Raw genomic sequence first — 144,179 nt, 5'->3', positions numbered from 1 at the left:
TGAATCAGGGGAACCTTCTGGACAAGCCAGACCAATCTACGGTAGCTTGGCAGGCGGTCAAGACTACGTCTCAGAAGGGGTGAGAGTGATGGGAAGGCCCACAATGAGCACACACAGTAACAAACCACAAATTACTCTTGTACAAGTGTATATGAAAAATATCTATACATTTATTGTCAGCCAGACCAATAGACACAAGTAACTTTAGTAATGCGGAAACAGTTATCACACAATATCCTTATACTATACAATATAATGCACTACAGTGGTAAAATCTGACCAGAACCTGTAAAGGAGAGGGTTGAGTTAACACAGTGATAGCAATAGGCAATTCTTCGGAGTTTGTTCCCTAACTTTCGAGTTCAGCCCTAAGAAGAGTGGAGCCTTGTGCTCAGCACTACAGTTCTGCAGAAAAAAGGAAAATCGCGCAGATGAAGCAAAAAGCGGGTCTTCTTAGGAGGGCTGTAGCAAGTCAGGAAGGGACTTGAGGCAATGAAGAATTGGTTCCCACTATTTGAGTAGGCTGTGGCCTTGCTGGCAAAGCAGTGTTCAAATGGCGAGAATAGCTATGGAGCACAGGCTAACCCAGCCAAGATCAAATACCTTTTTAGGGACACTTGAAAAGTGATCGGTTGTGCCAGGGAACCACTGGTAAGTGATGCAAGTACTCACCGACCCTAGGCACAGTCTGGACCACACTTTGCCAGTTTAGTCAAGGTCGCTAGTAAGTTTGAGTCCTGCCATTTTGCGGTGCTCTGGCTCTCAGTGGCAGTGGGAAAGAACGATCGTCTGTGATGGGACAGTTGCATTTTCTCAGCTTCCGAAGGAGGTATGAAGACAATTCTTGTGCAGCAGGCTTCAGAGCACAGGAGAGCAGAACAGCAAGGGATTTACAGTGACGGTCACCAAGTAGTGATGCGGGAATCATAGATGTGGGCAGTGTTACGCACACTCCTAATTCAGGACCCAGAAAAGCTAGGGCTGCAAAATTTCCTGGAAGAATGCACGGGGCTACAAGCAAGCGATGGTCTAAATCTTGGGTTAGCCCTTGAGACAGCGGCGGTTCTGCGGATAGCCTGAGGTAGAGCTGGACGGTTCACTTGATGGCCCAGGGACACTTCCGAAAGGGGCTTGTTCGGTGGGTAAGCAGAGAGCACCGAGAGTAGTTGTTCCCACTACTCCAAAGGGGCGAACCGCAATGGCAGAACTTCTTGATTGAAGAAGAAAGCAGGGGTCTGATGGGACAGTAGAGGGTGAAGGGTGTCAAAACCTTCCAATGCATCGCCGGCAGGTTCACAAGTCAGTTTCTTTCTGCAGGAGGCTTTGCTCCTTCTGTAGTTTGGTAAGAACTCAGGTGATCGATCTGGAATGGATACAGAGCCCCTTCTCTTATCCAATATTAGCTTTGTGCCAAAATTGAGGACTTCCAATTGAGGACTTCCAATTGAAGATCTGCTCTCATGCAGGCATCCCAGTCATGGACCAATTACTGTCCATGGTGGTCTCAGTCATTCAGGCACTCCAGACATCCTGGCACCAGTAGTGTGGATTGGGGCCAGACAGTCCCAACCTGCTTCCTGGTCACACACACGCGACAGGTAGAAGCTTGCAAAAGAGATCGGTTTTCGCTGGAGGCTGCATGCCCAAATAAGGAAAACCCTTGTTACTCGACCTGGCTGAAGGCAAGAAACAAAATGGCCATGGGACAGAACAAAACACTTTGTGGCTCAGCCATTTTCGGACCTGGCCACAGTCTTGAACCAAATGCGGTAAACACAATGTGATTGAGTAAAAAGAAGTAAAACACTATAAAAAGTAACTGCTGCCACCAGTTTGTCCCAGGTACATTCATACAATCACCAAAAAATCCTTCGAGGGTAGCTAGCGCCATAAAATAAAACGTGACCAGCGCACAGTACTGGAAGGTACATTGTACACTGTTAAAAAGTTACCAAGTAATGTCAACATAGTCAAAGAACAAGGGAAACATAGTTTCCCAGTACTGACAGTCTGAAGGACGTGTCAATTTCCCAATAACAAGTGAGCAAAAGCACAGGACAGTTCAGCTGAAGGCTGGGCTCCACAGGAAAAAGTCAGGATAGGAAAGCCAAACAAAAGCAAAATGCTTCGGGGGCCATAAATGGAGGGAACATTTCACATGAATGAAATCTTTCCTAACAGATATTTCCACAACATCTGGCGGGTGGTTGTTGCGTCGGCCGCCTCTGCCTGGGTTCCTACTTTGGTGGTCTTCTTGCAGCAAAGGCCTGGACGACAACAGTGTAAAGAGGCGTTAAGAGGGAGCCAGCCGACTCCCTCTCGCACCAGGAGGGGACTCCCTCCTTACCCTGACAGGGCTGAGCAGACCGCCATTTCACACACCGTTTTCAATAAACATATTTTGCATTCCCATAAAACGAGGGACGGTGTAGTACCCCCTTCCCCAATTTGACTTTGCTGCAGGGTATCCCAAACTAAACTCCAAATATTCTGTTTTTTAAGTTCAAAGTGCCCGCAGAAAGGCAATTCACTTAATGTCTGCAGTAACTTCTCGATTTTATTCACTCGTGGTGCCCCTGAAATGTGTCCCATTTGGCAGAATTAGCAGATTCGGCAAAGGATTCCGTTCCAACCCAGCCGCATACTCGAAAGAGGACACGATTGGTTGGAATTATTTCAGGGTCAAAGAATTCAGACCACCCGATTGGAAAGGACCACTAGCATCCAGCCAAGCAGGGCCCACAAAATGTTTTGACCCTCCGATTGGATAATATTTTTGCATGTTCAGTATCTGGGAATTTTCAGCTTCTTTGCTTTCTTTCTTTTTGTGACACATGTAGAAAACATCCTTTTTGCAGTGAATGCAATAGCATGAAAAACATTACAAAGCCGATCTATTGCCTTTAACAATTAAACTTGAAAGGAATCCAGACTAAGGGCTATGGTGCTCCACTCAGCATCTCGTGAAAAATGCAAAGCTCTAATAGCGCATTTGTTTGTGTGCATTTCGGGTGAATAAGGGGTGCTATTAAAGGAGCGGGATTTAGGAAAGAGTTTGCACCTGCTCTCTGCAATGTGCAACTAACAATAGTCAACAATGAACAGCGGTTCTATGTTCTTAAATGGGCAGGTTTTTTTTTGCTGAGTTTTTGCAGTATATTTGGCATACATTGTTTTTTATTTGGGGGGGGGTTCCACCCCAACCCCGCTTTTCCTATTATCTAGTCCCTATTTCCCACACCTCTACCCCTTATATCCCCTTACCCACTGCTCCATATTTTCCGATGAGTTTTTTCAGCCAAAAATGTTCCGCAAAATACTCTGTGAAAAAAAGCCTGGAGATGTAACAACGTTGGATCGGGACAGCTGCAGGAGCCGCGAGTTTATTGCATTTTGCGTTTCAATTTTTAAAAGCGATTGTCCTGCTTCTTGACCAATGTGTCAAAGTATCCAGGCTAGTGTACCAGCCTTCCTATTGGTTGAAAACTTTAATTACTAGACAGCTGGTGTGCTTGTTAATGAAGTTATCATTGCAGTGCCTAAGATGTGCATTCATGTCAACTTAGTCATATGAAACCTCAGCTGTGTGTGCAATGATCATTTCTTTTCATCTTCCCTTTACCATAATGAAATTTCACTCTGTTGCACATGGTTCTGTTGACAAGCCAAATTGCCTTTATATAACTTGAACCTACCCATCCAGGTAATGCAAACACAGGAGAAATAGGACTCATCCAATTGAGCATGTTTTTGTTTAAGAAGATTGAAAACGATGGGGAATGATAGGACAGTTACATTTTCAGATTTCTTACGTTGAAAGTGACATATGGTTCTAATGCCTATTCTCTACCGGGGCCCGGCCAGCCCTGCTAAGCCTTATTTGGCCAAGTGCACACACGCATTCTAATCCTACTCCATTACCTCCAACACTCCTCTGCACTTCGATCCCTGAGGGCGTTCCCACCACCAGCACATGGGACTATAATAATGGTAAAAGGCGCTATATAAATGACAACTACAATAAAATACAATACACTAACTGACCCTGCTTCTTTAATACAGGGTTTGGGGCTTTAAACAATCAGATTAAGATTATTCAATATAACTCAATCACCAACTCATTTCAAACAAACCAATCATCGGGCCTCATTACAAGGTTGCCGGTCCGGAATGAAAGGCATTCGTGAGCAAAGCATGCCTGTAGCACCGTTATAAACGGTGCCGGTGCCACAGGCATCCCCATTCCGATTGAGCTCAATGGGGCTGAAATGGGAATGGGAATCTACCGGCACAGGCACCCGCGAAAGGGCAATTACTGGGTCCGGCTGGGTCGGAATACCCCGGTAATTGCCCATTCGGGGGTGCTGGACTTTCACACCGTATTGTCTCTAACTTACACTGGCCCTAACACCAAATAACACAGAATGTAACTTTCCCAACCTCTGCAAACAAGTCTGAAGGCATTGTGTTGTTTTAAAAACATTTTTTAGAAAACTATTGACTCATAAACTTAAGTAAAACATTTTTAGAACACTTTTTCACGAGTGTGCATGTCCCATTAGCTGCTTTGTGTACTATGTCCCCCCTTTAAGGAATTTGTAACAGGGAATTAATTGCTTGCAAATCCATACAGGCAGCTCTGGCCGTGCTCACAAGCCAGTATCGCACTGATCATTCTCACCCAATACACGCAATTCCTCGACACAGGCTGACCATCAGAAGTGGATAAACTGATTTGCCTGTACCTGTAAGATTGCCGTTGGTTGAGCATGCCACACACTTGACCACACATGCTCAAGCAGTGCACCGATCCACAGCCACGTGCAACACTGTTTCCATTTCCTAAGTGGAAATCGAATTTGCTCATGAATCAGAGACCCACCAGTTGCACCACTGGCAACACTCAAAGTGTAAACACAGCATTTTAAATTGATTATGAAATTGCCCTTCAGTTACTATAATCTAGAGCCTCCTCCGTAAGTAAACCTAGAGGCCAAAGCATGTATAGCTTAATGTTTCCTTCGTTTAATAAAGCTAATGCCCAACAATCAAAATGTGTGTGTGAGGGAGTGTGAGTGTGCACACGCTGTAATGAATCGCAGGTATTCTCCCCTTCTCCCCAATGGGGAGACACCCCCTTTGAGGCTAGGGAGGTGAGCCTGCTCTGCAAGACCCTCCCTGGGGGTATGGTCCAGTAGGACCTCAATGGGAGTGACTCCCCCTTTGGGGTAAGGACTTGCGTTCCGATGAGAAAGCCCATTGACCCAATACCATATCTGCCTATATGGGACTGCCAGCTATGAAGTCTAATCTGTCATCCTTATATTTGGCATCAAGCTAAATGGGAACAAACCAGCAATACAAAGGAAAAGACAATGTCTCCTTAAAAAGAGAAGTGTACATCACTGGGACGAGTAGCTCTTGGCAGGAGAGAAAGCACTGTATGTAGCGGAAGCCCCCTGACATCATTACACCTTGGAAAGGCGGAGCAGAGCAAGGTCACGAAGACTGCCATTGCTGGACCGGTGAGAAATGCCAGATTGCAATGCCGGATAGCTGAGGAATCCTGCAACGGAAGAACCATTGCCTGAAAGGGATCCAAAGTCCCGTACCTGGTGGCGTGACCGCAGCTGCATTGTGGTGGGCGAAGGGCCCAACTAATGACGCAGAGGTGGCCAGAGCAGGGAGTGCTATGAGCTCCCTGCTGCCAGCATCTGCAGATGGCATCTCGCTGGGGAGGAGCCAAGAATGAGACACCGACGCGACCAGACACAGAGTAGAGGAATCGGGAAACAGAAGACCTGACTGTGCGCCGAGCTCCGTGATGTTTCACTGCACCAGAAGAGGTACAAGGGAGAACAGAAAAGTTGGGATGCCGCAGGGGCAACATATGGGAAAGAGAGAGACTTTGCACAATAACAAGTATGAAAGTCAAACCTTAAATTAGAAGAATTGGAGTTATAGGATGTCTTACAATGCGTGGAAAATAACGCTGTAAGGGACATTTCTAAAAAGTGGAAACAAATAATAATAATTTAGCATTTATATAGCGCTATGAACTCTCAGGTATCTGAGCGCTGCTTTTTATTACCCACGGTGTGTGGTGCTCATTTATCGACCTCGGAAGGGTGAAAGGCTGAGTTTTGGCCCTGCCGGGAGTCGAACCTGCGTCAGCACGCTCTGCACGGATGTGAAAGCGAGCGCGCTACTCGCTGTGCGATAGGACATGACAGAGAAAACCTCCGGGGAGAGATCCTGGCTTCTTTGGATGAGACACAGTATCCCCCCTTTTCTCATGAGAAAGACCCTCTGACACCCAAGACCTTAATGACCTATTGTCAGCTAACAGTTCCCTCTTGTAGAGGAAGTGAAGAAACCTTTTCTGTACACTAATCTGCTCAGGCCCCACCTTTGACCCAAACACCCACAACTCACAATTAACACCTTTTATTTCTGATGTGCCTTTATGTGAAATATCTCATAAAAACCATCTAAGAGTTAAACGTTCAATGCCATCCCTGGACTCAATTCCCATAACCCAGGTACTGAGATGAGGAGGAGGAGGAGAGAGTTTGTACAGAGTGACAGGAGCTCGAAGTACAATATGCAGGGTAATTGTTTTTCCAAGTCTTTAGTGCACAGGACATATAAAGATGGCAACCGCACTATTGGATCGAGCAGTGCAGGAGAAGATTTTGAACCCCATGCTGAGGATCATGAATGCGAGGCACATGGACAGGTGTGGTGGTACAGAAAAGATCACCGGGACAGGAAGAGAAATGCTGCGTGTGAGCAAGAAGGGCTGTGGAGACATTGTGAGCCAGGCAGGACCTCCTAGATTTTGGGCCGCTCCAAGAGACAGCATTCTCCAGTCCGGGCCAAAAAGGAAAGCTGGCATGTGACCATGGAGATACACACTCCAAAGTGGAAAGCGGGTGAAGGAACCACACTGCAGAGGAACAAGCAGAATCCGAGATGCTGGAAGGAATCAATCAGTCTGCCCAAATCATCTCGGGACCCCGGGACATTTCGACAAGCACGGCAACAAATATTTGAATGGTACAACTATGCTTCTGCAGAATATTCCCAAAGTTTGTTGAATGCAGTCAAGGCAAAGTACACATTCAACACCCTATGAGAAGAATGTTTGAATGCAGACAAGGCAAAATTTAAAGGCAAACCCCAATCAATTACAAATGCATGGGATGCCAGTGTGGGGAAATGTTTTAGTAAATGCTAGCGTAGACAAACATATCTAGCACCTCATGGTTTATGTTACTGTGGTATAGCCAAAGAACTGTGTAATGCACAGGAAGTCCTGACAGGCGAGTACACGAGGCAACTGAAGTTGTATAAAGATTCCTGGCAGGTGAGTACACCAGGCAGCTGAAATTGTATAAAGATTCCTGGCAGGACAGTATACCAGGTGGTCTGCAATGTTACAAGAAACTTTACGGAAAGTCTGTTACAGAACCTATTGCTTAAACAGGAAGTTTGTGAGTCCAGTGAAGACACAAAGGCACTATTGCACCCGTCTGTTGTTTTGTTTATAGTGTGAGGATCAGGATAGGATGTTTTGGACACAAGGACGGCTGACATCGTGACACAGACATATTCTTAGTTTTTAGTTTCTAGGGAGGGTTGTTCCTCTTTAGAATAGGGCCAGAGAGGCATTTTCTCAACCAACTTTTATTTAATAAATGTATTTAACCAAAACATGACAACTTTGTATCCGGTTTCCATTTCTGACTCCTACATATGGTGTTAGTAGTGGGATCAGACTCAGTTGACACAAACTGGGGATCCCACATGAGTAGAGTAAGTTCTAGCCCCACAGTTGTAACATCTGGGAAAGAGTAGATTAACATCACTTCTTTCTCTAGTGAATCATGCACCCGAGAAACCAAGATAGATTCCTGTTCCATTACCCTTGTACCTGGGGAGGGATCTAGACAGGTCCTATATTCTACCAGTGGGCTGGGACCTATAGAAAAATCATGAAAGCCCCTTCAAAATCTAGGCCAAAGAGTAGGAGTCCGGTTTCTCCCTTTGGCCTCCAAAGCCATTTTCCCCAAAAATTGGGAAAAAATTGGGGGGCAACACTTATAATCTAATCATCTCCATAGAGCTTAAGGTAGACATCCCTGCAAGCTCACCTATGGATCGTTTGCCCCTGAGTGAAACTAGATGAAAGGGAAAGTTATAGCTGGTGCCTCTCTTGTCCAGTGGGGAGGACATAAAAATTGTCTCTTGAACTTGTTTTTACAATTTGAAACAGATTAAGTGGGGTGAGCTTGTAGGACTCTTGGTATCGGACAACCACTGGGAACCCCTGTTCCAACTAAATTCTAGGACAGGAGACAGAGAAAACCCAAAGAAACCACCTGGTGGGAGGTGGGGCAAAGATTTATTTTTGTATGGCTCAAAGCTAGAGGCAGATAAACACTCTGACTCTAGTTAAGATAAGACTGAGTCAAGATTACTAGGGGAAGAGAGAAGAGCTCATGGTACCACAAAAACACAGGAGATCCATCTTCCCTTGAAAACAGAACATTGTAATGCTCCCCAAATTAGGGTCACTCTATTACCTTCCCCAGAGAATGTTAGAATATCTGAACAAACAGTAGGACCCTCTGTAGTCAGATACCCGACAAAAAAGATAACAGCTTTCCTGACTCCCCACTAACTAAGTAGGTTTCCTGTCCTTCAAGTTTATCATTCTCAACGTGTCCTAGTCTCTACCCTGGGCAATACTCCCATTACGTCTATGGAAGATAGATTTTCCCCTGAGGAGATACTATCCTCTAAACTCTCAGTATCTATAGGAAATTAACCCAGTCCTTGGGCCATAATGATAGGAGATGGAAATGAATGTTTACCATCTATGGTGACCCTATCTCCTCCCTTAAATCAGAAATGTTGTTTCTCTTGTATGAAACCTGGTCACCCAACAATGTGTAGCCCCTTAAATATAATTGACTCCCCAACTACACCACAGTTGGAGGATCTCAGTCATGTTGGACCAGGTAGAGAAACAGGGACTGAACCTTTATCTGTGAAAATCCTTTGTGTCCAACCGAGTGAGATACTGACAAGTCAGGAAGATAACCCACAGAAAACACTCCCGAAAGGGAAAAATAAGACTAACAGAAAACCCCACATCTTTCTATATATTAGGGACAAAACCAACTACAGAGTCCCTACTATTTTAGAGGTGAAGACTGTTTGGGCCCAATTGGACACTGGGAGTAAGGAGAGAGCAGTAAGAACAGACGTGCTTCCTCAGGGATGGAAGCAGACGGGAAACGAGAGAGTAGGTTGTGTTCATGGTCACAGAGAGAAACACCCACAAACACAAATCCCCATCACCATTTTGGGAAAAGAACTTTGTATTCTGGTAGCCATATTCCCTGATCATCCGGACCAACTAGTCATAGGGAGTAATGTTCCCCATTTTTACCAATGGGCATTACATGTGGCTCAAATGAGAATAAGAAAGCACAAGGCTAGACTCCCCCACCTAAAGGAACCATCTAACCCACTGGTGACAAAACCCCTGCCATGTTTCCTTAAGGACAGGAAAACTTTAGGGAATGTTAATAGCACTCTATATTTTTATTCCCCTATTGATTCCAGGGGAAAAGAACGATTGACGCCAGCACACCCAATTTTGAAATAGGAGACCAAATTTGAAGGGAAAGCCATTCTCCCAGGGGAAGCTCCAGTACACAATCTAAAAAGTAGCCCTTATGTGGGAAACCCACTCTTAAAGAGAAGGGTATGTGATGAAGTGGATGGACTCACCACTGTTTTCTGGCAGTGACCTCCTTCTATGTGGTCAGAGGACGCAGCCGCTACCTGATCCCGACCCTGGGGGCAACTGTACGAGGGAGGATCACATGGGTGGAGACAACCTCTGGGGAGATATCCTGACTTCATTAGATGAGACACAGGACATTTTAATAACACTCTAGATCTTTATTCCACTATTGACTACAGGGCAAAAGAAGGATTGCTGCCATAACACCCCATTTAGAAACAGGAGACAACATTGGTAGGGAAGCCATTCGCCCCGGGGCAGCTCCAGTTCACAATCTAAATAGTAGCCCTTATGCGGGAATCCCGGTTTTAATGGGAAAGGTGTTGATGAATCCAATGGACTCACCGCTGTTTTCCTGGCAGTGACCTGCTCCCACGTGGTCAGGGGATGGCAGCCACTACTTGATCCTGACTCTGGGGGTGGCTGTAAAAGGGGGGATCACATGGGAGGAGACAACCACCAGGGAGATATCCTGACTTTATTGGAGGAGACACAGTACCCCCCTTTTCCCATGTGGAAGACCCTCTGATACCCAAGACCTTAATGTCCTATTGTCAGCTAATGGTTTCCCCCTGTAGAGGAAGTCAAGAAACCTTGTCTCTACAGTACTCTGGTCAGGCACCCACCTTTGACCCAAACACCCACAACTTACAAAACACCTTTTTGTTTCTGATGTGTTACACTCACCTGGTTTCCGCAGAGGCATTGGGGCACGGTCGCAGCCCTCCCAGGGATAAAACTCCTCTTGTCAGTTCCTCCCTCTGCGACTGTGTGGGGAATTGCGGTGATGAGCAGTGCGGTTCCTGCATGAATATAAGGGGGGTCGTATGAGTGTGCAGCCTGTGGTCCCTGACCCCTTATCCAGACCTCTTCTCCCTGGATGTGGCTTCCCTGGGGTTGCACTACTCTTGAGGATCACCTGCTGAATGTTGATGATAATGAGCTCTCTGTCCTGTTGCTTCTGGCAGGGGCGCCTGTTGAAGGGAAGCAAGTTCCTTCCCTGGTCCCTTGTTGTGGAAGTCCAGACCAGATGTGACTAGTCCACTTCTCTTGTAGGTAAGAGTTTCCCTTGTTTCCACTTGCCCGCTTGTCTTCCGACTGTTGTAATTGTTTTTGTAAAGTTCGTTCTCTGTCCTTTGTATGTAATGTCTCTTTTCTCTGCTCTCTCAAGTTGCAGGTGGTGTAGTGGTGCTGGCGGTATCTGCAGTACAAGAAGCAGAGCTGGCAGTACGGATGAGTGGGGTTGAGATGTTCTGACAGCTGGTAAGTAGCCTTTAATGGTGCCTTATGGTGCGCATTGGGTTTTAAATGTGGCACAACCCTGGGTTGGGTTTTTTCAGGAGTTCTAACCTTGTCTTGTCTTCTTTTCTTATTTCAGGACTTCGGCTTGGTGGGACAGAGAGGGCAGGTGCTACGTGGTCAATTCAGGATCTGCCAAGAGGATGGAGTGTTGCCGTGAGATGCGAGCCAGGGTCCAGGTAAGGATGCGGTTGTTGCAGGGTCATGAGGTAAGTAGCTGGTCCAGGCAGCGGTAAGCATCACGTTTCACAGAGGTGCAAAGTAACACAAAGCATTTGCTTGAGGGGTCGGTGGGTTTATATAGTCTTGTTCACGGCCACGCCCAGTAGCTCTGGCTTGCCTGCTGCCATGCCCTGCCACACCCAATGAGTCAGCACCTGAACCAGGCCTAGGGAGCCACACCCAATGAGTCAGCACATGGGGATGTTCTCTAGAATAAAGGCTTTCAGCACCAGGAAAGTTCTTGTAAAATAAAAACACTCAGCACTGAAGTAAAATAAAAGCACTCTTGCACTGAAATAAAGTGTGCACCGAAGTAAAATAAAAGCACTCCTGCACTGAAATAAAGTGTTCCTGCTCACAACTGTATATGAGCCTGGCGCCAAAGGTGCCAGGACTCAGCCAGCCAGGGCCCCTGTGTTTATGAGTCCCAAAGGGACATAAATGAGTCAAATGACCCATTGCCCCGTCACTAGATGGTGTGGTTTTTATGTGTTGGGGCCCGTGGCCATGACATGATGTGCCTTTATGTGAAATCTCTGAGAAAAACACATCTAAGAGTTAAAAGTCTAATGAGATCCATGGACTCCAACTCCCATAACCAAGGAGGAGGAGGGAGTTTGTGCAAAGTGACACTGGCACGAAGTACAACCTGCAGGCTAGTTGGTTTTCAAAATCTTCGGTGCGCAGTACATTTATAGATGGCAACCCCACTATTGGATCGAGCAGTGCAGGAGAAGATGTTGAAACCCATGCCGAGGCTCATGAACACGAAGCACGTGGACTGTTGTGGTGAAATGGAGGTCACCTGGATGGAGGAGAAATGCTGTGTGCCAGAAAGAAGACCCACGGAGAAGCTTCGAGCCACGCATGAGCTCCTGGATGTTGGGCTGTTCGAAGACACAGTGTTGTCCGGGCCGAAAAGGAAAGCCTGTGTGTGACCGCAGAGATGTGCAGGACACTGGCAGAACATTTGCACACTCGAAAGTGGAAAGTGGATGAAGGAACCACACCTCAGAGGCACAAACAGAATCACAGACACTGGAAATCCTGCCTAAAGCAGCTGGGGACCTTGGGGCATTTCGACAAGCGGGCCAACAAATGTTTGAATGGTAAGAAATTGCTAATGCAGAAAATACCCAAACTTTGTTTGAATGCAGTCAATGCAAAGTACAAAGGCAATCCCCAATCACGTACAGATGCATGAGGTGCCAGTGTGGGGGGAAAGGTTTGAGCAAATGTTACAATAGACCGATATATCAAGCACTTCACAGAATATGCTATTGCTGTATAGCCAAAGAACTGTAAAACATATAAGAAGTGCAGGCAGGTGAGTACACCAGGCAGTTGAAGTTGTATAAAGATTCCTGGCAGGGGAGTATACCAGGCGGTCTGCAAAGTTACAAGATATTCTACTGAAAGACTGTTATAGAACTTATTGTTTAAACAAGAACTTTGTGAGTCCAGATAAGACACAATGGAGCTGTTAGCTAAAGATACATTTTTGCCATCCTATTTAAGAATCCAGGGGAAGGGGACCACCCTATGGATCCAAGGGTCTTTACCTTGGAGAACAGATTCATTGGAATCATTCTTATACTTTTGGTTAACACTTTTGCCAACATTAAGTTAAAGACTTTTCCTTCTATCCTCTGTTGTTTTTTTTTTATAGTGTGAGGGTCAGGATAGGGTATTTTGGACAGAAGGATGGCTTTTCAGTTACTGACATGCTGACACACACCAATCCTTCTTTTTTGGTTTCTTGGTAGGAATGTTCCCCTTTAGAATGGGGCTAGAAAGGTATTTCCCCAACCTATTTTTATTTAATAAATGTCTTTAACCGAAAACATGATAATTCTCTGTCTGGCTTTCATTTCTGGCTACCAGAGGAACTTGGCCTGTGTTTGATGAAGACGTAGAAACCTCAGTGATTCAAAATTGGCTTGTAGGCAATTTTCAATGTGATCTATGAGTGTTTGCTTGGGTGAACTGTTGTTTGTTATAACTTAGCCATTGATGCTCATAATCCATCATAACCACCTTAAGGGGTTGATGAGGAATGAAACCATTTGTGGTATAATTTCTGGGAACATTCAATTGTACCATAGATGAATAATATTACATGCCATGTGAAAAGCATACCCTAGGTCCATTTCATAGAGTAGGCTGGAGGGCATGGCATATGGGAATCCTTCTCTGCACTAGGCACCCAAAGAGAAAGTAAAATTCTGTGGCCACCATGGGTGCAGCCTTTATGGAATGTCCCTGGCCAAATCCTGTATCCCTCTATGGCAGCAAGGGTGCAAGGGTTCACAGACCGACAGCTTTTAGAGCATGCCAAGACCAAGGTCTGCTACTTTACTCTACACTCGGGCTAGCACAATATTCTTTCGGTCTGCTTGTAAATTGCCTGACTGTCCCCGGCCCCTGGGAATCCCTCTTGATTAAATGGGAAAACTTTGTGCATACACATTTGTTTTGCAATGTATTGGATAATTTGCTTGTATAAGGGTGGTGATGATGGCGTGACGATAATAAGATTACCGCCACTGCAGCATGAGGCAACACCCTCTTCTCACACTCCTGCCCACATGTACTGCTGGGTTAAGGGTATCCGAGAGGAGACTGTGAGGGTTGCCTCATCCACCACTGCCAAGATAATGATGATTTTCCTCCTGTGGAACTGTCAGGTCCCAGTAACGCAGGTAAGCCGCCTGATACAAGTGCTTCTGACAGGTCGATAAGTGCCTCTGAGCATCGTTGGCAGCCAGATCTCAGAACCCCGGTTGGCTCCACATTCCAGAGTCGTACCGATGGGGTGGGGCGGATCCTGGGTAGAATGTGTGCCTCCACCAGGTCTCTAATTGGAGAATGAAGATCCTCTGTATTTAAATAATTTTCTAAAAACAATTGGCCAGTACATATGAATTTCCAAATTAAGGTACGCCTTTTAGAGTTCATAGGTAATTGACTTTAACCTGATGCTTAATGATAAATGATCTGCTTCAAATGTCATAGAACAATCAAGAAAAAAACAGAAAACACTATGAGAGCAACAGACATCTTCCCAAGTTTTAGGGAACAGGTGTCACTCTGTTGTATCCCTTTTATTTGATCAAAATTAATTCTGCCGCGCATCACTCTTTCATCTAAGCGAACCGCCGTCTAGGTCCCGTTGTATTCTAGCTTGGAGAGTTTGCAAAGTTTTATAGCATGGTTGACAGGATAGCCCCCATTTCAAGTTCAGAACTGGAAGACGTACAGAAGGAATTTGTTAAATGTCAGAGAGCAGAAATCCGGAAATGTCATACGATTTGGTCCAGCGGTCAAACTCAGTCTAGCGAGAGGCGCATTGATGGCGTTTATCAGCTTGTGATCTTCAGTGACTTGACATTGATGGTTTCCAGGGGTTTGTCACAAGCAGTTTTTGCATCTTTGCTGGAGATGCAGCAGCAATGCAACAAAGGAGGTTGACTAGAATGTGGTTCGGTAGTTTGTTTGTTTGTTTGTTTGTTTATTCATTTGTTAAGCGCACCAGACTCGTAAGTAAAAGGGCGCAACAACAAGGAAATGCAAGGCTTACATGGTTGCGTATACACAGGTTACAGAATTTACATATAGCAAGATGAACAATTTTGCATGATTACAGGATATATACAATATGAACAATAGGACTGAAGCAAGGGTACATGCACTAAGGATATACATCTTATATGGTTACATATACATAGGCTGCAGTATTTACATAAAGAAAGAATATAGCAAGATATACTGTTTCATAATTGCAGGATAGTGTCCTCTTGGGAGAAGGTGATGGGAAGCTAAGGATTGGTGGCAGTGATGTGTTTTATTAAGTTTTTCCTGAAGGGTGGATATGGTTGGTCATTGTATAAAACAAAAAGTAACAACCACTCAATGCAAGTATTATGCCAACTTTTTTTTACTCATTCATAATATTAATGACCACACCAGTCAGTCATTAATGATTCACAATGATGATGATTTGGTGATGACTCAGAATATGCTCCCACATCCATTTAATCATCCAAGAAGATTTGTAAAATTCTGCAAGCAAGACCAACATTTAGAGAATGCGTGGAATGTGTGAATCGATCTGCATTTCAAGTTGAAGCATCCCTGTATGGCAACTAGGAACTATTTGAGTCAGAATTACAGTCTTCCATGTTGGGCTTTGGGGGTTTACTATGGGAGGGCAATTTTGAGGAGAACCTGGGCAAAACCTACATGACCTGGAGAAGCAGTGATGATTGGGGTCTAAGGTGATGTAAGACTTGGGATGAGCACCAGAGAACCTCTTGATGGCGCAATAGGTGGATGAAGGTGTGTTTTGGACGATTTAAATATCCCATTCAATTCTTGAAAGTTGATTGGAAATGTTTTGAATGTTGCTCATTGAGGGAGTGGTTATGGTCAAGGGGAGTGTGGCTGTGTATTTATATCTGTGAATCCCCCATCTAAGAGGGCGGATTTCAAATGTTTGCTGGAGATGTTCAGCCAGAGGGAGAATTATGCAGTGCAAGGAGCATGCTCTTAAAATAGGTCTCCTTGGGTAATACTGCCCTCCCATGGACTGCACAGAGGGAATTTGTATTTCCCTTTAAAAGGCACTCGCCACCCTACCTAAGACTCAGTCATCTTCCCCCACCGCCTTCCCCCATGCTGCCAAATTACCCACCCTCACCTGTTAGCTCCCCGCTCCTTTTTTCTCTGCATCCTTTTTTCTGTGCATAATAATAATAATAATAATAATAATAATAATAATAATAATAATAATAATAATAATAATAATAATAATAATAATGATAATAATGCTTTATAAATGGAAATAAATAAATAAATAAAGGAGATAACATGTGAAGAAATGTCTACGCAAAGCAATATAGTCCTGTTAGATGGGAATGTGTTTTTATCAGGCAAAGTAGAAGCCCCGCTTAGAACCTAAATATGGAAGCTCACTTCTCTCTGTTGTAAACCTGTCCATACAATTGGTGCTTAAGCCCAAAGGGGGGCTACTATAGGGCTTCCTAATAGGGAACACAAGCATTATAGTGAGAGATGGCATCGGTAATCAAGTTCCCTCCTTGGATGAGGGGGAAGAGGAAGGACAGCAAAGTGCAAGAAGGTGCTGCTCATGTAGGAGGGGGAAAGCTAAATAGGGATTTAATCCCCAAACCCTTAGCCTGAGATGCAGGCCAATGAAGGTACTGAAAAGACCCAGACCAAACCTTCACCTGAACTACGCATGGAACCCTGGGATGTTAGGAGGACTCACCCAGAGGCGTTGTCGCGAGGCGGTCCTGCACCAGCCAGAATAAGCCAAGCATGGGGAAGTAAGACAGACTTGTGTTAGCGGTAGGGTCAGTTGGAAATATAGCATAGGTTTGGACTGAAGACGAGCTTGAGTTCTGTATCACATCCCGCCTCCCCTGTACTTGCGCGATCTCAATGTCACTGGCCCCAGTAGGATCTCTGCCTGTCTTCCCACTGTTTCCCCTACCTTGCCTCGTCGCGCCTTGAAACACTTGTGTGTGGGCGCGTTATAAATAACATATCATATCATATCATACCGTGGACAGGTATTTTTTTTTATTATTGTCTTAGATTAGGGGACAGGGTGAGGTGAGGCCGTTTATTTTGCTTTAATAAAACCCCGAAAGGTTGAAAACATATTCTTTTGTCTGCGTTTTATTCCAGACCTACCATATAACATGCTAATGAGGGCACCCCTCGTTTTACATTGCTGACCCCTCTGCCTCCTTTGCAACATATCCTCGTCCCTTTGCATTTTCTTTCTTAAATGTATTAAAACGAGGGGCTGACCCCTGTGCACCACCTGCGACCACCTTACATCTACACCCTGGTTATATTTAATATTTACTTCGATTTGATTTCACTCTTTTCCACTTTTGTTATCAGCCCTTTGTTTTTCAAACTTGCATGTTCATATTTTAATGTGCCACCCTTTTATTTTCGGATTAGCAACGGGTCTTTGGGATTATTTGTAGGTTTTGCTCCGACAAATAAGCAACCGGGTGTCTTTTCAGCCTTAATAAAGGAACATGTATTTCAGGGCTCCTTAGCCCAGAACCCTGACCCTCTCCCAGGACTTGCAGAATCCCTCTTCCGCAATTAGAATGATAGGTCTGTCTTACTGGGAGCGCAAGGCCCAAGGCTGATGCTGCGGTGCTGGACCATTTATAAAGTGACATAACTAAGCAGTTGGCAGATACCCACACCTGGACCTTGCACCTCGCAAGTTAAAGCGCTACTTCAGGAGTTAGCCCCACTCAAGCTCAAACGCTGCTTAAGGATTCCAAAGACCTAAAACAAGCCTTACTTTAGGATTCGACCTGCGGAAATCAAGCACTGCCCTCAGGACTCAGAATCTCTCTAGCAAGCGCTTCTTCAAGTTCCAGCCCCTAGCAAATTCAAGCGCTCCTTGAGAGCTCACCACTTCTCAATCAAGTGCTTCCGCAGCTGTGGGCCGTTCTCAAGCTCAGGTAATTACTTCAGAGTTCAGCGGCTTGCAATCAAGGGCTACTTCAGGGTTCAGTGCATCCGAAAAAATCTTTTAGGGGTTCAGCACGCCCTATTAAAGTCCTACTTTAGTGTTCAGCACATCTCAGTCAAGTGATGCATCTGACTTGAGCCGTTCTCAAGCTCAAGCATTACATGCGGGTTCAGTGCCTTTCAAATCAAGTGCTACTTGATAATGCTACTGTAGGGTTCAGTCTCTCTATATCAAGTCTACTTCAGGGTACAGTAGTACCCAATCAAGCACCACATTAGCTCAAGGACTACCTCAGGGTTCAATTCCTTGGCAATCAAGCAAAGTCTCAAAGTTCAGCCCCTCTCATCAGCCTATCCTTGAGGATCCAGTAACTCTCAGAGTCAAGCGCCACTTCAGCGCTCAGGCGCTGTCAATCAAGCACTGCCTCAACTCCAGCACTTCTCGCGGTCAGGTTATGCATTGGAATTCAGCACCTCGCAATTTAAAGCACTAATCATTTCACAAATAAGCATCGCTCAATGATCTCTTCAGAGGGCATCACCACATCAATCACTCCCAGGATTCAGAGTGGATCTCAGGCAATATTTCCAGGCTTTAGGATCTGCAAACATCCTCTTAGGATGCAGAGGTTCACATAGTCTTGCCCATTCATTCAATAACTCTTTCCCCTAGAAGATTATAAACAAAGGCTTGTTGCAGTGCCTCGTCCACTCCTCTCTACGATGCCTTGCTGTGGTGTAGGTGGGGAGTGCTCTCTCCATGCGCCAGTTTAAAAGGGTTGGCTGTTTCATCCCAGGCCTATCCCCTTTCCACTGAGGGACATTGTGGCCTGGTAGGATCTAATTTACTGGCCGTCCACAATTTTGCTATCACTGACTCTTGCCACACGTGGTCTCGGTGTCACCTGCTCTCGCCGCGGCCTCAATTTGGTGCCACAAACTCACCAGAAGCCACAGATCACTCTGTCAGAGCACACAAATGGCCATTCAAATCCTAGCAGCTTTGCTTATTTATTTATTTTATCTGTACCGCGTGCAAGACAAAGCCCGAAGGCATGGGGGGCGCCAACAAAGACAATTCAACAAAAGACATAAATCAGAAAAGAATCATGGGAGACAGATCGGGCTAGAGCAGGCCAGTGGTTTATTCAAATAAAAAGGTTTTCAGCCTGTGTTTAAAACGGTGTAGACTAAAGGTCCAAAGGAAGGGCAGTCCAGATCCGTGGAGCAGCGTACGAAGCATATCTTTGCTCCACATTTTGGTTTGGTGCAGTTGATGGCTTCCACTTACTGGGTAAGCCCAACATTGCAAACATGTTATTCATAATGTCCCAATCACGTCTTGGTTCTTCATGCTGTCCATGGCTGAATATTCTCTGAAGCAATTTCTTCATCAAAAACATGTACACAAAGAATGGCATCACAGATATATCTAAAAATACATCAATCCTCAGGATTGGCCACGTCACCTCAGTCCTGTTAAACTGCATGCCCTTATCTTACAATTTGGTTTAGAATATTCCTGGGAGGGGACAGGCAATGGGGACAATTTCATGAGGCTCAATGCACATATGTGTGTCACCCATTTATCACCGCCTCACCCTGCAGCCTCACACATGCAATTGCATTGATTGTCTGTCCACAACCCTAAAGCAGGCAGGTAAATGCCTGCGGCCTTACAGAATATGCACTGTCACGACTGCTGCATCCTGCAGTAATTCATCCCTGCATCAACCCAAAAACTACACATTCACAACCTCATTTCCGGTGTACTGCTGATTGGCTGTTTCACGAAGGTATTGCAATTGTGCCGAACCTCATCCGAGTATGATGAAAGAAACGTAGGACCTTCTGAAGAGCACCAGGTGAGCTTCACCAAAGAATCCACAGCAGTGTGGCGGCAGGCCGGTGGCGACAGGAGGTGTTCTGTTTCACATGCATACCCGCAGGTTTTCACCGGTGTGTATTGTGTGACATTGTGGCAGATGAATTAAGTGGCTGTGTAGATCCAACAAAGGTAAACGTAGCCTACCTTCCATCATCACCTGCTGGTTGTAGATCCCACAGTGTACTTTGATTGCATACATTTTACGAAAAAGCAGAACTACTCAAGCAAAAAGCCCTGAGCTGGGGGGCCATTACCGCTTCAGGTAATGCCCGGAGCCCACCGGTTGGGTCTTAACGCAGGCCCCGGGGCATTACCTGAAGCAGTAATGCCCCCCCAGCAAGGGGCTTATTGCTATTAGTACCCCAGCTCTTTGGACCAGGGTAGTAATAGATTATTTGAGGAAGTTGTGAACAACAAAAGAAAACGAAAAGAAAAAAAATGGCCACCTTTGAACAGGGAGGAAGATTAAACGTAGTCCTTGCTCCCTTCCCAAGGTGGGCATTCAAAACATAAAAAAATAAAATAAACAAGATGGCCACCATGGAAGGGAGAAAAGGACTACACATCGTCCCTTCTCCCTTTCCATGGTGGCCATTCAAAATACAAAACAATTTAATAAGCAAACAAGATGGCCACCATGGAACGGGGAGAAGGGATTACACCTAGTTCCTTCTCCCTTTCCATGGCGGTCATTGCCAGGTCAGGGATTTGCCGGGAAGACCAGACGCAGAAGGACAGAGAAGAAGCGTAGGTTAGTGGGGGAGAGGGGTGGTTGGGTGGGGATTTCGAAAATATGTGGAAAAGGGGGCTAGGATAGGGAGAATGGGAGGGGAATGCAGGGGAGTGCACACTTACCAGTGACTGGGGGAAGATGGTGGCCTCCAACTCTGTGGAGGCTCAGAGCGGGGACTAAACTGTGTGGTAAAGTCCCCGCTCTGAGGCTCCTCATTGACTGGGAGACCTAAGCCACACCCCACTGGGTTTTAATAACTATTCATGCATATAGCATAGAAGATGGATGACCATAAACAATGGGGGTATATTTTCCCAAGGGATTCCAAGTGACATCTGATAGACTATGATGTCGCTCAGACGTCCAAGGCAGAATACACCCCATAGCTGAAAGCTTTCCATCTATAAATCGAATTGTCTATCACTAGAGTCACCCGACCACATCAGTTTCCCTCGCTCGCGTGCCCTTTCCCATACGGACCACATTTGCAGGGGATTAGAGAGGAAGTTTGAGAGGATTATAAACAAAATAAAGGCGCTTATTACAAGTTTGGAGGTGTTGTAAATAATTTGTAGTACCTCCATTAGAGACATATTTACAGAGCTGCCAAAATGCATGTGTTCCCAAAAAGACGACGATTTAGCTTCATATGGGAGCGCTGCCGGGAAATCCACTGCTAGACCACAAAGAGTGGAGGAATTACCACAGATATTTGCGGTAATTCCTCCAACATCAACATGCAGTCCTACGAACTGTAGGAGTGGGGATTAACTGTGCCAAACTGCCACCTGTGATCTAGCAGTAATTCTGCCGGAATCTGTGTTGGTGTTGGCAACAGATTTTGGCCGAAATTCCTCCCAGCTTGGAATGAGGAACAAAGAATAACACATCCCTCCCCCCTCAGTAAGGCAGAGGAACTGATGTACCCCCTGCAGTGATGACAGAGAAGTTATTATAATTATTGTTATTGTGGTATTTATTGAGCACGGACCTGGCTTCGAGAAGCAACGGAGCACTTTACTGAGGTACACAACTTTGCAGATACATAATGTAGCACTTTACAGAGGTATACGAGAGTACAGATGCATAACAGAGTGCTTTTCAGAGGCGTACAACCATACAGATACATAACTGAGTTCTTTACAGAGGTATACAACAGTGCAGGTGCATAACCGGGCACTATTCAGAGGTATACAAAAGTACAGGTGCATAAGGGAGCACTTTACAGAGGTATATAACAGTACAGACACATAAGAGAGTGCTTTACAGAGGTATACAACAGTACTGATGCATAACAAAGTGCTTTTCAGAGGTATACAACAGTACACGTGTATAACACAGCGCTTTACAGAGGTATACAACAGTACAGATACATAATGGAGTGCTTTTCTGAGGCATACAACAGTACAGATACATAACAGAGCTCTTTACAGAGGTACACAACAGTACAGGTGCATAAGGGAGTGTTTTTCAGAGGCATACAACCATACAGATACATAACAGAGTGCTTTACAGAGGCATACAACAGTACAGATGCATAACAGAGCACTTTTCAGAGGCAATCAACCATACAGATACATAACAGAGTGTTTTACAGGGGTATAGAACAGTACTGATGCATAATGGAGCACTTTACAGAGGTTTACAACAGTACAGATGCATAACAGAGCGCTTTTCAGAGGCATACAACAGTAAATATACATAACACACTGCTTTACAGAGGTATACAACGAAACAGATGCATAACATAGCGCTTTACAGTGGTATACAACAGTAAAGGTGCATATCGGAGCTCTTTTCAGAGGTATACAATGGTACAGATACATAACAGAGCGCTTCATTGAGGTATACAACAATACAGATGCATAACATAGCGCTTCCCAGAGGTATACAACAGTACAGGTGTATAACGTAATGCTTTTCAGAGGAATGCAACAGTAGAGATATATAACAGAGCACTTTACAGAGGTACACAATAGTACAGATGCATAACAGAGCCCTTTTCAGAGCTACACAACAGTACAGATATATAACAGATCTATTTACAGAGGTATACAACAGTACAGGTGCATAACAGAACTCTTTTCAGAGGTATACAACAGTACAGATACATAACAGAGCGCTTTGTAGAGGTAAATAACAATTCAGATGCATAACATAGCACCTTACAGAGGTATACAACAGTACAGGTGCATAACAGAGCGCTTTTCAGAGGTATACAACAGTACAGATAGATAAAATAGCCCTTTTCAGAGGTATACAACAGTACCAATGCATAACAGAGCACTTTTCAGAGGCATACAACCATACAGATACATAACAGAGTGTTTTACAGGGGTATAGAACAGTACTGATGCATAATGGAGCACTTTACAGAGGTATACAACAGTACAGATGCATAACATAGCGCTTTTCAGAGGCATACAACAGTACATGTACATACCACACTGCTTTACAGAGGTATACAACAAAACAGATGCATAACATAGCGCTTTACAGTGGTATACAACAGTAAAGGTGCATATCAGAGCTCTTTACAGAGGTATGCAATGGTACAGATACATAACAGAGCGCTTCATAGAGGTATACAACAATACAGATGCATAGCATAGTGCTTCCCAGAGGTATACAACAGTACAGGTGCATAACGTAACGCTTTTCAGAGGTATGCAACAGTAGAGATATATAATAGAGCACTTTACAGAGGTACACAATAGTACAGATGCACAACAGAGCACTTTTCAGAGCTATACAACAGTACAGATATATAACAGATCTATTTACAGAGGTATACAACAGTACAGGTGCATAACAAAACTCTTTTCAGAGGTATACAACAGTACAGATACATAACAGAGCGCTTTGTAGAGGTAAATAACAATTCAGATGCATAACATAGCACCTTACAGAGGTATACAAGAGTACAGGTGCAAAACGGAGCGCTTTTCAGAGGCATACAACAGTACAGATACATAAAATAGCCCTTTTCAAAGGTATACAACAGTACCAATGCATAACAGAGCACTTGTCAGAGGTAACAACAGAACAGATATGCAGTGGGGGTGGGCCACAGACGAGGGGTAAAGCTGTACCGGGTGGCGGGAGGAGAAGGGCAGGCGGCATCTACTGAGTCATGGGTCACGAGGGGCGAAGTGATGGCCTAGGTGTTGAGGTGGAGAGATACCTTGAAAGGGTGACTCTTGAGTTCTTAATGTTAAATAATAATTCCACAACCCACTGCCATAATGTCACAACAGGCAAATATGGCATTTGGAAATAGTTGGTAGACAAAGACCTCCAACATTGCACATGAACTTAAGAAGAGATTCGAAGAGATATACAAAGCCATGGCCAGCTTTGTCAAGAATCATTTGGGCGGTACTATGACATAGGGCCTCATTACGACCCTGGAGGTAACCATGGCGCTATTAGCGCCATGGTTGCCACCAAAACCTTATTGATTCCGCCATGGTGAATGGAGCAATTACCGCCCCATTCCAAGGTTGGCGGGGGCGGTAATTCCCCATTCACCATGGCCCTTCCCCATTCCCATTTTAGCCCCCATAGGGCTCAATGGGAATGGGGAAGGCAGAACTAACGGTACCGCAAATTGCGGTACTGTTATTACCTCTAAAGTGCCTTTGAGGAGAGCACCCACAAAGGGACCTTGAATAGGGCAGTAAGGGATTACCGGCACCGGTGCCCTTACCGGTACCACCGCCCGGGTCGTAATGAGGCCCATAGTGCCCTATATTTTATGCAGAAGCACATAACCATATTGGTCAGCTCGATTTAAGCTTTCGCCATATGCTGCCTTGACAAGCTTATACATGCATTTTTCCAAACCAGATATCTTGCTCTCAGATGTGTTTTTGTGCCACGTGAAAATGAAAACCATGTTTTGAGAATGCGGTCGGTGGTTGAGCTGCAGTAATTCCACGCCTCTGGATTGCAGTAATATTTTCCAGGCGCTTCACACCACCACCCCCTCTCTATTTTCTCATATGTCTGGCCAAAGGGAGGAGAAATGTACGGTGTCAGATCAAATGAGCTTGTTATTATCTTCAATCTACAAGGTGTGGAAATATTTGTAGGTCGGAGAACATGTCACACCACAGCAGGCGTGCCAGTCCTGCGGTTCAGTTCCTATTTGGCAATAGGCCCTTTTCTGCAGAAGGGATGGCGGTCCATGGAGCCTTGGATTTTAGCAGGAAAAATTGGATATGGCATAAGGGTTCCATGTCATTTCATCGCAGGATGGTTTTTTGCTGGGTTCTTTACTGCACATTTTCTTTCGAAAAAAAACTCATCGAACTTTTTATTTTTTTATTTTTGGGGGTTCCCCCACAAACACCCCATCCCCTTTAATTTTTTATATATTCCCGAACACCCACACCCAATTTATATATTTTTCTAATCCCCCCAAATAAATTCAATGAGTTTTGTCGGCAAAATATTTGCGGTAAAATACCCAGCGAAAAAACACCCCACGATGAAAGGACGTCGTACCGGCATAAGTACCCCCTTTCATGCACTTTAAGGATATGGCAAGTCACAGAGGAGTGTAATGACTAAATAGAGGAGCGAGGGAGACTAAAGGCGGAGTCTCTTTATAAGGTCACAGAACTCCGAGATGACTTGTAACCATGATTCCTTACATTAGGTGCTCAGGCCATCACGCTCGCTTGATCTCTTCTGCGCTCTCATGCAAAAGAGCTTCCTGTTGTTGTGATGTGGAGTGAATGAAGACTATGGGCCTTATTACACGGTAGGCGGTGAGCCATGGCGCTTTTAGCGCCATGGCTCATGCCGGTAAAATACCGGCACCGCCTTGGCGGAAAGGGGATTTACCGCCCCATTCCAAGGTTGGAGGGGCGGTAAATCCCCCTTCCGCCATTGCCCTTCCCCATTCCCATTTCTGCCCCATAGGGCTCTATGGGAATGGGGAAGGCGCTAATTACGGCACCGCAATTTTGCGGTACCGTAATTAGCTCTGAGGTCCCTTAGCGGGTTGGATTTTAACGCCTGCGAAAAGCAGGCGTTAAATCCCCCAACCCGCAAAGGGACCTCGTAGTAAGGTGGTAGGGATTTACCAGTACCGGTATTTTACCGGTACCGGTAAATCCCTACCGCCATCCGTGTAATGAGGCCCTATGTTTGGTTGAAATGATCAAATTGATACATCGCTTGTAATGTGTTGGGAAGATATAATGGAAGACTTTGGATCAATTAAAACAAATTGATCAATATCATGGTGGCTTAGTATAAGTAGCAAAATTCAGAAGCATTCCTGTACTCCTATGCCAAATCCCAGTAGTGCGCTTAATAAACATATTACCAAAAATGCCCTTACTTGTCAAATAATGATTGTGACTTGACAAATACAATGAGTTCAAAAGAAAGGACTCTGAAAAGCTACTCACTACTGCCTTCAATGTAGTGGACTGTGTGTTGAATTGTGAGAATTTGTCCCTTCTCCCCAGTGGGCAGCCCCCCACCCTATGAGGCTAGGGAGGTGAGCCCGCTATGCAGTACCTTCTCTAGGGGTCGAGGCATGCAGGACCTCACCAGGAGTGACTACCCCCCTGTGTGGACAAGGACTCCCAATATCATTATAATTGTGCATTTATAACGCGCTTAATACCAGTGAGTGGTTTCTAAGTGCGAGATGGGGATTCAAACCTGTGTTGCACTGCTTTGTCTTGCATCCAAGACAAACACGTCACCCCTATGCTACCCTTCCTCCCTGTGAGGAACTCCCTAAAGATTCTTCCAAGGTACACTCTTCAGACATATTCTACCAGGCAGGGTCGGACTGGGCCATACAATTGTCTCGGGCACCAATGAAAAAGTGGCCCACAGTTGCAAATGACAATTCATTCCTTTTGCGACACAATTTGAATAGTAAAAGAAAGGGAGTTTGTGTATACATTGTAATGCAAATTGTGCATTTTAAAGAATGTTCATTCAGCAACAGTGATCAAAACTAGCTGCAGAGTGAATTACTCATCAAACTCGTGCAAATTTGCCAAAAAAAGTGGCACACTTTGACCCAAAAAACGGGCCCACACTAGCATTTTATGTTTTTGTTTCGGCCATGGGCTTATTCTCTTATAGGCCAGTCCAAGCCTGCTACCAGGATTCAAAATACCTTTACGGACAGCCATCTGGTTGTACCTAGATATGCAGGTAGCTTGTCATTGCAACTACACAAAAGCCTGTGCAAGTTAACACATATGGTACACTTAAAGCATTTACGTCTACAATCTTTAGCCCACCCACGACTCTCGAAGAAATATGCTGGTAACCCTCCATTGCACTTATAACTGCTTAGGTTAGCCATTGTAACACACAGTGGTTACATGCAGGTATCCTTGATATTGAGCTTATTAGAGTGCTTTGTTGGTGTGTTTGTAGAATGAGGAAGATATGTAGTAAGACTAAGTAACCTCTCTATTGCGCTCTGAGAATCCCATTAGCCTAGTTTCTATGGCAGCCTGTCTGTTGCACCTAAAAGATGTTCTAGGACAGCCAGTCTATTGCACTTGGTAGACTTAAGGGAAGCCTGTCCATAGTGCCTAGAAAAGTCTGCGACGGTAACTGGCCTTTTCTTCCCTGCAGAAGATCAGATGACACAGCGACATCAACGATAAGCTCCATCTGAGTCGAAGGTATGTAAAAACGCACCACTTTGGTGTACATGTGCCGCTGGCACGGCCATCCATCCACACACTCTAGGATGCAGCTACGGCTATGACAAATTCGGTCTAGCTGGTCACATAACCGCTTCGCACTAAAACACCAGACTTGCCTCAACACCTCTACCATTAGAATACAACGACAACCTATGAAAAATGACGGTATAGCTGGGTACATATTGAGTCATTTGCACTAGCTTTCTGTTGTGACTTCCCTCAGCACCCACCTCTGTGCCTGACCTCTTGGGTTGCTTACTGGAGTCTAGCCTGCCCTCCTGAGTCCTAAACTTGGCCAAATGCATACACGCCGCTTAAGCCTCCTCTTAGAACTTTCCCATACCTGGACTTCGGTCCCTAAGGGCGTTCCTACAATGAAGTGCTTTGAGGCCATACTAATGGGTCCAGGCACTATATAAATGACTACTACAATATCAGAAGTTTCAAGAATGTGCTATTTTAAAACTGAAAATGTGGATGTCCCTTTAAATAGGAAACACCATTTAATTGGGATGAGGAGGAGAAGGGAAGAGGATGAGAGGTTGCAGAACACAGAGAGAGAGAGAGAGAGAGAGAGAGAGAGAGAGAGAGAGAGAGAGAGAGAGCAAGAGAGAGAGAGAGAGAGAGAGAGAGAGAGAGATACAGAGTTGTGCTGGAGAAGGACCAGAACTCTGTCACAATGAGAATGGGAGGAGAGTAGGAATTCTAAAGCAGCCGTGAGTTACAAACTGGCTGATGAGCCGAGAGAATAGTGCTGGACACTGCGTGTCCTGGAAACTGGAGAGTAAGAGACGGAGCAAGTGGTACCGTCACCATGAAGTGACTGTAGCGGACTGACAGTCCTTGCAACAATGCTGAGACCACTTCGTGGCTGGAGCCGCGCAATGCTGCGGTACACTGGGTACCGGAAAGCCATGCTAGATGAAATTGCGAAATACGAGAAACCAAAGGAAGAAATTTAAAGAGGGGTTCTGAACCCGAATGAGAAGAACCCCTTATCACAATATCCCTGAGATTCATGGGTAACAGAGAAAGCGGGAGACCCAGGAAGGAAGTGGATAATCGTTATTCAAACATTCATACTCATCTCAGTCACGATAAAGAGACAATAGCAGTGAAAGCAAGTGAAGCGAATGAGAATTGTTACAAAAGTGGTCTTACTCGTCTCAGTCAGAATAAGGAGAAAATAATAGAGAAAACAGGAGAAGTGGATGGAAATCATTACAAGAGTATTCACACTCATCTTAGTCCGGATAAAGAGATGATACAAAGGAGGTAAGAGAAGTCAATGGGAATTATCATGAGAAGCCTCAGACCAGTCTTGGTCAAGATAAAGAGATAATACTATTAAGACCAGGGGGAGTGAAGAACAATTGTAATATAAGTGTTCCTACTCGTCACAATCAAATAAAAAAAAGCCTCGGCGAGGAAAGGAGTATAGCTCTAAGAAAAGAGAGTGAGAAAAACACTTATAAGAACAGAGACATTATTCAAGATTCACTCCATTGTGAGGGGAAGCCGAAGCGCAAGGAAGTATTTAGAGAACTATATAAAATGATCAAAGAAGTCACGAGAGACTATTTGAAAATCAGCTATCAAACCAAAGCCTGTAAGAAGCAAAATCCAGGGGAATGGAGTTATTCTCCTGTCTTTAGGTAATATAGTCATAGGGCCAGTTAGGATTAGTTTGGGTGGTGGACAGATTCTTTTATGATATTCACTGATGAATGATGTGCACCTTAGCTAGTTTATAAGGTAGGGAACACCCCATAGAAGCAGTTTCAGCTAGGCATGATCTTTTCCTTAATAAAGAATAGTTTAAAATGTCTTACAAAAGTCTGCCTCCTTCTTCGCACCCTACACAGCCAGTAACCATTGTGACATTAGGATTCAGCTGTAATTTAATGAGAAGAGTGATACCATTTTATAACAGGTTTAAGTCTGTAATAAGCATATTCCTTACAGGTCCTGGTCATCCCGGTATTATAAAAGAAGAATTGGAATCATCAGTGACCACCATGGTGTTAAACTGTCATAGAATCATTAAGAGCCGTGGTCCTAGGGCAGAGGTCTGCAACCTTTGTCCCTGATGATGTTTTGGACTACTACTGATGATGTTTTGGACTACTACTCCCATTAGCCCATACTGGTATAGTCAATAGTGAGGGATTATAGGAGCTGTAGTACAAATCATCTGGAGAGCCAAAGTTTGAAGACACCGGATGTTGGACCTCACTACGAGTAATGAAGCAATAATTAAAGAAGTGGTATTTTGGAATATAGCATGTCTTACTGTAATGCACCATTATGAGTTTTTGAAACCCATGTGCAAAAAAAATCGCCTGCATTATTGTGGCAGTAATTATCTTTACAGAAATGCCTTAATGTGTGCACTATTATACATGCATCATTGCCGCATGTCTCCACTGAAGTTAATGGAACTCCAAAAAGAGCTACATCTTTAGAGCCAACAGGAACCAAATTTGTTTGGTAGATTACCATTACTGTATGCAGAAATAGAAATCATGGTTGGAGGTATTACTGGAGGTACGGTAGATGAAAATTCCTAATTTCTTGGGGACACCATCGGTCAGAGACTGACTTCATGCTCAAGTAAGTAATTAATATGCCTACCTGAGTACTGCTATAATAATAAAAATAGTTTGAAGGAACTGAGCAACTAAAGCTTTCCCTTCTTTGTGTTTCTCTCAACAGTTACACCACACAGAGAAAATTGAAAATTCTCATTTACAAGAAAAACGTTTGATATAAATGTTGAAAATTGTATGATTTAGTGTTACCACAACTAATGCGACCAATCTCCTGACGAATCTTCCGCAATTAACAAAAGAGAACAGAAACATGTTGAGTCCTACATTCTAGTGTATATAGGTTGACTAGAAATAGAGAACTGACTCTATTACAGATTGTGACAACTATATAATAGCATATGCTTTGAACGCTGTCTATAATTAATTGTGTTTATTAACTCAACAGTATCCCCCATCATTGAGGACATATTGTCACTATTAGGATTGAGTTTTAGTGTGTTTTATAATAGTACTAACAACAGAATTAACTTTTAGGTTGTCTTTTAGATTTATGAATTTTTTAATAAATTAATTTTACGTTTATTTGAATATTTATAGACTAATTGTATTATTTGGTCTAACTGTTGATAGCTCTGCTAACTACCTTCTGTAATATTTAATATTTAATTACTGGAGGTAACACAGCCATACTCGTAAAGAAGGCACTAGTCTTTATTGCTTCTTGAAATAGTACACGTTATCATCTGATAGAATGCAATGCTCTCCTAGAAATAATGCAAACCCAGAATGGCTTATCACTGAAATATCTACTGACCGATGTTAAACAGACAGAATCCAATATACAGAAAAACATGTCATACTGTAGGCTTTAACAAACACAAAAAAGAAATGTAAAACAGTTTTCGCATGTTTGTTGCAATGTGGAAGGCCGAGCTGTGCAACAATTTTCTAGTGCAAAGGTCTTGCATTTGTGATCACTTTCATACCCACATTGCTTTGTTTGTGTGCCTCTGAATTGAAAGTGAACTTCAAGTGATACAGGGTGGCACTATGCATGTGCGGTTCAACTCAAATTGCTTATTGTACTTTCTCAGAGGTTTCTAAGCATGGACCCGGGGATCAAACCCATGTTGCTCCGCGTTGTCTTGCTTTCAAGACGGCCATGTTGCCCCTGAGCTATCCTCCCGAGACATTTACACATAAGAGATTTAATGGCCCATTTTTTCCTGTTTCTTAATTACAAAAAAAAATACTGTATATTGGAGATTCCAATGTCCAAATCCTTGGTCAGTATTTTTAAGCTAATATAAGATGCGTAGGTCAAATCATCGACTTCTGAACTGGCAGATCATTAGACTCCAAGAAGAATGTGTGTATCATCAAACTGTCTACTAAAACAATTCTTTTATTTTACAGAATTTTTTTCTCGGCAGATGGATTCTGCTGATAAAATGAGTGAAGCCACACAAATACACACACACACACACACACAATTTCTGCTAAATTTTACAGTAAAATGTGCAATGGGAAAATGTTTGTAATGTGACTATGGGAATATGGGAAATACATTTTTGGTTGTCACTTCGGAACCCTTGGTCCTATTCAAAAGCAGGATACAGTTTTGGTTTCAGCATAACAAATCAAATGCACATACAAGTTTATATTAAAATACATGAATTATGCACGCAGTTCACATATTTTAATAATTATAATATGCATTTAACGACAAATACATGAATTATGCATCAGCATTCATAATATTATTTTACAATTTCTTTTATTTTTATCTTAGTGAGCATTTGTTAGGCATGTATATAACAGAATTGTGTTTTAAGGTGGCACAAGGCTAAGTGGGGAGGGAACAAGCAGAAGTAATAACAATGGCAAAACTGCAAATATACATTTGTGGTCCTACTTGGCCTTGTGGCATTCAGACGTGCAAGTGCAGTGAAGAGAAGTGCAAGAGATAGGGATGGGTGGTGGGGAGGAATGGACAGGTGCTGATGGGAAGGGAAATGCCAATGGGCGCCAAGGAGGATGCCTCGGCTAAGTGCACTCTGAATGTATAATTCTTAATATAACTTGTCCACACAGGAAATTCTAAGAAAACTAAATAATGCAGTCTAATCTGATTCCTCATCTCTGAAGGGAGGACTAACTCATAGCTAATATATCCCCTTATGACACATCAATTACATTGGTCCAATAGAAGTTAGGAGAACAGCCCTAGTGTGTGTGAGAAAATGAAGTGAGACATTTTCAAGTTTTTCTCAATCCAGAAATGCTCTGCAAAGTAATACTGCTTAGGTGGAGGATATTGGGTGTTTAAACTCAAACACATATGAATTAGCATGAGTTTTGAAAACGCAGACAAGCTATTGAGCCCACCCAACAGTAGAAAAACACATTGGGATTCCCATTGGAAGTAGTTAATGGGAAATGACCTAAAGAAGAGCATTGGCAGATGGCTTTCCCAAAACGGATTCAGATTACTCGAGAGGGATTCCAGAAGCAGGTAGAAAAGACTGAAAGGAAGGGCTTTCCTGGACTTGTTGACTGAAGATGGTTGTTGCCCTATTTGTCTGCGTCCTTTGAAGGAAAGAAATAGAATAATAATTCCAGAGAATTGAGATGTTTCCCAACAATTAACTGATCTCAGATAACGATTGAAAGTATTTCGGGAGAAAACTGAGGAAGCTACACACTGGGGAGGGGGATATAATACAAGGCATATGTGCTTTGTGATTAGAAACACTTGTGCAGTGGCACATTATATGTGACTCACATCATGTCTTATCACTAATAACTAAAATTGAAAACCTAGGTATCTTTACAATAATAAGGCTTTTCTCCAGTAAATTAGGATCCATGGCAACCTTAGACATCCACAATTGAAATCTAGAATGATGAGCTCTTGTAATAGGCATCTGCCATAAACGATAAAGGAACTGAAGTTGTCTCCTTAATAACCACCTGGACCAGGGGCGTCGTGAGGCTGAACCTGATGCCTTCAGAATAGCTAGAGAGTTAGGTGCTGCTGTACCCGCAGAACAAAAATAAGCAATTCCTGACCCTAAGCCTTTACAATCATTAGCAACCAAGTCAGCATCACACATGTCCAATATTTTAGTTTGAAATTAGTGCAAGAATAAGTGAGATATATTAGATCAACATGTATAACTAATGTGATGGTTTTCAAGGAAAACTAAGAAATGTATGTTGTTGTTTTGTTTATTCTGAGAACAGCTTCACCTTTTGATCTCAAGGAGAGATTGGATGAGAGTGGACAACTATAATTGAATACTGTAGATTGTGTTTGAACTTTGATGAAAATCACTGTCAATGTTTACCCTCAAGCTAAATATAAGAATGCAGTTATTGTCTAAAATAGTCATTCACATTTGTTTTTTTCTATGTTTGGGAGCATGTGTGAATCTGAGATAATAGCAGGCAGGCAACACAGCAGTGCTAAAGCCATTTTTTCACAAAATAAATAAATAATCTTACCTATAGCAACAGGAAAAACGGATGTATTCGCTGTGCCCTGGTTTTAGTGTTGATTATACAAGCCTAAATAACACTGAAAAAAGGTAACAGCCAAGAGGGGCGGTTCAGGAGTCAGAGGTAAGTTTCGTTTTTCAATTTTTCTTTTTGCTTTTGCACCCATGATTTTCATATGCGGGTGCTGATGAGAGGGTCTACGGAGGCAAGGGGAGAATTGCAGCTGCAACGGGATGGGGTAAGGCCTCTCAGACTGCTCCGAACGTGGACCTGTACCAGTAATTACAGACTGCATCTGGAGCAGCGCAATTGGATGTGCAACCTATTCAGGGTACCAGTGGGGCTTCTGAGACCTCGGCCTCTCTAGCCCTGAAGCTGGCAAGAGTCAGAGACCACTGAGAAGGAGGGGCAAGTGAGTGGTGAGTGCAAGGAGAATCATGGCCAGAAATGAAGATGGTGAGTGTCTGTAAAGCTCGAATAAAACGATCCAAGTCCAGGACCGTTTTGGTGCTACATTTTTCTAGTTGATTGGGGCTACATAAATTATTCCTCGAAAATGCACATAACAGAGATTTGTGATTTGCTGTCAACCTGAATGCAAGGGCTATCATGAGAGCAAGGATCCGGGACACAGGAGGGACCTGGGGCCTGGGGCCCACCTACAAGAACCCTAGCCGCAGCCGCTTTGCCAGAGTAAAAGGGAAACAAAGTATAGTGTACATACCTTTGTATTGAACACATTTCTAAACACTTGGCTCCAAAATGTCTAACACAAGTGTTTTTATAAAGATGGTTAATTCACTGATATGTCAATATAATCACGTTATATTGCAACCACATGAGGCGCCTTTCAGTGCAACTTGTGTTTGCAAATAAATGTGCAGGTCACATTAGTCATTAAATAAGTCATCTCTTGTAACAGCACCTCGATACCCCCGGGATGTGGGCGTGCTTTATAAATGCATATGTGGGAGCAGTTTGTGAGTTCACCAATCATGCTTGTGTTTTATCCATTAGGTGGTGCACCCCTATGCACGCTGCCCAAACTATTACATTGGAGTATAAATAGGAAGGAAAACGGATGTGAGGGACAACACACAGCCTGGCAGTTTTATTTGGTTTATTACCAACCCGTTGACTGCCCGTGGTCATGCTAATCCCGTGGCCATTTCCCACACACTATCCACCCCACCATGCCCAAAACACCTCCTCCTGGCAACTGTTTGACCTAGCTCTATCAAGTGGTACCTTCAAACTGTGTGCTGTATAGGGTCTGCTAGTGTTATTTCTGAGCGGTAATGGCTTAAATACTTCTAGTAATGAGCTCATGGTGTAATACAAATGTCCTAAACAGATGTGACTTCCACCACTGGATTTATAAGCAAAATGTGTTTGTTCTTTCCTCTGTTCCTTGCATTGAAATCATGTTAACAACACACCTTGGCAAAGCCAACATTTTTGGCTGGTGTATATGCATTTGCCAAAACATATGCCCAGCTACTTATGCCTTTTTCTAGTTGTTCCCATTTTAGGGCCAGGTTCTACCAATTTGACTGCCCCTTGGCAATTACCTATCCCATGTCTAGACAAAAGTCAAAAGTGTTGGCTTTTCAAATGCTGGTTATGAACATGGTGGTGGAAAATAAATGCTTGTGGCAGGCATCATGCAAGAGCATGCATTTAGTCTGCATTGCACCAGCTGCAAATGTCTTTTTGAATACCGCCACTGGTTATCCCCGAAATTTGAATACCACTTTAATAATAAATTGGCAAATGTTAAGGCATGTGCCTACATGGTAAACACGAAGCAACAATGAGTGTCCTGCTTCTGATTACATGTTCGTCTTCACCATGGCCATATGCTCTGCATTTCTCAGAGCCATGTGCTAAATGAAAGCCAAGATTACTCCTGACATCAATGCTGGTGCAGAAGTCAGATTTTCCGCCTATTTCAAAAAGGGAATGAAAGCCTTACGGGATCCAATTAAAAATCAATTTAACATGTTGTAAAATCAATAAAGAGAATATAAGAATATACAAAAATGATACCCCTCATGGGAGCTGGTCATGCAGCATTGATTGAACATGGGGCAACCACAGATTCAACAAGTCCCATTGCAAAAAGTCTCCTTAATGACAGCATTGTTTCACCCTTTTGTACACAAACCGACTCATTCCCTTGCAGCTAATTGGACAGACAAAATGTGGTTAACCCCAAACATCAGAATGATGTTTCTTTGGCAGACAGAAACTAAAAAAAACAACAGCAACAAATCAAAACAAAGACAAAATCCTGCTTAAAGTAGCATCGCTCACCCACAAATGCCTGAATAATGCTGCCCCACGCTATCTGGCAGACAGAATATGCAAACACAGCCCCATCAGACCCACCAGAACCTCCAATGCTAATCTGCTCACCGTCCCCAGGTTTAAACGCACTAAAATGGGTGGCAACAGCTTCCAGGTGAAAGCACCCCAACACTGGAACTCCCTACCACCATCGCTCAGAACTCCCCAACCTTACTCAATTTTTAGACGCAACTACATCCATTGGTTAAAGAACACGAACCACTAACACCTCTAACACCACACGGCTGCTCTCCGCGTTGCATGCTTTAAGAGAATCTGTAAATTTGTAATACTAAACTTGTATATATTTGTAATTCTTTCAATACATCTACTGCATTCTCTCCTACCAAACTGTACACATGTTCCTTCATCGGCACACTTTAATTATGTAATGTAATGTATAATTATGTAATGTAAAGTATAAGCATCCTGTAACCAAGCTTTGAATCACCTTGCTGCTCATGCGCCCTCATACCCTCGGGTCTGGTGCGCAATACAAATGAATAAACTAAACTAAAACTAAACTAAAGAGACAGCAACCGGCCATGCCTGCAAGATGGTTCCATTTACAGAAAGAAGATGGGGCGAGTCCATTTAATGGTCCAAATGTGCTGCCAGTACCAGAATGCAAGGCTCACCCAGGACCCCTCCTTTCAAATGTTCACTTAGTTAATTGTGGCAAGCAGCCGGTCTTGGAACTGGCACTATGTTCACAAAATGTGTATTACTTAAGGATTATTATTATTATTATTGATATTATTATTATTATTATTATTATTAATGGACAACGTGGACTCTGCCAATCAGTGGAGCCGATTCACAAAATCTTGTGAGAAGTAGAAGTGACATCACACGGTCTTTGACACCCACCGCCCCCTCCCCCGATGACATCATATGACGTAAGATACCATGTCCTTTGTGAAACGGAAGGAAATTATCGAGCTCAGCATTTACGGCCATTTTACTGCATTATTTTGTATCATTTTCTTACGCAGCTCTAGGTCGGGGAGAAGGTAACCTTGCAATTTGCGGCTTGAGGGAGGGTTGCGGTAGCAGTGTGTGTGGCGTAGTGCATAAAACACATTTGCAATGCAGTTTTGCACTTCAGCAAACTGTGCCCTAGTGCTAATACCATGCAAAATGATTGCACTTCATCTGGTGCAAAGTTTCCATAATCTGGTCCCTGTTAGTATGTATCATATGCCAGAAATTGACTTCTCTGGTCAAACACTGCCATTGGCTATCCGTAGCATCTACTCACAGGTCCTCCAGTCTGGAGTCAAATTAAAGCCCTCCTCATATCAGTGTCTGCGCAAAATCGCTATAATGGGGGGGGCTCAATGGCCCCATGTGCCTGATTCTTCTGCAGAGCTATCAAAATGTTGCCAAATGCCCCTCTGGGCGCAGTAAAGCACATCCATGTTCTTCAGTAGCAACGTGTCATGGTATTTCCCCCCATTGTGCCCCGTGGTGGGTGACACCATCGCATTTCAGAATATCCCTAGAACTAGCTTCAAAAGGACAAGTAAAAGAAAGTGCATTGAAGGAGATGGGCAATATCGTGAAGCTATATTAGTGTGATACATGCTTAAGGCTCATCTAAACACTTAAATGTCAACAGTAGTGCTAAAAACAGCAAAAGTATAGTAAAAGTGCTTCAGTGCTGAGAGGGGCCCCTAGGGGCCTATACTAGCACTGTACTGAAAAGCAGCTACACAGCAAGAGTATCAATAGTAGTGTCACAAACTCATAGTGAGAAATGGGCTTTTTTGTTAACATACATTCATTAATTTATGTAACCATATTTTTATAGCAAAGCGCTAAGCAGCTTGATAGCTTGATTTACAGCACTGTAGAACAGAGTAGCCTGCTGCCTTGCTTATCAGCTGTGATTGTCTAGAGCCAAAATGTCATGCATTAGTTAGTTGAAACCACACAATCGCAGTTGACCCGAAGCACTTTTGTAAACATGTGTCAGGTATGCCCGTGTCAGAGTTATATGGAGCAAAGGAAAGCTCCAACTCCAACGCGGAAACTACAACTCCCAGAGGGCCTTGGGCCTGCGTGAGCAAGCGTGGACACCAGGCAATCATTAAAAAAAAAGCCAGAGCCTAATCACAGGTCCTTGCGATTAACATCATGGCACCTGTGACAGGACAGGTATTCGGGTGCAGCAGTGATTTCATGGGAAGCTGGGTGCGGTGGTGAAGTGTCCCCTCTACTTGATTACAGGCTGCAACAGTAATGGTGGCACCCGTTGGGAGGCCCTTCTTGCCCCCTTCTCCTCCTCCAGGGTCATCATTAATGTCTATCTAAATGGTACTGCCCTGGTATAGGGTCCTCAGCCCAACCTCCTCCTTTTTGATAGGTTACTCTTGCGTCTTATCAACTTCTGATCCTCCTCTTCAAGGGCAGCCTTGCCTCCTTCTGCTCCCACCTCCACACGCGCTATGGCCCAAGTGACAGCCTTGTCTCCTGTCTCTCTACCTTCTCCTATTTCTATCTCTCAGGCACTCTCTCCGCTCGCGGGGTCATGGGACTGCTGTCCCATATACCCCCGCCCCAGTAAATCTCTTAAAATTGGCAATCTGCTCCATGTTGCCACTCTGAACTTTCGCTCTGCTGTCAAGCACTCCTCTTACATCTGTCACCTCCTTGAACTCTTGGACCTTGATGTTCTTGCCATCACTAAGACTTGGTTCAAGGACAGCTCTGTCACAAGTTTCGACACATGTCTCCCTGAAGGCTACGAGTTCCTCTTTGAACCCAGGACTAACAGACCAGGAGGTGGATTAGCCATGATCTATCCAGAGTGGATCCCTGTCTCCATCATTCACACTCAGGCCTACTCCTCCTTTGAATGCCTAGTCTGCAGTCTCTCTCTCTCTCTCTCTCTCTCTCTCTCCAATCTCCTCTCTTACTCTGGCCACCTTCTATAGACTATCTGCAAAGTCCACACTATTCCTCTCTGAATGGGCTGATCGGCTCTCTCCTCTCGACCTCCTCACAACTCCTCCTGCTCAGGGATCTAAACATCCATCCATCTGGACTCCCCAGACTCTTCAGGACCTTTCCTCAAACTCTGCGACTCTCTCTCCCTATCCAGTCTACCTTCTGGACTGACTCACACTGCAGGCCACACCTTGGATGCCCTCATCTCCACTGACATCCCTCTCTCCACCCCTCTTACTACAGCACCCTCCTGGACCGATCAATCTCTTCTCTCTTCCCACCTTAAACTCACGTCTCCTCTGGCATCGGCACACCCCACAGCCTCCCGACTTCAAGGCCGCCTGACCCATGAAAAGAGTGACAGCCGCTACCTTTGCCTCATCCTACTCTCCGCCTCCTACCCTTGCGCCCGACTCCCACCCTGACACAGCCCTCTTGAACATTCATCTCTCCATTTCCAGCAGTCTTGACATCCTTGCCCCTGTCATTAGGGTGCGTATGAAGCCTCCCAAAAAGTGCTATTCCTGCTACAACTCTGATCTGGCTGCCCTCAAACGCAAGTGTAGAGCATCAGAACGGAAATGGGTGGCCTCATGTGCACCCTCTGACAAACTGGCCTGTCTACTTCTTCAAAGGCAATATAGACTCTGCATCCGGTCCAAGAAAAGAGTCCATATTCAAGCATGCATCTTTGCGGCATCTAACAACACGCCAAACTTTTCAAAGTATGCAAGGAATTGGCCAACGCTTCTGCAGCCTCATCTTCCACTGCACCCGCGCAGGCCCTTTGCTCAGCATTGGCTGCGTATTTCACAAACAAAACCTTGGACATCCTTTCCTCTCTCACTCCTTCACCCGCCCATGCCCCAACATCTTCTGAGCCACCTTCAGCCTCCCACACTCTTCCTCCTCTTCCTTTTCTAGCTTTTTCCCCTCTCACACCTGGGGAGGTCACTAGGCAAGTCCGGTCTATGAAAGCCTCCTCCAAACAGTTGGATCCATGCACTTCCAAAACTATCAAGGACAACATTGACACTCTAGCTCCAGCCTTGGCGGACCCCTGCAATCTCTCCTTCACCTCTGGAGTTTTCCCTTCCTCTCTCAAACACACTCTGGTGCACCCACTACTAAAAAAAAAAAACCTTCGCCGAACTCCTCTATCCCGGCAAACTATCGCCCAATATCTATCACTCCTTTCCTGGTCAATCTACTGAAGAAGTTGGTTATCTCTCAGCCTACTCCCCACACTGAATCTGTTGGTTACCTCCATGATCATCAGTCTCGCTTCAGAGCATCCAGAGGCACGGAAACTGCTCTCCTGAACATCTGTGAAGACCTGCACTCAAATCTTGACACTAACTCTCCTTCTGTCTTCATTCTCCTTGACCTCTCCTCAACATTCCACACAGTAAATCATAACACCTTGATCGATCGTCTCCGTGATACCCTGGCCATCACAGATCAGGCCCTGGCATGGCTTCGCTCCTTTCTCTCCAACCGACCATCAAATGTGGAACTCAGTCCATTTCTCTCTGCTATCACTCTCTCCTCTTGCAGGGTCCCTCAGGGATTCAACCTATCCCCATGGATTTTCAATATCTACATGGCCACCCTGCCCTACAGGATCTCTTCCTTCACTTCCAACTTTCAGTGTTATGTGGATGACACGCAGCTCTCCTTTAAACTACCCTCAGCCTCTATTTCCTCCTCGCTCATTCATGACTGTTTGTCCGCAATTCAGTCCTGGTGTGCAGCTAACGATTTCTGCCTTAATGCCAGTTAGACAGAGATTGTTCTCATTGGGACCCCTGCTCCCATTTTCCCGCTCACACTCTGGCTGGCCTCCCTTGGCCATGCACCCACACCCACCAGTGAGGCCAAAAATCTGGGGTTCATCTTCGACCCCACTCTGTCCGTCTCCCTCACATCTCAGACATATCCAAAAAATGTCACTACCAGCTGCACCTCCTCCGAGGTCTCCTACCGTTTCTCAGTTTCCCCCAGAAACTCATAGTCTCCAGAGCTCTGGTCCTCTCTAGACTTGACTACTGTAACAATCTCTTTCTCAATCTCCCTACTTCTACACTCCGACCTTTACAACTTATACAGAACTGAACCACAAGTCTTATCCTTAACCTCAAGCCCAGGGACCGCATCTGTACAGCACTGAAATCCCTCCACTGGATCCCAATGGCTGCAAGGATCAAGTACAAGACCCTCTGCATTGTTCACAAGACTTTCTGGTGTGGGGGCCCACACTACCTACAACATACTCTTCCCAAATACACTCCCTCTAGAGCACTCCGCTTGTCCTCCTCCAACTCTCTGCGAGTGAGCCGTTTTTCCAAACAGAGACTTGGGGGTAGATCCTTATCCTCTGCGGGAGCCACCCTCTCGAACAGTCTACCTGCCTCTCTCTGTCTCAAGCTGGATCTCCATAAATTCCAGAAACTCCTGAAGACCTTTGTCTTCTTTTCTGCCTTCTCTTTACCTCTCCCCCTGCTAACCTCCGCTCTCGACCTGCTACTTCCTCCTTCTGCTCAGCTAGCTGACTGGTCGCCTGGCTCACCTCAGACCATTTCTGGTCCAGAACACCCCACACCAGTCCCTACACTGCCTCCAGCCCTCCAGCACTTCTTACTACGCTACGCACTTCCCAATGAGATTACTACCCTCTGCACTAATCCCGGCCCTCCTGGACCAGCGCACTTGTCCTTTTCCCCATTCCCTCGCACTTCCTGTCTGTGCACTACGCCTCTCTCCTCTTCCCTCCTATATCCACTGCTTGTCACACACTTGCCTTACCATCAGTTGTTATTATGTACCTCCCCTCTCCTCACCCCATCCCCCCGCTTCCCCACTATCGGTTACGCACTTGAATGAGCAGAAATGTCATCAGGCGTGGTATGCTATTATTACTGAATATCATTCTGAATAACCAAGGCCTTATGAATGATTATATTCCATGTTCCCCTGCCGTCTTGGAGCACTTTGAAGCACTCATTTTGTGTATAAGCGCTTAATAAATAAACAATACCAATACCAATGAAGTGGGACCCACAGCAGCATGCTGAGCAACGCAGAATCGACCTAAGCCTCCAGACTCGCTGGCGGTTTCAGAGTCAGCAGATAAGTGTCTTTGAGTTTGGATATTTTTTGTGTAAAGTAACATGAGAGTTGGAGAACGATTGTTTAGTCTCTGTTTTCTGTGCTCCGAATACGACCATGAATTCTCAATAAACGGACAAGTGTTGACACGAGTGGAGGAGCTCAAATGAACATTAAGTTAATCTAGGCCAAATGAGAAACAGGATGAGCACGAAGTACGCTTATTAGAGTTATGCTATGCAGAGCATTGTAGAGTAATGAACCAAGCAAGTCATTGGGCCACATTACACGGATGGCACTAAGGGATTACCGGCACCGGTAAGGGCACCAGTGCCGGTAATCCCTTAGTGCCATACTACGAGGTCCCTCAGCGGGTCCCGTCCTTAACGCGTGGCCAGACCACACGTTAAGGAAGGGAACCGCTGAGGGACTTCAGGGCAAATAATGGTACCGCTAATAGCGGTACCGTTCTTTGCTCCTTCCCCATTCTCATTGAGCCCTATGGGGGCTCAAATGGGGATGGGGAAGGGCCTTGGTGAATGGGGAATTACTGCCCCGGCAACCTTGGAATGGGGCGGTAATTCCCCCATTCACCAAGGCGGACTCAGTAAAATACCGGCGGCAACCATGGCGCTAATAGAGCCATGGTTACCGCCGTCCGTGTAATGAGGCCCATTGAGTGAATCAGAGCGTTGGGTTAATGTGCAAGTCAATATATTCTGGAATTGTACATGCAATGTGGTGAATACATGAATATGCACATATGCACATTTTGGTAATCTAAGTACCATGGAATTCGAGAGACCAGGGCTACAACCAAAAGACCCAGGGCTATAGCCCCCTAGCCACCCACACCACCTGGAATGCCTCTGATTGTCTGCCTGGTCTTGCCCTGTAAGCAGGGATTGGAGACCCCTCTCAGCCTAGGGTGGCAGCCTACCAGGTTGGAAGCCAGAGTCAAGCAACCCTAGAGAGGGCCAGTGGCAGGTGACCCAGTGCCGGTCAGTTCTTTCTGTGCTTATTTCCTTGACACCAGTACCTTCTGTTCTTGCCTAATGCTGCAATTGCACAATGCTCGACAGTATGTGTCTGTTTGTCTCTGTCTGCCCTGGGAAAATGCAAGATACGGCGGGAGAAGAGTGAGCATCCGAACCGGGCCAGGGGCGAGTTCCAGAGACCGCTAGTTGGCAGAGACATCAGGGAGCAGAATGATCCACGCCACCTACGCACACAAAACACCACCAGTCGGTGCACCCAAGATGTGAGAGCCAAACGCTCCATATTACAGAATAGCACCAACATCCACGAACAGGAGACTGTTACACGCTACCGGACTGTGGAGCGGTCCAGTTGGAAATCTGGCATATTGGCAACTGCAGCACAAACTGTATATGACTAGAGCGGGTCGTCATTGCTGGACCTGGCAGATCCACACATCAGAAGGGGGCTGGGATTAAACCCCCATTTATGCCTTTAAGAAGCTTCAACATCTCCAGGGTTGAAAGGAAGCCAGTGGCTGGCCAGAGAAACCAGGTGAGGAAGGTAGCCAATGAAGGGGGCAAGGGAGAATATCAAGGTAGGAACAGGAAGTAGGAAGGCCGGATTATTCGGGTGATGTTGCGGAAGGAGATGGAGGAAGGTCAAAACACCAGGCATTGGAAGGACGATGGAGAAGGGTGTGGGCAAGGATTATTGAGAGTTTGTGGAGGGCAAAGGCTATTGCCCATGTGAAATGGGAGGGTCCAGGAATGTGAACTGCTGTAGCCTGTATAGTTCTCTCAAGATATATGGATCAGTGGCGGCTGCTATTACAGGGCGGCCTGGTGCCGCCCCCCCAGAAAAGAAAGAGAAAAGAAAGAGGAAGCTAAAAGAGTTTCAATCAGAGAACTTCTCTGATTGAATCTCTTTTTTAGCTTGCATTTCCTTTGCCAACAGCGCGGGGGCGCTGTGGCAAGGCAACACCTAAGGGCCGGGCCTGGCTGCTTTCACAGCGGGGCGCGTCCCGTTTTACTCTAATTTCTTCAATAGTAGAGTGCGTGGATCTCGTAGCTCCACGCACTCTTCGTGAGCCCCTTTAATTAGAAGGCTGGCGGGGCGCTTCAGGGGTGGCCCCGCCAGTCTAAAATGTGCGTAAACAGCGCACTAGGTCAGTCCCTCCCCTGCATGGACAGAGTAATGTCATTGGCTCTTTGCGAGCTAATGACAACCCTTGCATTGGCTGGCAAACAGCCAATGACATTACTGTATCTATGCAGATCTCGTGCTGGTGCAGGGTGTGTGGGTGCGCCTGCGCCACCTTCACACTCTCCCCTGGATTCTTTGGAGTCAGACGAGTGACGACGGGAGCACAGCTGCCCCCGATCCCTGAAGACCACCAGAGACGGCTGGACCACGACACGACGAGTTGCCGGTGGGTAAGTACCAGGTGGTCCCGTCCCAGATGTTGTTCTGTTTTCTTTTGGGCCCGGGGTCGGGTATGTGGTCCACGGCCACAGTCAGCAACACTGAAAGACGTGTAGGCCAGGGCCTACAGCTTTCAGTGTTGCTGACTGACTGTGACCGGGCCGGGCCTTGGTAGTAGCGGGCCCAGGCCTGCCTACCCCCAAGGCGGGGGCCAAGGCAGGGGCCGGCTGGCCTGGGCCTTTCTTTACCCCCGGTTCCGTGGATCAAGGCCCTAAGGCCTTGGGCCACAGACAGCAAGGCAAGGCCCAGGCAGGCGTGCTGATGCTGCCGGGCAGTGCCCGTGTAGAATCTTCAACATCCAATGTGCCGTTTTATATTTTCTGCATTGTTCGACAAAAAATGCCGAAAATATAAAACGGCACAAGTGGAGCCCTGGGCTGCTGCTGCCTCAGGTGAGGCAACGGAGAGCGGGAGGGGTTTAATGAGGCACACGCCCAACTAGTCCGGGCTTCTGCAGTGGGATTGCGGGAATCAGTTTCCAATGGAAACTGATTCCCGCAATCCCGCATCTAGTCCCACACAAACAGTGTAGAAAAAAGAAAATAAAAATAATAATAATTTGGCTACAAAAGTGTTTGACAGTTAAAAGGGGCTGCTTGGTTATGTCACGTGTAACCCAGGTTCTCTGAATGGCAAGTTATGACTCGTAGTCAGTCTAGTGATGACAACTGTGTGTGCAATGGGCAAGAATTTGGCACGATGTATTGGGAGAGCTTAACTGGCAGCGTGATATGTGAATGTGTGCGTGTGTACACTCAGCCCTGATGCAGAGTTACAGATGCATACAGCGCCGCTTCCTTCCTTCCGCTCACTTCTTAGCGCTATGGCCAGGCTTCAAGTGAAGGCATATTGCAGCTGTGCGATTGTTCGCGCGCACTCGCCGCCTCGAGATTTCTGTGAAGGCGCGGAGTCAGTGTGCGACTGTAGCTCTTTCAGCGGCACGCCGAGCCTGTAGATGTCACAAGCAGGGGTGGGGCTGCAGCCAGACCGGTGCACCAGGAGCTTGTGATTCACAGGTAACTTCTGAAAAGGCAATAGGCAGGGTCTGACAGCAGGCGTGAGGATGGGCCGTTGAGTCGACTGCTTTCATGACAATTGTGTTCCTTCATAAATGGATCTGAGTGCAGTGCACCATTTTCCATCAAGTTGTTCGCTTCGCCTGATACTGGAATTCACTGGTGACAGCACTGCCTGGTTCAGATTTGGCTTGCTCCCCCTCTGTGCGAGTATAGGGTTGTTGTTGGTGCAGCACAATTGCTGGCTTAACTTACTAGCGCACATACCACATCATGCGTTGGATTTAAAATGGGGGGAAAAACTCCTGGCAAAGAGCGTGATGGCGATCTGCTCTTAAAAACGTGACCAGCACATTATGGGACAGAAAACAGTCATAGCGATTGTTCAATCAAACCAACCCGATTACAAACCCCTTCGCTCGCTCCAACTACTAAGTTCACCTGCATGTGACGGGGAGCGGCTAATCATTAAACAGGGCACGTTCACCAAGTAGCAGCAGTATTTCTGAATAAACTCTCAACCGACTTGAGAGGTGGGCTAATTACAAGTTAACCTTCATGCAGTGGGGTGAAAACTACTGCTTAGCGGTGGTAGTTAAAGCAAGGCCTGGGCCCACCTGCAACAGACACTGGGATCCCAGCAAAATCATGTGTTTATAAATTCCCAAAAATATTATAATGAACAGAGGGCAAGGGTGAGTTTGCTACTCCGTAAACCCATGCGCATGTCGCTGGGGTACGACTGCTGAAACAGCATTCACTGAAATCTTAAGATATGGCAGGGTGTTGTGGTTGTACACAAATCCACGCGGCTGGGTGTTTTATTTTATTATCATTATTAGGATGTGAATGGACACTAATCATTTAAAATCATATTGCTCGTGTGATCGTATCCACTGAGAGTGCTCAATCTGTGCTCAAACTCGGCTGTTCAAGACCCATCATTTTGCTTCTTGATACACATAAAATAGGTAATAATAATCCCAGCAGCCAGCAAAAGTTATGCATTACACCATAGTACCAGTTATTCTCAATACAAGCTGCTGTAAAATACACCATCACATTTGCACACGTAAGAATAGTGTACCACCATTAATATGTAAAACCGAATGCTTTTTTCATATTTCGGTGGGTTTTTTGGACAGTAAATTGAACATTTTGTAGGCCATTTTTCCAAAAATTACGTGGCAGGAGAACCCCCCCCACTCTCTCCTTGGGGGGGGGGGGGTGGGCTGCGCGCATTCGCTACTAAATTCGCCCTGGGAAATTTACGCCCCACCAGCTTTAAAACTCACCAGCCGCCACTGATATGGATGGCCTTTCGACACTAATTGGGTGACTAATGTTGCATCCTTTTTATTCTCACATCAAAATCATGAGGCTTTCTGAATTAGAATACATGCTTTAATGTTTACAAACATTTAAATTTTGGTCAAAATGGTGTAAAAAAAAATGAAACTAGCGCCAAGCCCAGTGTAGATAATGCACTTATTGCTTCAAGCATACAACTCTTTTATCAAAGACTTTGTTAATTAGAAACATCAGCGGCCAACATGTTCTTTGTATGCAAAGCAGGCTGCAACCATCACTAGTGCTCTTTGTCCCTTTCTCCTTTATCATAGGAGGGTTTTACAAGAGTACACTAAAAGAGTACAAGTGTATCTTGAAATATGAACCTTCTATCAGAAAATAATGTATATGATTAATTTAGGGTTTGCATATGTGCTTTGCTCAGTAAGACATTCTTATCATGACTTATATATACTGTGATTATTAGAAATGCATATTGCAATATTTTAAAAAAGAGCCTGTTACAATGTTAGTGCAGCTAAATAGATTCATTTTTTAAATAGCAAGGCTTTAAAAACAAAATCCTCCACACTAGATAGATGCATTGTTCTCTGGCAGCCACAGGTTTTTAATGTCTGCGTGGTCTCTAGCAACTGCAAACCTGACAATGTGACTGTCACCTACAATGAGAAGCCAGAGAGTGCAATAGAGAAGGAATTCAGAGAAACAGAGCGTGGTGGGGAGAGGTGGGCATAGGACATGCCTGATACAGCTAGTTGAGTGTTAAAAGCCCCCCTGCTCTGTTCCCAGGATAGAGTTGCAAGACCAGTGCAAGAGACAACCAACGTTGACAAAAACAGAGTCAGGAGTGAAATTTCATTAAATCAAGTCCGAGTTTGCAGCCTGAGAACATAACAAAGGCGGGTGCCACATCTAGGGAGGATAGCTCAGCGGCAACGTGCTCGCCTTGGACGCAAGACGACACAGAGCAATACAGATTCAATCCCTGGGTCCACGCTTAGAAACCTCTGGGTATTAAGCGCGTTATAAAAAACCTATCATAGGGCATGAAGCTGTACATGGAGTCTTGGAGATTTGAAGAAAAGGAGACATTGAGTAAAACATTTGTGGCGAAAGAGATGTGTAATGTGATCTTGAGAGGAAGAGAGGAAACGACTTCTTGTGAAAATGCTGCATTCTGGGATATTGAGTCCAAATTCTCAGACCACACTCCGAAAACTCTTGGCGTCAAAACAGAATGTGCTTGCAAATGGATTCTTAAATCCCAGGATGACCAAAGAAAGCCATGAATGACTCCAGCACAGCGCATAGTGAGTTTATGGGCCTCAATTCCACAGCAAACTAAGGAAGCCAATCCTGCCATACTGCTGCACTCTGGGCTACTGAGTCCTGAACCCCAGAGAAAACTGGGAAAGTCCATTCTAAATGCACTACTGCATGCTGGGAAACCAAGTCCCGAATCCTAGAAGAAACTGATAAAGGTGAGCGTTGCACCTCAATATTTATCAAAATAAGTGCTTCTTTAACTCAACCATATAACATAACAAGAGTATTTGTAGAGCTTAGGCTCACCCCAGAGGGGTATCTTGGCGCTATTGACAGATAACAGATGCTTATTGATACCCAACACAATGGTACACATATTATCGACCACAAAAGGATGGAGAGCCGTGTGGACCTGCCAGGATTCAAACCTGTCACCATGAGGTCAAACATAGCTCTCTGCAGCGGATGCATTAGTCCACTGAGCCACAGACCCAGCCACCTAAGTCTCTTTTGCACAAGTTTCTTTCAACTATGACAATCCATGTGTGGCAGCTACAGGGCAAACATGCACGTTTCCAACAGTGATGCATCAAGTAATTTGAAAACAACTTTGGTTATTCACAAAAGCCGAAGTCTGCAACCAGTGACTACGATACCCATGATCCCTCACCATTGGCTATGTTGGCTAGGGCTGATGCGAGTTGCAGTGCAAAACAGTTGGTGATCCAAAGGTTGCAGACCTCTGCCCTAACATTAGTTTGGAACAGTAGGGCAGTGAGAGCGGAAGAACGAATAGCTCAGGGGCAACGTGTTTGACTTGGAAGTCAGGTTCGAATCCTTAGCCCACCCTTAGAGATTGATTAATTAACTGATTTTAAGGATGTATAATGTAGCTCTATAAACGCAGTCTGTTTTTCGTTGAAGTGTCTAACTCTCCGCACCTTTATGCCCGAGGGTCCACAGTGCGCTATACAAATGCTGTAATGTAATGAAAGGAGACAGCAGTCATTTTAATTTGATTTCCACCCACTGATGCTGTATGGGGCGGGAGAGCAACTATCCCATAGAGTCCAAATAAAATATGCTTTTCAAAGTTCCCGGCATGCATTATCGTGATAAGGACACCTCCATTTCAGGAGAATCTTTCCAGCTTTCATCTCTTCTCAACTGATGACTGCGCGACCCTTTGAGTGGCGTGCGCAGTCTGGCTTTGGATCTTTCATCTTCTGCAAACATCCAGCATATTGCTTCTCGCCGGGATAGTCGGCCAGCCTTCCCTTCGCCTGACCTCATGGCTAGCTGGCCGGCACTCATCTCAATACTTCCCTCGCCCCGTCGGCATCACAGAAGCATTTCACGTTCCGAGCCACAGCTCTGCCTGACGCTTCCTCCTTGGTCTGCTGTGACCTCTCCCATCCTTTAGTTCTGATCCAAACCTCATTTCAAGGTTCGTTTTCCTCCATGCGCCACTTCTGATATTCTCATGTCTGTTAGGCATCGCAGAGGACTAACGGAGAGAGCTGTGTAAACTTTGTCTGCCATTATTCAATAACGAAGACTACAGATATGGGCAATGGAATGGAGTGCGGGCTGAATTGATTATATCTATTTATTGATTTTACATAGGTTTTGAAACATACACTATTAAAGCAATAGAACCCAAGGACGGGGGCATTACCGGTCGGGTAATACCCCCGGGATGATAGTTACAAGCCTGAGCTAAGCAAGTGCTTTATCATAGCCCCGGGGGCATTACTCGATGGGTAATGTCCCCCCCCTCCGAGGGTTATATTGCTATTAGTACTCTGGCACGTTGTACCGGGATACTAATAGTATTTTTACTTGAGTTGAGAAATGGCTTGTCAACTGTTTCTCAACTTGAGAACAAAAAAAGCTAAATAAAATGGCCGCCTGGGATCAGGGAGAAGGGACTACACTTAGTCTCTTCTCTCTTTCCATGGCGGTCTGAGGCTTTGTTAGGCTGGTAGGGACTCAGTGAGGGCCAATCAGATCAAGCGATACAATCTGATTGTCTGTCACCAGGTACTAATAGTTAAACAAACCTTCATAGAACTGCAATAGAGTCTTGCAGGCCCTTCCCCAACATCCCTGCCTCCCCTTGCATTACCACCTCCGCCGAGTCCTCACAACCTACCACGTTCCCCCTTTAATCCAGCCAGACCGCCTACGCTGCCATTCTTATCTATCCTGAGCTTCCCTTCCTGTTCTGAAAAATGATAACCTCTTTCTCACCCTCTGCCTTTCTACTTTGTAAATTGCTCTGGGATCCTGTGGGTATGGACAGCACTGTAGAAAAGTTTCAATATCAGTTTTCAATGTACACATGAACTGGCTGTACCCAGTTTCGAACGTTTGCCGATCTACCTCTCTCCACCTCTCCCCCTCGTTCATCTCTTTCTCTCTTTCTCTCACAACCGTTCTCTTGCGGCGAGGCGGCTGGCTTTTCCGATAAAACTATCAATAAATGGAAAAGAGAGACTTGCACTAGCATTGTAAACTTGCCCTTTTTAAAAATGGCTAATGGTTGCTTCCAGTCTTAAACTTGACTTATGTCATAGGTGACCTCAAGAGCACACCAACGCTCGAAGACAGTTCACGGGTTTTGACTTTCAGAAACTTGATAAGTGCCGCCCCGCTCCCTCTACTCTAATGAGAGCCGTTCCCTCCCTTACCCAGCTGTTCTTTAAGCCCAACTATCACAGAAGCGGTCTGCCTGCTTGTGATGGCCTAAAAGCAAATGATTTCTCTCAAAACTCTCTCTGGGAACAATCTCGATATGATATGATATGATGTGGCATTTATTACACGCCTACACACAAGTGTTTCAAGGCGTGAAGGGCCCTGGCCAAAGTTCACCGATGCACTATAACGCAAAGCTTCCGTATCTTTACTGCTGATGTTCCACTCTTCTAACTACCCCCCTCTGATCGAGCCGCTACTATTCACTCCCTCCTCTTACCTAATACTACTTCCCTTTCTTTGCAATATTACTACTACTACTATTACCTTCATCTTCTTACACTAGTGCTACTCTCTCTTTCACACTCTTACTACTCTCCCTTCTTCACACTACTACTTTCTACACATTAAACTACTACTACTCTCCCCTCTCCACACTATTACACTCCCTTCCTTACACCACAACTACTATTACTCTCCATGCTCTTACTACTCTCCCCTCTCCACACTATTACACTCCCTTCCTTACACCACAACTACTATTACTCTCCATGCTCTTACTACTCTCCCCTCTCCACACTATTACACTCCCTTCCTTACACCACAACTACTATTACTCTCCATGCTCTTACTACTCTCCCCTCTCCACACTATTACACTCCCTTCCTTACACCACAACTACTATTACTCTCCATGCTCTTACTACTCTCCCCTCTCCACACTATTAAACTCCCTTCCTTACACCACAACTACTATTACTCTCCATGCTCTTACTACTCTCCCCTCTCCACACTATTAAACTCCCTTCCTTACACCACAACTACTATTACTCTCCATGCTCTTACTACTCTCCCCTTTCCACACTATTACACTCCCTTCCTTACACCACAACTACTATTACTCTCCATGCTCTTACTACTCGCCCCTCTCCACACTATTACACTCCCTTCCTTACACCACAACTACTATTACTCTCCATGCTCTTACTACTCTCCCCTCTCCACACTATTACACTCCCTTCCTTACACCACAACTACTATTACTCTCCATGCTCTTACTACTCGCCCCTCTCCACAATACTATTACTGCTAGTCTCCCTTCCTCACACTATGACTACTACTACTCTCCACACTACTATTGCTAATCCTCTCCTTTCCTTACACAACTACTCCTACTCTCCACACACTTACTACTTCCCTTCTCCACATTACTATTGCTGCCACTCTCCCTTCCTTACACCACAACTACTCCTCTCCACACACTTACTACTTTCCTTCTTCACATTACTATTGCTACTACTCTCCCTTCCTTACACCACATTACTCCTACTCTCCACCCACTTAATACTTCCCTTCTCCACATTACTATTGCTGCCACTCTCCCTTCCTTACACCACAACTACTCCTACTCTCCACACACTTACTACTTCCCTTTTCCACATTACTATTGCTACTACTCTCCCTTCCTTACACCACAACTACTCCTACTCTCCACCCACTTAATACTTCCCTTCTCCACATTACTATTGCTACTACTCTCCCTTCCTTACACCACATTACTCCTACTCTCCACCCACTTAATACTTCCCTTCTCCACATTACTATTGCTGCCACTCTCCCTTCCTTACACCACAACTACTCCTACTCTCCACACACTTACTACTTCCCTTTTCCACATTACTATTGCTACTACTCTCCCTTCCTCACACCACAACTACTCCTACTCTCCACACACTTACTACTTCCCTTCCCCACATTACTATTGCTACTACTCTCCCTTCCTTACACCACAACTACTCCTACTCTCCCCACACTTACTACTTCCCTTTTCCACAATACTATTTCTACTACTCTCCCTTCCTTACACCACAACTACTCCTACTCTCCACACACTTACTACTCCCCTTGTCCACTCTACTACTAGTCTCTCCTTTTATCCCCCCTTCTCCTTTTATTATTATTTATTATTGGCCCTTCACCTCATCTGGTTTTCTGAGTCACCTGCTGCCGGTCCTTTTCACAGGGGAGGGAGTTACAGCAAAAAAATACAAAGTGAATCTTAAGCCACGCCCCTGTGTCCTTCACAGGTCTGCTGGTTTTAGGCACTGGCGGCCCGCTGCATTCAATATACCAGTTCATATGGGGGCTTTCCAGACATTTTGAGATGCCGGTTTGATGAGGGAACTGCTCTGGAGCCTCCGTGCAGGGGGGTACACTGTCTGTGGGACCGCGTGGGACCTTTGCTGTAGCGCTCTGTGCACTCAATAGCACCAGAGTTATGATGGTGTCAGTTGCATAGTAGCTTTGCTTGATCAGGCTGCGGTGCAATTTGCTGTTTGTTCATCTGCACTTTGCTGTCCCCCGCCCTTGGTCTGGCTGCACGCTGTCTGTTTCACTGCTAAGGCTTCTGGTCCTTGAAGTTAAATTGGCCAAACCGCCAGAACTTGGCAGTGGAGAAATGGCGCGATGGACAGCGGACTATCAGAGTAAAGAGTAGAGTCAACGGCTACCCGCTTCATAGATGCACAGGAGGTGCACCTGTACTACAGTGAGGATAGCTTACGTATTTGCTAGTCCTAGGATAACAAGAGGGAAAACTGTGTCATGAAACAAAGTGTAATAGGTGACTCAACAATTAAAAATTAGGCAAATTGCCTAAACAAGATAAATATTATAGAAATTCAAAGGAAACCAAGACAAATAATGGTGGGTTAGTAACAACCAAGTGCAATTTTGCGTGCTGCTTTATCGATAGCAGCACGTAATTATTGTCTTATTTCAAACATGCACGCACATGAATAAGGGCCAAGGACTGGGAAGACCCTTCCCACCCGTGATTGAGAGGAGTCCCCATCGCCTCTTGCTAGCGTCAGGTCACTGAACTTTGTGATCAAAGCACATTATCACAACCTAGAATAACCACACATATTATTTTTGGATAGAATGCTACCATTGTAATATGGACTGTCGGTTGTGGAGCAATTGAATTCCTTGGAAATACCCCAGTGAGAAAAGGAAAACATGCAATTAACACCTGTGAGTACTTAAGTCTGCTTTGCATTAAATTAAATAGCATTTTGGGAACATCGGTCTGGCCAGATGTTTAAACTTGACCAATAAGTTAGTGGTAAAAGGTTTAGATGCCTGAATCACCAAGTCCATATGCACACAGACATTGGCCTTCCTTTACTGTTTCCCAACACTCAGCCTAAAATGAAAACGTTTGGACAATGTTTACATACTGCTTCCAACCGCTTCATGATTCAGGTGGGAGGGTAGATTAGCTGTGCCACCAGCCACCCAATCGACGCCCACGATAGGATAGCCGAGGAGGAAGGCCCGCCTGCGAAGCAAAATGATGCAGAGCAACACAGGTTCGATCCCCCTTCACGGTTTATAAATAGCCAAGTATTATAATATGAAGGACAGTCTGGAGATTGAGGTCCAGATTACACAATTGGTGATGTGCTAAAAAGGTGGTCAATTCCTGCGCTGCTTCTTTCTATTTGCAGGTGATGAAATTCTCAGCAGTGTAACCATGCTGCCAAATGGCATGTGTACCCTTGGAGGGGCCTATTTGGTAAAACCTTCCCTTTAATGCCATAAGTAATTGATTATCGATATGCAGAAATGCAATCTATGGGATTCAGAAATGGGTAATAATACTGCCATACCGACACTCGTAACCTAGCAGCAATTTTGCCGGCCCAAGTGGCGGTAACGGTAACCGGATTTGGCATTATTTTCATTAAACTACTGTTGGGATACCTCTAAGGATGGATAAGGGCAAATGTTATCTTGCCCCCCTTAGGATTTTAGCCGAGTCTCAGGGTAAAGAAGACTGTGCACATGGCAGTTCCCAATGTACCTCCTAAGAAAATGACATATATATTTCTTCATTGTAGCACCTCTTTTTGGTAATTCTCTAAGCTCATATTCGATCACTTGGACAATAGGGGCTACGGGTGCACTCACCAGGAGCCGAAACACCATTGGACCTAGCACCTTCACTGCTGAGAAGTCCACGATCCCCCGAGGGCGCACCCCCCAGGCGTAGACGAATGGATTGGTCATCGCTTGCTTTCATTTTATGCTAGGTTTTTGACCTAGGACACATGCATAGGCCCTGTGTCACAAAAGTATAGAGACAGAGCAAAACTAAGTAGCTTTGGTGAGTTCCTGTTTTCAAGTGCTGGAAAGGTTTTATTTGACAATCTGTTACTTATTTTGACGGTCCCAACACTTGATATGCCATTCTCTGCTTTGCATTTAACACTTGCTTGTTTGTATGTATGTATCAAGTTTTCCTTGGCACAGAAAAACATTTTTTACACAAGGTTATGCAATGGTTGTGTATATAGGTGGGTTAGTAAATCAATAGTGACTGTAATTACATATACTGCTAGTGTTGCGGCAGTACGTAAAACTTGTCAAGTCAACCTTGTGTAAAAAAAAATGCCTGTGCCAAGGATGGCATATTTCGCTTTTTTACTCTTGAAAAGGTGTTTTACTCTTGAAAATGTAATAAATCTTAACCTTTTATGTTTGAAAAAGAATCTAACTTCTTTGTGTTTATGTTAAGAGCTAACAGATATGTGCTAATTTAGCTCCACTGCCTCCCCCAAAAAAGAATCCTACCAAAGCGTCAATGACCAGGGTAGCTGTCGACTCCACTCTTTTCTCAAGACTTTCGCCTTACCCTCTAGAGTCAAGCCCCCTTATAAAAAAAGAGGGTTCCTTGTCTTACCTTATACACAACTGCATGTATCAAGACAAATGTTAGTTAGTTTGTACACTGTTTGCACTATTCATATGCAAAAAAAGATAAAGGTGAAACAACATTTTTTTAAAAAAATGAAACAGTATCATCAAAAAAGTAAACTTGCAGCCCATTCAATAAAGCTGTTTAGACAGAAACAAAAAGTGTATTTGTTCTTTTGCAGACTGACCATGCAAATCCAAAACATTTCAGACATTTGGTGCCAAAAGCAAATTTCTTAAAGCTATTAGACCCCCCGGAGTAACATTTGACATCTTTTGAATAATGAAATGTCTTAAATGCTATGTGCTAGGATACCCTTGTTGCACTAACCATTCCATGTGACGCTGTGGAGGTGATTACCGGTTTGATCGGAAGAGTGAAAGCAGTGCACTTTTGGAATGTTGTCACCATTCTCAAGACACTCCCCATGGAAGCGTTGCATCGGTTCCTCGCTACCATAACTGCATCCCTCACCCAAGGAACATTTACCACTCCCCTTAGTTTCAGAAAAATATTCTAACTTCTACAACAAAAACAAAAAAATCACTGGACCCCAATGTCCTCAGGTACTTGACTATCCTTTCCTTGACCAGACCCTCGACTAAGCTATTGACACTCGGCTTCAAGCACAAATCCACACCTAGAACCTCCTTCTGACCGACCAATTGGGATTCATACCCAGATGGAGCATGGAGACTGCCAACATCTAATTAGCAGATGATGCTTTCTTCATCCTCGATGCTGGCGACCCCTGACTTCTGGCATTCTTGGATCGCTCTGCACGCATCAGCACAGTAGACCATCAAGCCCTCATTGATATACTGCACAATGTAATGGGAGACTGTGAAACTGTCCTCCAGTAGTTCGCCTCATACTGGGAAGACCATCATTAGTTTGTCCAGATGGGTTCCTCCAAATCACTCCCCTACCTTTCACATGTGGAGTCCCACAAGGATCCATCCTCTCACCCTTGAACTTCAACCTCAGGCTGGAGCTCTAGGGATCCCTCCTTTGCAGCCACAATAACCACATCCACCAATAGACAGACAATACTCCGCGCACCCCCCCACATTTCTTCCATCAGAGACAAGGAACAGCTCAAGGCTTGCCTGAACCTGATTAAAACATAGGTGTCCAGCACATACCTCAAACTCAACCCCCACAAAACCCCAAATCCTCCTTTACAATAACACTGAGCAAACACACACAGACACATACTGTTCTCAATGACCTGACAGAGTTTCACCCACTACTGACACCATGCGCCACGTACCTCGGTTTCCACTTTGACAACAATCACTCGTTCGTCCGCCGGGCCGTAGCCTGCTTCAAAGGCACATTCTCCCCATCTATGTGCTACTTATTTAAGAGACATCCATGACAGAAAAAATCTAAAACTCCTTCTCTGAAACACAAATATACATTAAATTAAATGTAACCATTGTCCCACAGAGAGGTCTAAAAAGTATTGATTATTGATTCCCTCTTAATATCCCCGCCGATTGGATCTTTAGCGATACCTTTGCCTTGCTCTGCCATTTTAAGGCCCCACCACAGTTCCCTGATGAGTGCTCACACCTGCAAGAGCTTTTCTTTATTTGGGAGTAATCTACGTGTTCTAAAATGGTGGAACGTCAATGAACCATAGTGAGACGTAAAGTGTGACAAAGTTGGCTTAAAGGCTGGAATAGCTACTTTAGTGAGTAAATAGGATACATAGGGTAATGGCAGGCCTACCTATCTCATATCTTTTTCATCTATTTGGATCTTGGCATATGCCTGCATTTATTTATTTATTTACTTTACTGTGATGTAGTTTAATAAAACTTTTCACACAACATAAGAATACCAATCAAATTCAAAATCAGAAGAGTTCATACATCCATAACATGATTGCATGGCAACACTACATACAGTACATCAAAGTATTGAGACGAAAAAAAAAAGAAAAGAAAAGAAACTCAAGATATTACGTCCAGAGATAACAGACAGATCATCTGTAGATGGACAGGATATTTGGAATCTTCCTCCACAGGAGTGTGAAGTAAATGGTACACGCTTCACTCTTCCCGCTTAAGCACAATTCCTTGCATTCTTTAAGCCTGCATTCAAAGCTGCAACAGAAAAAAAAAGTATTTCTGTATTTGTCACAGAGTTTGAAATTCAATAATCTATTGAGCTGAGTGAGAAGCAGGGAGAGCGAGAGAGCTTCGAAGGGGCCTTGTGATTCCTGGCGTTGGTGTGATGTCGCCACCTGCTGTCAAGAGGACGCATGATAGAGCAAAGAGAGAAGAGACAACACTGCCACATTCAAAGGCATGTGTCAGAAAGTTTGAATCTGTGCATGTGTGTGCGTGCGTGTGGGTGTATATTTAGAGGGATGGGAAGCAGACTTGCTGGGCCTTTCTCTAAACAGTAGGTAGATGACCACTCTGGCAGTGTGAAAATGTGTTTTACAGTGGAATACCGGCATGCTATCTATATGGGGAATTGGCAGTATGGAAATGTTCGTACAGTGGTAATACAAGCATATACTGGAAAAACGCCATGATGAAAAGCTGGGTGTTTTAACAGTGGCAATACTTGCATTTATTGGGCAATGCCATTTACTCCCCAATTGTAAATTTCCCTGCTTTTTGTAGCCAATTTTTCTGAAATATGCCTTTAAAATGAACCATTCCAAAACCACTATTTAAAAAACAAAATATATTCCTTAGCCCTCCAGACTGACCTCAACAGATCGGGCTTGTACCGGCCAATAAGGGATACATATTTATGACCCCCCACTTAAAAACAATTCTCCATCCACTGTTACTTCAAATGCTCCTTTTGACTCCACAGGGAAAGTGCTCAGGGATGGTCAGAAATGAAAGAAATGCAAGAATCAGAAGCTAACAGTTTTGCCATTTGTCAGAGGCGTCGCTAGGCGGCAGATGGATGGCGGCTGTAGCCTTTTGGTTGTAGCCCTGGATAGACATTCAAAGCTACAACCAAAAGGCTAGCTACCACCGATTCTCGACAGTCCCGACATTAGCGTACCCCTGGATCTTTTCCAGACCTCTAAAGTAAGGTATTTAAGAAGGTTCACCATGAGTGAGCCACATCCTCCATTTGCGGGATGCGGTCCACCATGGTTCCTTCGCCGGATTTTCTGAACTTAATCAAGTAAGTTGTATGGTTGATTCCGACATACTTGCCAGCATCTTCTCTTGTTTTTGGGCTCTATATCTAATTTCTACTTTCCCTCTGCAGATGATCTAACTAGATTCACCCGCAGTACCTTTTGAGAGCTACCTACTGAGAGAACCCTCCTCTTCTCCAACAACCCTCCTCTTCTCCAGCGATCTGTCCTCAGGGACTTATTGAGAACCAGATGTAAGTTCAAATTCTTATCTCCTTATCTCACTGCAACACTGATTTACTCGGTTTATTTACATGTCTTATTCATTATTCATTTAGCGTTGAGACAAGTGTTTTCTCCAAAGTATCCACCTTTCGAACTACTTGTTACCCTACTGCAACTATGTTTCTACCATAGTTGGTAAGTTACATTGAATTTGCTTTTTTGTTAAGGCGATCTCACAGCCTACTTCTGTTCTCTTAGGACCCCTTATAAAGATTAGGTTTTTTTTGCAGACTTGATTGGTTAGAAGGCTATATAACCACCCTCTTATAAGTTATTCAACTTTAGTAATAGGCGACTGTATCCACTTTGTGGGCATACTTGACATTAAATGAGTTATTTCTTGCATTTAATAATGAATGTTTGTACTGAATATGCAATGCACATAAAGAATGGAATTATATATGCAATTATACTAAGATGTACTTTTCTCTATCTTTTTTTAGAAATTTGTGAAATATGATTTTGCCCCTGAAGAAGAGTTTATACTCGAAACACGTTGGGCCTAAAAACATTGTACAATATATACTCTGATTGTTTTTTATATAAACCTTGTGAGCTGGGTATTTACTCTTACTGCCCTACCAACTGAACTACAGATTGTATTATATGTTACGAAATTGGTTATACAAAAAACACAAAATTACTGATCTGCTCCACAGATACTAGATAGTGTGCAGGGGATAGGAGTTCCTAAATCTCTAGGAACAATCTCATTTGTCTTTTCCAGACCTAGCAACACCCCTGGTCGCGACATTAGTTTAGCCCCGGATCTTTTCCAGACCTAGCAACACCCCTGGTCGCGACATTAGCGTACTCCCGGATCTTTTCCAGACCTAGCAACACCCCTGGTCGCGACATTAGCCTAGCCCTGGATCTTTTCCAGACCTAGCAACATCCCTCGTCGCGACATTAGCGTACCCCTGGATCTTTTCCAGACCTAGCAACACCACTGCTCACGACATTAGCATAGCCCCGGATCTTTTCCAGACCTAGCAACACCCCTGTTCGCGACATTAACGTAGCCCAGATCTTTTCCAGACCTAGCAACACCCCGGCCATTTCTGTAGGCATGGTATAGGCAGTTGCCCGACACAGCCATAATGGTACTACCTGTTCATAATATAGCAAAGGCTGGAAAATGGTATGATTATGGCGGCATATGTTAGTAGTGACTGACCAACGCATATCTAATATGTGTACACAAGCCAAATGTGTTTACTTTTTACAATAGGACTTCAGTGCAAGAGACAGACATAAATCAAGTGGCTGAAGGCAGACTTGGTTAAAACATTTTGTTTGCACCAGCAGCACACGTGAAGCTACAATTAAGCCATTATCACTCACCAGTCTATTTTTTTTTTAAAAAGAAAAGGCTGACAGGCCAATGTTTGATGTTACTGCTTGATAGAGCTAGCACAACGATGTCAAGAGGGGCAGCATGTGGGTGGAAATGGGCATAGATATTAGCAAAGCCACGGGTAGTCAATATGCGGGTAAATAACCTAACAGCACACACACTGTGTGTCCCTCCTCGCATCCCTTAATCTCCCTCCTAGCTGTACTCCGATGCAATAGATTTGGCTTGTAGGTGGCGCTATAGGGTTGCCTCATAGCCCAATGTTAAACATGGGACATTGATTTATGTCATTCAAACCTAACCACCAATTTGACTGCTGGTGTCTGGGGGTGTTTAGTGAACGTTATAGCCTGTTTCCAATGTCCCCAGGAGAAATGTTTTGGGATCAGTTTGTACTGACAGAAACTGCGATCATCTGACACTTCTTGAAGGCAGTGGCAGAGCTAAAGGGTGTGGGGTAGCAAGGGGTGGCCACGGCCCTGGACCTCACTGATCCCAGGCCCCCCCCCCCATTCCCACACTGGCACCCTATTATCCTCTACCCGAAATCCCATTTGGGACCAAAAGCTGCCTGCTCCACTGCTTGAAGGTTGCTAGAAATGGTTAAATTGTGGTGAAAATCTGAATTCTACACGTGCCGCTATCCCCCCCCGCCCCCACTCCCCCTTCAAGCACACATTGCAGTTTTTCGTCATGCCCAGTCAGAGGGGTTGCAGTTCGTTGATAAATACGGCTGCTCCCTTAGCACTGAAACCTGCGGTTCTATCAGGCCGGTCTCCGGTTCTGCGCAATCGCAATTTACTCTTCCAAAATCACCTTGGCAGAGAAAACCCAGGCCACGACGCCGCTCCTCCTCGCGCGAGTCCTTGCCACTTCAATATTTTAACAATCCGTGCTGCCGCAGCTGCACACAAGGGGCTTTAAATGAAAACCAGACGACGGAGGGGTAGAAAAAGAAAAAAAGCGAAAGAACAGCAATCTTGCAGTGAAAAGTTCAAGGTATGAACACGCTCTCCTGCTCAGAGAGGTAATAGGATCTGGCCTGGCTGTGAAAGGCTGGTTCCAATAACTATACAGTTGCTTTCCATTTGGAAACGGCGCATTAGCTTTTTTCTGATTCAATGCTAGAGTGGCTTTCTGCCAAGACAGCATTGGGAATTCTGGAGCAAGCCTAATCCTTTACAAATGCGAGACATTACAAGGAGCCGCCATAGCAGTACACTTCCAATCCGATTACCCTACCGTAAAAATGATATCATGTAGCTCATATGTTTATCGTCGAGGGTTGCAATTGTTTTCATGCAGGTTGCGGCGCTACTGTGTCCGCACAGAGCAATGAGTGTGTGCCTGGAGAGGCCGCTGCATCACGGACAAGGAGAGAAGCATCGCCGTCAGGAGAGAGAGCATGGCGCATTAAACTGCGTGTTCGGAGCCGGACAGACGCAGCACATCGCTGTCCTTAAACGTACCTGAACCTCAGAAGATTTGCGATAGCTGTGTCTAGCTCGGTGTTCAATTTTTTGCAGGAATTTCTGGCATGCAGTATTTCGACCTTCATGTGGAATGTTGGTGTAAGGTTCTGTGGAACCCAAGGTGGCCAGAAGTTCATCTGGCAGTACGTAGTCTACCTCTGGAATCTTTCTCAGGAAGTACGCCAGCCAGAACTTCATCTGGCAGTACGTAGTCTACCTCTGGAGTCTTTCTCAGGAAGGGCGTCGGCCAGAGTTTGATCTAGCAGTATGTAGCCTACCTCTGGACTCTTTCTCAGGAAGTGTGTCGGCCAGAAATTTATCTGGCAGTACCTAGTCTACCTTTGGAATCTTTCTCAGGAAGTGGGTCAGCCATCGTTCATCTGGCAGTACATGGTCTTCCTCTGTAATCTTTCTCAGGAAGTGCGTCAGCCAGACGTTCATCTGGCAGTACATGTTCTTCCTCTGTAATCTTTCTCAGGAAGTGCGTCTGACAGAAGTTCATCTAGCAGCACATATGGAATCTTTCTAAGGAAGCATGTCGTGTCCTGAACAAAACAGCTTTTTGTGCTTTTAAGGTGGATTCAATATATATAAATATGGCTCTATTTAATGTATTTATTCCAGAGATTATTGGGTGGCTGAGATTTCCTGTTTTTTCAATCGTTTTGAGCAAACACAAATTCACAGAAGTTGGATTGTTCAGTATGAAATGTTGGGGTTGTTCCTCAGTGCTACTGGGCATGGATTTGTGGGTTTGTTTGAACTCCATGTCAGGGCCGTCCCTAAGCTCATGGTAATAATGTGTGGTCTGGAAGCTTCCATTTTGTATTTTCGTATATCCATGAGCACAACGTTATAGTTATATTATAATTCCCTTGTTTGTTTGGAGTGTTGTTTTTGCCCTTCGTGCTTTCGGACGTGAGGTTCTGTTTTATCACCTATGCTTGTTCGAGTGTGTCAGAGTTTACACAATTTCCGAGACATTCTATGTAGCTTTCAGGTTTTAAGCCGTGGCCACATGGTAGTGACCAGGTCAAGATTTCTTTTGGTGACATTATAACCTGGGGAAACCCGTTGTCCATTGCTCTGGACATGGAAGTATTTTTGAGACACACATGTCATATGTAGACCTCAATTTTCCCACAGAGTTGAATATTGTCTAGTTCCTTGCTGGGACAGCCCATCAATCCCTTAGAGAGCACAGATTGTTCAGCATGTGTGAGTGAATGCCCGTAGAAGTGGAGGACTTGTAGCTGATTGGTGGTAAGGCCCCCCCATCAGGCCTTCCGTGTTAGTCTTGGTTGCTGTGAGGCGGATGCTGTTTCAGGGGTAGCCGTGACCATTTCTTATCCCTGAGCAGTATCTTGTGCCATTCTTCACAGGCTCGCCAATAGAAATCCACTACAAGCTCCCAGGTCACTACTCTGTGAGGCTGCGTTTATTGGGGCACTAAATGTTAACATTGGCCACTCAACTAATCAGTAAAGTTACAATAAAGGACAACATAAAATACAAGAGGGAAATAATCATGGATTACATATGACAGACTGGTCCTTTCTGCTATATTTAATACAATTCTTATTTTAGCCAAGCAATGGGCGCAATAGAATATTCTGTAGGCTGTGTGGGTGGACTCTATTTCTGGAACACTGGAGGTAAGTCAATAAACGGGTATATCCCTTCACCATGACTCGATAACGTGTGTTAGGAACATCCCCGCTCGCGAGACGATAAGGCACTCAGAACGAGAGAAGCTCATAACCACTTCCTCCAAGCTTGATGCATCAGGAAGCAGACCGGGGGAAACTTAGTGCGGTGGAACCACACCCGAAGGCTCCAGTAAATTCAACCGGGACTTTTATCCTTCATCCTACCACGGCGTCACAGAGAAGGTGGCCATACAATAGTGTCATTTCATTTAGATTCCTTTTGTTTATACGTTCTACGGATGATGAAATGTTCATGACCACGATAGGAGATGCCTTCCTCTAAAGCGCGTCGCGCTCCGCGTCTCCCACCACGGAGCACATTTAAGTGGCTAGACCAGGACAAACCTTGTTCTAGCAACAGTCTTAGTTGCTTTCCTTCATGGGAAAAGTCTAGTTACATACTGTATCACTGGGTCAGGTACTTTGATTAGGTGATTAGGAAGTACAGCTTGTTTGCTTTACCACAAATTGGCAGGACGACTTCTATCAAGTTAGGGAGTCTACACATGCGGTAAGATCTGCCCACCAGGTGTTTAATCTATAATTAGTTCTGTTTCAGGCTTCCTTAATTCTTTGCCCTTTGTCTTCCCAGTTGCTGCTCCCGACTCCTGCTCAAAAGAGTTAGGGTGTGTGTCCCGTAGCACTCTTGGCTCAAGGGAAAGGTCTCTCTGAGTAGTAATACAACGACCGGAGGGGGTTCCTCCTTAAACTGTTGTAACCTATATATGCTTTTCCTATACCTTGACTATGACTGTAATGCAAAGAAACTGACTAAGAATGCAATGTAACTGTCTTCTTAAGCTCAAGAGCCCACATGTCTAAGGCGTAGGTGCGCTATATAAATGTAATAAATAAATAAATAAATGTGCATTGTCTCCAAGGTTCCTGAGAAAATTCTGCATGATTTTAAAGCCTGGTAGAAGCTGACAAGGTGGGAGGTACTGGAGGGAGTAATTATGAAGGCTGTCATTTATGAGGGTCTAACTAGGGGAGTGTTTAGCTGTAACATGGCACTCCCCTGCTACACACTGTAGAGGCCAAGTTGACGGCGAAGTCCCTGCTGATGAGTGCAATGGCCTGGAGTTGGCATTGGTGAACTGGCAGTCAGGGGTAGAGTGTGGCTTGGGGAAGGGAGCCAGGACTTAAAGGGTGGTGAAGAATCGGGCATAACATGAGCCCCAGCGGAACAACCCTAACAGCATTAAAGGTGCTTTGGCAGAGAAGCAAGTGAGGGAGACCACTGATCTACCCCATTTTTCTTCGGCACTTACCAAATATACCCTATCTGACTAATCCTGCACTTGCTGCTTGCTGGCTGCACTACCACGCTTCACTGCCTTTATTTATTTATTTATTTATTTATTGTCCTTATTATTTATTCTGTTCTCTCCTCTGCTCTGCACATTCCACCTCTCCCCCTTCCATGCACTTTCCCCCTTTTCCCTTTTCCATGCACTTATGCGTTCTTAATGTCACTGGGCCTAGTAAGATTGCCGTTTTTGTTTCTCCCTTGTTCCCCCCTCCACCCCCTTGCTTGGTCACGCTCTGAAGCACTTGTGTATGAGCGCAATATCAATTAAATATCATATCATATCATACCCAGCAGTGGGTGTAAAAGCCGACGCCGAGGTAAAGAATCCATGCATCGCCTGAGGCCGGTTGGAGCTGTATTACACCGGATCAGCTAAGCTGGTCCAAAGTGAACTGAATTGGTGAGGAGCAAATAGTGCAAGTTGAGACCCCTCTGACTCTCACAATCAGGACTCTGCTCTCTGCTTTGAACCATTTTCAACATCAGAAACAGACTGAGAGAAAGTGTCAGTGACTCGTCAGCAAGCACATGGTGTGACCCAACAAGCGGCTAAAGATGTTGAAGGGGAAAAAGGAGACACTCCACCTCCTTTGTACTAAAAGCTGGATCACCCCAGTTACAAAGGAGGTGCAATCCCTGATTGGCAAGTATTTCAGAAGCAGCACCCTTGAAAAGAATGAGGGGACATGATGTAGCTAGAAATGTGCAGGGCAGCCACACCCAGGACCCATCTCCCCTTCAAGCACTCCAGGTATGGGCAGGTGTTATGATGTATTCTTTGTGAGATATTGTTGCGAAACTCAAAAACAAGACCAAGGCAGCCATGTTGGTAATGATCACTATAGAGGAGGGAGAGGGAGAGGAAGTGAACGGAAGGGTTAATGAGATCTGAAAATAAAACTGGAGCAAATTATTAGTCTGAGTTCTTTTGAAGTAGAGGTCCTCTGCTTGTTGCTTGTTAAGCACACCTTTATCACACCAGGCTAATGAGCTAGCAGGGATCTGCAACCTTTGGCTCTCCAGATATTTTGCACTACAATTTCCATCAGCTCTAGCCAGCATAATCACTGGTGAAAGATAATGTGAGTTGTAGTCCAAAACATCTGGAGAGCCACTGGTTGCAGACCCCTAATCTAAGGACAGCAAACAGAGCCATTATTGTTACAACCCTGGAAGATACAAGAGAAACACATTTGAGATGGGAGGAGATGAAGATGATGGAGCAGGTGATGGAGGAGTTTATGGTGATGATAGCCTGGATGATAGAGGGGGTGGAGATGATAGAGGGGTAGGGGCGATAGAGGGGGGCTGGAATGATAGAGTGCCGATGGAGGGGCAGAGATGATAAAGTGGATGATGGAGTGGATGATAGAGACAGTGTAGATAATGGAGTGAATGATGGAGGAGGGTGGAGATGGTGTGGATGATGAAGGGGGGAGATGATGAAGGGGTAGAGAAAATGGAGGGGGTGGGGATGATAGTGGGAGATGATGGAGTGTATGACGGAGGAATGGATATGATAGAGGGGATGCTGGAGATGATAGAGGAGGTGATGAAGGGAAAGGGGTGGAGGTGATGGGGTGTATGATAGAAGGAGTGGGAATGATAGAGGGAATTATGGCGGGGGTGGGGATGATAGAGATGATGGAGATGATAGCGGGGATGTTAGGGGTAGAGAATATAGAGGGATGAGTATGATAGAGAGGTTGAGGATGATGGAGTGGATGATGGAGGGGGTGGGGATGATGGAGGGTTGGAGATGATAGGGATGTGATGGGGAGATGGTGACGGGGTGGGGATGATGGAAGTGGTGGGTGTGATGGAGGGGATGATAGTGTGAATGAGTTAGAGGTGGGGATGAAGAGGTGGATGGAGAGGGTGTGATGACAGAGGGGATGTTGGATTGGATGGTGGAGAGGTGGAGATGGTGGATTGGATGATGATTAACATGGTGAGGATGAAAGAGGGGATGGGTATGATGGAGTGGATGATGGAGGGGTGGAGATGGAGGAGGGTGGAGATTTTAGAATGGGTGGATATGATAGAAGGGCTGGGGATGATAGAGGGGGTGGGGATGATGGTGGGGGTGGGATGATACAGCAGATGGTTGAGCGGATGATGGGGTGGAGATGATGAGAGTGAGGATGATAGGGGCCGGGAAGATATAGTGGGATGATGAAATGAATGATGGAGAGGGTGGAGATGATAGGGGATGGTAGATGGGATGGAGAGAGTGATAGAGGGGGTGGAGATGTAGAAGCAGTGAAGATGATGGAGGGGATAATGGTGTGGATGATGGAGGGGTGGAGATTATAGAGGGGATGATGGGGAGATGTTAGTCAAGAAGTTGGAGTGGATGATGGAGGGGATGATGGAGTTGATAATGTAGTGGATGATAGAGGGGGCCAGGATTCAGTGGATGATAGCGAGGGTGAAGATGATAGAGGGGGTGGGAATGATGGAGGGGATGGAGATGAGATGTGGTGGGGATGATGGTGTGAATGATGGAGGAGGAGATGATAGAAGGATGTTGGAGAGGATGATGGAGTAAATGATGAAGGGATGGAGCGAATGAGGATGATAGACGGGGTGAGGGTGATAGAGGGGGTGGGGATGATGGAGTGCATGATGGAAGGGGTATATGGAGTGGATGATAGAGGGGGTGGAGATGGTAGAAGTGGTGAATATGATAGAAGGGGTGGGAATGATAGAGGGGGTTGGTATGGTTTGGCATGTATAACACACCTGTACACAAGTGTTTCTAGGAACGAAAGAGTGGGTGGGGATGATGGAGTGGATGATGGACGGGTGGAGATGCTGTAGGGGATTATAGATTGGATGATGTAGATGATAGAGGGGATGGAGTGGATGACAGGGGTGGATATGATGGAGGGGATGATGAAGGGGGTAGGGATGATGGAGGAGGGTGGGGATGCTAGAGTGGATGTTGGAGTGGTGTTGGAGTGGATGGTAGAGGGGTGGAGATGATGGGGGATGGTGTAGTGGATGATGGACGGGTGGAGATGCTAGAGGGTAAAGGGGTGGAGATGATGGGGGATGATGGAGTGTATGATGGAGGGGGTGGAGATTATAGAGGGGATGATGGGGAGATGTTAGAGGGAAGTTGGAGTGTGGACAATGGAGGGGATGATGGGGTGATGATGGAGTGGATGATGGAGGGTGGAGATGATAGAGGGGGATGATGTTGTGGATGATGGAGATGACAGAAGGGACAGAATGGATGATAGGGGTGGATATGATGCAGGGGATGATAAAAGGGTTAGGGATGGTGGAGGATGGTGGGAATGCTAGAGGGGATGTTGAGGTGGATGATAGAGTGGATGATAGAGGGGTTGGAGATGATAGCGGTGGTGGATATGATAGAGGGGTAGGGATGATGGAGGGGGTGGGGCTGATGTAGTGGATGATGGTTGGCATGGAGATGATGCTGGGGATGATGGGGTGGAGATGACAGAGGGGAGAATATGCCAGAGGCGTGGAAATGAGAGAGGGGTGGAGATGAAGATGAAGGGGATGAAAGAGATGAAGACGGAGAAGGAGGAAAGTCCAGGAAAGATATCTTAGCACAGGATGACAGCGTGCATGCTTCTCAGAAACAGCTTAAAGGAGACACATCCTGATTCTGGATGCAGACGTTCTGCATCACTGACGGCAGAAGTTGAGATTGATGTGTAATGTTTCTAGTGGTGATTACCAATATCATTAGTTGTGATTTCAGTGTTGAGAGGTGGAATGGGACAGGCCGTTGTAACATTCACCTTCACTGCTCTCAGAATGGTGAAACTTCCCGTTCCTTACTCCTTTCAGGAGACTTTGCATACTCATCCCCTCGTGGCGGTTGAAGGTGCCTGCTGTCTGGAGCACATGGTACAGGGATAAACATGCTACTGATCATTTGTAGTGCTATGACTTTGAGGAGTCGCCTGTTCTGATATACATGATAAAATGCCCTATTAGTGAGTTTGCTTTAATGAGTACAGATCTTCTTTAGGTTCCGGTTATTTTGTTGTGATAAGGCACAAGGTGGTCTTTATGGGGTCAGCTCCAGGGTTTTTTGAGGAGTGTTAAGATCATAACTTTGTGGAGTTGGATGTGAAACCCTCCCTGATCAGAACAATGCGTTGTAGCACGCGGGCCGGTGTGGTTCAGTTCTCCTTGCGGAATACCGCATGGCATGTGTACTGGTGAAAGGAGGGCAGGCTTCATGGCACGTTCACAAGTTCTTCTTTCGAGGATGGTCAGAACATGAGGCGTCACTTGGAGAGGATGGGTCAGAGCTGGAGTTCCTTCTAATGTTGTCCACATTTTCCATGACAGTGGGCGCAATGCCCTTGATTGTTTTGCGAGGTGGGGGGCATGGGCTGCATCATTGAGTTTGAATTGTTAAGTATGAACCTGGTCCTTACTAGGGTTGGGCAAAATCTACGAAAGCAAAGTGGAAATTATGTTTTACTTGCCACTTCAACCCCCCACCCTCGATATAGTACACCCTGGGGTAGTTCATATACCCCAACTTTTCAAGATCTTCTTGTGCCTGCCAGGTGGCACTTTGTGTATTCCAAAGTTTTGCGCCTCCTGCTTCATGCTTCGCAGACCGCATGAGCAAGCAAGAGAAATCCGTACCTCATTTTTTCTGAAATAACGCATCACCATGGGCATAATTTTAGGGGGGATAAGAGTGTTTGCCGGGCTGGGGAAAAGACCCAGGGCTACGCTGATTTCGGAACTGTCGGGACTCGGGTCTAGCTAGCATTTTGGTTGTAGCTCCTGAGATTCTATCCGGAGCCACAACCAAAAGATCAGGGGCTATAGCCCCTTAGTCCCCCTCTTAGCAACGCCTTTGGGTGTTTGTCCCCTCCAACTTTCATTGCACACCATTTGGTCCCCCTCATTTGGCAGAGCCCATTTCCTTTAAATGTCATCTTCCCCCACCCCCAACGTGTTCAGCAAAGTTACTCCACTGCGCATGATATGAAGTGCATGCATATGTAGGAGGAACGCGCACTTCACTTTTTTGGAAGCAAAGCGTGCAACAGATGTATACGCGGGATAAATGCACATTCCACTCGATTCAAAGCAGGACGAGCAGTGCGAGCGCAAAACTGAGAAGCAGCATGCTTAGGGTGACCAGATGTCCCGGTGTTCCCAGAACAGTCTGGGGAAATCACCCTCTGTCCCGGTTTCCAAGGAGTATTTTCATTTTCCAAACCCTGTCCGGGGTTTCAAGGGTGGGTGGCTATCGGGTCCTGGCGTGACTCTTCCTGCACGGAAATGGGGGCGTGAATGCTTTTCACGCTCCCATTTCCTTCCTCTTCCACTCCCCGGCGCTCTCCTCCAATGAGAGGAGTGCGCGTGTGAGCACACCCCCTCCATGCCCCCGCAACTGGCCTGCGACATAGAAGTAGGACTGCTGTTTTTATCATAGTCCTACTTCTATGTCTATGGCCTGCCCCGTTTTTTTTTTTTTTTTTTTAACTGGTCACCCTAGGCATGCTTCATTATGAACCAAACCAAGCATTCCGTAAAGCGCATGCGCCAAAAAAGCAAAGCAGATGCTTCGGGATAACGTTGAACACTTTCGTGAATGTGCATGTTTGTTTTTGAGCCCTTGCCATGTCGGGCGAAATTTCATGTGCCACATTTGCCCCGGATTCATTCCGCAAAGCCGCTTCACACTTCGGAATGCAGGCGTGTAAAGCAGAAGGTGAAACAAAGCACAATGTCAAGGACTTCCCGGAGAAACATCACAGGGCTAAATGGGGCCTTTTTGCTTACAACTAGTGTTTACATATTTCATAAATGTGGTGAAGGGGGAGGCCTATGAGATGTACGGTGGATTATTGAAAATGCACTACTTTTCTTTTATCATAAAAATGAAAAAAAATGAAAAATGTATATTTTATATTGCGCTTCATGTTGTATACTAGCCTCGTCTAAGCAGTACCGAGATTAGATCCTGCGTTGCTCTCCGGTGTCTTGCTTTCAAGCAGAGGTTTTGCGAGGTCTGGAAAAGATCCAGGGCTACGCTAATGCCGGGACCGTCGGGATACGGGGCTAGCTAGCCTTTTGGTTGTATAGCCCTTGAGCTTCTATCCGGGGCTACAACCAAAAGACCCGGCGCTATAGCCTCCCCAGGCTCTTCTTCGCAACGCCTCTGCTTTCAAGGCCGATGTGTTGCCTGCCTCTGACCTATCCTCTCCGCCCACACCATCTATTTCGTTCTGGAGATGCTTGTTCAGCCCTGTTTCCATTCTGCGACTTATAGCCCTGGATTTCGCTATTATAACTCCAGGGCTACAAGTCCCAGAAAGCAAACTTAAAAACAGGACTGGACTAGCATATTATCCAAATGGGTAATGTTGGCATGTATAATGTTGGCATGTATGCTCTGTTAATAATGTTTGTCGAACATGTACATGTTTAGTTGGAATGTTTAGCAGAGAGTGCAAGCTTTCTCAATAACTTTTATGTCTATTGCTACAAAGCAACGATGGAAGCCCCCAACACACTGAAAGTGATAGGAACTCTATAACTGCTGTCAATTCCCAGCAATCACCCAGGTGCAGAGTGAAGAGGGCGCTCATCACACCGCGCGGAGGCAATTGCCTGCACCCATGAAAGGGAATATCTCTTTGCAATTAATTGTACAATTCAGGTAGCAGAAACGTTGCGGCACACAGTTGGAGCTTCCAGGCGTGCACCTGTGTGCTGTCAGTAGCACTTAGAAAGTGATTGATAGCTTTCAGGTGTGCACGATTGGCCTGCCTGAGAAGGAAACGCCATGGAAACTGAAATCTTTCATCTTTCTCCTTTGTATGGTAAGGCAGGCAGGCAAGCCAGGCGGCAATCGGTTGTGTTGAATGTGATTATTTTCTATGGACAGACTGCCAATATGTGTATAGCTCTTTTCAGGTGAGCATGTGTTTGCATCCTTAATTCGTACAAACGTATGTCATTATTTATGTACATTTGTGCCAATTCTAGTTGCACATGTGCAAACACTTTTCCCGCAAGTGAATTCACATATTGCTTGCTTGGTGTCCAGGGCCCTTATGCATCCTCAGGGCCCTGGCCTCCCATACAAAATCGTCCCACCTCTGTCTATCCTCAGCGCTTACCTCGGCTCACCCTCCACACCTGGAGGATCGCACTTACCTTACATTGCACTCCACCTGTTGTTCACCCACGAGCACCCAGCACCTATCCCGTTCCCTCTCCCTTCTGCACTTGCACCTTCTGAATGCTCACAAGGCACAGTAGGTTCGTCCTTCCCCTCCCCCACTGTATTTAATATTTTTGATGTATTTTAATTGTTTCCCATCCCTTGTCCCCTGCACATTGCCCTGTGTGCGCTTTCAAACAGTATTGACTTCATGTATATGTTTGTTTGTTTGTTTATTTATAGGGCGCCAGAAAACCCTTGGGTAGCTGGGCGCACAGAATAACAAGAATGCTTAGAACCTGGTTACAGGTTGCATATTACAGAGTGTTGGTAACATAAATTGTATACAGTAATTACATTATGTACATTCTTTACATGTAAGGGTGGAAAGGTAAATTATATACAGTAAATACATTATGTACATTTTAGATGTAAGAGTGAAGGGGTACGTGTGTCATCAGATCACAATGCTCAGGGTCACCGGTTTCAGAGGTCGTGGCGTCGAAGCCAGGTGCGGGCATGGTGCCAGAAGCTGTTGTAGGGCTGGTCCCTTCTTAGTTCATATGCGCCTATATGCGCCTAACAAGCAAACAATAAATAAATAAATTAGTACTTGCTTAAATTCACTTGCAGTGTGTACTGGTGTTAATGGAATTGAGCATGCAAACATGTGGTATCGTACCACACTCGGCATTGTGCTTCTCAATTACCATTTCAATGGCGACTTTGCGCCTTTGACATGAATCTCTGTAACTGATTAATACTCCTTTTGTGATCAGTCACATGGGCATTTTGATTGGTATTGCTTATATCAGTGAATGATGATACTGTCCCCTGTAAAGCAATACAGGTATATACTGAAGCCCTTGAATACCTGCAACAAAGATGCAGCATGGAATTATGTTCATTGCAGCGGCGGCTGGTGAACATTTTAATTGGGGGGCCGTAAATATTTCCCACAAATATGCCAGAGCAACCAAGCGTACCCGAATCAGCCAATTTTTCCCATGAGATTTTATTTCAGTATTGGGGTAAAATGGTGCATTATAGAGCACACTTTCTGAGAACAACTGGGTAAAAAACGAGGCAGTCTACAATTGGTTTAGTTGGGTAGCCCCAATCCATAAATACACAAAATGAAAGTCACCAACAGTGCACAGAGGCATTTCCCAACGTATTTTCATGATATTTTCTACCTCGGAATACCTGAATACCTCCTGAAGAAAATGCAACGGATCCAAAATGCAGCAGCAAGACTACTCCTCAAACTATCCAGAAGAGACCGCATCACTCCAGCCCTAAAAACCCTACACTGGCTCCCAGTTAAACATCGCATCACCTTCAAAACAATGTGCATAACACACAGGGCAATCAGTGGACAAGGAGCATAATTCCTACAAAAGAAAATAACAGTCTACAAACCAACGAGACCCCTCCGATCGAGCAACGAAATCCGCCTGGAACTCAAACCATACCTCAAGAAAAAACTTGGAGGCACCTCCTTCTACCACTTAGCCGCAAAAACCTGGAACAACATCCCAAAGGAAATAAGAAACACTGAAGATCACCTAAAATTCAGGAAATCACTAAAAACCTGCCTCTACAACACCACAAACTAAACCTGAAAAACGAAACTGGTAAAAAAGGATAACTAAACCGAAAAGACACGGACATCCCTGACCGGCGAGAGTAAAGCCCACGGCAGCTGGACGGGTGACACCGGATAGACAGAAAAACAGGCGGCACAGACAGAGACTGAGTGAACTAACCCAGACAATCCCACCAACTCCTTCGCTCGCACCATAATTTAATTACCGCCAGGTACCACGTTGGTGTGGAACTATCGAGACATTGCCAATCCCCCCACTACCAGAGAGGTTGTCATTAGCAGATGCACTGGCCACTAGAGTCTAAATGGAGGATAAGGGGAGCCAAGAGAGAGCATGTTAGAGGTGGGGGCCAGAGGAGTAAGGAACCTGTAGGGCAGTCAGACCCAGATCAGGACAGAGCCGCAACAGGGGAGACTACGCAAGCCGAGCGCTTCAATTCAGGATAGAGACGCAAACTAACCAACCCTACTAACAACTTCCCTTTCTGCATACACCTCTCAAACTCCGAACCAAACACAACCAAACCTACAGCACAACAAACCGCATAAACTTCACTACATTGCAACAACAAAACAAAACACACATAGCCTTGCACAACAGTACACGACGACTACCGGCCACAGACACCCCAGGCACAGCCAACGGACCCACCGGGCTGAGGCCGCCAACAGCACATCACTGCTCTCTTGCTTTTTTCCTGCTTCCTCCCACTAACCCAACCCCCCCTCTCCCTTTTCAGAGCCGCCAGAACGCCAAGGGACCACTGCGGTGGTGATAGTGTGCGGTACAAATGTCCTTTAACATTAACATTAACATGTGTTTTGGACAAAATGTATGCCTGAACAAAAACATTTTTACACTGGCTGTGCCCATCTATTTCCATGTTGACTGCACCAATATATGCCAGAATCCTTATATAAGAAAATAATCCTGTGTGCTTTGCACATAATGCAAGTAATCATACTATAAGAAAACATGCCCACACTGGTTCTGCCAATATATGGCAGTATCCCCACATAAGGACATGCTCCTGTTGGCTTTACCTTTAAAATTGCCAAGTCACAATAACAAAAACACATGTCTAAAATGACTCCTTAATGTAGTCCAATCTAGACACATAATAACACCAATGTTTGCTTTATCCTTGCCACCCCATAAATAAGGCCATGCCACAGGGAAAAATATGTAGTATAGCTGCACCAAAATGCCAGTCTAGCCAGGTAAAAACACATATCAAGCTTACTTAAATAGAATGTCACGCAACAGTTACAAAGGGCTAGAGTGGCTGCCCCCAAAATGTCAGTCTAGCCATATATCAACAGATAACATGCTTCCTTTATCGTAGATATCTTGCAAATAATGTTATGTCAAAGTAAGAAATGGCCAGGCTGGTTGTCCCAAAATGCCAGCGTATCCATGTAATAAAACATCATCCTTTTCTTCTCTCTTTTATCAACCTCTGGTTGTGCTGTTTCCGTGCTACCTCCACCACTAGCTCCCGAGCTCAACACCAACACACTCAGCCACGCACATTCACACAACACAGAGCATTCAAACGTACACCAATACATCACTACACACACTCATCCACACACACACATTTTACACACAAAATAAAAATATCACCTGCATGCACTCCGACCCTCTGAAGCGGCCTCCAGACAACACTGAAGATCCTGCTCACACAAGAGCAGGAAACAGGAAGCGGAAGAGCTTCCTGTTCTTGTACAAGCGGGAGCCTGAGAACTGATAATTCGGCTACCAGCTTCATGCCACTCCATTTGCATGTGTGGGGAGGTGCCGGAATGCCCCCTTGCACATACAAACCTCCAGTATCCCAGCCTACATTTCCAATGGGCCATGCAAGCGAAATGCCCCAGCCCTGTATGGCCCATAGCGCTGTTGAGGTACGAACTGTCAAGGGAAGACATTGTTTCCCCAGGCCTGTTCAAGCCAGCCTAGGAGCACTCCATCAGCTTCAGCGAGCCTTGCACGTTATAGGTGAGGCACCCTTGGTTCATTGACCAGCACATACCACTATGTGGAGCATAAGTAGGTCTAAATACCTGCAACTGTCGGTTCTCCAGATGTTTTTGACTACAAATCTTCCTCCATTGACTACTGCTGGTGGGTGTTGTAGTCCAAAACATCTGGAGAGCCAAAGCTTGCAGACTCCTATCCTAGATGAATGTCTCTAAAAGGAACATGTGTAGTGGATACAACTTTTAGTGAAACATTCCTCCCTACAGTGAGTACCAGTCAGGTTTTTGGTGCCAGAAAACCCCCAAACTTGTGGTGGCTTCCAGGTTCTCATGCAATGCTTTGTTGTCCACTCAGGAGCAGCAGGTTTCCTGGTGAAAATCGACTTTATTCGTCAGCTTTTTCAAGCCAATTAGGGACCTTCTGAGTGATTAGTTGAGTTTGAGAGAGGTCAGCCAATCAGAGGCCAAACACCTCATAAATGTAGTTTGCCCCCGCTGTATGAAGTCCATCTAATTTCCTGCTCTTTAGTGGGTTTTTGCTGTGCTTTGATGTGAGGTCGTGCACACGGCAGGGTCACGCTTTGAGATGGGGGGTTCATTTTGGAGTATTTGAGAAGGATTTTGAGGAATTTGGAGTGTTAACTGCTTGTAAATACTGGTCCTTTGCATAATTCCTTCATGAATTGTGTGTTTTTGTAGACATATTATTTCCATTTGACAAAGTGTTTTTGTAGTGTCTTGGGTTATTTCCCTCTTATAAAAAAGCCCTTTCCCCTTTTGCCACTTTAAGAAAAACAAGTTCTTCACTGGGTTCGTACAGTTTTATAAATGAAAAACAAAATATAGTTCTGATACCTTTTTTCTGGACTAATAGAGTATATTCCGACACAATGTGAAGAGCATTCATTTTTGAAGATGGGAACTGCCAAAAGTGAAGGGACAGACACATTTTGAGAGTTTTACCAGGGAGGCATACAGGGAATTAGTACCCTGGAGGGAGGGGGGGGGATCTGAGTGGTGGCTTTACCACACGGTGCAGCCGCTGCTCTGAGCAGGAGCCCTCTATCTTCCGGCGCTAGGTTTTGCAGGTAAGTGCATTTTCCCGTGTCCGACCCACAAGCTCCCTTTTTCACACAAGAAGGCACTCTCAGCCCCTCCCCACTTACTTTCCCCTTCGTTGTCCGTTGCAGACCTGCCTACATTTGAAAGTCAAAAACCCTGAGATTTCTGCGGCCCATGGTGTGCACACATCTCGCAGCATTTATAAGAACTATAAACTCTGTCCACAGAGTGTCCGCTCCCGGTGGCCGCCATGGCCGCCGGGGTACTAATAGCATTGTTTTTCTGTTCTGAAACGCTGCAGCGTTTCGTCCGCTTTCCCTTTCCCCGCGGCCATTTTTTGAAAAAAAATGTTTTCTGTTCCGAAACGCTGCAGCATTTCGGAACAGAAAAACAATGCTATTAGTACCCTGGTCTTGTGGGCCGGGGTACTAATAGCAATAAGCCGCTCGCTGCTGGGGCATTACCGAATCAGGTAATGCCCTTGGGCCTTCGTTAAGGTCTTTGCTTCAATCGGGCCTGTAACTGTGGGCTCTGGGGAATTACCAGACTTGGTAATGCCCCCACGGCTCTGGGCTTATTGCTTAAGTATTAGGAGTCTAAAAAAGAACGCAGTCATTGCAACTTAATAATAGCATCCCTCATTTATTTCAAACTTGGTCAATTTAAACGTTCCTCCTTGTTTCATAATTAAAAACAATTCTCAGAACATCATCTATTCAGGGCAAAAGCAAGACTAACACATTTTTCTTTAAAAATGTATTAATGGGGCGCAGTGAGATCACATTGTTTGCCAAGGATCACACATTTCAGCTAAGTGGTGAAGCTGGAATTTGAGACCAGCCTGCAACGTAAGCAGGTGACAGCAAATTTTCTGAAAAGTATTGGCTAGGAGAATGTGTTAACATCTTTATTAGAAAAATGACTTTAGAAGTGCAGAAATCCTGCTAAAACAGCTTGACAAATATGTAAATCCCCACAGGGAAATATATTAGGCAACCCTCGCCCTGCTGTCCACTATCTTGAATGGACAAGCACACATTTCAGAATGCAAAGAAATACAAGCTTAACAAATTACCGTTGCAGTTGTTCAAATGTGCTCTCAACATTTAATGCTCCCATAACAAAGGATACTGTGATAAGTTTGCCTGCTTATTTGTTAACCCAGGTTAACCAAGACATCCTGATTATTTAAATTCAGTATGAAGGAAACAGTACATTCTGTATAAATGCATAACCTCCTTTGTGCGAGTCAAAATACCAACACATAATAGAAAGGAGGCAGTTTAAACATTTTTGTCTTGAAATGTGGCACAGATGTGGAGATTTGGCTGGAGTTTTATTGACCTTTCAGATGCAAACAGCTAGTTCCCCGTTAGTTCTTAACACTGACCTGAAAGTTAGTAGCAAAGACGTGTTAATGTGCCAGTGGGAGCCTTGTGTACTTTGCTGCCTCAGCCACTTCCTGCACTCTTGCAGTCAACCTCTGTTCACTGCAAAGGGCTTGGAAGGCAGCCGATGCATTTTATTGTAGCCCTGAAAAACCCAGAGCTTTCATGCTTTTCCTCGGAGATGAGCATGAAAATCAGATGCTCCGGGGGAAACGCAGAGGTTAGGCTGGTCTGGTTTGTTGGTTGTGCCGGGAACAGCAGTGTTATGGACGCAGCGCTGATGTCCACAAAGGCTGTCATGGAAAGGGAGAAGGGACTAAATACAGTCCCTTCTCCCTGATCCATGGCAGACATTTTATTTTTGTGTACATTGTGAAAGTTCACAACTTACAAACTATTAGTATCCCGGTTCAACATGCCGGGATACTAATAGCAATAACCCTCTTGATGGGGGGCCATTACCACATCTGGTAATTCCCCAGGGCTGCATTAAGACCCTCGCTTTGCTCGGGCCTGTAACTATGGCCCGGGGCATTACCTGATGCAGTAATGGCCCCCAGCTGACAGTTTATTGATTAATTCCGTGCTGGAAGCGTTAGCTTGCATACAAAGCAGCTAGAAATAGTACACTGCATAAAAAGATGATTGCTATTATATACTTGAAGCCGTCCAGTCTTTTGTGACTTCCTACAAACGTGAAAAGTGTTTTCTAAAAAGGGGGCCCAGTAAACCTGAAAACATTTATGTTTCTGATGGTGAAAATGTCTTCGAGAGGAGGGTTTAAAAGGCAGAAAAACATGTCAAGAATGTCATTTAACTGCAACTGCAGTGTAAATTGCCATTCATTCTGAGAATGTTCCACGGGTTAGAAAGGCAGAGATAGCAAAAAGTATAGTTTAGTCGTTTTGCAGTTACAATTGATTTCTGTTTCTGGAAACCCCTCCACCAAAAATAACAATTTTGAAACCCTGAGCTTGTTCTGAAGGGCCAGTGCTAAATGACTGCAGTGGTGGAAATACTTGATAATACACTGCTATGCATTTTGGTTGGATCGTTTTGGGTATGGGCAAACGCTGTGAAGTGATAACATTACTAACACCTGCTTGAAATTGAGGAGAACATTACCAGTGGTCGACTGGCATTTTGCCTATAGATTAGGCATTAAAGTTCACCACAGTGATACACGAAACCCATGTCTCTAGTCAAACCTCTGTACTTTAGGGTGAGCGTCTTCAAATACTTGAATCCAATGTACTTCTTTGTCCATCTAGTGGAAAGTGGTGTCCTACTGGTGTTTGTTTTTTATGGTTGAAGATGATATGACTGTGTAGGTTTATTTTTTCGTGCAGTTCCCTGCAGGTTTCGACTATGTAGTTTAAGTGCCAGCATTTCATGCATTGGAGAATGTGCATAATTAGGCAATAAGCCCTGAGACTGCGTGCCATTACCGCATAAGGTAATGACCCAGGGGCCCATAGTTAAACGAAAGCCCGGGGGTATTATCCTATGCGGTAATGGCCTGCAGTCGAAGGACTTATTACCATTAGTACTCCGGCCCGTTATACCGGGGTAGTAAGGGTGGGTTTTTCTTCGGCTGCGAGACTTGTATTCCGCAGGTGGAAAAGAAAAGTACAAAGAATGCCACTGCTGACAGGAAAACATAGTCTCTTTTCTTTTTCCGTGGCGGCCATATTAAACAAAGAAAATGGCCACCATGGATGGCGAGAAGGGACTACATATAGTCTGTTCTCCCTTTCCATGGCGGCCATTGAAGTACATATAAAAATGTAAACAAAAAAAATGGGTGTCATGGAAAAGGGAGAAGGGACTACACAGGGCATTTTGGCGACCGCACCAAACACAATTTGCAAAGTTTAAAGCCAAAGAAAAAGAGACATTGAGAAGAGTGTTTGCAAATCAAGAAGGGATATTGCAAATACGAGCCATAGCCATATATGAGATTATGGAATGCAGATTTGGGGAAAACCAAGGGTGATTGTTGGAACAATTAGATATGCAGAGCCAAAGGAGATATGTGCAATTGTGGAATTAAAAGAGAAACAACCTATACATGTGGGAATGCCAGGCAGCTACAAGTACACAAGAAGTCCTGGCAGTAGAGTATACCAGGCAGTTGCAAGTACACAAGATGTCCTGGCAGTAGAGTATATCAGGCAGTTGGAAGTACACAAGAAGTCCTGGCAGTGGAGTATACCAGGCAGTTGCAAGTACACAAGAAGTCCTGGCAGGGGAGTATACCAGGCAGTTGCAAATGTACAGGAAGTCCCAAGAAAGGACTGTGTTTGTTGCATCAAAGAAGGAACCTTTGAAAGAAAAACCTTTGAAAGAAGGAATTGCAAGGCTAATGATTGTTTTATTGTATTAGAAAATGATTGTTTTGCACCCAGAAAAACACAACAAATGGTTAGACCAAGAATCATTGGCATAGTGTTGAAGAATCCAGGGGAAGGGAATCACCCTCTGGAACCAAGGTTCTGTGAGAAACGTAGGGGTATTCTCCCATTAAGACCTTGAGAGTCCTCTACTCAGGTGGCCAGGGAATCATCATCGCTCTAGGATCCCAACCCTGGGGGTAGTCGAGCAAGGGAGGATCACCCGCCTACGGGAATCGGGGTTGACTTTGTGGGAATACCCAGGTGATATGTGGTATTCAGACTGGGTGACAAAAGAGGAAAAGAAAGTCCTTTACCCGTTCATGGGATATGTTGGTTCTCGCCACTTGTATCCAGGTGTCAGGGCCTTCGAATCCAGTTCCATCATTTATAACCCAAGAGGGCCGGGGTACTAAGAGGTAGAAAGGAGCCAGTTATCCAAGGGAGGGAAGAAAGAAGGCCCTAATGAAACAAGGACAAAGTTCTTGCTTTGAGACCCATTCATCCTCTGCCTGTCCAGTTTTTAGGGGATACCATCAAGACCCCTGTTTGTATAATCAATTCACAGACATAAAGAAGGGGGCATCAATTTCCTTAAGTAAAGAAAACATTAAAAGATTTTCCCACATTCAATGTCCACTCCCTAAAGAATTAAAAGATACTCAGCCTAATCGCCAATCCCATTTTTTGTTGCCCTCTCCATCAGCTTCCAGAAAGTATTTCCAAACCCATTCCATCTCCCCCTCCCCTTTTCCAACCACAAATGGGACGAGGAAGACGCGTACGGGAGTAATGCAGATTTCCCATAGGAACAATATGGGGACGGCAAGGTAAGCCTACTATAAAAATAATTTAAACTGTCCCACTGAGAGAGTCAGGCAGAGTCAGGCATTTACTAATTATCACTCACACCTGACTAAACTTGACTGTTTTCACAACTATACAAGTTGTGGTCTTTTTCAAGAGAATGGGTCAGCTGGGGCTGTTGTCTAGACCAGAGTAGCCAAGGAGCAGAGACTGACAGGAGCTGGGGGCTGGATGAGAACAGTGTGTCGATACGCTGGCCCTGTGTCTTTGAGGGGCTGCAGTGTGGAGTGGGAGCCGTGTCTCCAAGGACCCAGAATAAGGCTGCCTACAACTTGCTGACCATGTCCAGGAAAGCGTTCGTTCCCTTGAGACCTGTGCCAGCTTCAAGGGTGCCTGAGGGGCGGGTGGTGAGACCCTGACCTCCAACCTGTGTATCCTGAAGGGACCACCGGTCAATGCGATGCTGCCCAGTGAGTTTCGTGAAAGCAGTGAGAAAGAAACTCTGGAGTTTGCGTTAGACTGTAGCGGAGTGGGAGAAAGGTACCGAATATAAAGCGACACAGAGCGAAAAGCAAGCGACAAAATGTTAGAAGTTTTGAAGCTGAAAGCAATTGGAAAAGTGTGCGAAAAACACAAAAGCGAACGTGAAAAGCAAAAAGTGTATAAAGAAGTGCTGAGAGAGAGGAAAGAAAAGGAAATGTGCAAATGAGCGCAGGGAGGACAGAAAGGTGTGGAAAAAGGGTGCAAGTGACCCGCAATGAAAAAAGGGTACAAGTGAGCACCGAAAGGAGAAGAGAAGCGTGCAAGAGGCATGGGAAGCAAAAAGGAAGGTGCCAGGGGCACAGAAAAGGTAAAAGCAAGCGGGAGGCAGTGCAAGTGTGCACGAGAAAGCAAGAAGGGTTCAATTGTGTACAAGAAAGTAAGGAAGGTGCACATGTGCACAAGAAAGAAAGCAAAAGAAACAAAGGAGAACAAGAAGGTGTGCAGGAAGCACCTGTGGGTAAAAGGCATAAGAAGGAAGAGCAAGGAATAAAGAGTGGAGTTGCAGATCGGAGTGGTCACGCCTAGGAGGAGTAAAGAACTAGGCGGTTTCGAAAGTCTCTGATTGAGCCCCACAAGTGAAGTGTGTATGAAAGAACTGTGTTGAAAAGGAAAGGTACATCCTAACAAGTTGAACTTGTATTTGAAACCAAAAATGGGCATAAGCTTTGGGAAGGGAACCCCGAGAGGCCGAACAAAGAAAGCAAAGTGCATCCTGACAAAACTGAATTTGTGTTGAAAACCGAAAGGGGCCTGAGATTGGGGAAGGGAACCCTGAGGAGCTTCAAAAGGAACTGTTATATTTCGTTTGTGGTGTTTGTAACTCGACCACCTTGAAGCTTGGGGAAGGGAACCTCAAGGAACACCAAAGACTTTGAATGTTTTTGAGACTATTGCAAGATCTTTGTGGGGAAGGTTTCTATGAACAACCCTGGTTTGATTGATCGCCTTTTTGTGGAACTTACCAACCTACCCCTGGTGAGAAGACCACCTGAAACCAACCTTTTCCTATTTTCTGTTGAACCACTATCTTTTTCTTTTAAGACACTTCCTAACACATTTTGTTAAAGTGAGGGCAAGCATAAGTTTAGACACAGACATGTTTTTACTTTTGGACTTTAAGACTTTGACAACCCTTAGAAGCATCAGTTAAGGGAACCATCCATTTAGTGTTAGGGCCAGTTAGGCATTACACCAACCCAGGAACTTTAGTAAATGAAGGTTTTGAAACTAACATCTTGGAGTCTGTGTCTCTCTTGATACCATGCCTGTCTCACAGTTCTTTTACCTTGGACATATTTTATGTTGAGCTGCTCTATTTTTCCTTTATGAACTCTTTTTGGCCCTATCAGGTTACAGACATTTCCCTTATCACCTTGTGATTTGGTCTGCAGTGTGAGCGTCAGGAAAGAATATTTGGACACAAGGACAGTTTTGATTTTGGCATCCTGACATGGACAGATCCTTAGGTTTTGCTTTTAGGTAGGGACATTCCTCTTAGAAGAGGGTCAGAGGGGCATGTTCCCAACCTACTTTTTGCTAATAAAAGTCTTTAACCAAAAACATGGCAACTTTGTGTCTGACTTTAATTTCTGACTCCTCACGTTTTCCTGTATCGTAGCAAGTTCTCTTAGATACAATACTGTCAATCTGGCCGAGAGTTCCTTTTGCAGAAGGGATGTGTGTAATGTGGCGTGTTGCTTGTCGCTTGTCCTCGTGTAGGGCATATGCATTGCCTGGCTATAAATGACAGATCTTTCTGTGTCTAGTCTGCTTTTGCTGACCTGCAGTTTCACCAAATTAATTTTTGCTGATTTCTTCCCCACTTTTGCTGCTGCAAAATGCATCTGGTAAATCGGGGCATGGTATATATGGGGGTAGGAGTAGTAAGGAGGGGCATGGGGGGATCACCCCTGCATTTAGTGGTAAAAAAAGAGGAAAACAAAATCAATACAAATACATTTAGTGAAAGTGTAGGTTGGCAAAAACCTTTAACAGAGATTCATAGAAACTCTTCGTATGTATCTCAGATGGAAACGTATCCATTGTGGGGACTTCTTATGGTTTGCGGGTTTATTATATGCGTCTGCTTACAGTTGGCGATACCCTCCTACAGAGATAATGGTACCCAGAAACTATGTCCTGATCATGGTATAGCATATGGCAATCTTAATGTGGTGGTGGAAGCTATTGATTGATTTGTGAAATTGTTTCAGAAAATCTTTAATTTCTGTCCAGAGCAAACAAACGTTGTTGATGCATCACAGGCATGTTATTGGTCACTGGGATTATTGTTGCATTAACTGTTTCTCGAGTTCTGCCATAAATATGAGGTTCCATTTTCTTTCCCAGGTCCGTTCCAGTATTTTGTAAGAATGCTGTTTTGTTTGTCTAGCAATGCCATGAGGTTCTAGATCACTTGGAGCTGGGTGTTCATCTTGCTTGTTGTTTTTTCACTTTGAGCTGGCTGTTCATCTTGTTTGTTGTTTTTTCAGCAATATCCGGCAAGCAAATATAGCATCGTTAAGTGGGACTAAGTAGGGTTATCTGAAAAGAGGCAAATATCAGTATAAAGATTAAGCTTTTAAATAAGAGTACAGAGTTAGTTTTATAATTGTGATGATCTTACATATGACAACCAAGACTTTTTGCCTGAGACTGTCTTCTATCATAGATATCATGCATTGTATTGTGTTCGTTATTTATATATCGCTCTTTCCCCATTTGTATGGCTTAATGCACTTAGTGGTTGGAACGCCCTCGGTGGCCGCAGTCAATGTGTAGGAGGTTCTAAGAGTTTAGATTAAGAGATGCTTGTGCACATGTTCGCGGGTTTAGGACTTAGGTGGCTGGCTAGGTTCCAGTAAGAAGCCCAGAGGTAAGGCACGTGGGTGGGCACTGTTGGTGGTTTAGGATGGAGTGCTATTGCTGAAGATTCAATGTGTGCCCAGCTATACCAAATTATAATTTCGTTGGTAGACACTATATGCTAGTTGCAAAGGTGTTGAGGTAAATAAGGGGTTTCAGTGTGGACGTCTATGTGCGCTGCTAGACCAGAATGGCATAGCCAATATGATCTCTCTCCGCAACAGGGGCCTCCCTCTGGAACAGCCTTCCTGCCTCCCTGAAACTTGAGGAGAACCATCTCCGGTTCCGGAAGCACCTCAGAACCTTCCTCTTTGCCTCCGCTTTCTCTCCCTCTCTCCCCTGCTAAAATCACTGAACCTGCACTGAATCTGCAACTGGGCCACTCACCGATCTCAGTCCTTGGCCCAGCCACTCTTCCCTGCACTGCCTACCTGCACTACGGGACTGTCTCTGTATCCTACAGCCCCTTCTCCCGGCACTTACCTTGAACTTGCCACCAGCTGGCCCTATTATTTATCTTGTATTCTACTAACCATGTACTGCAACTTCCTTGCACTTGCCACCAGCTGGCCCTATTATTTATCTTGTATTCTATTAACCATGTACTGCACTTTCCCCTCTCCCCTTCCCCTTGCACTTTTCCCAGTCCCCCTACCCTTGCACTTGCGTGATCTGAATGACACCTGGCCTAGTAGGATCGTTGTCTGTCTCCCCTTGTCCCCCCCTGCCTCGTCACGCCTTGAAACATTTGTGTATAGGCGCGTTACAAATGCCATATCATATCATATCATATCATATCAATACTGCATTCTATGGTGCATAGATGGATGGCCGTGCCTGCGGCCTCTGTTCACAGATGTGGTGTAAGGTATACGCACTGTATGCTTTGATTTAGTTTGGCTGCAGTGTTCTTTTGCTTTGTCCAATGTGGGCATCATGGTCTCGTTATTTGTGCTCTGGAGGAACGTCTGAGCAGTGGGGTGAGTCCCGGAGGGGAGGGGGGGGCCTTGGGAGATGAGGAGGATGCTAGGGGGAGACAACTGTGAGGGTGAAGGTTTGTTGTGGAGTGCCTTTGCGAAAGCTGCCAGCATTTGTGAGATATTTATTGGATAGAAATATTGTTTTTCTTTGGAGGAGTAAGGATGATTGCGGTGTGCCTCAGCAAATGTTGCCGGCTTCCCTGCAGCATTGATGGGTAGGAGTGTTGTTGTGCATGGGGGAGGGTGATATTTTGTCATGGTGAGCTGCTGCGTATGCAGCCGGCATCCATGCTGTAATTGGTGGATAGGAATGTTGTGTTTGGGTTCAGCGATATAGTTTTGAGAGGGGGCAGGGATTCAAGGGGATGTTAGGGCCTTTCTGAATTTCAGGTGATTTTCAGTATAACAAATGTGTAGGGATAGGGAGTTCCAGATGATCGGTGCTTGGATGGAGAACAATGATCCGCCCAGCCTTGAGGAGTTGTGTAGTGGGAACACTAGGCGATGTGCTGTGCGTGATCTGAGACTCCTAGCCCTGGGGGCTGGTAGAACAGGATTTTCTCCAGAAGAAATTCTGTGCCAGTGTTGTGGATGGCCCGATGGGTGATGCACATGGCTCTAAAGATAGTGAGTCAGCCAATCTGGAGCCAATGGAAGACTTTTAGTGTAGGGCTGATGTGTCCTCTAGGAGTTAGATTAATGAGCTTGCATGCTGCAGCATTTTAGATTCTTTGCAGTTTTTTAGTTGAAAGCCTAAATAGAAGCAGTTTGCGCAGTCTAAGCGGGACAGGATGATGGAGCTAATGGCTGAGAAGCAGTGAGGATAGGTGAGGTAAGAGAAAATACACCTGAGAATCCATAGATGGAAGAAACAGGTTTTAGATATGGAGCCGGTGTGTTGGGCGAGGGATAGGACTGTGTCCAATATGCATCCAAGGTTTTTTACCAAGTTTGCAGTTGCCAGTGTGGGTCCTAGGGATTGAGGCCATGGAAATAGTTATGAGAAGGAGTACTGTTTTCTGGCAAACTAGGATTTGAGTTTTCCAAGGGTTGAGGATGATGTGGTTGGTCGTCATCCAGTGGTCAATATCTGAGAGGCATCATGACACAAATTGGGTGTGCAAGGAATGGGAGAGTTCTACAGACTCGTGAACATCTGTTGTTTTTTTCGTTTCGAACACCACCTGCTTAATCTCACCTGCAACCCCCCTAATCTTCAAAAATATAAATTCAATCAAACAGAACTTTGGGAGTGCTCCTGGTTAATAGGAGAATAGTATGATTTCAGTTTTCCCAGGGTTGAGGATGAGGTTGTTGGTCGTCATCCAGTGGTCAATATCCGAGAGGCATTATGACAAGTCCAGACTGTCGGAGCCTGGAGATTTGGGGATTTTAAGGATGATCTGGGTGTCGTCTAAGTAGTTGTAGCAAGTAAGATTGTGTGAGCGGATGATTTTGGGCAGGGTTTGTAGGTAGAGGTTGAAGATTAGGGGAGATGGCAATGCTCCTTGTGGGACCACTTTTCTTACTGGTCGTGAGGTGGAGGTGAATGGGTGGAGTTACCGGATTTGTGAGCGATTTGAGATGAAAGAGGAGATGCATCAGAGGGCTATGTTTTCGATTCCTAGTGTTTGTAGCCTGTCTAGTAGGATACTGTGATCAATATTATCGAAGGCTGTGGATAGGTCAAGGAGGATGAGTACAGTGCAGCCTACTCCGTCAACTGTCCTTTTTAGGTCATCCCAGATGTAGACTAGGGCGGATTGTGTGCCTCTGAGCAGTCTGAAGCCCGATTGCACAGGGTCTAGGAGGTTGTTGGCTTCAGTGAATAGACCAAGCTGCTTGTATGCTGTGCGGTCCATGAGTTTGGCCATGAAGCGTATGTTGGAGATTGGGCGGTAGTTTTGGATGAGGAGCGGGTTGAGTGTTGGTTTTTTGAGGATGGATTTGATGTAGGAGGTTTTTAGGGCTTGCGGGAAGGATCTTGATGTGAGTGCGTGGTTGAGGATTGAGCATAGGATGTTTTTGAGGATTGAGCTAGGATGTTTTTGAGGAGTGTGTGCAGCAGCAGTCCGCAGGGGAGCCTGAAGGGGGGCTTTCCGCTACGATTGAGTGGAACCCTTGGTGTGAAATGGGAGAGAAAGAGCCGAAGGTTTGTATAGATGTGGGTTTTGACGAAGGTCAGCCTGTGGGTTGGGGCATGTGTTCCAATTTAGAGATGATGGCGGAGTGTCTGTCAATGGCGACATTGTGGAAGTGTAATGATAAGGTGTCACATAGTGCTTAGAAGACGGTGGGGGGGTGGCTCGAGCATGCCGGGGACTTGAATTCAGATATGATTCTATTCAGTCCCTTGCTCGGGTTACGAGCATTTAGGATTCCGTTCCCATAGAATGTTTTCTTTGTTTTTCTGATTTCCAGTCTGTATGCTCTGGATGTTCTTGCTAGGGTGATTTTATTCTGGGCTGTAGGGTTGGTTCTCCAGATGGGTTCCAGACAGTCCTTGACGGTTGTTAGTGATTTGAGGTTGGCGGTGAACCAACTGTGTGTGGGTCCTGATCTCTGAGAGGTCCATTTTGTTGAATGAGTGAGGGGTGTAATAGCGTTTGAAAGTCAGAGGTAAAAAATTCCGATTGCTGGCGGTCCTTCCTGGAGAGAAAGTGTAGGGAGAGAGTTGAGGAGGGAGTTTGCTAGAGCTGGGTGATTATGATTTTATTCCATAGTGGAATGAGAGGAGAGGTGCTTGGTGGTGGTGGCGCGTGGCCTTGGCCGCCGGCCACTGTGCTCAGTGGAATGGAAAAGTAAACTGCTGAGTGATCAGTCCATGATAGGGGTGGAGGGCTGGGTAGCTTGTTTGTAGTGCTGAAGATCGCATCAAGGGTGTGACCTCCTGTGCGGGTGGGTCTGGTGTATTGTGTCAGGTTGAGTGATTCTAGATTGTCTGTGAGTGATCGGGTAATAGGGTTTGAGAGTGAGTCAAACAGATGTTGAAATACCCTAAAATGGTAAGTGTTGGATGTAGGTTGAGGTTGGTGTCCAGCATTTCGCAAAGTGTGTCTGCAAAGTTTTTGTTGTAGCCAGGGGGTCTGTAGATGTGCGAAAATGGAGGGTGAGAGTTGCAGTTTTACCATGAGGGAGTCATAGTCTGTGATGTTGGTTGAGGTTTCCCATAATTATTAGTGGGAATTGGTGTTTGTGTAGTATTGCAATTCCTTCACTCCTTCGCAATCTGTTCGGGACAGTAAGGTTGTAGCCGGGCGAGAAGGCCTCGTGCATGATGGGTTCGTAATCATCAGCAAACCAGGTCTCAGTGATGAAACAATGTCTGAGTTTTCTTCTGTGATGGGGTCAGAGATGTGGAATTTATTTTTGCAGACTGACCTGGTGTTGATGAGTACGCAGGATAGTTGGTGCGGTGTTCTTGTAGGTGCTGGGTGGGTAGAGTTGTGAGTGTTAGGCGTGCTGGAGTGAGGGGGGAAAACCAGAGCAGGGTGAGGTGCAGTGTGGAGAAAGTTGAACAGCGGTAATGGGAGATGAAGGGAATAGGGCTAGGACTGGGTTTGGTGTGGGTGGGGATGTTTGGGTCCTATAGTGTGGTGGCAGTGTTTGCAATCTGAGCTAGAGAAGGGTTACGCTAGGAGGGGCATAAGATGGCCTTGGTCCGGGCCTTTCCTTGGCTTTTGGACAGCCCAAGGGGTGTGGGTGAGAGTGGAAGGGGCTGTGGAGCTTGGGGTGTTAGCCAGAGCTACTCTTTCTGTGCTGACACTGGGGAAGCGTGAGTTGGAGGTGCTATGTTGTACGGAAAACGTATGAGTAGATGGTGCCAGTGAGTGGTTGGTGGTGGGTGTGGTGTGTGATGGTTGTTTGATAGGGATCGCTGGGCAGTCTGGAATGTTCCGGGGGACAATGTTCTCTGATCCCTCTCTCCATTTTACTGCGCTTAATTGAGCAGAGTGGGATCTACGTGGGGGGCATATCAGGTCTGGGTGAGGGGTGTTGGTCTGGCGAGGAGGGGGGATAGGTGAGTTGTGAGGGTTTCAGGTTTATGGGGTGTAGGGTTGGGGTGATGGGCTGTGTGTTGTTGGTGGTTGGGCTGGGCTGTGTTGGGTCTCATAAGGACTTCTGGTGCACCAATGTGCTGCTCTGCTTTGTCCATTGTGTGGCATGGTGTCTGTCTTGTGGGACAGGTACGCCAGATTATGTGTCTGAGGAGAGGTGGACCTTGAACTGCGCTACAGCGCTAGAAATGTGTACTTATCTGGCATATGTCACCTGGTCAGGGCAGTGGGTGGGTGATTCACGATACCTGATTAGAGGGCGAGGGGGCGGGCCTAACTTAGGGTACTACAGTAGGAAGTAATGCGCATGGAAGAAGGGTTGAAAGCAGTGGCACCTGGATTTGGGAACAGCTGGGTGGTGGGAGAGATACCTTACTGGGTTACAGCAGTAAACACTAAATAGACTGGCACCTTAATTTGTAGGCAGTGACGTACAGTGGTAACTGAGTTTGGGACACCTGCATAATGGGAGAAAACGCCTAATGGGTCTTTCAGTAGTCAAATACAATAGCACCCGGGTTTGGGACACCTGGATAATGGGAAAAAGAAACGTCTAAATGGGTCTTTCAATCTGGCACAATCTTTAAAAAACAGGCTAAATACGAGGTATGGCTATCTGGCACAGACTGAATTTGAGGTATGGCTATCAGGCACAATCAGGCTAAATACGAGGTATGGCTATCTGACACAATCAGGCTGAATACAAGGTATGGAATTCTGGCACAATCAGGCTAAATATGAGGTGTGGCTATCAGGAACAGTCAGGCTAAATGCTATTGGAGACAGGAGATATGATAGGTTCAGACAGCCTAATGGGGGACAGGGATTGCTGGTAACTATGTTCAGATGTAATCTTCACAATTCTGTCTAGATGTGACGCAAGCTAGTGTTACAGTTGTCTAGAGGTGACACAATGCTATTCTTTACAATTCTGTCTAGATGTGATGCAATGCTAGTCTTCACAATTCTGTCTAAATATGACAAATTCACAATTCTGTCTAGATGTGGCACAAGTTAGTATTACAGCTGTCTAGATGTGACACAATTTTAATCTTCACAATACTGTCTAAATGTGACACAAGCTAATATTACAGTTGTCTAGATGTGACGCAATGCTAATCTTCACAATTCTGTCTAGATTTGACTGAATGCTTGTTGTCACAATTCTGTCCAGATGTGACACAATGCTAATCTTCACAATTCCGTCTAGATGTGACACATGCTATTATTTCAGTTGTCTGTATGTGATGCAATGCTGTTCTTCGCAATTCCGTCTAGATGTGACACAATCTGGTATTACAGTTGTCTAGACGCGAGGCAATGATAGTCTTTACAAATCTGTCTAGATGTGACGCAATGCTAATCTTAACAATTTTGTCCAGATGTGGCACAAGTTAGTATTACAGCTGTCTAGATGTGACACAATTTTAATCTTCACAATACTGTCTAGATGCGACACAAGCTACTATTACAGTTGTCTAGTTGTGACGCAATGCTAATCTTCACAATTCTGTCTAGATGTGACACAACCTACTATTACAGTTTTCTAGTTGTGACACAAAGCTAATCTTCACAATTCTGTCTAGATGTGACACAAGCTACTATTACAGTTGTCTAGTTGTGAATTCTGAATGTGACACATGGCTTAACTTCACAGGACAGAATGTGAATGCCTAAACTGGAGTCCCAGCAGAAGTGCAAACACCTAGATTTGAGGTATCTGAATAGATGGGAACGGCTAAGTATGGGACACAACAGTGAATAGCACCACTGAGCGCACAGCAGTGAAGGGGTATTCTGTACTAGCTGGCTAATTTTGGTATGATTATGTTGTGTAGGTAATAAGAGAGGCAGGGCTTTTTTGAATGCAGTGATTTCTGTAATCCCCACCCGACCACACTTAGCTTGTCAGTCGCTTCTGGTTGATGACTGGCTACTGGCTTCTCTGGTGAACACAGGCAATCACAGTCTGGAGCTGCTTCTTTGGGAGATGCCCTGTGCCTTAGGGCCCATAGGCAAAGGGGCTGTATAGGAAGTGGGCTGCCCTAGGCGGTGTGGATAAGAGAGTGCCTCCTGGAGGGAAACAACCAATCACAGACAAGGGGCATGGGAGAGGTCACACATGTGCGGCAGAGAAATTGAAAGAAGTCCAGAAGGCAAGTGGAGATTGCTGCCGGGAACAAAGGCAGATACACACCTGACTGTTCCAACCAATTACCAGGGGGAGGGTGGGGACAGGAAGAAAGCCAGAATAAAATGAAGGACTACACCCCAGGGAATGCACACTCTAGATGCAGGTCAGCTCAGAAGAATGGGGGTGAGAAGAACAGAAACACAAGAAAACCCCACCATAATAGTACACACTAGTCAGAAAACATTTGAAAAAAACACACACACCTTTCCACAGGAGCACATGAAACCGGCTAAAAATCACAATCAATGTACAATCAATGTACAACCACTTACTGAGCATCAACCAGACAGTAAGGCTGCTTTCCAAGTAGTTTCCTTAAAGGATCCTTCTAGATTGCAGTCCAGAAGGCAAGTGGAAATAGCTGCAAGGAACAAAGGCAGAGAAACACTTGACTGTTCCAACCAATTGCAAGGAGGAGAGTGGGTTGTGCTAGGGGCACAGTTGCACATAGGATGACATTGGATGACATATATGACATAGGATATATGACATAGGATGACATAGGATGATATATCATGTGTCCTTGAAATATATGACATAGGATAACATATCATGTGTCTTTGACTTGCATTCTATATCAGGTTCCTTTGAAGGCCTGGAAGTGAAGACATTCAATGATGGAGATATGTTGTTCTTTTGCAGAAAGTGCATCAGTCAATCATTTAATTGGGAAGAAAGCGGCTGCAATGTGCAGTATCACTTGTGACTTGGGATACATATGAAAAGGGCAGAGGTGGAGCAGAAAATAGGGCCCACTTGCCTCTTGGACACACCCAATCCAACATATTAGAATTGAACTTGATCCACTCGCATCACTGCTCGAAGCCGGGTCCGACACAGTTAACCCACCAAAAACCGAAAGACTTGCCCCTAGAGACTGCTCAGGTCACTTTTTTATCTTTTTCATCCAAATACCTTTCCTTTTTTTTGGTTGCTAATTTGCCTATCAGCCCTAGTTTTCTATTTGGAGTGCTACATTCTTACATCTGTTACATCATCTGTGGTCTTTACATAGGGGTGGGTTTTGTACAGTGTTTTCTATTTATTTTTCATGCAGATGGTGTGTTTGAAAGTATATATACTATTAAAGAACCTTGATTGGACATTTCCTTTGATCCTGTGTTGTTTCGGTCAGTACTGGTTCACCTTCACACCCCTCTTAAGAGCGTGGGGTTCCCTCAGCCCATGATACCACAAAAGGCAAAGGAGGTAAATCGCTTAACTGTGCTTGTTTTACCTTTATAATTGTGTTGGCTTTTGGTTTGTCACTGTGTGACGACTGAGTGGGCATGTTAGTCTCTACTCATCCTTGTACTTCTGCAGGACAGAGTCCAATTCGTCACAGACCTCGAACCACCTCGCAGAAGAAAGCTCATATTCACCATGGAACTTTGAGATTGCCAACCACATGACCTGAAAAGGTTCAAAGTATTATAAAGTAGGCCAGGCTTCTCAAAATAGTAAAAAAAAATATCCTTTGAGATCAGACCCCACCACCTGCTAAGAGTAAATACTCTTTCCTCAAATCATAACTGCACACAGAGAACTGCACCCAACATCGGGGCACATCTAAAGCCCCCAAACCACCAAACACAAACCCAAACACGTCAAGGCATCCCAATACTGCTAGCTCCAATGTTGAACAGAGCCAATAACACAGGTACATATTGCACAAAGTTATATTCATAGTAACTTTTGTACTTTTACTTAGTTTGGAAGTAACAGCAGGAGATTGGTAATACTGCTCGCAACCCATATTTAAATATTTTAAATGTAAAATTGTTCAGAGGGGGCCATGGTGCACATTTGCCATTCTCTCCATGTAAGTAGCTCATTTTAGGTAATTATTCCTAAGTGTCGCATTTCGTTCTAGCTGCACACATAATGTCTCTCCTGCTTCACATATTTTGCGCATCAGATCTACCATTAAAATGCAGCCATCCCCCACGACAGAATTCAGTCTAGCTACACACATATTAGCTCTCTCTCACCAACTCTCCAGACTACCTCTCTGCACCCACCCTTTTGTCTACTCCTCATGGGTGACTAGTAAGGACTTGACCACCCATACCTACCTTTGTATCGGCTCAAATGCACACACGCATTCTACAACTCTCTGACGAATTCCCCATACTTGGACTTCGTTCTCCCAAGGGAGTGCAACCGACAGCGCCTTGAGGCCATACCAATGGTGAAAGGCGCTTTACCAATGCCCATTACATTACATAGGAACCTTTTCATTTCCACTAAAGCATTTGTTTTACTGCCTTTTTTGCAGTTCAAACCCCAAGCCTCATCTTACATTCATTAATGTATTTGTTTCCCCAATATCCTGGAACATAAATGTGTTACTGATAATTAAATCAAATGCCTCAAATGTTTAATAGAACTTTACTATAGCAAGCACCCTAGTTTATGTAGGGGTATAGGGTCAGTAACAGCCAGTCCGCGCCTAGGTAGGCCAGTGTAAAGTTAGGGCCTCAGCAAGGGCCCAGGGCCATTATCAGCCCTCTAACTCCCCACCGCCCCCCTAACCATGGGTGATTGCTTTTCGCACCTGGGTTCACCCGAGGTGCAAATAGTTGTATTTATTTATTTTCGGGAGATGGGCTCTGTGTGTATTGCATGAGCCAAATCTCTGTTTAAAAAAAAGGTGGCTACTGATATAGCAAATAGAAAAGGGGCTTAGTCCCTTCTATTTGCATGGTGACCGCAGGCAGACAGGAACACTGCAACCGGAGCACTAATCTGGTAACTGGAAGGGAGGGAGGGTACAGGGTTTCTTGGGAGGCAACAGGAAGGGGCTTACTATCACTTCCCAAAAATCAAGATGGCGGCACCTGGATTTAAGGCCTCGGGTGGCTTTAAAACACAGGTGGTATGCTGTGTTTTCTCACCTGCATTTGCAGCAACCTGATTGGCTGAGGGCCCTTACCCGGGCACAAAAATAAAATGACATTTCTCATGAATAAATTAATCATTTTGCATTGCCAAGCCCAAATTAATACTCAGCTGTTGTCTGAAAACAAAACCCTACACTTACTTTTTTTATTTTGCATGCCATCTTAAATTGTGGCTGATCACAGCAACAGATCGTCAATTCTCACAATGAGCCTCTCAATTCTCAGAAACGAGCCTCTGTGAATCATGTTTATATAATTCCTTTATATCAAGACATTTACAATGCATGTCTCTATATGGAAATCTTAAGTACACCTATCTCTTTTATGTCATGCTAGACTTAGTGCATGGGGAGAAAAAATATATTTTATGTAGACCTTTTCCAGGCACAAGTTTAATGAGGATTCAGAGTTTTAATAAAGCTTTTTTCCTATTCAAAACTTCAAGTTCAGCCCTACAGTACTCCTGTTTGAAGTACATGGCCACTTTCTTTGTTTAATTTATTTAGAGGCCAGAAGCTTTGATCAACTGCCGTCCAACACATGTCACACCAACAAGACTGATCACTCTATTAAACACATATAACATGCAGCCATATTTCTAATTGACAAGAGTTTAGTTCCCACATAAGCTAATCCTGCTTAACTAACATTGTTCTACAGCATTTGTTAAGTTAGCCACATAGGATGCCTACAAAATAATATCACCTTCTCATGCAGTGTCAGGTTCCTTTAGCTTCGAATATGTCTACAGTGTTGTCCTGGTAACGTTGAACGGTTGAGCCGGGCCTTCCAATGCTATCGGCTGAGCACCAATGTATAATATGAGCGACTAACACAATGAGCAAAGTGAATATTAAAAATGAGGCAATGTACCACAAACATAAGGAGAAGCAGTGCATAAGCAAGGAATGCAGGTTGTGTCTGTTGTGTCATTGTGTATGCAAAGAGGTGCACGTCAGGCACTGCATGTAACAGACATGCACTAAATGTGGTTGTTCTGTTAAACACTGTGGGACGTATCTGATGTTTCACAAAGCTAGGCTAAACATATTCAAGAGGCTGGTCCATGACTGATGTATCTCATGAAAGGTCTTTGCATGTGCTGGACATATGTTCTAAACAGGATTATTGTCAAAACTTGACCAAGTAGCCCCCAATAAAGTTACATTTAGGAGAACCAAAGTAACAAACCATATATCGTTTGATACAGCTTTGAAATAATCTCAAAAAAGAAAAACGTAAAGCCGAAGGAGATTAGGGGAAAAACACTAACACAGACAAATAAAGAGACTTGGAAAAGGCTGGAGAAACAAGACCGCGCTGATATAATCCTAGCCAAGAAAAATTACTTTGATCAACAAATTGCTAATGATAAACATGACTCCAGGAAACTCTTTGAGATTCTGAGAGGAATGGAAAAGCCTAAAGTTATGTCTAATACCAATCCCCCCACTGACTGTAGGGATATTCCGAATGCCTGATATTGGTGTGGAGAAGGAGATTGAGGGTCCCTCTTTAGAACAGCCAAATCTTTCATTTATACCTACATGAGCTGATGAAGGCGCTAACATTTTGAAAACCATGAAACCCTCTACCTGTGCAGGAGATACCCTCCCTAACAAAATTATCCTGGACCACTGTGAACTATTTGCTCCATTCCTTACACGTCTGACTAATGCCTCTTTCAGAACAAACAGAGTGCCATGTGCCCTTAAAAAAATGGCAGTGACGCCATTAATAAAACAAATCTGGCATGAACCTAAAGACTATGCAAATTTAAGACGCATCTCCAATGCCCCTTTCTTCTTCAAAGGTAATGATAAACTTGCTACAGCCCAATTCCAAGAACATCTGGAAAATAATTGACAGGAGAGAATCTGGGTTCATAGCCTATCGTGGTATTGAAAGGGCGATCCTGTACCTGCAAACGAAGATGCTTCGTCTGATGAACAAGGGCAAAGTGGGGCTGCTGATATTATTAGATCTGTCAGCAGCCTTCGACTTATAAAGAGGCTAAAATCATCTTGAGGATGCTCGGAAGAGGCAACCACTTGGTCTGCATCCTTCTTGGATAAAAAAACATCTAGAGTAGTTTGGGGTGATGCCTCTCCACTTTATGAAATATTGAGCTGTGGGGTTCCACAGGGTTCCTGTCTGTCACCATCATTATTTAAGTCCATTGCCAACCCTTATGTGTCTTACTTGAGACACTCAGCATCTATTTTTCAAATTATGCGGATGACACTCAGCTGGTTATAGAATTGAGTGCCACCTACGGAAACCGACATGATGAGAGTGCCACAAATGTATGATGAAATCCAATAATATGTGTTTAATGTGGCAAAACACGAGCTTCTGATCTTTGGATCGTCCCAAGCTAGAGGAAAGCTTGAGACCTCGTATATTTGGCTTCTCTATTAACGACCATCATATCTCTGTCTCGGTGAAGGTGAAAACCATGGGAGTCTTTTTGAAGCTGGTCTTGGCTCAGAGGCTCAGATCCAACATACAGTGAATAAAACTCAGTATCACTTGAGACTGTTACGTTGATCAAACTGAATATTTCAGAATACAACTGTGAAACCCTTGTGAGAGCTATGATCATGCCCATAATAGACGACTGTAGCACCCTCCATCTTGGCATTAACAAAGGTAGTTTGTGTACTCTCCAAGTCTTGCAAAATGATGTTGTCCGTTTGTTAAGAAATGTGAATAGTCGAGAGCTTCTATCAGAGCATAGGAGAAGTCTCCACTGGCTCCCGGTGAAGGCCAAGAATCAGTTAAAGGCCCTAAACAATGTACATAAGTGTTGCTATGGACAAGCGCCCAGGTATTTGAAAAATTGTATGAAAGTACTTTCTGCTAAAAAGTAACTAGACTTAGTGAGGAGGTAGGCTTGACCGTGACACCCAGTAAATGTGTTAGAGGAGATGGAGGACCTTTTCCGGTGCAGGCCTCTATGGCTTGGATGAAACTTCCTAAGGAAAACGTTTGTAAACTCTTCCTTTTGAACGATTTGCCCTGGTAATTTGACCCTTTCCTCTGTCTTGGTCTTTGCTTCTTTTTGCGCCCTGACACCTGTCCGGCCTTCCTTTATAAACTGAAATCATAATAATAAAAATAATAACTCTGATGAAGTGAAAATGGTTTACAATTGAACCTGGTTTGATCCTCTCATACACATTTGATCCACAGCCACTCTCTGTGCCTCATTTTGCATATCTGAATAGGACTGGGTTTGGCCAAAGTCATTATCTTTTTGCATCACACACATGTACTGATTTTCAAAACTAAGAGCTATATTATGGGTTTAAGCGAGGAGATAGATTGGATTAAAATGCAACCTTAAACTCTATCTTCAAAATAACATTTGGAGCTCCATGTACGCGTACTTCAAATTTATTGCATAATGTAGTGCCCTGGGGATATATAAAATTATAACAGCGTGCCACATTGGGTCCCTAAGGCAAATGTTTTAGACGTATTGCTGAAATACTGAAGAAATTACAGCTACATTTATGGGTGTACTCTCATCATAATAGGCCAACTCCAAAGAGGGGTGTGGTGGCGGGGAAGGGGGTGGAGCGGTTGCATCCTTTTCATATATGACACAGCAAAGTTTCAGGTCCCATTAGAATTTGCCTTTTATGGTATTCCGCAAATTTTCTATCCAGTTTGTTTTCATTTTTTGGAGAATAATATCTTTGCCTTTTTTTAAAATGAGGGGTTTCATCCCCCCAACCCATACGGCTCCCCGCCCCTCCATACCCTCTCCCTTCAAAAACCGACTCCGCCCTCCTCCCTCCTTCTTTGCTTTTTTGTACCCCTTTCCAACTTAAACAGATATTGTACTTACCAAAGTTCCTTTTCTCAGTGGTGGGTTCGAATTAGATGCATTCCAAAAGAATGTTGAATTGATCACTGCACATGTGCTGTACTGATTACTACACCGCGCGAGGAGGAGATGCTAGACACATACTCTCCATTGCAGGCATAGAATGGATGCCACAAGCAATTGATCAGCAACACTGTCCACAGAGATCTTTCCCACGCACCCTGAAAAAAAGAAATCCATGTGCAGTCACTAATTGAATTGGAATTTCCTTTAGACAATCCATTTAATTCAAACCCACCGTTGGAAAAAAAGAACCCAGTGGAATATTGATTTATTTGGGGATTGGACTTAAGTTTGAAAGGGAGACAAAAGGTGGAAAAGGTGTGAAAATAAGGTAGATGTGGCGGGGTGTCTACAGGGAGGTGAGATGATAAGTGACATTTCTCATTTTTGTTTAAACAAAGGCAAAACAAATATTCTTAAAAACATGAAAAACAAAAGAAAAATAAATTAAATAAGGTAGCAGGCACCCACCTCCAGCAAGAACATGGCATGATAACCTGTTCTGTGGTTTTTTCCCACTTTGAGAGTCTGCAGCCATCGCTTTTTGCTCACTGTACTTTTCACAGATGGGAAATAACCATTTGCATATTAGTCTTTGTCCCGCCCACATGGCCAGTCCAGCACCGAAATGCTATGGCAATTCCCTTTTGAACAAGAGTTACAAACAGTAACCCCATACACGTGTTTCAGCCTTGTTGGGCCTTATCAGTGAGGTGGAACTGTGCCTCTCTGAGCACAGTAAACAGGGGTTCCACATCTGTGTTCCCCTAGGTAACTCAGGGTGACCAACCCCAAGTTCCTTGCAAAATATTTTCAAAAAGGTAGCAGGTGACCCTCTCCAGAAAGAACATGGCATGATAACCTGTTCTGAAACATAGACCATTCCCATTAAGGGCGCAATTTTGACTTGGTTACATGCAACCTACTTTCACTCATCATTAATCCATGCTGGTGTTTAGCATTCATAGACCCAGTATACGTTTACAGCCACTTAACTGAATTGTTATTTTTCTCTTTTATTATGCAGTTTTTTAAAAATACTACCCGAATGAGAAAACAAGAGCTATTCATCACACAGAATGAACAAATGACTCAGTGATTTGACCAGGGCAAGGACTACAGTTTCAGGTAGGTGCAATCACATTTAGGCGATGGCACATACGGTTTACGGGGAAAGACATTTCTCTGATTAAATGGATCGTAGAACTTCATTTTTCTTTCCCTCATGTATTACCTTCATGAGAAATGACTGGGATATTATATGAATTGAGGTACATGAAGCTCACAGGAATGATATAGTTATCCTTTACTGTAGGTTTTAAAGTTTATATTTCCTCAAGACATTTAAGTAACCTTGCACCTGAAAAAGAAACAATATGCTATCATCAATATTTAGTTTGTCATTGTAGGTAGACAAATATAACTCTGAATGAAGCAGGTTTCGACTTAGATGCCCTTTGAGGAATTACCCTGAAGAAGGTCCAATTAAAACAAAGTCTGAAACATCTTGGTGTCTGAAACCTTTCCTAAATGAAGAAAACAGGAACAAGTGTTATTGTGAAGAAAAGCAGATAACATGATACATTCTTATATTTTATGTGATTAGCTTGTGTAATATGAAGATCCGAGGAGTCACAACTTCATTTTTGCCGCAATTTGTTTCTTGTGAAAGATAAATTTGTTCAAAAATCCAATGCTCCTACAGGCATACCCTGCCAGCACACATGCCCCGTCATGAGTGCACATACTCACACTATCCAGCACATTGTTCTAGCTCTGTGTGTTTTATACGGTCCGCGTACTGGATCCGGATCATCAGACCCGCCACTGACCTTGCACCAGGTCTGTGCCGTACACAAACCTGCATCCGCAGTCCTTTTTTTCAAAGACTCCATTATTTCTAGGCCCATTCCATCCCTCTAGTACACATGGGAAATGTTGGGGTGTGCCCCAGAGGGCTGCTATTGTACCATTGTCATGTAGTTGCTGCACAGACTCTGCCAAACCACCTGAGGGTATGGACACACACATACCGGGTGTATGATACATTCTCAGCCTGTCTTTAAGCCATCAGAATGGCCTTTTTTTAAACAGCCTTTCTGGCTATTTTTATTAAATTATCTTTGGACTGTAGGGTATTTTGTGTAGATTTGGGGCCTGGTGGTATTTTCTTACTGCCAAAAAAATAATTTAGCAACAATCACTCCTTGTATTCAGATTGGGTTATGTATAATAATAATACAGTGGATATGCATTATTTCAGTACACAGACATATTTAGATGGTATACATTTGTTGGTATGCGCGTTTGGTATGCGTGGTTGGTGGTATTTTTGGGGAGCATAATTCCTTTGTTTTATTTGTGGCCCCAATATCCAGAACCCCTTATTTCTGTTTAGATTGTTTGTGTGATCACTAGAGAGACCTCAGGCCTACATTTCAGAAATACCACATTTTCATTTTTAGTGTGCCACCATGGGCAATTCTCACTGAATTATTTACAACAGCGAGCTAACATGTGGTACAACACTCACTATTTTATATACAATAGTGAACTATGCCCCTTGTCTCTATTTCTGCTGACTCATTTACCTTCAGCAGGCTATAACACACACAGTTATTTACTGAATGAAATCGTGCACACAGCTGCAGCCAAGTCTTATTTTTAGCTACCTTAAAAATGACAATTGCACTGTCTAAACATCTCCCCACATCATCAGCACTGTAATGGTAAATGCACAAAGGAAAGAGAAAATAAAACACACTACCCGTCTGTTTTCAGATATTTTTGTATATTATAAAAATTGCATTTAACACGATCTTACTCTTTTTACAGAGATAAATGAAATAGCACAGTCAACATTATCTGTAACAAAATCAGAAGAGGGCGACAAGAACAGTCGCAACATTAAACATGTTGATAAAACACTGGAATTCTTTCTTCTACACTGACTGAATAGTTTCGCACTCATGCACACTGCCCCCGTACTTTGCAATGTATAATTACCTAATCTGTTCAGCATGTGAAATTCTTCGGCTGGTCGCCTTCTGGATATGGCAATTCCCTCTTCAAGCACCCCCAGTGAGAACAGGCATCTGCCGTTACTCAAACCAGGGATTATTGTCTGGAATTCCCAGTCTCTGCAGCAGTGCAGCTGGGATCTGCTTTTTCAATCAGGAACTCCACAGCCACCAGTCAGGTCTTTCTCCGAGCTGTGTAAAATGTATTCTGCCTCTCTCCTTCCCCCAGATTCTACAGGAAAACCTGGTTACAGCCTCTAATATGATGCTTGTCCAATAAGAATCCCCTATGTCCTATCCTCCTCCTGCACACAATAGCAATCTTTTACAATAAGCAACTGTAACAAAAATGATTTCCTGCTTATTCGAATCTTTGCTTCCTGCAAATACTGTGGACAGAGCTGCACAGAGAAAAAAAAAATCTGGATGCGCGTTTAAAATGACTTTCAGAGTTTGCCTCATTTTGCAGTGGAGAACACATTATATTATTAAGAAGTTAAGATCAGGTTAGTTTTGTTAATGAGGTTAGTTTATTAATTCTCAAATGTGTCTCTTGCAACAGAGGAATTCCAGGTGATAAAATGGTGTGAATTTTGAATGTGAAAAAATGTGTGCTTTTAAAATGAGAAAATGGTTTGTTTTTTACCTGTGTAGGCTGTCTTCATTTACATGTCCATAGGTTGCACTGGCAACACATAGCTTGAAACAAATGCATCATAGCAATGCACCAAACCCATGCAGTGGTGCTGTGCTCTGTGCTCCCAAAACACGCCAATTAATCTTACAGGACCTAGAAAAGGTCAGCAGACTCCAATGGACCAATGAGCGATCTACATTTGCATCATGCAATGGGAGCTGGCAAGATCAAAATACCACTAATTAAATTTCTTTGTAATTTAAGGGCACTAAAGGGCTTTTAACAGACCAATTGAAGATGTAAGTGAGATTGGATGTCAGCTTTTTACACCGGCGGCTTGCAAATCCATCCAGCAATTTACATTGTGCATAAGCAAAACATCGCTCGGTGGATTTTGCATCGCGGGAAAATGCAATTTTTTTAACCCACCTAGAACTTTGCCCGTCATCCCTGTGGATGGAGCATCATGAAACCTTGCAAGAATATTTAGAATTAGATTTGCGGAAGGTTTCACACAGTTTTGTTGTACAACGCCACTCTCGTAAGCATTTGAAAAAAGGTCTCTCACTGCGGTGTGTCCAACTTAAGCAAAACTATAGAGTCTACATTGTTGACTTGGTAATCTCAAACCTAGATGCTACCAATGTACCATAGTCATTCTGTCTGACGTTAAATCTAGGTGTTGCCCTTAGTCATACTGCTGTACTTCAAATCTAGGTGTTACTAATGCATTTTTGCCCTGCTGCCCGATGTTAAATCTAGATGTCACCCAATGCCTCCAGCCATACTGCTGTACCTACCTGAATTCTAGGCGCTACCACAGGACACTGTACGGCTAAGTGTCTCCCTAGCTCATTGTATTTTGATCTAGACATGCTGACACAAACCTAGATACGGCCACAGGGCACTGCACTGCTAAGTGTATCCCTAGCTCATTGTATTTTGGTCTAGAAGTACTGATTCCAACCTAGATATTGCCACAGGGCTCTGTATGGCCATTGCATCTAGCACTCCTACAATGTACACTACTAGGAGCCCATTGACCTGCATGACCCTTGTCCTAGCTACCACGCTGTTAATAAACACATTGGTAAACTATTACCCTCCCACCATCATAATAGCACTACACCCACTTGGGATCAATGTAGAAAGGCCTTCCAAATTAACCATGCAAGAATCACTGTTATCTCTACCGTGCACGACCCCTGTCAGAAATAGCAAACTCCGGGCAAGACTGCCTAAACTGTATGAACCGCTTGCCAGAACACTAGCACCTAGTGACAACAGATCCTGCATTTCACCTGTCACCAATATTAGTAAAGCCAAAGGTAACCAAACACAAATAACACAGACCACAGCACCAGCCGGCCTACCTTGCCATACTCTCAAAGGAGCTTTAATAAATGCTAGATCCCTGGCAGCACATGCCATCGAGATATCGGAGATCATACAGCTAGAACAACTAGACCTATTAGCAGTCACTGAATCCTGGTTGCACGCCGCAGCAGGCCCGGCACTATCACTAGCTATCCCTAAAGGCTACACTATCCTTAAATCAGACAGAACTGAGGCACGAGGTGGTGGATTTGCACTCATTGTAAAAGATAACCTACCTATCAGACTTATACCACACCTAGATACCAATTTGTGCGAGAACCTATCAGCCAAACTTAACTTAAATAGCACCCAAACTCTTACAATCCACCTAATATACAGGCCTCCAAATTCCATTGGTACCTTCGAAGATGACTTATCTAATATCATATCAAACAATTTAAAAAACTCTTCCCAAGTTATTTTATTAGGGGACTTTAACTTAGGATATAACGACCGAAAAGACGCACATGCCTCTACTGTGGCAAACATCCTTACAGAACAAGGTCTCACCCAAAAAGTACTGAACCCTACACATTCTAAAGGAAGAACTCTGGATTGGATAGCGGACCATAACTGTAATGCGACCATCTCTTCCAACTCACCTGTGCTATGGTCAGACCACCATCTGATAACCTTCACCATCAACACTCAGAAAACTATTGCCCCGCCCGCACTACTAGCTCCCTCAGTCCCTACTCGCAACAAAAAAAACATCACTTGCGATAAACTACTCCCCCTCATCTTACCCACCCTCAACGCCCTCCCAGAAAACTTGGGACCAGATGCCCTGATCAAAGTTTTCAACAATACCATGACCACCTCCCTGGATACAATTGCGCCACTTAAACTCAGAAAAAGCAAACCTAAGGCGCACCTCAACTCTTGGTACACACCCCACCTAAAAACATTACGTACCAAAAAAAGATCATGCCAATTACTATGGAAAGCTCACCCTTTTGAAGAAAATAAAACTAATCTGCGCGCTATCTCTGCCCTCTACAAAAAAGAAATTCTCTTAGCCAAACGTGAATCTTACAATTCAAGAATAGCCAAGCTAATTCCAGTACTAAGGAACTCTTTGCTATCCTCAAAGAACTTGAAGCACCCATCCCCGTACCTGACAACTGCATTAAGGACAAACCGTGGTGTTCGAATATCCAACAAGCATTGACAGGTAAAGTTGCTACTCTTCAAACAAAAATTAAGAATAAAAAAGCCTCACTATCAACCAACTTGCCCAACAATACCATTATAACCCCACCCACTATTTCTGACACACTAACACGATTCAAATTCTCAAAAGTTACTATTCTCGAAACAGAAAAGACAATACTCTCACTCAAACCCTCTAACTGCCATGGTGATCAGTGCCCTGCCCAACTCATAAAGGATGCAGCCAGAGAACTGTCACCTTTTATCACTAAATTGATCAACGCATCATTTAGGACCAACAGCATCCCCACTAACCTTAACGAATCCTGGGTGCTCCCTTTACTAAAGAAACAAACTTTAGACCCTTTAATTCCCACGAACTACCGACCCATTACCACGGTACCATTCCTCCTGAAAATCATAGATAAAATAGCCTATCTACAAATTCAAAAACATTTAGAATCCAATCACCTGCTGGGATCTAGACAATCAGGCTTCCGGCCCCAACACGGGACTGAAACGCTAATGGACTTGAAGGCACAGATCGATGACCTCAGGGACAGAGGTGACCTAGCTCTCCTCTTGCTTCTGGACTTATCGGCCGTGTTCGACCCGGTCGATCACCAGGTCTTGTACAGCCACTTGGACTCGGCAGCACACTTCTCCCCAGAAGCTATAGCTTGGATACAATCCTTCTTCAGTGATCGTACCATGAGAGTATTCTCTCCCATTGCTTCAGCTGACCCTATCCCTATCATGTGTGGTGTTCCCCAGGGTTCATGTGTCTCGCCTACCTTATATAATATTTTCACCAAGCCCCTTTTCGATGATTTGGATCATCTGGGTATCACCTACACCAACTATGCAGATGATACGCAGATCCTCCTACCAATTACCGGTGATTATGAAAAGGATTTCGCCTTGGTAAATAAGGTTTACCTCATCATCCAGGCATGGATGGCCTTTCATGGACTATGCCTGAATGATGACAAGACAGAGATCATCATCCTGGGTACACAACCATCGTTAAAGAAACTAAGCCCAAATTATTCTTCCTTTAGCGTTGACAATAACATTATTACAACTGCTAAGGAAGTAAAAACATTAGGTTTTTACTTGGATTCTGCCTTAACGTTTAACAAACAGGTAAACACGTTGTCCTCGGCCACAGCCTATACCTGTAAATTCATCAGAGCTGGCAGAGCCTTCCTCTCTAATGACAGCTGTATCACCCTTGCTAGAGCTCTTATATTATCAAGACTTGATTACTGCAATGCCATGTACATTGGGGCGAGCAAGCAAACCACTAATAAAATCCAACTCCTGCAAAACAACGCCCTTAGAGCCACGCTCGGAATTGCCAGGAGAGACCATATCTCGGACACCAGAAGAGCTTACAACAGGCTGTCGACAATGGACAAAATAAAACTTAAAGTCGCCTCCCTTACACATAAATGCGTAAACAAAGCGGCCCCTCGCTATCTTATGGACAGAATCATCACTAAATCTGAGACAAGACTAACTAGACAGTCAAATACTAATTGCCTCCTGACCCCTAGATTCAAACTGACCAAAGTGGGAGGTAACAGCTTCCAGGTCAAGGCTACCCAACTGTGGAATTCACTCCCTACCCTACTCAGACTAGAACCATCCTTCACCAAATTTCGCCACATCCTTATAAAAATGTTCAAAGACTCTGATGGCTAAGCGTGATTTTGGCGTTTGCCCTCTTCACCTAGAACCTACCCTCCTCTACTCCGGACCCCACTCGGTATGCCGCTTGCAAAGATTTTGCATAAATTCATTTTGTATATAATGTATAAATATTCTCTGCGCTATTACCATGTAAATTGTAAAAAATTGTAAAAGTGCATTTTGTATATAATGCATATTGTATTGTATCGTATATTATGTACAACTAAGCTGTGAGCAATCTTATATGAGGCGCCCGACTACCTGTGGGTTTGGTGCGCAATACAAGTAATAAACTAAACTAAACTAAACGAATAGATCTCCCCAAAGTCTTGGAAGCAAAAAGATCGATATAAAAATATATAGATATAGTAGTGACTCGTCCGTGGTAAAGTTCGGGTTCGTCATTCACCTCCTATCCTAGGGGTCTGCAATCTGTCGCTCTGACAATGTTCTGAACTACATTCCTCGCTATTGACTATGCTGGCTAGAGCTGCTGGGAGTTGTAGTCCAAAAACATCTTCAGAGCCTGTTCTAACATGCACGTATTAGGGTTTGATATCTGAGGGGTGTTGGGTGCTATTTAACACCTGCTTGTAGCCTAGAAGAGCCTGGGTAGCTTGACATCAACAGCTACCAAGAGATACGTTTGGCACCACAGGCCTACTAATGCTGAACAAACACATTTATTTGATTATTTATTTTGACATTTGTATAGCACACGTAATCCGGAGGCATCTGGGAGCTGTTACATAAGAGTGTGGTTACAGAAGATACATGTTGAGTTAGGTTACAGTAGTTACAAGTTACACTGGGCTGCAAGATCTGGAGGCAAACAAAGTAAAACACATTGCATTTAGAGTAAATAGAGTTCATTGCAGGAAGCAAAGCATTGTTAGTGCAGTGGAGTTGGAGGAGCAGTAAGGTGGTGGTTCTTCTAAGTATCTTGGGAGTAGAGCCAGGTTTTGAAGCCTTTATGGATGGACCAGAGGGAGGGGTCTGATCTCAACGCAAGGGGTAGCGAGTTCCATTTTTTTAGCAGTGATATGAATTTAATTGTGTATTTGGGGCATCTTTAAATAAACTTTAGGACACATCTATATAACATTTAACCATAAGGAGTCATGAATAATGGACATCATTATATTTGTCCATCTTACGTGGAAGCCAAATACGTTATGTTATTTGGCATTTATATAGCGCCTTATGTATCATTGGTATGACCTCAAAGTGCTGGTAGGTTGAATGCCCTCAGGAACTGCAGTTCAAGTCAGTGGAAAGAGAGAGTGTCGTATGGTGCGTATATATGCAGAACACTATGTACTCGCCTCTCGTTGCCCCATGGTTGATCCTAGTCACTGATTAATGCTGGATACCCAGAAGCTGCTTGTAGCTCCTGCTCATCCAATTTTAATTTCGAGCCCTGCATATGCATAGAAAAACTGTCTGATAAAACATTTTCCATCAATTAATACCAATTGGCAGATTGATTCTATCACGTGCGTGGTTGATCTTGTCATCAGAATATCTTGTGCAAAATATTTGCAAACATTGCCAAAAGTAAAATGTACAGGTTTTTTGGTTTGGCATTTTTGAAAACCACTTTTAAGATCCCAGTCAATCAAGCATTAGTTCTTGAAGTTGTGCTATATTTTGAACTTGTGGTCCGATATTTGACGCTGAAATTTCCACTCTCCGAAATATTTGGCTCTGTGCAAGAGACGTGAGAAGCCACTGCACATGGAGCAGTAATGTGAAGCTTGTTGCCCAAAACAGCAGAGGATCCTGTGGTCTCCTCCGGAACATTTCTTTTCAACATTTGATCGCTTTATGTTCGCAGGAGAGAGTGCCAAGTATTTATCCTTGGCCAATTTACAGCCCCCGCGCAGACATAACATGTCACTTCTCGTAGAATGAAATGATCATATGAAATTATACCCCATTTGAGTTTTTATATGAGCCACTGTCTGTTTTTTCAAGGTACCATTTTACTGAAATCCGTTAACCAGCATAATATGAGGGTCATGTAGATTCACACAATTTCACGGTCTGGCATCGCATGGCAAGAACTACTGTACCCTAATTTCAGGATGAAGGCCTTCGATTTACAAAATGATTCAAAATAATTAAATATTCCTATGGCCCTGTCGCCTCTGTGCCTATCAAAGAATAGCAATAGTGAACAGTGCCCCTGCTGTTACGGTGCGATGATACAGAGAGTAACGGTCTTGCTCAACGTTGAGGGTCTCCAATGAGGGCGAACGTCAATTGGCTCATTATCAAGACCTGTGGAATGGGCTGTATTGCAATTGGAATATTGTCACTTGTACAGGCAGTATGTACTGATGTAGCATTAATCAATGAATTAGGGTACAGTCTTGACTTTAACGGCCACCTGTCCTGAAGCATGGTATGTCCAATCGAATCAAAAACCTACAAAACGGCGTAGTGCTATCAATACCATGGGGTTCCCCAACCCGGATAACATTTTTCTTTAAGGGAATCTGGACTGCCCCTAAGTGCTAGACTGAGTCATTTAAAAAAACAAAACCATGTTTGGTGCCGCGCAACATTGCAAAGGACGGAAGATCAGTTTCCAAGATTCTGATGGTTGTCATGACTGGACGGAGCAAGAGACAAGAGGTAGTAACCGTGTCCAGCAGGCTAGTGGCAGAAAGTGGGAAGGTAAGTGAGGATAGAGGGGAGAGGAAATGAAGGTGGGAGGGGAGGCGGAAACAGAGGGCCAGGGTGGACGTGGCACATGGACAACAAAAAGATGGGGTCTCAAGTGGAGTGGCGCAGGAGCCCGATGAAGAATAGAGGCTAACATTGGTGGTGCAAGACATATGCCCGCGCCTCCTGATTGGGTAGCACCACTCAGGTGGGAATTTCAGGGAATGAAAGACACATCCGTGGCTCAAAGTAACGAATCCTACTGCTACCCTTCCAAGTACCCGCAGTACAGAATGCACAAGAAAAATTGTGAGGAACTGCCATTTGGCAAGGGTGCAAAACCCAGGCTTTTAAGATTTGTATTAGTACATAAAAAGATATGGGTGATTCATTCGCCAAAGGGGTAATCTGCTAACCAGATCCCCCCTTTGTCGCAACTCCATGCCAAAAGTGTAGTGCACTTGTGCCCTGCTGCATCAGTAGCCTGATCTGCAGCACCCGCTCTGCTCATTGCTTAGAGCGGGTTCAAACGCCACAAGATGCCCACTCGACCGCTGCAGTTACAGTTTCTTGAGGTCTCACTAGTTATGGTCTTTGGCTGTGGTCTCTGTATATGTTGGACCGATATCTTTCTTTTGGGCCCACTGCCATGTCACACCATTCACCCATTGCCCCGTGCCCAGTATATGTTGGCCCTGCAGATGTTAAACCTTTTTTTCAAACTCCTTATTGCTGCTTTATCATCACAGTAATCATTTCCAATAACAGAAAATCCCGCTCTAGAGTGGTGGGTCAACATTTCTCACGATAACGGGGAAAATTGCTTAAAATGAAAATGTATTCCGCGTCCTCACAGGCATTCAACATGTGCCCCCTTCTTTTTCCATTTCCCCTCAATCCACTGAATCGCTTTTTCCCTCCCTAACCTCCTTCGTTTACCGCCTACCACTCATCGCTTCGTGAAATGCACATTCTTTTCCACTGTAATCCTGTGATATACACACGGTCTTCCCCGATAAAAGAAACATTTTCCACCTGTAAATGCTCCCCAACCCATCCCCAAACCCCCAACATCACATGCTTTGATTGCTTGATTGATTGATTGTTTATTTATTAGCGCCTATACACAATGTGTTTCAAAGTGCTTCAAGGCAGGGAGGGATCAAGGGAGAATACAGTGACATTCATAGAAGTCCTTGATACATTCAGAATGTGAAATTAACTACTGTAATCAGTCTGGCGACATTTCAGATAGTGCAAAAGCTTTTGACAATGATAAGGAGGGGGAGGGGGTGGGAAGGAGAATGAGATAGACAAGCGGTAACATTACTATGCCTGACAACAATTGGGGTAGTGCCGGAATTTAACAAGAGGTGGTGGGGAGATGGTTTGGGGTACAGGGAGAAGGAGAAGAACAAATCAAGCAACTATCTTTCTGGGCCTGGCGACACTTAGATAGTGCTGGAGGGAGAGAGGGAGGAGATAAACATAAGGGAGGGGGGGAGACAAACAAGCTGCTATCATACAGGTCAGGCGACATTTCCGATAGAGTAAGTGCCAAGGATATAGTGAAGGGAGAAGGGGGACAGCAAGAAGAGGGATTCAAGTAAGCAGACATCTCAAGCAAGCAACACGGGGTGAGATACAACAGGCAGGAAAACAGGCAACCAATGGGTGGGTGGTTAGAGAATGGATAGAGAGAGGGCTAGGAATGGGCAAGAAAAGATGATTGCACTAAGCACAATGCATGAAACACAGCTAAGTTCAAAGTAGTGCAATGCATGAAAACACAGCAAAGTTAGAAAAGGCACAGATACAGAATGTAGGGGTTGGTGTGAATATGCAGTGTAATCAAAAATGCAAACATGGGGGACAGGCAGGGAAGGAGGCTGAGGCAAACGAGGGAAGAGGTGTGTCCAGAGTAGGGAGTGTACCCATAATTATGGAGGAGTGTTATGGAAGCCAATGTTTCAAGGTAGAGTGACGGCACACCACCCGGAAGATCAAGTCTAGGGGTGGCAAGAAGATACCTCGAAGTAGCGTTCTGGTAGCAGACATGGAGCAGACAGGGTCCTTAAAAGTGGGTCGTTGAAGCCATGGGCCAGTTCCTGCTGTCTTGCTGTCTTCTTTCCCACTTCCAACCTCTAGCCTGATATGATAGGGCCTACGTCCAGGCCATTTTAGCACTGCTGTTCAAAACAATCAGTGTTCCCCTATGAATGACTAAATAAACAGAAGAGTTTATAGCCTCTTTCTGATGTGGAGAATGTTATTAGACTCTGTAAGGTAGTGGCGGAGCTCATTCCAAAGTTTGATGGCATCCTTTTTCCCCCACCCAATAGCGTTTTGAGTTCTTTCATTTGTGACTTCTCCCAGTAGTATTGCAGAATCAGAAAAGCCTGTCTGCTGCAAAGCACCGGTCCAAGGCCCATATGTATGTATATAGGTTTAAAGGAACAGCGGGATCCCTCATGTCTCTTTGCAAATATTTTAATAGCTACTGGATGGATTTACCCAAACCAGTCAAGGAAATAATGAAGTCAATGCTTGGTGCCAAAATTGTTTCTTATTGGTTTTAAAATCTGCCAAGCTGTTTCTTTGCTATAGCTGTTAAAAAAGAGCATCGTTTCTGAATGAATAATGACTGGGAATAGGCTGAAAACTGAGTTCTCTTTTCATTTCTTTAACAAATTGTTCCAAACATTATTTCCAGTTTAGGGGGCCCATGCACATCCATTCAGCAAGTCAAAAGTTAGTAGCCTCGCTCATCCTCTCTGCTGCAAAGCACCATGGTTGAAATAAAGGTGTTAAGGAGCACTGGGCACCCCACTCTCAGCCAAATATTTGAAAAACTACTGAATGGATTTATCCCAATTAAGTCAAGGAAACTGCACCAACACTTTGTGCCCATGTTGTTTATTATGTGTTTATTATGTGGTTCAAATCTGGCAAGTTGGCTTTGTGCTATGGCTGTTCAAAAACTGCACTTTTTCTCTGTTGGAAATTCAATGGGCTGAAAACTGTGGTGTTTTCTTTTCTTTATACCTTTTTTATTTAATAACGTAATTTTCCCAAAGTTTGCAGTTCGGGGGAAGAGTTTTGTTTTGATATTTTCATCCAAATCCATCCAGCAAGTCGAAAGTTCTTAGAAATATAATTTTTGGACACAATGGCTCCTTTTTCCTCTCTGATGCAAAGCACCGTGGGAGATACTTCACATTTTTTGAGGAGCATGGGGCACCCCCATTGAATATTTGTAAAAATCCTAGACAGATTTACCCCCAAACCTGTCCTGGAAATGGAGTCATCAGTTCGTGCCCAAGTTGTTTCTCATTTGGTCCTATTCTGTCCATCAGTTTTTTCGCTTTGGCTCAAGAAGATTTTGACTTTTTCCCTATGGGAAAATGAATGGAATTAGGCCTAAAACATGTTTTGGCTTTCCTAATAACCTCTTCATTTCCTAACAAGCCTTTCTAAAAATGTCTTGTCTAGTTGGGGGACGTGTCACATTTTTTGTTTGGAAAATATTTGCCAAATCAGTCTGCCACCCTTACAGTATATACATATATATATAGTGATTGACGAAATGTTACTTTCTTTGTAGTATGCATTTATATTTTATAGAGAATTGTTTTCTTTTGTGAAATAAATCAATTTTTCGATGTTGACATTTTGAGCAGGTAGTGGCACTTGAGAAAATAAGCTGGCGTCAGCTTGGAAGAGGGCGGAGTCAGGGTTCTAGAATCTGGAGACATGCCCCCTTGGGAAGAGTGTGTAATTAGAGGAGCAATGTGCGGGAGACTTACGTGAGCAGGTGAGAAGTTGAACATTCACTCTTATACACCCAGCAATGGGAACAGACACACGGTGCATTTAGTCAGAGACAGTCACTGTGTTATCACTGGCAGCCCCTGTTTCTAACATATTTGTCAAATGTCTACCCACCCACAGCATTTATTTATTTAATTGTTTTTTTTTTTATAACACACTTAATACCTGAGTTCAGTTTCTCAGCGCAGATCCAGGATTCAAACCTTAGTTGCTCTGCTTGGACTTGCTCCCAAGACCAGCACGTTGCCGCTGTGCTATCCTTAATGATAATCAATGGATTCTCTCAACTGTAGAAGTCTGGAAACCTATATATAGGAAAACATTTAAATGTAGGGTTTGCATCTAATCAATGCTTTTTTCAACAAACAGGTCTTAAAAGCAAATCATTGAGCTTGTAATGAATTCGTGCAGGGTGTTCTTCCATGATTAATAGAAGTACCAATTGTGTCCACTTACACCGGCAATTTGAAGCATATTTTCACAGCTTGGTTGAAATTCTCTAACAATCAATTCTTAGTGTTTGTATGCTCACATATATAGATACTATGTTGGGCATGTTGTGTGTTTGTGGTCAGATGGCTTCCTGTGATGGAAGACCTCAATAGACAAGTCTGCACTGCAGCTCATGGCTATTTGGAGACCAATGAAAGTTGCAAAGCCTTTGCAGTAAGGCAAGAGGCTCGACAAATGCTATCGACATGCTCTTGCATGAAAACAAAGGGTAGGAAACTCTGGAAAATAACCAAAATTATACCTGTATTCACAAAACACCAACCGATCACCATAAGCATCCCTGTCTCTTCGTTATGCTCACGCCTTTTGCTTCCATCTCCCTCCCCCAATCTCTTCTTCAGCAACTCAAGTGGTGCATGACACCACTTGCTTTCCATGCTTCTAGGTCTCCTTTCCTTTGAGGGCTGGTTAGATGATTTTTGGTACCCTAAACTGAGTGACATTTTTCCAACATTATTCTCCATTTGAAACATTGTATAACCAATTGGGCATTCCCCCATCTTTCTAAGACTCCCAAACTAGCTGTCAGCTGCCATCATTCCTAAACTCTCCATGGTTTTCTTTACTTTCTCTCTCTATCCTTACTATCAGAAAATATCCGATTCATGGGTATGAGTTGGAGAAACGCTTAGGTTTTTAATCTCATCAGAGCACGTCACCTATTCGTCTCGAACAACCTGTTCACTGCTACCGACCAAACCCCTCCTTTAACCCTGAACCACAACACCAAGTTCACTGCATCGAACTGATGGACCTTGACTTGAACAGCTGGAGCATCGCATCACACGCTGACCCATACTAATGGTTACCAATGTCTTGAACCTCCCCGACTTCTGATCCGACTCTGGTGAAACATCAGAACTGCATGACCCAAACGCTGCACTCAAGTTGCAATAAGCTCCCGATTCAAACCAACTGTACGCCAGCTCGCTGCCTGACCCAGCACGCCTCACCGAGCCTGAACCTGATCCGAGCCACACCTCAGCACAGCTCAAAGCCTGATTCGATGTTATTGAACTGCCTAATAACAGGAGAAAGGTATTATTTCCCCATAACTGCCCTTACTCGTCCATGCTTGGGGTCTAGAGACTGCTTAGGTCAAATTGTGCACGTGTTCCACTGAAAGGCACATCCTTTAAATTCCTTCTGGAATTTCATATTCTCTGTTCTGTCTCTCAAATTAGTTTTTTTTAGTGCTTTTACAGTTATTTGCACATTGGTGTGTTTAATGAAAGTGGATATTTTAAAGCACCTTGGCTGGACATTGCCTTTTATTCGTGACTGTTTTCACTGTGGTGTGTTGGGTTGCTACTGCATCACTTGTGAGAGTATACATCTTCTAATCAGCCTACATACCCTTGAAAAGGTGCGGGAGTTGTATCTCTTAGTTTTGCTTGTTTTACCTTTATGATTGGGGTCACTGTTGGTTTGTCGAATTGTGGGTGATGAACAGGTGGTTTAACGTCTACTCAGACTCGTGCAGAACAGAAGTCATTTCATTCTGTCACACACGTAATGACGTTGTCATATCTAATTACAAACATTTCCAAACTGTTTTTCATATTTGAATTTTCATGTATTCAATGTGAAAGTGTGTCCTTTGCTATTTCAGATATGGGGGTCATTACCAGTTGGGCGGTATGGGTTAACGGTCACCGGTGATGATGCCGGTGCCGGTAAACCCTTTACCGCCCTGTTCAGAGGTCTCTAAGCGGGTCCCAGCAGGAACGGCTGGTTTGACCAGCTGTTCCCTGTGGGCCCCGTTAAGGGACCTTGAGCTAATAACGGGCCCACAACCTGTGGGTTTGGAGGTAGCCATGGCGCTACTAGCACCATGGCTGCCTCCAAACCCGGGTCCGGTCTGGCTGAATGGTGATTTACCAGGACATTCCAACCTATGCGGACCCAGTAAGTCCCCATTCAGTAAACCATTCCCCATTCCCATTTTAGCCCCCATAGGGCTCAATGGGAATGGGGAAGGTGCTAATAACGGCCTGCAAATTACGGGCTTGTTATTAGCGCCAAGGTCCCTTAACGGGTCCCGCAAAGAACGGCTGGTCAGAGCAGCCGTTCCTGCTGGGACCCGCTAAGGGACCTCGGAATAGGGCGGTAAGAGTTTACCGGCACCGGCATCCTTACCAGTGCCGGTAAACCCTTACCGCCCAACTCGTAATGACCCCCATAGTGTTTTGTGCAGTGGACCAGTCCCTCTTGAAATTGGTAACCTTGATATTTATTTATTTATTGATATTACAACTCTATGCAGGGTTTCTTCAGCTCACGCCCTGGGCCATTTAGCTTATGCAATATTCAACTGAATTCTTAATTATTATCGTTAATACGTTCATTTGCTTTCTTAATTAGCACAGTCTTCTTTAAAACAGGGTAACGTATCGCATTTATCCTCAGGGACCGTCATCACACCCAGATCCCTGGAGAATGTGTCTTTATTTAAGATAACACTACAGGGCAGCCAACATTGCAATTTTGTAACAGATTTTTATTTTTTTGTGTTACACAAACTGCATGAGGCATAATGATGTATAAACAGCTACTGCCTCACAAGGCCATCCCCTGGAAAGCACATGCTGTTTAGTTTGTAAAAGTAATTTGTCCAAAATGATCATTTTGGCAATCAGAGGATCATTTCCAACACAGCGCGTACAATGATGGCATAATCGTCTTCAATGTGAATCCCCTGGGCTTAAAGACCTCTTACCGGGATCTTATCCCGCAAGGAACGCTGAGAAGCAGAAATAGATACAACATTAAGGAGTCTGGTGGGAGATTTTATTATAACCATGGCTGTGTCATAGGAAAGATCTGGAACTCACTGTATTCAAGCTACAAGTCAGAAAGCCATAAGGATCCAGGAATCATCTCCCGACTGTGGTAATTTGACACAATTAATTATTTCAGCTCTGTGAAATCTTTTACATTCGCCTTGCAGAAGCAAATTCATTATTTTCCAATTTCCCTTACCAGTTGGTAGTTAACTGATGAGGATTAACCCCAGGGAAAGACAAATGCTGGCTTGTCCTGTCCCGCTTCATGCCGGGTCGCATCCAACCAGATTTTATGCTCAGGCCTTAACCACCAACTCACACACCTTTACTAGGGCAAAAAATAAAAAATAAAAATATTCAATAAAATGGTATTGCATCATGATCCCACAGCAAAACACAACATGTCTTCATAAATCGATAACATCAACATGAAATGCATTTAGCAAAGCTTCCGGCTTCAAGAAAATATTTCCGTGCACGTTAAGATTGGAGTAAAAATCATACATTAACTGGATCTTTGAAAAGGTAGGGTGTGATTGATGGGTATTCCACTTTATGATATGATAGGTTATTTATAATGCGCTTAATACTCAGAGGTTTCTAAGGGAGGTCTCGGAGATCAAACCTGTGGTGCTCCGTGTCGTCTTGCTTCCAAGGCGAGCATGTTGCCCCTGAGCAATGCTACCGAGACAGCGCTTACCCTTCAAGCGTTTGCTCCTTGGAGCTAATTCAGGACCCCAGTCCCCATTGTCTCACTGGGTGATGTCACAGTTGGCATCATGATCTTGAGTGTTATCTTCAAGTTATGGTTGGCGTACCTTCCAACATCTGCAGAATTCCATGTGTCTGCTTGCATTAAATTGTGTCACCTTAGCTATCGCTTAACTGAAATAATTTGACTGAATTCCAAGATTTTTGGAATGCTACATCTTACATCAGTTACGCAGCATGCGACCCGTTTCTACCAGCAAAGCTTCAAGGCAGTGGCATTCGGGCCATGGGTCCTGGCCAAGCTCCATCAATTAGTGTAAATGACTGTGGGCCACTGGTTTAATTTGTTATTGTGTTCCCTTCTTTCCTTCTGGCAACACTTTCTGCTGGGAACTTCCCAAAAGAACCATTGTGCAGAGTTCCATTCCTGAAAGAATAATTCTCAAGGGTATGTGATTTTTTGATTCTGGCAAAAAAAAAAAAAAGAACCTTGAATTACAAAACTCCTCCCACTCACCCCCAAAACCAAATGTGCACCTTCCCTTTGTTGATCTACCCACATCCCCCCAAAGTCAAAGTGATTCCAGGCTGCTTTTGCTGATACATAATTTTTCCACAGTTTTTTCCTATGTGGCCCTGTCTTGTCTCTCGTACAAATGTTCAGAATTACCCTCTGCAATCCCGGAAGATGTCCTGAAATGATTAAAACAACCGTATTGAAAAAAAGCCTCTCTCGCTCTCCCCAGAGTAATGTAATGTAATTTGTATTGAGCCTTTCCCCACTGGTATAGCCTCAAAGCGCTGGAGGTGAACAACCTTGGTGGACCGAAGTCCAACGTTTGGGAAATTCATCAGAGGGTGTAAGAATGCGGGTGTGCATTTTAGCCAATATGAAGGTAGCGAGGGCTGGCCAAGAGTGTGAAACCACCAATCATTCTGCTTTCTCCCTCACTAAATCCCTCCTCCAAATGTCATTTTTAGTGTGTTTCTTTTTCTCCTACTGGCTGGAAGTTATCAGGAACCGATCCCATTGGGCAAAAAAACAAGATGGCGGCCTTTGATTTCTGAAAAACCTCACTTGTCCAATGTTCCTTGCAAGACCTATAAACACTTTTGGGGCAAAAGAAGCACCCTGTTCTGTACTATTTTTTTCAAAACTACTACATTGATTTACTCCAAACCAGTAAAAGGCACATCTGCACGGAAATCCATCCAGCGGTTTTCAGTGTCCGACATCCAATGGATGCACATTTTCACTAATATGGAACCGCAGGCAACTTGTACAAGTCACCACCTTTTTTTGAAAGATTCATGACTTTTAACACCCCCTCCCTTCCCCCTGCACCAAAGGTTCCAGTTTTGGGGGGCCTGGGACAGATAGAATCTTTGGAATAATTCATACCGATAGATCCATATAAAATGGTATTAGCAATAGAATGTTCACTTTTCCAAAAGATCATATGCAGATGGCAGTACTATTTGAGTGAATATCAAAATAATATTGCAATGGAATAAATTTTGATTTAGAACTGTTTCTGGAGAAAGAAGGGCAGGGGGATACTTTTTGTTTGTCGGCACATTATGACCTACAACAGTCCGCGTTGGTTCAGTGTCACAACATCATCAAGTGTTTTATTTTTTCTGCTATATACTAGATGGGTTTGATAATGTAAAAATGTCTATAACATGGTTCAAATGCCAGGTTGGTGTCATATATTGCTAGGATGACAAATATACTGTTGAATATGGATCCCATTGAATCATATTAGCTCATATAATTGAATTCAAAGGTCATAAACCTCTGCTATAAGGTCTCCTCAGTGGACAATTCACCTTGCACTCTGGTGACACACACATCCACACAACTACCTTTGCCAATGTCCGAGAACAAAAACTCATCAAAGCCTTACTCACTGTGCTCCCGCCGACTTCTAACACCAGCCTAGAGTCCGTCATCAGCCCCGTAGCCTGCTACCAGCCTCCCAGAGCTGGAAACAGGAAGTGCGGAATCTATTAAAGAACCCAAACTTTCTCATGAAACATGCTCACAGTTTGCAACCTCATTTCTCACTATAGGCCCTATATCGGTGGTCAGCGCCCACTCCAAAATGGCAGCCGCAATGTGCTGCAGTGCACACTTCAAGATGGCCACCACCACGCAACGGCAGCACAAGCATGGCACAGAATGCCAGAGGCATTCGGACCACCAGACCCAAACTACAAGAAGCCACATTTCCTGTAAGTCAGTGCATCATAACTCCTTACCCTGTTGCCATAATGCTTGTCCCTCCGGTAGCTCTCCTTTTCTGTGCTGTGTTTCCATTGCTCCTTCCCTCCTCCTGACCGGAAGCTGTTCCTTCTTACAGAAGAACTCTTCAGGACTCGCCTCCAGTTATTCCTCCTCCTCTTCGGTCTCCTGTGTTTTTTCTAACTTTTGAGTGTTTTCCCCAAAGACATGGTTCTGTCCATAGGAGAAGCCATTATCTCTCTGTTTCATCAGAGATTGAGATGGCTGCTCAAAAGGACAGACCCTATCTCTTCCCTGACCGGACCCATAGACTAACAGAGGTAAGGCGTGCATTTGAGACATGCAAGAATTGTGTCAGGAACTTGGGAGCTGTGGAGGCTAGGGGGATTATGGGGCCTCTGTTGCCGGAGCCACCAAATACAAGCTAACAAGCCCTGGAGATGTTTTGTGCAGGGGCCCCTGACTGCGCTGGTACTACACTTCTCATTAGGTTTAGCTGCTGGGTGTTGTCACGCACGCGGTAGCATGTCTTCATAAGCTCCACCCCTGCCCGTGTCAGTTGCTGGTTATTGCCGTTCCAGAGATGTATTTTGTATTTGTATTTTATTGATATTTATATAGCGCTTTATTTCCAAAGCGTTGCACAAAAGAATATCAACAGTACATAAAATCAGTGTAATCAATAGTGTTCACAATAGCCGGAGACTGAAGTCGATGAGTTTTTTAGAGTTGAGCGAAATAGTGAGTAAGAGGTACTAGACCGAAGAGAAAAAGGGAGGAGATTCCAGTGGAGAGGGGCCAACAACTGGAAAGATTGAAAACAAGATTGTGCACAAGGTGCACGTGGAACAGTAAGTAGAAAAGGTCCCGCAGAGCGGAGAGAATGAGATGGAGAGTAAAATGAAAAAAGAGAAACAAGATAATCAGGAGCAAGACCATATAACGATTTCAATACTAGACAAAGTAAGTTGAATTTCAACTGAGAATGAAAAGAAAGCCAGCCAAGAGGTTAAGTGAAGAAGAAATAGAGTCACGATATGATAATAAGCAAAGCGAGCGGATAGAGGAATGATACATTGATTTAAGTGGTGCTAGTCGAGAAAGAGGAAGGCCAAAGAGCAGAACAGAACAATAGAAAAATCGGGAAAAGATTAGGGAAGAGACCAAGAGCTTTGCAGCATGAAATGTAAGAAAGGGATGAATTTTACGGATATTAAAGAGATGATAATGACAGGGCAAGAAGTAAGAGAGATGTGTTGACTAAAGGAGAAGTTAGAGTCAAGATAGAGTCCAAGATTACGAGCAGTAGGAGAGATAGGCAAGGAAGAAGGCGGAAAAAGGATAAAAGGAGGCGGAGAAGGAGGAGGAAGAGTAATCGCTGGGAAGAAAATAACTTCCATTTTGTCAGTATTTAAAGTAAAAAAATGAGAGATCATCCATGACTCGATAGCAGTGGGACAGGCAGAAAGGGTGGCATGTATGTCCGATGTAAAAGATGAGAAGGAAAGAAAAAGCTGGGTCTTGTCAGCATAGAATTGAGGGCATAGGAGCAAGAAAAGAAGTATATAAAGAAAAAAGAAAGGGACCAAGAACGGACCATTGAGGAACTCCATAAGTAAGAACAAGATGGGGGGAAGTATTGCCACCCCAAGATACGGAAAATGTGCAGTTAGATAGATAGGAAGAGAACCAGGAGAGGACAGAACCACGATAGCCAAGTGAAGAAAGTGAGTCTAAAGCAGAGAATGATCCACTGTGTCAAAAGTAGCAGAAAGATCAAGAAGAATAAGAACCGAAGAGTGTTTTGCGTAACAAGCACTAAGAAGAGAGTTAAGCACTGAAGTCATAGCGGTTTCACTCGAGTGACGTGGACGAAACCCAGATTGGGTAGGGGGAAGAAGAGAAAGACCAGAGACAAACGATGACATTTGTGAATAGACAATATGTTCCAAGAGTTTAGACAGAAAAGGTAACAGAGAAATGGGATGAAAATTAGAGGAAAGAGAGGGATTAGCCATTGGTTTCTTAAGAATAGGTACAATGATAGCATGTTTGAAGATCGAAGGAAAGGTAGAGCTAGTAAGACATATATTGAAAAAGGATGTGAGAAAAGGAACCAGAAGTGGGTAGATCTTAGGAATAAGTAGCGAAGGAAGATGATCAGTAGGAGCAGCTGTTGGATGAGTTCTGGGCAGAGGAGCGGGAGCTACATTTCAGCGTTCATAGTATTTGGTCATAAAGTGGCGGGTCACATCTGCGGTTGCGCTGCTTTCCGCTACACGCAGCGTCCTCTGGCCATGGTTGGAAGGCTCCAGGCATATTCAGCTGACTAGCTGCACTCGCACGCCGAGCGAGCCACTGTCTACACGCTGACACCAGCGCGCTCGGGGAGACCGCAGGAGGATCCCTGAGCATAAGATAAGTGCTCATCTGATTGCATTATATGTTAAACGTTTCTTTACTAGACGTTGGGAAAATAAGTGCACTTTGGTTGTGTAAAATTCTAACGTTAATGCAATAGGGTGTTATGTCCACTGCTCTGTGAGAGTAACAGGGTGTTGGCTGGATTTCACCCCAGGAACTACATGGAAAGCCCTGCCATAAGGGCTGAGTGTCCTTACTGAGAATTACAGAATCTCTGACAGAAGTCATGTGATGGTTGTTCATATCTGCTTTTCATTTCGCATGCTCGTATTGTGGCTGTAACGCAGCATTCATGTAGCTACGACTGGATGCTGCTTCTCATGTGTAAAGTCAGCTACTTGGAGCAATCATCATATGTTGCTCTACATGTTTTGTTTGTTGCTCGCAAGTCGTTAGGCGGTATCAGGTCGACAGGAATGATGTTGTAGTGTGCTGCACTTTAAGACCAGGCAGCAGGTTACAGGAGTGGAACAGTCGAGAACTGTGCAGGAGTACCAGGATAACAGAATTGGGCGAATTCATGAGTGTAGGGGTATGTCCCTTTAAGCATCCAACTGAGGGTGTGCAGGGCATTGTTTTTTTCCTAGATTCCCCCTAGCCATCCCCTCACGTTCCCTTAAACTCTTTCCGGTTTTCCTCTCTCCCCCTTGCCTATCCACAACTTCTCTCCAGCCCTCTTCCCCTATTGGCGGAGCCATGGAGACTTGTTACGTAGCAATCAGGAACCTGTGCCACCCAAGGTGGGAGGGTCGTACTCCATTTGGCTTCCAGGATTAGGCGGGAGTTCTGACTACCACTCCTGCGGGCTTGATAAATTGTACATGGGTGACTGTAAACCGGGGGAAATATTACAGCTTGGGTTTCGGAGTCACAACATTGATAGCTCATGCTTCTCTCTCGTCATTTATCAGATATTACTCTGAACGCCTCAATTGAATATTTCTCCATTGTTGATAGTAACCCATCCATAATTCTATATGTGTTTCATTTGAAAATGTCAGCCAGGCAATTAGCATGGCAGTGGCACGTGTTAGAAATCACCAAGATCATTGGAATTTTGCAAATGCTACCGTGCATGTGTCCCAAAATCGCTCACAACACTATAAAAATGAAATTAGAATTATATGTATGGGAAAAGTGTTCATGTGTGTAGTTATGCCTGTAATTGTGCATAGTGTGTCCAATCTAATGTGTTATCCCAGACAAAAGATGCCCGAATCAGCCTTCTGCCCATCCAACAGCAGCCATAAATCCTGATCACAAGTTGGGCGGTATCCCAGTTGGGATACCGCCCAACTTTATTAGCGTTAGGGCCCTTCTGTTTGGCGGTAATTCCTGTCTGGCGGTATTACTAATGGATAATGGGTTGGGCGCTGTTAGTCCCCATTCCCATTGGGCCCATTGGGGAATTCTCAGCACAAATATTGAGCAGTAATACCGCCGGTGGTAATTGTGCTGAAAATTGGTATTTTCCAGCATGTTTCCCCCAGCTCTGAAGTGGGGGTAAACACGCCAGATTCGAGATTGGATGGACCTTCAAATGTGGCGGTAATGCTGTCACCGCTGCATTTAATGGCTGAAGCCCAACTTGTGATCAGGCCCATCGATCTTATCGGACAGAAGACACACAGCCATAGATGCTTGACTAGATAACATGCTGTAAAACGGGTCTGCTTCAATTCTAGAAAGCTTTTGTACTATTTAGCCATTACGACTACTTCAGATTGTTCTGTGAGCCATTCCATTTTAGTTACTGGATAGTAAGACTTCTATTCTATGCCGAGCATTCACAATTATCATAAACAACCTAAAAGGATGTTTGCAGCTCCAGGTAAAGGGCCATTTTCAAAAGGCCTGTTTCAAGAGTCACACTCTTTCAATGGGGCCCAAACAGTTGGGTTTTAGCGCCTGTATGGCACCGCCCTAGTGGCCTCTTTTGGAAGTGCTCTATGCAGTATCCTAGGAATCCCTTATTGATTGTTGCACTGGCCCTGGTCATAGATGCCTATTGTGTTTTTATCTTATTGATAACGGGCTGCACATATCGCTTAGTGCAAGAGAATGCTCTCATCATATATTCCGCACCACTAGTCGTGTCTGTTGGCAGTCATAGCACCGATGGAATACAACGGGCAGAGGAAATCAATGGCCCACTGCCCCCTAAACCGAAGCATCGCTAGAGCTGGCATGGATGAGCCAAACGCATTGTTCATGAAGGAATATGCAGTGCCCTTCTCTACCTATAAAGTCCCACTCCTGCGCTCAGTGCTGTCAATCAAGCATGTCCCCCCAGCACTACATTTATAATTAAATGTTTAATAAAACCACTTAATAGCTGTTAATTATAATTGCCATCTGCTACCCTCGTAAATTGAAATTCATTTCGTACATTCAGTAATGCTCCTCCTTTGGCCTCTAACACCAGGTAAACTTTGTTGAAGGGCAAACACAAGAGAGCCGGGAGAAAGAGAGACATCCCTTGTTTGTGGCGATTACGTGTTGTGCATCTTTCTTAAATCACCTGTGTAGGGAAGAAGCTATAGTGATCTGGTCCCTTTAGAAATTATCTATGACTCAAAGGTGAAGCTTTTCCTCACTCTGGAATGAGAAAATTTGCAAACAGTCTGTCTCCTGGTCTGACCCGACCCTCTGGAACTCCATAAAACACTAAGGGCCTCATTACGACCCAGGCGGTAAGGGGTTTACGCCAGCGTAAACAGCGCCGACCCTTACCGCCTGAGTACGAGGTCCCTTAGCGCCATGGCGGATTTAACACCTGCTTTTAGCAGGTGTTAAAATCCATGGCGGTAAGGGACCATGGAGTTAATTACGCCATCGTAATTTACGGTGGCGTAATTAACGCCTTCCCCACTCCCATTATGCCCTATGGGGCAAAAATGGGAATGGTAAATGGGGATTGGGGACTTACCGCCCCGACAAGGTCGGAATGGGGCGGTAAGTCCGCCAACCACCATGGCGGAATTGCAACCTTAGCGGCATGGACCATGGTGCTAATAGCACCATGGTCCTCCGCCAAGGTTGTAATGAGGCCCTAAAAACGTGATCTTCCATCAATACCTCCAACACGACTGACTCCTTGTTTTGCCACCTTTCCTTGAACAGTACTGTGCTACCGTCCAAAAACTCCATGCCCAGCGCTGGCTTCAACACTTAAAGTGCTCTACTGCTCTTGAGCAAGGTTTATGCTATACACTATAACCTAAAATGTAATTAAATACCCCAAGGACGAATCAGCTGGTTCATGGAGACTGGTCCACCTTGTTGAAGCACTCCTTCGGCTGGGCAGTAACCATCCTGTTCTCCTAGCTGCCCAGGTCAAGAGCTGGTCAAACGAAAGGTGTTGGTTACAATCGTATTAGCTTCATGCATTTTTGCACATTTTGACGAGTATTACTTTTGACTCAATGGGCCTCATTACGAGGTTGGCGGAATGGGTTTACCGGCACCGGTAATGGTAATGGTACTGGTGCCGGTAAACCCATTCTGCCCTAGTACAAGGTTCCCTTGCGGGACCCGCACAGAACGTCTGGTCAGACCAGACGTCCTTTGCGGGTCCCGCAAGTGGACCAAGGTGCTAATAACGGGACCGTTATTAGCTCATCCCCATTCCCAGTGAGCCCTGTGGGGGCTCAAATGGGAATGGGGATTGGTTTTGTGAATGAGAAATGACCAGGTCCTCCAAGGTTGGAATGACCCGGTAATTCCTCATTCACATAACCTGGACCCAGACACGAATTTGGAGGCAGCCATGGCGCTAATTCCACCATGGCTACCTCCACACTCGTGATGTGGCCCAATGTGTGCATGTCTGCCTAAATAAAAATGTCATCTCTATGGGTAAAGTCTGCAGGCACTGATACTGTAAAACAGGAGATCACAAATGGGACTACTAGCTCTCTGAAATCAGGAGGTGGGTGGCACACAAAACAAACTACAACTCCCATAAGGCACTGGAAGAAACCAAGTTGCTGCACCTTCAGCTTGTCAGCAAATGTATAACCGAAATGTCCATTTGAATCAATGAAGGATGATGGCTGTAAGGATAATGTTTGAAATGATCAAACCAAGGCCATTACAGTAGGCGACTCTCAAGACCACGATTTTTCACCCTGCCAAGCCATTACAGAAGAGAACAGGAGAGACTCTATGGGCCTCATTCCGAGTGTGCCGGTTCGGAAACAAGGTTATGTTTACCGACACCCTTGTTTCTGGACCCTCACATTACGAGTGAGCCTGCAGGGGCCGTAGCGCCCAAGAGGTATGACCCTGCCGGGTGCATCGGCCACAGTAGGCACAGTTGTCACGGAAGCACCGGCACCGTTAGCAACGGTGCCAGTGTTTCAGTCGCCCCACTTCCATGGAGTCCTATGAGACGCCACAGGAATGGGGTGTTATCGAATCTCCTGCTGACTTCCCACTCCGCCGCGACTTGTAATGTCCCGGTGGCACCGGGAAGTCAGGTAGCAGATTCGGTGTTTTCGCGGTCGGCGGCAACCCGGGGGTTACCGCTGACCTCGTAATGCGGACCTATGTCTCCTACACTGTTCAGTTCCTGGCTTCATTCTGGTATCAATGAGTTGTATAGTGATACCTGAAGCTATAGCATTCCTACCTGGTAGGGTGCATATATGGTCCAGCATACCCACAACTACGAATACATTGTTTGGGCATAGAAGTACTTCATAGAAATATTAATATGTTTGTGGATTTTTTGGAATTTTTTTTTTGACACCCAGACAAGAGAGATCCATTTCAGAGAATTTAAATGACAAATCAGAAAACAAGACAGAGAAAGCACAGTAGTCTGTTAAAGTAAACTGTCTTATTCAAAACCAAACTGAAAGCCTATCTACTCGCCTCACTCAACTGTTATCTGCCTTCAGGCTAACATTTTCCCTCACCTCTAACCTGCCTCTATCCCTCACGTCCTCTGCTTCCACTCTAACACTTCAGCCATCATGGTTGCATTTCTAATGCAGCTGGCCGTACCGCCTACCAGCACTTAAAAATGTCTGTTTGTTATCCTTAATCTATGTATGTCCACACATGTATTGTCCCAGGTGACTGTTCCATTTACTCCCCTCCACAACCTGGTCAGAATGTCACTCGAACCCGCCCCATTGTAAGAAGCTCACTGCTTGCCGTCAAATCTGATTTCTTATCTATTGTGTGTTCTCTTATGATCAAAAGAGCATTGTTCTTTCCTGTATACAAATATTGCATGGAGTATAGCACTCAACTAAAGGCAGGAAACTGTACCTATGCATATCGTGCTGTGGTACTAACATCTTCTCGAACCATGCTCGGAATAAACAATAGGGGTTCTTGTGCAACTTCTTACACTCGTGTCAACTTACCAAATAGTTAAGAAGTGAAACGTATTCAACTTTAGAGGCTGCTTGACTGCACAAGTACCTAATGGAAGAGTGAACACTTGGTAGATTGAACATGAGAGAATAGCAAATACTGAATAGCACCAAGGATATGAAAGAGGCATGAAGAGACAGATGTTGAGAAATGTATGAAGACTTTTTATAATAATAAGGGACAAGTAAGAAAGCACTAAGAACGTTTTATCGGTAATTGGGTTTGAAGCTTTTGTTTTTAATATGGTGCATTAACTTTGGACCGAAAATGAGGCAAGCAGAATTATTATCACAATGCAAGAACTTAGACAGCGTTTTGTCTGTGACCAACACAGATGAAGTTGCAGTACCTGAGGGTGGGGGGTAGGACAAAAACTGTAAGGGGTCTATCAAAATCGTTCAAGTAGTGATGGCAATCGGTTCACGTAGCATTGGTGATAGTTCTCTAAAAGACTATGGGCCTCATTACACGGACGGCGGTAAGGGTTAACGGTCACCGTTAATGGCAACGGTGACCGTTAACCCTTACCGCCGTACTACGAGGTCCCTTAGCGGGTTGGTGCTCTAACGCCTGCTTTTTGCAGGCGTTAAAAACCAACCCGCTAAGGGACCTCAGAGCTAATTACGGCACCGCAAAATTGCGGTGCCGTAATTAGCGCCTTCCCCATTCCCATAGAGCCCTATGGGGCAGAAATGGGAATGGGGAAGGGCAATGGCGGAAGGGGGATTTACCGCCCCACTGACCTTGGGATGGGGCGGTAAATCCCCTTACCGCCAAGGCGGTGCCGGTAATTTACCGGCATGGTCCAGGGTGCTAATAGCACCCTGGATCACCGCCTTCCGTGTAACGAGACCGGTGGCGGTATTCCCTTACCGCCATACTCCGAGTTCCCTCTGCGCCCTCGCCTTTAACGCCTGCTTTGAGCAGGTGTTAAAGTCGAGGGCGCAAAGGGGCCCCCAAGCCAATAACGGTGACCGTAATGAACAGTCACCGTTATTTGCATCTTCCCCATTCCCATTGAGCCCTATGGGGGCTCATTTGGGAATGGGGAAGAGCGTTGGTGAATGGGGAATCACCTCCCCGCCAACCTTGGAATGGGGTGGTGATTCCGCCATTCACCAAGGCGCTGCCGTTCCGGGTACGGCGTCAACTAAGGCGTTAATAGCGCCATTGGTTAGCGCCGTACTCGGAATGAGGCCCTATGACAACTGTATTATGGTGATGAATGTCCCATTTTATAAAGAGACTTGAAACCTATTATAGTTTAAAAGTAGGAAACCCCTGATATCTCCATGAAAGCAATGAATACGCATTAGCACACAGGCGGGGGGAGGGGTGGAGCAAGCCAATCAGATGGCTAGGATTGTGAGCTTGAGCCGCCGGTACAAGCCCACGTTTTGTTCCAAGCCGACTGACGGCCGGCTCCTCCCGCTGCCATCTTCCCACCACCCTCCATCCTATTTTTCTCTTCACCCCCACACCCCTACTTACCTTAATTCGGGGGCGGCCAGTGCCGCTGCTGCATCCGTTCGTTTCCTTCGCCTCCTGCCGGCTGCCATGGAAAGGGAAAAGGGGCTCCATATGGAGCCCTGGCTTCCCTTTCCATGTTGGCCATCTTTGAAAAGTATTTTATTTCCTACAGCAGGACACCTCACGCGTCCCGTTGTAGGAAGGACATTTTTTTTTTTAGCACCCAGGGTTACCGCTTTGGCAACCTGGGGTGCTAATGGCCTTCATCCCCCATTCCAGTGGCTGGAATGAGGAATAACGGCACAGAGCCCTCGTTATCCGCCCTTGCTTCGCTTGGGCCGATAACTTGTGCTTTCCAGACCGCTATCAACAATTCCAGTCCCTGGAATGGGGGATGAAAGCCACAATAAAGTTAATAGTAGGCCAGTTGGAACACTAGCGATTGGAAAAGGGAATGCAAAGATAGGGATTGAGCCACCCCTGTAATTACAGATATGTCATGAATTATTTTTCTTGCCAGCCTTTGCTATGACTCACATTAATTTCCATGTGACACTACCTGTCTACAGCGGTTTAAGTAGAGTGACTGATGGGTATGGCTATGAGTCAGTTCCAGCATTCTTATATGAAATACCAATAAGAGTATATACATCAAATCTAAATGCATTCACAGTTTACAGAAATAAAGTGAAGGGAGTGTACCAGGTTTGAAGTTCGGAGATAATAAAATGTATCAGTCAAACAATTAAGTGGGTCCCCCAAGGAGTGATGCGTATCTTGTCAGTCCAAAGGTAGTATTAGGTGGTATTAGGTGGCAGAGTACCCAGAGTTAAGTCACAATATTTTGGTACAACTAACGTTGATGGGTTGACGCATAGTGAGGTGAATAGTACATCTTTTTTTAATGACAGATGATACAAAAATCCTGCAATCTGATCTAATAATGATACTGGTGAGGATTAAGAAAATAGATTTATTGAAGGCTCATTCTTTCAAAAAATGAAAATAGAAAAAATCAAACATTAGCAATCCCGTGGATAGGTTTCTGTAGTGGGTTGCATGGGATGCCGGCTTTATCTACCTGTATTTTATATGTGTGTGTACAAAGAAAGGTATAAACTGCTGTGTGTTCGACTCACCCATGCTCATACTCCCGGCTGATTCCTCCATCCCTTTCACCATGCTATTCATACATACATCAAATTAATTAAACCAGACCCAGCGGGAATGACTCCTTTGCCCTGGACACTCCAGTGTCTTCTCCGTTAAATATCTTGGTTCACTAACCTGCCAAGAACTGCCACAGGGAAGATGCCACATATTATTCTCTTGATTACGGTAACTGACCTTGGTCTCTCTGATTGTCAGTGGTTCTGTTCCTTCCACTGACACTAGGTAGATCTCCTCTCTCCTCTGATGCACAAATAGTCCTCTGCACTATCGAGTCCCTGACTCTTTTCTGGTGGTCAGTGGTTATGGCTCAACCATCGACATGAGGAGGATCTCCTCTGATGCACAAATAATCCTCTTGTCTCTTGTGGTTCTTGACCCTTCTCTGGTGGTCAGCGATTACGACTCTCCTAATGACACAAGGAAGATTTCCTCTGATGCACAAATAGCCCTCTTGACTCTTGGGATTGGTGACCCTTCTCTCAGTGTTCAGGTCATAGGGATTACCCCATGACCACATAGAGACCCTCCGGTTACCTTGTAGGCACTCGCAGCACATCTCAAGACCTTGTTGGGACTGGAAACTGTGTCTCCTTGGCTTCATTTGTCTCGCCCGTTCTCTACCAGCATTTTGATGGGTCAGTGTCTTCCTGCTGACTATGGTCTCAATACTTGCCAAGGACACGCCAGTCTGACTTCTTGGGGCAGTGTTACTGTTCCACTCGGTGGTCAGAGCTGTGCATGGTCTTTCTCCTCCGGTATCTGACAGGGCCTTTCTCCCTTTTCCTTTAGCATCCTCTGGTCCCAGGATTCCAATTTCTCACAGCGTCTCTGCTCTGTATGGTTTACCAGCCGGGCTCTCTCTTTCGGTTGTCCTTCTTCAGTTTTTACAGTGTTCAAATGTTAATTTACTTGCAAGAGACTAGACTGTTTCTCTCAGTTCTGGAGAGTTTTCATCATGTCTTTATGCCTCTTCTTCGTCGCAGTACTTTCAGGTTCCTTATACTTCTCCACCTGATAGTAGTACATGTGCGAGAGGTTCTTCAAAGAAGGAAAGGTTAGTGTGTGTGGGGGTGTATTGATGTTACAAGGGTTGCACCCTATATGGTCATCCCTGAAGGGGGCTGTCCCTCTCCATGAGATCCTCCAACATTATACCACCTACAGGGGGACTATCTGGTAGCAGCCTCACCTCCCTGGCCTCATGGGAACAGGCTCCCCCTCGGGAAGAAGTGATGACATCTATGGATTTGTCACAGTGTTCTGTGCAGAAACAGCACTTCTAAACTCCTGGTACATCAACCAAGTCCTCCTTTAGTGAAATTGTGTTCCTCAATATTTCATAAAACAATTCTTCCCTGCTCTTTATCTTATCATAAGCCCCCAATGTCAGTGTATCTTGAGTGTACAAGATATAGTTATTGTTGCGCGGCCAGCAACGTAGGTTAAAACATTGCACCGGCTTGCAAGGAAGTAGATAGGCTGTTGCTGACAACTGTATTGCACAGGCTGTGACCTCCAACAGAAGCAGGAGTGGGTGCAGCATACTCATTTATCAAGAGGGTCAAGGGGGCATGAGTGAATTTATACAAAATAATTACTATGAAGCTTTGACTGCTTACACAGGATTATTTTTTCCATCTCCTTCCATAAATCTTCCTCTCCTCCTCACATAAACCCTTTTAGGCCCCAGGGTTATTTTCTGGAGAAGGATAAGTGTGTGCACGGAAGGATTAGATGGCATAAATTGGACAACATATAGGGCCAGATTGAAGAAATATTGCATCGGTGCAAGCCATGTTGTTACTAGGGCAAACATTGCTCTAGTTAAACAAATTTAACCGTTCAATGCACTTTTGCACCATGGCAAGGTCCATGGCCCTAATGCTAGCAAAATGCCATTGTGTGCCTTTGTGCAACCATGCATTGGAAGAATACATGTTTGTACTAGGGACATGCTTCCATAGTGCTATTTGCACTCCCACTAATGTGGCACTTCTGTAATGAGGACACCAGTCTTTACAGAATGATGGAATTGGATTGGGGATGTGTTGGAAAGCAATTCTTTTAAAATGCTCAGTTCTTTAATTGGCCAAACTCAAGTATTAAGCAAAACTGCCAACCGAGTCATCCATACCAGCGTTCAAACCCCATCAGCACTGCAATACAAATGGTTACCTCTTAGTCTCTGGTTGAGTGTGAAGATTAGGTTTGTATTGGAGGGCCTCTGTAAGGCAGATAGGTTACAAATATGTTGATGATGTTGTGATGAAATGACCTCTGCTCGAGCTGGCAAAACCAGCCCCCACATTTCTACAAACCTATAGTTATCCCAATCACAAATGCAAAACAGGCACAGACAAGTGATATACCTCCTTCACCTTTTGTGGTAATGTGGGCTGGAGGAAGGCTATAAGGGGTGTAAATATGAGACTATAGCAACCGAAATGGCAATATTACACAACTTCCAAAATAAAAGAATGTCCAATCTAGGTTCTATGAAAATATATATACTTTAATTAAACAAATACATGTTCTTACTATTAAAAACACTATTAAAACCCACCTCTGCAAAAGACAGAAAATATAGAACAGATGTGTGTAGGCACTTGTGATACTTTAGCATGGAGGAAACGGCAGGACTTGCAGTAATATCAGTCAAACGATATGTTTCCTGTTGACAAAGTGGCCTTAACCAGTCACTAGGGCTCCTAAATGTGTCGGATTCAAGTTTGTATACACTACAATGGGGAGGAACCAAGATTCAAGATGATGTTGAGGCAGGACAAACTGGGTTAGAGAGCAGCGAGTTGCTTTGATTCCAGTCAGTAAGACCGCATTAATTTGGTTCAGTGTTCTGTGCGGTTCAAATGCGACATTGAGCGATGCAACAATGTTGCAAAATAGGCCTTCTTCTGTGCTGCACAACTGTGATCAAAAGAGCTGGAATGCAGAGCAGTTTAAGCAATCTGTTTGTATTCCTATATAAGCCAATGCTGAATTATAGACTCAAGGGCGTTCAATTTAAATACACTAATGCAACGTTTCATTTAGTGGTACTATTGACATAGCTTGCATACAGGGTTCCCTGAAAATATTTCAAATTGCAATTCTTGGGGAATTTGTCTAAATGCACTCGGGTTGTTATACTCCCTTTTGGTTTGTCTTTGCAGGTCTCAGGGCAGGTAGTGGAATCAAAAGCTCTAGGCAACTCCACCAGGAAAACTCTTCCTTTCAATCTGTCCCCCTCCTCCCAAACCCCGGCCATGCTATATGGGTTGTTCTTAGGAAAGGCCTCTGCATTTAGCTTGCTCTGGAAAAGGCTTCCCAAGTAGAATTTCCACACCCACATACAGATAGAAACACAATCAACCCCAATCCTGTCAGACATGCTTTCTTCCCTTGTTCCTTTCCCAAAAACTCCTCCGAACTTTCAATGTGTTTAACTTTATATACCAAATAATCTGTATCCATTCAGTATCATTTGGCATGACATTTTTGGATTGGACATAGTGATAGGTTTCCTTCACTTACACCCAATAGAATGTTTCTTTGGTTTTTGAATCGAGCAAAGGGTTTAAACATTATAGCCCATACCGTATTTAATTATCTGCCACTTTAATTGCATTTCTTTGGTGCATATTACTGTATATTTCAACATCTTGAATTACTCAGGGTTTTACTATAAACAGCAAACATCTGTTGAAGTAACTGGAAAACTAAAGGGATCATTTTATATAGTGCTTTTTTACTGAAGCAGCCACATACTGAAAGAGGCCTTATTGCACTTTAAGTGCAATGTGCAGAGAGTAGTTCTTCTGAAGGCTTCTGAACTATTTGACCTTGTGTTCCTCCTAAAATATACAAGCCCACTGATTTGAGCTGATTCTAATACATAGCTCACACTTAGGCATACCGTCTTTGTATTTTAAAACATGTCTTTTTTTCTAATAATACAGAGCTGTGCCTACTCGTCTCTGTTAATAACTGGTCTCTGATTAATGGTGGGGTGTGTTTTACAGGATGTTTGCTATTACACTGTTTGTCTGAAAAGAGCTGGGCGCTTGTTAAACAACCATTTCAAGTTTAACTAAAGTTCAACTAAGTTGATCATTTTGAGATTACATGTAAAAAGAAAAACACTGTTCTTTTTGTAATTCTTACTGCTAATGACAAATTTAATAAACTTTAGGCCTATCAACAAATTGAACTCCATCTATATAGCATATAATTGACAGTTGGCCCATAATTTCCTTCCACCATATTAAAATAAAATATGTCTATGCCTGCATTTTCTACAAGCAACATGGCTGCATAAAACACAAAGTGTTTTATATATGTATTCAAAAAAGCACTTTGTTTAATGAAACCAATTTAACATATTCAAATAATGATTACTGTAAACTTTACTGCACTTGCAGGACCCAACTCATTGAAACTGTCAGAGGATATCATAACCAGAAGTCTATTAAATTTTATTAGGGGCAACTTGGAACTCCTGATTCCCCCTGCTTGTGATACAATAGACAGCTGCTTTTGATTGACATAAAGCAGGACCAAATCTTGTCTTAATTGCTCTTGGTTAATGGGTCTGCAGTATTTCTCTGTTTCACACCTGAGAAGTAGGATCATTTTTGGGTACCGAGAATGGTGAAATGAGTCTAGGCCCCATGTTTACCCAACTCAAACTGTGATCACGGAAATACATTGGCACATTTTTAGGTTTAGGATATTATGACATGGCAAGAGCACAGGCCATGCAAGTGGATTCTCATCCCAAAATGTATGTCATACAGCCATCCAGTTAAAAGAAATCATGACTCAGGTGTGGTCTTGGAAGAGAGTCCCCACCACCATCTTGGATAGTGTTGCTTGAGAAGCAAGAATGGATGTCAATATTGACTACTGCACTTAAATTGGATGGCAGATAATAATTATCTTCCAGGAGCAGGTGGTCTTCAACAGGATGAACAGATACTTGTAAACAAATGGAGCTTGTGACTCAATGGAACTTGGTTGTGTAGCTGCCCCGATCCATTGATTTTTGAAACACTGCCCATCATCTCAGGCTCTCCGTCATCTTCATCCTCCTTCAATCCTGTTGACCACCCCTCACTCCTCCCAACAATTGTTAACTAGGGTATCCAGTACTCTTGGATTGTGTCCTACAACTCTAAGTAAATGTTCTCCATTTACTGGGAGACTACAATCCCTGCTCCCATCCACCTTCCAGAGGTCACCCTCCAAAGGTCCAACCTTAACCCTCTACTCTATGCCCTCTTCATCTCCTCCCACTGCAAGCTCATCACTTCCTTTGGCTTTCCTTGTGACATCTTTATGGATGACCTCAATATAATGTGTCCTTTCCTGATTTCACCCCTGACTTATCCAGAAATACAGCTGACTGCCTCCTGGCCATCTGCCACTGGATGGCTCTTTACTGTTTTATGCTCAACTCTTCCAAAACTGGCATATTTTTCTACCCCCTCAAAATACCCATTTGTTCCTCCTCTTGCCACTATCATTTCACCTGTCTCCTCCCCTCCTCCACAAGTAAAAATCTTGGAGCACTCTTTGACAGTGACTTGAAACTGTAACCCCTCATCTGCACTGCTGCTACCACTGCTAGCGTCAACCTTCTGAATTTCGGGAAGAACCATCCTCTTCTCTCCCACTGTTACAAAGTAATCTCTTCACCATACTTGTACTTCATTGCCTTCACTACAGTTCAAGCCTCTCCTTGGAGCGCTTTATCAATCCTCGATAAAAACCTACATTTAGCGACTCACACCCTCCCATGTTCTCCAGCACCTACAGGATGGTGGGAATTCTATGCAAAACTAGTCCCTCTTTCGACCATCTTCTACTAGTAATCAAACCCATCATGGTCTAGCCTCCCCTGTGGCTGGCCAATCACCCACTACTTCCAACCTTGCACTCTCCATTCCAACATCCTTCTCAATCTTTGCATCACTTACCTATTTCGTGAGTCCTGCCAATTCCATTTCTTATCCTTCTACGCCCTTCTCCACTGCCACTCAAGATCCCTGTCACCAACTTTCAAGCATTCAAATCTTCCCTCAAAACTCCATAAAGGTTGGTATTAAAGAGCCCCTACATTATCCCGACACATTATAGCCCCCAATTAATACTTTCTCCTGGATTTCATTTCATATATACTGTCACCCCCTGCAACTATGTCCACGTGAATGAGTCCAGTCTGTTTCTATTGTCCCCACGCTCTGAATCCTGCACATCCCCCACATCATCCTATGTATATTTGCTCTCAAGGTTCTTTAGTACGGCACACACTTACAGAACTACCGTGCCTACTGATGGTACCCATTCATGTGTTTCTTGGTAAAACACCATGTTCTCCTCAATAAATACATACAGATAATTCTGAATATTTTACACATTGTATAGGGTGTGGGGTCAAAATGCAAAAACAATTTAAATCTAAAATTCAATTTGTTAGATGCTATTCTAGGTGTAAAAGTCCAGTGAGTAACAGTCATCCACAATGGTGCAAGTTCTTAGTTTCTGCAAAGCTTTTAGAAAACAATGTAAATTTGATACATATTTTAAGATGATTTAAACGAAAACTCTGAGATTTGATCAAAATCTGTCTTTATTTGAAGCTCTCCATCATGGCTTCAACAGTGTGGCAAAGTGATCTGTTTCACAAAAAAGGTCCTCGAGCCCCTGTACGGAGAACAAACACGGCCAAATAACCTGTTCTCTGGGTAGGTACCCACTCGCGATAATGTGGTTATTCATTATATAACTCTTAGAGGATGGGGTACAGCATCACAATTCAAAAAAAGAACCAGTGGTTTTTAATGAAACTGGTCATTTCACTGGCAGCGGTACTCCAATGAAATAGCTTCAACGTAGGGGCGGTGGTTTTGCGCCACCTAACAGCCACAACTAAAGGTCTTTTTTTTTTTTAACAGAAGAAAAGACGTGTGGATAACTACTGCTAAAATGAGGAAAAAATGAATAATGCTATCAGAAATACCCAAATAAAATCAGGAAACCACGAGCCTTAATTATAAATCGTTATAAAGTTAAGGAGCTTGTTTGAAATATCGCGTCGTTGAATAGGAAAGCCAGCATTGATTGAACTCTGTAACCTTTTCAATGAAATTAATGGCTTTATGGTTGTGGCACAGCAGTTCCAAATTAACATCGAATCTGCATATGGTGTTGAATCCCCCTCTCCCTCCTCCTCCTCCTCCTCCTCTTTGACTTGCCTAGGATGCTGATGTCTGCGCCCTTGCACCGGGCACTCATTCCTGCAGCAGTCAAGCGGTTAAATCGCTTGTCTCTCATTGCAAAAGCGCGTGGGTTGACGTGAACTGAGGCAGCATCGACGAAGATCGGCGCGAGCCTTGGAACTCAGTTTATTGAAAGTGATGAAAGTGACCTTTCGCCTGCGCAACATTTTCCCCTGCTGACATCCCTCAATGTCAGACAGAACATTGTCCATTCAAGGATTGATATTCAAATGTGCAGCCTAGCAGCCAAGGCTTGTTCACATCTGAAGCAGTTGCTTCCCGTTTTTTGACAGCCTTGTTAGAATGGCATGATCGCTGACTTATCCCAACTACTTTGTCGTTTCAACAAGCACCAGGTTTCAAAATTGCAGTCGAATTGGTATGATAGGTTATTTATAACGTGCTTAATACCCAGAGGTTTCTCAAAACGGACCCGGGGATCGAACCTGTGGTGCTCCGTGTCGTCTTGCTTCCAAGGTGAGCACCTTGCCTACTGAGCTGTCCTCCCGAGTTCGCTGTGGCTTTAGTTGATGTACCGACATCCAACCATTACCATAAAAGTGTGTTGTACATTCCAAATCCGACGAGTTTGCCTCCTGAAACTTTGCACCCGATACTCTTTGAATTGACTTTTTAGCTCAACACAGGTTTGGTGGCATTCCCCCCAGAAATACTGCAGGCAGTAACGGGTACCACCTGCACATGCATGCAGTAATTTGAAAGACCCACTGGATTCTAAGACTTGAAGACCCCTCTGCTATTCCCCATTTTTTAGTCCAATATGACTCCATGTGGATCTGTGATAACCACATGCGTTAATGCCTTTGCATGGTGTTAATGGCCACCACACATAAACTGGCAACACTACAGGCCGCTTTAGCACTACCGACCAAACTTATACTCAAGCCACTATTTTTATTGATTTTTTCTACATTGCGTGAATGAAGACCAGCAGGTGCTAGGGCACTTCATAGCGAGTAGTCAAGAACACGGGGAAAATATGTTGTGGGATTTCCAAAACAACAAATAAAACATACAAATAGAATTAAAGGAAAGTGAGAAGGAAAAAAACATTACAAAAAATAAGCAGTGGATGACTCAGAGCTGTACAAAAGAGATCAAATAAAAGAGGACACAAATTCAAAGGTCAGTCAAGCTCGAAAACCATGAAAAAAAGACCCTAAGGCAAGGCGCAGTAGGCATTGGAATTTAGACATTAGTGGACCATAATGACGCACTACACAGTACCTCCGCGACAGTTGTAATATCGGCCGACACACGATAGATCCTTTTCGCCTATGCCAGACCCAGCCGTTGTCTCCATGAGTGACCTTTTTGCGATTTGTTTCTCTTTTCACATTGTCGATATCCCTATAGAGGACGTAAAGGCTCCTTCTCCAGTCCCTCCATAGTATTGTGCTTGACGGAAACCGCGCTGCACATATGCGAGTACATGGTGATGCATGAGAATGGGTTAAACCTCATCGGCGCTTCAGAAAGCTTCACTCGGACAGAGTTATTTTGGAAAGCGGATATTTCTCCTGCTTCATATAGAGACATCATCCAGATAGAAATTCTGGCGGGCTCAAAGGTCAAGTGACAGCCTCTTGGAATCAATATCTCAGAACAGCAAAAGAGGAATAATCCTGGTGGCTTAGTTTTGATCTGCCAGATTTAATCACATAGTTCATAGCTGAAAAATACAGCAAAACTCTGGGAGGCTGATTGCTTTGACCTCCCCATTTGTCTGAAGCAATGTGATTTTTCTTATCGTCTAGCTCAGGGTTGTCCAACTCCAGGCCTTGAGTGTCGTAAACATGTCTGGTTTTCAGGATACCCCTCATTAATATTCATGAGATAAATTTGCATACAATGATTCTAAATGTATTTACATTTTTTGGCTAGTCTGAAAACTCGTTGGGATTCTGTCACTCGAGGCCTGGAGTTGGTTGACTGGAAACACACAAACATATGAAATTAAAGGCGTGTTCTAACATACAAATTACCCCTTCCTCCTTCCATTATTACAATCCTCAAACATGATCTCATGACTTGGCATCTGACTTTTTACCAAAGTAACTTTTTGCACACAGGTCCCTTTTCAGGGTTCCGCCCCTCCTACACATATCCCCGTGGGATTATGACCATTTCTCCTGTTCTTTTGTATGACACTTCTGGGGGAAGAGCTCATTCAGATCAGTTTGCAGTGGACCCTTGTGTCCCTTGGCTGGACCCTGGGCTATGGTGTGGTGAAAAGGTGTTTCTTCTGTACTGAAAGACCTGTGGAGGGGAGGAAGGTGTGAGCTGCCCCCACCCAATGGCATTAGAAGGGCCATACACATATTCATGTGTGGCATTTGAGAGGCGGGGTGACGTTGCCGTACCAAGAGAGAACATGCATGCGTTTTGTGCCTCTCCTGTGGATGCTCTAAAACCATAACCACTATGGGGAATGGGAACCTGCAAGCAGTGTATAATGAAGCTGTCTAGGGATCAGAGTGCTCCTAGGTAATTCTTCTCATTGTCCTCTCACCTCTGCTATAAAGCCCACAAAAAGCTAACCGGGGCAGCAGACACTGTTCAAGTCTTGCCCAAATATAGAAAAGATCTTTAAAAGCTCTTTTAGGGGGATAGGCAGGTTTCATTGTAGGATAATTTGCTGAATTCGTCAAATATTAATACACATTTGGCTGCACATATATGTGGGGGGGTGGGTAAAGGTAATAATTAAGGTGGGGCTAGGTGGGGTGGACTGATGGGCGTCTCCCACACATACATTTGCAGCCAAATTGAATAAAATAAATACATTATTAGACAAAATCGGATTTGATGATTTCTCCTCAATGAAGTCATATAGAACCTATTTAGGGTGCAAGGCCTTCAGCAAACTTGGTAGACGATGGGCGAGATTAGACAGACATTCGTCACATCGAGATACTGATCAGTAGCAAGGGTGGGCTGAGGGCAGATATGAGGAGGGCTGCTTCTGTTTAACAATGTTTAGAAGAACTTGCAGTTCCAACTGGTTACCTAAGAAGGACCAGAACAGGAGGAGTGTTAAAGTTGCTGTGATTCTAAGATACCAGACCATGTGCCAATGATTACATCTGTCAACGAGATTTTTGCAGCAGAATGAAAGGATCCCAGTGAAGTCATTCTACAGAACTCACTCACTCCAACACTATGTTGTCCAGGGAGCAGAGGCCAAACCTGGGATTTGAGTCAGTTACTGGATTTGATGAAACTCAATTTCTGGATATCAACCCTGCCTTTCAGAATGGAAAGGTGCCAAAGGATTCTCGCCTCAATAGCATCCGTGAACCTCTTCCACCTCTCATCATGGAGAATACTTATCATTGGATTTAGCTCCAAATTCGACAGCACAATGCAGAGTTCTGCGATGCTGACCAGAATGCGAGCAGGTTTCTTGGCAACTGGCATCCTATGGCCTGCTGCTCATTCTCTTCTGGGGGGTCCCATGAACCAGAAATCATTTTTTCATACCCTACTCTCCCGCACTCTCTGCCCCTATCTCCTCCCAACGTCCCACCACATCCAGCCGCCACACCACCCACCCACAATCTCCTGTCTGTTTAGCGGCAGAAGCTCCACCATTGTCAGCCATTCTATTCCCTATGGCCAGAAACACCACAAAGCATTCCAGTCAGTGCTGAGTGTGTGCTGAATACTACTGTCCTCTCGCTGCCACTTTATGCATTCTCCTGCTGTCTACAAGACTGCATATGATACCGTCATTTTCCAATTCACCGGAACCACAGCAACTTTCTCAGGTTTGACATTCAAGGATGGATTAATCAGTGCACAGTGTTACCCGTTGACATGAAGACGGCCCCCTGGCAATTTTCAAGGTGGTGAACACAGTAGTCACAATCCCCAATGCGAGGGGCATCATGATCCACCCTTACTTTGATGACGGTCTCCTGCATGCCGCAACAAGGAGAAACATAACGTGGATTCTGCTCAACTTTGTAGTCTAGTTCAATATCTGTACGTTCCCAAGTCAGACTGTTGGGTGGTAATGTGGGAAGAACACCCATGCCACCAAGTGCAGAGGCCTGTGGTTGCAGCTGAGCGACCTCCAAAATGAGGAACGTGTGGAAAATAGGGGGAAAGCATAAGGGTTGCTATGAAAATTGGGCCTGCAAGGTAGACAAATAATGAGAGTAATCTCCAAGGGTAATGCAATCGAGATGAATGGAATGTGTCAGCATTTTATGGCTGTGGTTGGGGATCAGGAAGGGTCAGGCCAGATGCATGCATTAATGTAACAGCCTTGTGGGCATGGAAGTGTTCCTAGGGTGGCATTCAGACCTAGAACCAGTTGCACTAGTTCAGTGCCTGATTCTTGGACTGTGGCCTTGGGAGTTCCTATGGTGGATCTAGGTGGTGTTGTGACATGGTCCACCCACACACATTTATGTTCCATTATCATGTTCACATTGACTTGACTAGGAATTTCCAAGTGGGTAGAACTATTGTGGTCTATTCAGATTCTTTGAATTTCAAAGCTAATGTTCTCCTTGTGCCCGCTCATCAATACCGTTGCGATGCTGCTACAACCTTCGGCAATGCGTTGACAGCTCTTCATCTGTGGTGACAGAGAGAGAGGTGCAATGACCTGGATGCCAATGGAAATCTTGATTGATTTTTTTAAAATTAAACTGAGTCTCCACTTCCTTGTCAAAGTACTCATATCCCACCAGCTCATATAGTCAGTAGTTGCATCAATACTCTTAAAGCTTGTAGTTACATGATGTGAGTCACACTACCTTACAATTTTATGAGCAACAAGTATTGATCCCTTGACTAGAGGGTGTGAACAAAAATGTGCTTCGGTAATGAGACGGTCAACAGTTCAAGAAACCTCATCTACGAGTACTGTGCAAACTTCACTCACCCGTCCTCTTCCTTCCTCCGTCACCCACGGCTTGCAACCTTGGGCTGCATTCATTAGTGAGCTGAAACCCTGTCCCTCTCATGGCCTCTGTCACTGTCACTACCATCAACCTTCGTAACATCAGGTGGATCCAGGCACAACCCACACATCTCTCTGCTAATCCTCTGATCCCTAACCCCTGGAGGCCAGCAAGCTGAGCTTCTACTCCAGAGGTCTGCAACCTTTGGGTCTCCAGATGTTTTTGGACTACAGTTCCCATGAATTCTGTCTATTGACTATGCTTGTTAGGGGTGATAGGGCTTGTAGTCCAAAACATCTGCCAAAGGTTGCAGACCCCTGTTCTACTCAAACCGACTCCTTGGTCATCTCTCCTTTGGTTCCCTCATCAGTGTTCTCACTTCCCTACACGCACCTTCTACAATCTGCCAGATCCTCTCTCGCCATTCCTGGGAATGTCTTACAAGAACGTATGTATATTGCACCTGTGCATATTGTGTCCCTAGGCCCAAAATGTCTCGCCAACCTTATGTTTTGTTCCGAAGTCATCATCCCAGGTCCACATTTCTTTGCATTAAACCCCCAGCACACGATTAACTCATCCACTCAACTATTGTAACTTTTTAAAGCACTCTAACCTGGGATGGCCTCTGCTATAATTAATGCATACTCTATGCTTAATTTCAGATAGAAATGACATCCTCGACACCCAAGAAAATATAAAACATACACAAAACATAAAATCACTGATGAACTAAAGAAAGGAGGCTCAATGTATGGGAACAGATAGTGGTAAAATTACAGTAACAGAATTATTGTCACTTTGCTGTCACTTTCCCACACCGCCAAACTAGAGCGTGTCGGTGAAGTGGAGGGTTTCCCTTTTGCGTATAGCAGGGAGGTACATTTTCCACTTATCCTCTAAACATTGGAATTACAGCTAATGCAAAATCCAACTGTTTCCCCATGGAGTCCTGTGGGCTTCAAAATGGGGAATTCTTTTTTTTTTATTATTGTTTATGGTTAAAACATAACCTTTACAATTACAATATATATAAATCAAACACAAACACACACAATTATTGACACCGTCTCAATGCATAGCAATAATCAATTCCTAAGGCACATTTCTTAAAATCATAAAAAGAGATTAAACCACAATTTTACAAGTCAACATAGGATTTACCATTAATACACAGAAAACCTATTTACAGTCACAATCATATTCCCTCACTTATGTTAGAAAGCATAAAAACAAATCAATTCAAAACCAAGCTAAAAGTAGCACATATTTTGCATCAAAGCCAGCTTATCATTGACATATACATAATCATTCACTTGCTACCAATTCAGACTCTGGAATAATCATTGCCTCAGATAATTTTCTTTCAAGGACAGTCAAAGGTTAACCTCAAGATAAGGCTTATCGACCTGCCCCACATACATTGTTGCCAAATATTCTCCCTGCTCAGACTAACTCCTGTGCAGAGGTACTCACCAAACATCAATTTCCTTTCATATTCAAAATTCCCACAATATACACTTAAGTGTTTGAGTGATTCTGTAAGATTATTACTTTTACAAAATCTGCAATAACCAGTAATACGCTTGTCTTTATACCGGACCCGATTCCTCAGTTTTTCATTGGTTTGTAACTGGTTCAACCGAAATCTCAAATATAGTGTCCGAGCTACATTACATGGAAACATTACATGGTATCGAGGACAATGGCCCCACTGTTTGGGGAATTTTGCGTACTCAGAGAAGGATTTGTAAGTATTTATTTTATTAATCAGAAGACACCAATAGTAACGACAATATTTTAATTTACATGAAGGCAATCCTAATATTAAATCCTCATGAGTAATCAAAGTAACAGTTAATATTTCCTCCATCCTGTTCCTTAATTTCAAGAATGATGGCGGATAACCTTGGGCAATCATCCTCCCTAAATCTACATATAGTGAGTCTTTTAGGGGTGATAGCATTTTAGCATAATTGACCAGTGATCTCCAATGCCATTTGACAGATAAAGGCAACAAGCCCAGCTCGTGACAAATTATTACATTAGGTATCGACATGGCCAGACCCAGTACCTTCTTCCACCTTTTGCCCTGGATTGTATCTAATATTCCCTCTATATCATGAAGGCATATGTCGAAGGCGTAAAGTAGAATCGGCTCCACTTTCTGCAGATAGAATTTAAGAATTGGAAGCAATGAAAATGTCCCCAATCGATTATGAATTAATTTCATCTGCGCAGTCAGTGATTGCACTTTTGTATCAATAATCATCTTCCAACTTGCTAATGAATATGTACTTGATAGGTGGTAACCCAAATAACGAATAGGAGATGACTTCGGAATCGGTATACCATTTAGGCACCATGTAAATCTGGCCAGTCTCTTACGTCCGTCAGCAAAGACAATAATAAAAGACATTTCAGGGTTAACCTGTAAATTATGTTTACTAGCAAAGGTGTAAAATAACCCCAACTTAGTCTGGAGCACAAAGGGTGTCCGATCAAAAAACAATAAATCGTCAGCAAAGCTTAACCAGTTTAATGATAGCGTTCCCAATTTTACAGGATAGATGGACGCCTCTTT

The sequence above is a fragment of the Ambystoma mexicanum genome, chromosome 14 (genome assembly GCF_040938575.1).
Source record: "Ambystoma mexicanum isolate Mex_15411 chromosome 14, UKY_AmexF1_1, whole genome shotgun sequence".
Classification (NCBI taxonomy): Eukaryota; Metazoa; Chordata; class Amphibia; order Caudata; family Ambystomatidae; genus Ambystoma; species Ambystoma mexicanum.
This window is presented reverse-complemented; position numbering follows the sequence as displayed.